Here is a 125,063-nt window from a genome sequence, read left to right as displayed (position 1 = left end):
TCAATAAGTGATAAGAATTCGTTTGCGGCAGACTTGCGGTCACAATGCTCGGTCTGGTATAGTGACATGAAGTGGTACGGACATGGGGAGCAGCGAATTTCGGAATTTTTAAAGCCGGTTTAAAGTTTTTTTTTTAAGTTCACAGCTTTTTCGGACTGTTTGGTTATTCGGAATATTTTCAGTGTCCCACCGAGTCCGAAAAATCTGTGGGTGACTGTACTCGGGTGTCCATCCTGAATGATCCAGTAATGCACCTTACCTTTCCTCATACAGTGAAAGCTCGTTAATTCAAAACTCGATAATTCGAATTTTCGGATAATTCGAACTATACTACTTGGTCCGGCCAAGCTTCATAGAGATCTGTGTATAAAAAAGCCCGTTAATTCGAAAGCGAGTCGGTTCCGTGACGGATAATTCGAACTACGCGCCACACGCGCCACCGCGTCTGGGCGGCTTGGCACACAGCATGTGGCCAAAAAAAAAAAAAGCACCTCCTCCGCATAGTTAGAGGCTGAGTACGTCCTAAACGGGGACAGAAGATGGAACTAGATAAAACCTTGGAAGAGTGGGTACAGCTTAAATGGCGCCATCACTGGCGCGGCGGCCGGCGTGGCGGCACCGGAGGGAATGGGTTGGCGACCGCGCTGGCGGCTGCCTACCCTCTTTTCCGCGCAACCTCGGGAACTCGCAACTAAATGCTCGTTAATTCGAGCCCTGTTAATTCGAAAATACGGATAAGCACTGTCAGCGCGGCCCCAGCCAATGCCCATGAAGGCTATGACTTCGGAGGGGCGCTACAAATTACGAGCGAAAAACTTTTTTTTCTTCTTTGCGAGTGTTGTCCATGCTTCCACCCATCGGTCGGTCGCCAACGGAAGCACACGCTCAGCCGCGAACAAGACGCCGGCACAAGCGCTGGCACTCTGCCAAGTTCGCTTCCCCCTTGCTGGAGCTAACGTCGAAAGTGATGTTATCGCTGCGCAGCATCTTGGCGCGCCCCCAAGAAATGCGTTGGGGGGCCGTGACGGTGCTGAAAACGAGGCTTGCACAACCGAACAAGCGCTGGCACTCTGCCAAATTAAGTTTGCTTCCCCCTTGCTGGAGCTAACGTCAAAAGTGATGTTATCGCTGCTCAGCATCTTGGCGCGCCGCCAAGAAATGCGTTGTGGGCGGTGAGGGTGCCAAACGGAGGGAAGCGTTAACGACTGACGCTTTTTTTTTTTTTTTTTTCAGATTATTAGGCAAAAATCGGGGGTGGGTGGGTTCATTATGTGAGTGGGTTCGTTACGCGAGTAAATACCCTACATACACCGTAATGCAAATGGTTCTTGTCGGTTTTTCGCGCCCATTCGATAATTCGAACATCCGATAATTCGAACGTTTTTCCCGGTCCCGTGAAGTTCGAATTAACGAGCTTTTACTGTATTAACTTACACCAACTGTTGTGTTACCCTGGTGTATCTTGAACTCGCAGAAGAAGGCCGAGGCCTCGTCCAACGGGCACAAGCAGCACCGAAACCCGGCAAGGGCTCGCGGCAGTCGCACCTTTGTCTCATCAACAGCGGCGGCGGCAGCAATGGCAAGTGCCCCGCGCACCGAGGGCATGAGCAATGGCCACGCCACTGCGCCATCTCCTCCGAGTGTCCTGCACAAGCCGACGCCTCTGAGGACGACCAATGGTGTTGTCCCCGCTGTGGCGAGCACCGAGGTGCCGCCGTCGACGCCACTCAGTGTGGAGTCACTGTTTGCCGCGGTCGGCCACCAGAGTCCCCTCTTGCCACCCGAGGTGGTGCGAGGGGAGGAGGATGCAAAGCAGGCTCTGCTGCGGGCGCTGCTGGCCAACCCAGACAACCGTGTGGAGCACGTGGAGCGGATTCAGCGCAGCCAAGGTGGGTGGCTTCAGTTTGCCAGTGCAGATGGTTGAAGCTCTTATAGGGGCAGTCGGTGGCTTCAGTTTGCCAGTGCAGATGGTTGAAGCTCTTATAGGGGCAGTGGGTGGCTTCAGTTTGCCAGTGCAGATGGTTGAAGCTCTTATAGGGGCAGTGGGTGGCTTCAGTTTGCCAGTGCAGATGGTTGAAGCTCTCATAGGGGCAGTGGGTGGCTTCAGTTTGCCAGTGCAGATGGTTGAAGCTCTTATAGGGGCAGTGGGTGGCTTCAGTTTGCCAGTGCAGATGGTTGAAGCTCTTATAGGGGCAGTGGGTGGCTTCAGTTTGCCAGTGCAGATGGTTGAAGCTCTTATAGGGGCAGTGGGTGGCTTCAGTTTGCCAGTGCAGATGGTTGAAGCTCTTATAGGGGCAGTGGGTGGCTTCAGTTTGCCAGTGCAGATGGTTGAAGCTCTTATAGGGGCAGTGAGGACAACTGCATCCAGGCTTTTTTCTTGGTGGAAATCCATCCTATTTCACTTGCTCACATTGTTGATCTTTATCTGTTAGCAAAAGACTCATTTGATTGGAACACAGGATTTAAAAATTTTCCTGCTTCTTAATTCAAGCTTGTGACATCAGGACTGGGAAGGACTCCGTGATCACTGTTTGGCAGTGGATCGTGGCATAGCCTGCCACTAGGGATCTGCACCTAAGAAACTGTTTTTAGCACAGTTTTGATTGCTGAAATGGCCAGTGGTAGCGGCACCAGTGTTTTTTTTTTTTTGTTTTTTTTTCTGACCTTTTCTGGCCGGAAAAATTCATTTTCAGTGAAAGTGATGCCTTTGTCTAACAGCAGTGTGTGTGTGTGTGTGCTTGCGAGAAGGAGGGAGGGAGAGAGGAGAACAAGCCAATTCGAATTCTCACGGCGCTGGGTGGTGTGGTACTTCTCTTAGAAAGCATGAGGGCCAGTGAAGGGGCGTGCCAGGAGCCACGGCTCCGTGCGGCCTCCTGCCAGGCCAGCATGTCGTCCTGGGTTGTGGCTGATGACCTGCGGCAGAGACTGAGCCTGGGCCCTCCGTCTGCTGGCGAGGACAGCCTGCCCCCAGTTGTGACGCCCGCCATGCTGGAGCTTGGCCTGAGCAACGGCGAGCGTCACTCCCCACCGACGGCGGTCACTCTCGGTGACCAGCTTCCTCTTGCCAGGGAACCATGCAAGGTGAGCACAGCCTTCCTTTGGTTTGGGCGTCTATAAATGTTAATGGTACCCCGCCCACGGCGGTCGAATTTCGATGGAGGTGAAATTCTAGAGGCCCGTGTACTGTGCGATGTCAGTGCACGTTAAGGAACCTCAGGTGGTCGAAATTTCTGGAGCCGTTCACTACGGCCTCCATCATAGCCTGAATCGCTTTGGGACATTAAGCCCCCATAAACCATAAACCAATTTCGCATTTTCTTTCTTTATTTTTAGTGATGCGTTAGACATTTGTAAACATGAATCGCCACGTAGAGTTCGCCTATGCCTAGTAAATACCATATGTTGCTTTGTATACCTTATATTGCCGATTATAAGTGTTGACTTATTTTTTTAGAAAAATGACCTCATAAAGATGAGGAGTCAACTTATAATCGGAGTCGACCTTTACGCGGGCTTGTAAAGGCAACCTATGTACGGGGGCCAAACTAGTTTAGTCCGAGCCATAGATAGTAGATGTAATAGTTGTTGGACACGATGCAAAAGCGAGTCTGCTTAATAAACAGGAATTTGAATGCACAGCTCAAAGCAATAAACATTCAAAGCCAGCAGTTGGAGACAAATAGAGATAACAGGTGATAAAACGGCACATCGCATGCATGCCGGCCGACTAGCTGCAAACAGAACAGCCAGTGGTTCAATAGTTCAGGGGTTGCCGCAAGTACATGGTGATGTGGCCACACCAACAACAGCTGACGACTGATTTTTTGTGCCCTCTAGGAACCGCGAGAACAGCTGAAAAATCGGGCACTCTGGAAAATGAAATTTCACTGAAAAAATAGCTGACTTGTTGCCATTGTGGCGGAGGAGAGAGTTTTGTGCGCATTCTGAAGTATCATCCTGCATCACTTCCGACGGACAGCAGCAGCTCACAAGATGGCGATGACCACGACTGCGTTTTCCTCGAGTCATAAGAGATGTATCGTGGACAAATAAATGTTTCTTTGCATGACTTGGCCTTCGGAAAAACTTATTGGCGAGCTGGGGCTGCAGGGTGAGGCAGTGTCGACCCGCATTAGGAATCACTTTTTTTTTTTTTCTTGCGGCTATGAGTTGAGGGGTTGATTTATATTTGAAGTCAACACACATGCGGCAATATATGGTACTTATCAAAGTTCTTCTCCCCTGTAGTTTTGGGTTCAGTTCCAGCTGCCAAACGGCAGCTGTGATGTCACAAGTAAGGTTTGGGCTTCGCAAGGCTTACAAAAACTGCGATATTCATGTATTGGATGTTAAAGGAAATCCACGGTTGTTGTCCTGATTGGATTAGGAAAGCATGGATATGACGAGTGGTTTACAGGCTTTCCTTTTATGCGAAGCATACTAGCCGCACAACCGAGCTCTTCCTTGCTGCGCCGCGCGCGGCCGCGTAGCTACCACTTGACCTACATCGGCGCACCACGTGATATGACGTCACAACAGCTGTGAAAGCTGGGGCTCAACTCGTGCGGACGTGCAGCCTCCACCGGCGGCCTAACTCCCGCTCCTTCCGCTAGGGGCGCTGACGTCACAACAGCTGTGAAAGCTGGGGCTCAACTCGTGCGCTCGCTTGTGGACGCGCAGCCTCCACCGGTGGCCTAACTCCCGCTCCTTCCGCTAGGGGCGCTGACGTCACAACAGCTGTGAAAGCTGGGGCTCAACTCGTGCTCTCGCTTGCGGACGCGCAGCCTCCACCGGCGGCCTAACTGCCGCTCCTTCCGCTAGGGGCGCTGACGTCACAACAGCTGTGAAAGCTGGGGCTCAACTCGTGTGCTCGCTTGCGGACGCGCAGCCTCCACCGGCGGCCTAACTCCCGCTCCTTCCGCTAGGGGCGCTGACGTCACAACAGCTGTGAAAGCTGGGGCTGAACTCGTGCCCTCGCTTGCGGACGCGCAGCCTCCGCCGGCGGTATGCTTCGCATCCTAGGCTTAACCATAAGCTAAGCCAGGCCATTTTTTTTCTCTCTCTCTCTCTCTCTCTCTTTCAGGGGAACTTTTTTGTGCCACATATGCAGGCACCTGCTGCTTCAGATCTGCCACTGCTGACTCCGATGGCGTTCACTAAATGGACTGGCTTTGCCAGTGCAACACCGTCAGCATCATCCAGCTCCACATCATCAACCCTCGGTATGCATGACTTGTTTTTGATGCGTATATTTCCGCTGTAGAACTGCTAAGGCCAACATCAGAGTTGGTGCTTAAAAAGGGAATGTGAGAAGACGTAAACGGCACGACGGATACGCCGGGGGTGGATAGTCGAGGTGAATGCGTCAGATTGGTAGCTCAGAATGGGCTTTTCAAGTTTCAATATTTTTATTGTTGTTTATTGGTTTATTCTTTTATTTTCAAATCCCCAGCCATACTTGGAACATGGATGGTCAGCATTTAGTACTGTTGAGAACTACAGTTTCCGAGTATTGTAATAATTCTTGTGTGTTTTCAGTTATGTGACTCTTCACCTTGCTTTTCTAGCGTCACTTTCAGTGCGCATATGCTTTTAGCTTTGTCTCTGTTTCATACTGTCAACATTGGTTAATTCGTTTTTTGACTTTACTCAATGCCATTCAGATGTTGCAACTGGTGTCCTCTCATTTTTGAATAGAAGCTTGGTATTTCAAACTTATGTTGGTGAAATTCAAGAAGCTGTGTTCTGTTTATACAGGATAGCATTAAAACTTTGAGTGCCATGTAATTCAGCAGGATCTGCTGCCTGCGTGCTGGGTTTTTTTGTTTGTTTGTTTCAAATATACATTTTATGCTAGGAGCGTAGTACCACAGTTTAAGAGAAATGGTGCGCAACATTGAACCTTAACATGTCCCTGACCATAACACAGCAATTGTTTCCAAGAAAACGTACACTGATACCAGATGCAAAATATAATTGGGTTTAAAGGATGCGTCGACGCATTTTTAGGTAGGTAGACAATCAAGAACACAAAGTGTTTATGAAGTGTTGAGCAGTAAATCGCAGCTGTGTCAGATTTAACACTTTGTCGGTGTGGAATTCTTCAAAACTGGGCGCAACACATAGTACAGTGAAAGCTCGTTAATTCAAAACTCGGTAATTCGAATTTTCTGATAATTCGAACTGCACTACTTGGTCCGGCCAAGCTCCATAGAGATCTGTGTATAAAAAGGCCTGTTAATTCGAAAGCGAGTCGGTTCCGTTACGTATAATTCGAACTACGCACCACCGCGTCTGGGTGGCTTGGCACACAGCATGTGGCCAAAAAAAAAAAAGAAAGCACCTCCTCCGCATAGTTAGAGGCTGCGTACGTCCTAAACGGGGACAGAAGATGGAACTAGATAAAACCTTGGAAGAGTGGGTAAAGCTTAAATGGCTCCATCACCGGCGCGGCGGCCGGCGGCACCGGAAGGTAGGGGTTGGCGACCGCGCTATGTGAGTGGGTTCGTTACGCGAGTAAATACCCTACATATACCGTAATGCAAATGGTTCTTGTCGGTTTTTTCGCGGCCATTCGATAATTCGAACATCGGATAATTCGAACGTTTTTCCTTCCCGGTCCCGTGAAGTTCGAATTAACGAGCTTTTACTGTAATAAATTGTAGGTCAGACATATGTAGCATGACGAAACAAAAGTATGTGTAAACTTGAATTGCAAGAAATGCTCAGAAGATGGTGGGATTAACTCCTCTTTTTGGGCTAGTTGGTGCATACTTGAATTGGAGAAAAACTAGCGCCACACCATGCACACCACAAGAAACGAACGAGGACGAGACACAAGTGCTTGTGTCTCGTCCTCGTTCTTTTCTTGTGGTGTGCTTGGTGTGGCGCTAGTTTATTTCTCCAATTCAAATATGGTGGGGCCAGCAGTCAGTTTTTCTTTTTTTTTTTTAACTAGAGTAAACTGTAAAGTTGTAAGGAGTGAGCGTAGGAAGCGACACAAGTACACTCGGCCGTTGCAAAGGATGTGCACGGGTGCTTGCCCGAGTACACCAGGGCGTGGCGCTCAAACGATGAAGGGTTTATTTAGGTAGCGGGAGGCAAGTCTTTAGATGAAGCTATTGGGTACTAATCCCCATTTTATTGGGCAGGCAGCCTGTGGAGTCATGCAGAGGAAATAGTCAGTTATTCAGTGCTAGTTAAGCGTTGCATTAACATGTTCATTTTTGTGATAGCGCAGTAATGTCGGATGAATGTTAATTGCAGTTGTTTACAGTAAAACCTCGTTAATTCGAACTCGGTTTATTCGAAATCCCACGTAATTCGAAGGTTTTCGGCGGTCCCAACAGTTTCCATGCAAAATTTGCCGGATAATTTGAACAGCCAGTGCGCCCCTCTCCGGATAATACGTAGGTTTAAACCATGGCCTCCATGATTCGTGAAAAGAAAAATGTGTTGCCAGTCTCTGAGGCCAGTATAGTTGAGTTGCCAGAGTGGCAGCCAGGCGGCACTGCAAATCAATTTTCGGTTTCCAGTGGTTTGTTGTGCCTCAGCGATCTGCGCAGTCGACTACCAGTCTCGGAGGCTAGCTTTAGTTGACAAAGCAACAACCAGGTGCCGCTAGGTCATAATTTTTCTGGCTCTGTTTCCGTTGTTTGTCTAGCTCGTGGCAGGCGCTGCTCGTAGTGTTTTGATTGTTCGGTGCCGCAATCAAACGTGTTCTGTGTTCAGGCGCGTTTATACTCTGACGTAGCGCGCGCTCGCGCGGCACGGCTATGACCGCGGACATGTCCGGCGGCTTCGGCGCACTCTGACCGCACCGTGGAGCATGTCTCTATTTCGCGCCGAGCGCGCCGAAGCCGCCCACCCAGAATGCACTGCGCACGCCTCCCGCGCCACTCCTCCCCTCTACTCCCTTCGCCACTCGCCTCCTCTCCCAGGCGGCGTGTTGAACGAAGAACGTTCTGCACTCGCGTCGGAGCTCCGCTCCAAGCAGTGCCTCCAATCAAAGGGTGGCAGAAGAGCGAGCGTACCCAACACCACCGCGTCCCCCCCCCCCCCCCGTAGCCACAAGTAGCAGTCGCGTCGGAGCGCCTGGCGTAGCGTCGCCGATCTGACGTCGACCACAACCGGCTCTCGCCCACGCGCCGAGAACGTCGGAGTATGTACGCACCTCTAACTACCGCGCCGAGCAGTCGTGCATCGATGACTACTTCAAGTGACCATTTTTCAGGCAAAATAAAGGTGCAATGATGATGCAGCCATGTTTCATACGTTTATTTTCTCATTTTTCGTCGATTTTTGATAATTCGAAAACCCGGTTAATTCGATGATTTTTCGCGGTCCGACGGATTTCGAATTAACGAGGATCTACTGTATCTCACTTGATGTGTACTCCAGTTTGGGCAGTACTTACTGGCACTGTAGATTGACACCACCAATTGGGTGCCTGTACCTGAGCTGCTCTGTGCCCTGCAGGCCCGTGCATGAATGGAGAAGCGGTGCCCTGTAGTCAGGGGGACCCAGTGGGCGCCCTCACAAAGGACCAGCTGAAGGACGCACTCATCCACATGCTGCAGGCGAGTGTCCCTGCTTGCCCCTCTGGCAAGAGACGGCAGAACAGCCATTGTTAAAGGGACACTGTGGACAGTGTCGTTCCTGGTAAAATTGAAGACTCCAATTTTTTTGTGCCTTTGTTGGCATTGTTCTGCAATGAAGGGCCAAAAAGAACAAATGCGCATAGAAAGGCTCACTGTTTGAGAGAGAGAGTTTGGTAAATCTTGCTACTGTGCTAGTCTGTTCTTATAAGTCAAGTCCACTTATAATAATACTGGTTATAACAATATATCAGATATAACAATGGTCAGTCATGGCATCATCAGCTTTGCCTTGTGTTCTATGGTAAAATAAACTGCTTATAGCAATGCTGTCAAGGCACATTATTGGTTATAACAATTAAATCTGGTAATTGAGTGTCAACCATTATAGAAAAAAAAAGAAGGAAATGCTACAACCACACCAGCAAAACCATGCTTACAACACAAAAGCGCGCACGTGTGGGGCCGACCAATGGACTAAGCTGGTGCAGCAACGCCACAAAAGCAAAAGAGGCAGGCGTCATCGCGTCAGGAGAGCTGCTGCATTGCTGCATTGGCTACGCACGCCATGCATACCCCCAGTCAGTCGGTGCAGTGCACGTGCATGCAGCCAGCGCATTTTTTTCTCTTGTCAGCTGTCACCGCACCCTTGGTTCTGCATGCTTCTTGAATTTCCCATAAGAATCACTTCCGGAAAGCCGGCTTGATTCCTGTGACGTGGAGGTGCGCGAAGATCCTGGTGGCGCAGCGATGGCGGTGCTTTGGTCATCGGTGAACATTATTCCGGTTTCCTGAAGTTCGAATTAACGAGCTTTTACAGGCTTTAGAACAATCAAACCCCTTCGGGTATTTACTGTCAATAAATGCTCTGAAGTTTGTCATCTTTTATTTTTTTCGGCACAACCCTGTTACAGTATAATCTCGTTACTACAAACCTCACATTAACGAATTTTTCATATTAACGAACTTTTTCAAAATCCCTGCCAAAATATCTATATTTTCAATGTAAAAATATTTCACTACTACGAATTTCAAAATACCGAACATTTCAGAATAACGAGCATAATTTATTTGCCCACCTATTATAAATGCACCTCATTATTACGAACTTACCCCGGAGAAGTGAGCCGACTCCCCGAGAGGCACACGCTAACTCTGCTAATCGCCAAGGGCAGGCATCCGATACAATCCAGTCCAATCCGAAGCCGCCTCGCAACCGGAAGTTGGCTCGTCTCTCCTCCTCCGTTTTTTTTTTCTCCCACGGTGTGCCACGGCTGGTCTCGACGCGCGCACTCTCTCCTCTCTCCTTAAGAGAGAGCGCGCGCGTCGAGACCGGCCGTGGGTGTGCATGTGACTAGACTACCTCCGCGCTTTTCTTTTTTTGTGTGCGGCCGCCGCGAACGCGAGGCCTAGTCGTTTCTCGCCGCTGCGTGTTAACTGTGCTGACGATGAATTCTGCGGGCGCCAGCGTCAAGATGAAGCGACGGCAGTTCACGCTTAAGGAAACACATCGTTTCGGAAGCGCCTAGTGCAGCGCTGTTAAACCTTCGGCTCGGACTCCCGACAGCCATAAATGTCCGCCAGGCTGCCGAAATGGTAACTGGGGTGTGGTGGAACGTAAAGGCCTCGACCATCAACAACTGCTGGAGGAAAGCTTGCCTGGTGAAATCGCCGCTTCACACAGAAGACTGCGATGACGCTGATAGCACGGATGACGACAGCGCAAAAGAGGTGCGGACTGAAGTCACTGCGAAACTCTCTGTAGACTCTTCTGTAACTTTTGCCGACTACGCCGAGTCGGAAAATGCTGCCCCTGACTGTAGAAGACATCGTGAGGAGCGTTCGCGAGTATGGAGAGCGCGGCGAAGAAAATGAACTGGACGACGATGCCGGCTCGCCGCCTGCAGACCAAGCGGCCGAACCTGTGTCTGGTGCGGAGGTTCTTGCATCCATAGGCAAACTTCGCACATTCATCGGACGTTGTAGCGATGTGCCTGATTCTGTGCTCCAAAAAGTTGACGTTGAAGAGTTCGTCCTGGGACGCCTGTGTTGCACCCGCCAGAATCACGGATTTCTTCAAATAAATGAGCGCTGAACCTCTCGTTTGCGTTCCTGTATGAAAATTACATAGCTTGTCGCGTGCCCTTCCTGAAGGTGCAGTATTTTCATTGTCCAGTAATACTACTACCTTTTTTCGCGAGTCTTTCGTTATTACGATATTTCAAAATAACGAACGATTATTCGCGACCCCGCGAAGTTCGTTGTATCGAGATTTCACTGTATAACAATTATTGGTTATAACAATGGTATTTCCACGGCACTTATATTGTTATAAGTGGGCTTGACTGTATAGCATTAGTTCTTATCAGCTCTTTAGCCGGTTTTTAGGCGACGCTAGCACTAGTGTCTGTAAGCACTAGTTCGCATCGCTTCACAAGGAGGGTGTGTGAAACCCATGCCGCAGTGCGTACTGCAGTTATTAGTTTGTGTTGCTGCTCACAGAGGGCTCCACAAGACCATTTCACAGCACACGGAGCAAGCGCTAGTTTGCGTTGCTTCACATAAAGAGAGCCCAGAGACTGTGGCATGACGCACAGCTCCACTCCTCTTACCTCGTACAGGTCGTGTTCCATGTTTCTTGTAGGAGAATTCAGCATGCCGTGACGGATATAAACGTGAACAGAAACCATGAAACGCGAACATGTTCCCAAAAAATTCTTCAGTTTCGCACTATAGCTAAAACTGTTAACATTTTCATCAGACTCGTAACTTTCCTCGGTGTTTTTTCGCTTTCTATCCCTTTCTCATGGTGTCCCTGTCATGCTGCATATGTTCCTGAACTAGCAACTTGTCATTTATAATCAAAACTCGATTTAACGAAGGTATCCTAATTCCCACTCAGACGCCCATAGGGTTCAATGCTTTGACTAACCCGAAATAACGAAACCGATGCCGTGATCTGTCCCGATTTAACGAACCTTTTTTCGAGAAATAAAGGTGAAAAAGTGTTAATTTTTGGTCTATTTTGTAGACAGCACCCCAAAATTTATTGATTGCGAGCCAGCGGTAACAGCGCGGAGCATCTTCGGCCCGCCGCTTTTTTCAAACTGCGCGGCGCAAAACGAGTTTTAATTTTGAGTCGAGCTCACAAGATGGCGCCAGCAGTAAAAAAGTTTCGTGCCACATTTCATAGATGGCGCTGTTGCAGTTCACGTGTTTTTTTTTTGTGTGTTGCGCTCTGTGTTCACTCTTGTGCGGATATTTCCCGTGCCTTTGAACGCACGTCTTTTGTCAAGCTCAGCTTGTTAGGCCTCCATCAGTCTAGCCTTGCTATCGTGAACGCAGACGTGGTGTGTGCGAGCAAGCGCGCCGCTAACCCTCCTGACTAGCAGATGGAGCCCTGCAAGAAACAAAAAAGGCTTACCCTGGACGAGAAAGCGGACATAATTCGTGCTGTGACAAGTGGACAGAAGAAATGTGACGTGGCTGCAGCACATGGCATTCCAGCGAGTACTCTCTCCACAATATTGAAAGGGAAAAATGACATCCTCCGTGCCACTTCGTCAGAGAATCTCTCGCGCAAAAAAACGCTGAAGACTACTCCTCAAAGCAAAATGGAAGAGGCCCTCTTCGCCTGGTTTATGGATTTGTGGGCGAAGAATATTCCCGTGAGTGGAGACCTGCTCCAACAAAAAGCTCGCTCTTTCGCGTGCTTGCTGGGCGACAACGAGTTCAAGGCAAGTCCCGGCTGGCTGTCGCGCTTCAAAGAACGACACATCGTCGGGAAAGTGCGCAGCGGTGAAGCGAGCAGCGTAAGCATGGCTGTAGTCGGCAACTGGCAGTCTGAAAACGTGCCCGACATTCTGGGAAAATATGCCCCCAGCGACGTCTACAACGCTGACGAGAGCGGTCTATTCTAACAAATGCTGCCTAAACACTCGCCCTGAAGGGGCAGGCGTGCCACGGCGGCAAACACAGCAAACAAAGGCTGACTCTTTTGCTGTGCGTCAACATGGATGGCACCGACAAACGAGACCCGCTTGTCATCAGAAAGAGTGCGAGGCCGCGCTATTTTAAAGGCACCAAAAAGCTTCCTGTGAAGTATGTTGCCAATTCAAAGGCTTGGATGTCGTGTGCCATTTTCGCTACATGGCTGAAGGAATTTGACAGCGACATGTGTCGCCAGAAAAGGAAAGTGTGCCTGTTGCTGGATAACTGCACGGCCCACTACGTTGCAGAGCTGACCAGCGTGGAGCTCCGCTACTTCCCCCCAAACACAACGTCCGTGGTTCAGCCCTTGGATCAAGGGATAATTAATAGCGTGAAGTGCGCATACAAGTGTCAAGTCGTCGACAGAGTTCTCCTCAACCTGGAGCTGAAGCACGAGACGAAAATAGATATTTTTATGGCGGTTGAGATGGTGGCGGCGGCGGCTTGGAGAGCATTGAGGCCATTGATAATTGTCAACTGCTTCTGGACTGCCGGTTTCGGTACACTAGGCCCTGAAACTGCCGAAGCTGGTCCGGACTGCGCGAGCGCCGTGCACGAGGATGAAGATGCCTGGGAACACCTTTCCTCAGTGGATGAAGTGCCCACAGGCATAAGTTTCTCAGACTACGTGAACGCCGATGCAAACGCAGTCACAACGGAAGTTTTGACTGATGCCAATATGTTGCGGCTTGTAGGAAGCGTGGAGGGAGTGACGGCTGAAGATGCTGCCGACGACCCTGCAGGTGCCGAAACTCCCATGCTGACACCAGGTCAGGTGATGGATGCTCTCGATCTGCTGCGACATTTTGCCGGCACACACGAGGGGACGGAAGACTCGCTGGACGCACTTCAGACCTACGAGAAATCGGTGCGGCCATTGCTGACAAAGCGCACGCAGGCAAAGATCACCGACTTCTTTGGCGGAAAATAAATTTGTAGTCCCCTCGGGCCTTTCTTGTTGAGTAAGAAATTTTGTTGTTTCTTTTCATACGCGTTAGCAGCGCCGGTCGTTTCCGCGGTCCGCAGTTTCATTTTGGGAGCATTTACGCTTCACAAATATGATGCGGTAGCTTTCTGGATGCCGCCATACCATATAATCAAATGTACCGAATTATGTGCCCAAGAAATGCCTCATTCAATTTAACGAAATAATTCACGGCTCCCCTCAACTTCGTTAAGTCGAGTTTTAACTGTACTTGGCGACGGACTGGGTTAATTGGAGAGACATGGGAGAGGCCTTTGCCCTGCAGTGGGCGTAGTCAGGCTAATGGTGATGATAAAAGGGGGAAGCGGAGGGATCCTTCTTCTGCTATGAGCTTAGTGTTATTTGAGTGGTGCAATAACTTATGCGCCTCCTCTTTCTTTTTTGTTCTCCCTTCTTGTTGCACAGACGGACGACAGCTTTCTGGTGAAGCTCCACGAGGCTTACGTCAGAAGTCTCAAGTCCCGATTCAACCTTGAGGCACGGAATCGCAGTTCATCCTCCACGAGTCACTCGTGAGGGTCTTGGACCCTCGTCGAGCGGCTCACGTTTTGTGACCCTCGTGTAGCCCATGTGTAGCCCACAGCTGCCCATTCACCAGCCGCTGTCTGCCGTATCTGCACGGCTACATTGTAAGCTGTGTTTGGAGAGAAATCTTTTTGGAGCAACTGTCGCATAGGCGTTGAACGTGTGCCACCCGGGTGTTATCTGACATGCTCGATATGGCAACGAACACTTGTGACGTCGCCTCTGTGCGACGGTGACGATTAAGGTCTTTGCTGGTTGGTTGTTTTAAGCAGTGGTGCAGCAAGTTGCTGCCGATGTTGACAACTACGGCCCTAAGCTGTGAGGCTAGTTTAGCATTTGCGATTGACTTCGTATCAGTTTTAATCATCACGTCCTTGTCATTTTTTTTTTCTTCACTTGCAACTCTGGTGGAGCTCCCTGTGTTTCTGGTGCACCCTATTGCGGCCATGGAGACCACTTCTTTTTTGTAGGAAAGAGGTTTTCGTCGTGTCTTTCGGCGCACTTCCGTCCGCTAGGACGAGGAGGGGCGGCCCTATGTCATCTCGAAAGTGACTACCTCTTGACAAAGTCACGCGGTTTCACTCTGTCAGAGGCCTGTAGGTCAGCTTTGCCAATACAGTAGACTGCGTTTAACTCGGAAGTCGTAAAAACAATGGAAAATATTAAAGTAATCTAAGTACCAACGTTTTCGATGTACTAATCATGTATTATAAAAGTTGAAGCCCTCTACGGAGCTATATTTTGCGATATAGACACCACTGTGTAAAAGGAGACCTTTCAGGGGTCATGGCACTGTAACAACTTTCGAAAAAAAAAAAAAAACAGCGCAGGAACAGGGACACGAGAAAAGAAGACGACGGGACAGGCGCTGTTCCGTCGTCTTCTTTTCTCGTGTCCCTGTTCCTGCGCTGTTTATTTTTTTTCTCAACATGTACCAACTCGCTCAACTCGCCGTTTCACTGTAACAAACATGGCCAACAAAGATAAGAGGGCGATCGCGCTGATAACACTCAGTGGCAGCGTCCGGCGCCATGTTTGCTGCGGCTCTGATTACACCACTACCCATAGAGGTAAGAGATTGGGGGTTGCTGTTTTGAGTTTTCACGGGTCAGATTTTGAGATATCTGGAGTTTGTCATGAAAGAATTTCAAAATGAACAGTGAGAAATACAGTGCCACCAGTTGTGTGACAAAAATTTTCAACTTGACCGACATTTCAAGACAACACGTGTTCGAGATAATGAGGGTTTACTGTACTGTAGCAAGCGGATGCAAAGGCAACGCGCGAGAAAAAGTGGGACACGGGAATCCACTGATTGGGCAGTTTATAACATGTTCCAAGAACTCGTGCTACAAGAGAACAGCATTAGGCAAAGTAAAGTAATCTGCTGTTCATGCTGACCGAGTTAACTGACTGCTCTCTTATCTGCGCACAACTGCAACCTTTTGAGGTGGATATGTCGCACGTTCTAATTTTTCTTGACATTTGCTTTTGTGCGGGCAGAAGGTTTTCCTTTGCACCAATGCCAAAAAAATGTACATACTCCCGAACCATTGTGCGCGTTAGGTTGAGTCGCTAGGTTGCACCAGCAAGCAACTCCAGCAGAGTTGTAAATCAAAGTATATCTCATTGTCACTTTTTTTTTTTCTTTGCATCAGAAAGCCACTGTACTAGGTCATGTACATACAGTGGCATTTGTCACCTTGAACCAAACTGTGTCTCGAAGCAAGGCAGTTTAGGCATGCCTCTTTCAGCCTGGTGCTGTCGCCACTATTTCGCATGCCACGTGCTTTTGTTAGCCTGTGCATGGAGATTGTTGCTCATTGGTTGTTAGTCCCCGTGGTTGTCCAGGGTAATGGTAGCTGACGTTGTGGAACACAAGGGTTTGAAGAAAGCCAGTTCCTTCGTCTTCTCGCTGTGAGGCAGTTGTTTACAAGCACCACTTGGCAGCGTAATTTAAGCGAGCAGTAAGTTGGCGACGATCGGTCGCTGCACAAGATTTCACTTGCATGCAGTGGACACGATGCAGCCGTGGGCTGCTGACTCAAGGTCTCATAGTTGCTACATAAGAGCAGCAGCTAACATTGGCTTCTCGGTCCTGCATAATGTTATACGACAGTCATTAAAACAGCACATTCAGGGCACGTTTTATTGTCTGAGTGAGCTGTCGGGGTGCTTGAGGCAAGAGGACAACAACGTGAGTAACGTATAAGAGGATAGACGGAGGTTGCAAAAAAGAAAGAAAAAAGTACGGGGTTTGGAGTGGCCTCTTTTCGTTCTTCTCCAACTTTTCTTTTTGTGACGATGAAGCAGCGTGGAAATGCTGAAAAAAAAAAAATTCATGCACAGGTGTATTGAGCGCGCAAGCTAGTGCCATGTGCACGGTAAAAGTAGCGCGATGAGACAAGAGGAACGAAATTTCCATCTCTGCCGTTAACTTCCACCAGCTTGCCTAGATCTTGGGCGTTCTGAATTTGCTCCTGCCTTTTTGAAAATGGCGTGGACGAGTGGCATGCTAAAGTGTGACGAAGGAATTGGTTGAAGATCAGAGGCATGGGCTACTTGCCAGTGGTTGCTTCGAAAAAAAAAAGAAAAAGAAAAGGCAGTTCAGGAAAATGGCAGCCGCAGATTGGTGTGCAGCGCATTGCTCTGCGCTGCAGCTGGCATTTGGCTGAACTTCAGGCGTGTGTTGAAAACGCCGGCATGGTTTTTTTAACCACTTTTCCTCAGGTGCATTGAGAAATAGATGTGTAATTTTTTTTAAAGTCCTTTTAAACATGGTGCCCCATGTCATTGTTCTCACAGAAATGAGCGTTTGTGTCTTGTGAAAGATTGGATATGAGGATGCTTTGAATGCACTCCTACGTATCGATACGTTCACTCAGAAATCTGATTCCCACAGGATTGGAAGAGCTTTTCCTTTGGCACTGTGGAGTTTGTGCTCTCTGTAGAACCGTGCTTGGCACATCACCTCCCCAGGACCCATGTGTCAAAATTACTGGGTCTGTTCGCCAAATTTCTGCAGTGCACGTGTAGTTCTCTTCCAAGAAAGTCAAGGAAATGGAAGGATTTGTGACCGGTTGCTACGATGGAAAAGGAGGTGGCTCTGTATTAGTGCTGTTTGAGTTTGCACATTGGCTTCTGCATCTAAGAGGCGTACTGCCTCTGGTCGATACGTCGAAACAGGCCGTGGTGTTGTGCCGTTGTATTTTGGCTGCCTGGCAGGTGAAAAATGCATCGACCTGTTTTTAGGTATGACCCCCCCTTTTTTTTTCTTCACAAGCACGAGCAGTTGTACATTAATGAATGAAGCTGCTAACCTGTGCCATGAGAGGACGCTGGCAGAGCTGCCACCTTTTCGGTTGCATTATTCTTGCAAGGTACCTTGTGCGCTTGCCGACAGTGCTTTACTTCGGGCTCAAGTGGTAAATGTGTGATCTGGTAGTGTTTGCGGCACGTCGTTAGTGCATGCTGGGGGCGTTAACTGAGACTAGGCCAGCGTTTCGTTTTTGAACTTTTCGACAGCCAGACTGTGTGGAGGGGAATGTCTTGCTTTGTTCCACACCCCTGAACTTGTTCACTTGTGGTCAAAGAAATGTGCGATGGGTACAACATTGTGTGTGGAGGAGTCTCTGGCGGACATGCAAGGCTGGTTGTTCTGTTATTTTTTTTTTTACCAACGCTTGTGCGAGTCGACACTATGGGATCCAAACAGGGTGTGTGTATGTGAGTGAGTCATGTGTGTTCTCCAATGAGTGTGTGTGTTTGGGGCTTGGTGCACTGTCTGGCACTTGCAGATGACCCCTGCAGTGCTTGCTGTACTTAGGCTGATACATCCTGCAATACTTGCATTTCTTGGTTTTTCATAGACTTTTTTTTTAGCTCCTAGCACTTCTGAGAAACTTGTCTGTTCGTAAGTTTTTCAGGAGTTGGTCAGTATCGTGCACCACACTTGAAATCGAGGCTTGTGTTTGCGGGCTTCCCGAAGCTAGTCGAGGCAACTGTTGTTAAGCCTTGGAAGCCTGTTGTGCTTTTTTTTTCTGTTGCACGACATTGAATTTTGTAGCTTTCAGATTCTCGCCATCTTCATCGTTGTTGTAAATAGCAGATACACTGAGGAGTGTGGGATGTGTTAGAGCAGCCCAGACATCAAGATGACTAGCTTCTCTGTTGTGCTCTTATGTTCGTCGCAGTTCAGAAGTTTTTACGTGCAGTGCAGGCGAGTGTTTGTGCCCTTCCCTGTGTGTATAGCTGCCGTGTTGTACCACAAACGTGTACAGCAGTGCAACTTATTGTGTGTAATGTATATATGCAGTCTATATGTGTACAGAGACATTGATCACACGTGGTCGGGCTTTTAAAAGCTGCCCCCATGAGCAACTGACTGAAGAGTTTATGTAGGCGGTTTTTCTCTCCAGCACCAACACATTCGTGTACAGACATTTGCTGTCGTGGTTAGCGTTGAAACTGCTGTTAAGCTCCTCTCATTATTCATGGTGCCGTCCTGTCAAGTACTTATAATACTGGAAACATGAATATCTCTTTCCTGGCAGGTCGAGCGTGGAATAAGTTAGTTGCAATTTTGGGCAGCAGTGGGAATGTTAGTTCGGTAACGCATTGTGATAGATTGTATCTTGGAAGGGAAGAAACTGCCCGCTTGGGTTATCTCCGACTAGTGTGCATTCTTTGCCAAGAACTGTGTGGAGGGTCGTGTGTAAAATTTGTGTGACGTTTGCTGTACCTTTCTTTACTTAATTTTAACTCTTCACTACTAGCTCACATTCGTGGGATACTTGTATCAGTGTTGTGAAACCCAAACTTGTTCACTTAGCAAGTAAAGCAGGCTAGACCAGCATACAGTTAAAAAAAAAAATTTTTCTGCTTCTATTGCCATGGTGACTGATTGGTTTTCAAATGAAAAAAAAAAAGCTCATGTTTCACTCGATAGCTTTTGCAGCCAATCACTGTCTTCGTGTGTTCAGTTTAGTGTTGGAACTGATCGGTATTTTAAATATCAATGAGCATTCAGCTCGTGCGACTGGCATGGACAGTGTTTGTGGTGATGACTGAAGTTGATGGATAGATAGTTTTCAAACACAGGGGAAGACACAATAGCCTTGCACTTGGATTTTCACTCTGCCAGTTTTTCCTTTTCATTTCATCCGCAGTTCGGGGTTATACTTGGAGCATGTAGCGTTGCAACGTTACCAGTTCTGCTGAAAGAGTGGGAGGGCTGAACTTGCTTTTGTTGTTCTGTGAACATCCTATCCATTCTGGACTTAACTTATCATGCGACCACTAGCTCATCAGTTTGTCATGGCTGCCAGGAATACAACACAGTGCAACATTTAGACAAAGACTGGACACCACCGCGCAGTGGCGTTCTTCGTCCTTGTCTAAAAGTTGCACTGTGTTGTATTCCTAGCTGTCATGAATTACCAACTAGCCCGTTCAGCCATGCTCGCAATTGTTATGGTGAACTTTCTTCACCTGCTTTAGCTTCACCTTAGAATAGTTTTTGTTATTTTGGCATCTAGTTTTCACAGAGCATTGCATATTAGTTTGCTGGGCCTATGAATCATGACTGTACGCTAACATTGGGGATAAAGTGAAGAAAGAACTCTGAACTGCTTGAAGAAACTGAAACTCCAGGCAGTAAACACAGGCAGCTGATTATGGAAACTCTTTCAATGCCATATGGCGTTCGCACTCCAAAACTTGTCATGCACAGCTCTTCGGTCTCCATCGTCGCATAGCAGCAGTCTTAAGCATTTGCACATCTCTGAACGTCTTGCATAATCCTCAGTTAGCTGCTCATGGAGGAAAAAAGAATGTGCTATTTTTTTTTTTAAGTGGTTCTGAAATATTGGGGTGCCAGTGACGTGTTCTCAGGTTGCCTGTCGGGGCTGTTTGAATGTCATGATGGCACCGTTAAGTGCTACTGTCCGTGGACGCGTTGCACAAACTATTGCGTCTTGGACTTTGACTCAGCACCTTTCAAGTTTGTTTGTTTTTCTTTTCCTGGCTTGTTTCGAGGTGCTGCCTTTATGCGTCGTCATCATCATTGGCTCATTGGTTGGGACCAGCGTTCCCAGTGAATCCTCTCATTGCACATTTGCGTTCATGACCGTTGGCAGTTTTTAAGCCGCATATTCACCTCCTAGCTGTTTTCAACCATGCCATTCTGCCTTTTTTTTTTCTTCTTTTCGTCTTTCACAAGGTTGTGTATTCTTTTGCATGTTTGCGTGGCACTAAGTTCTCTAGCATTGAACATCGTGTTACGCCGTCAAGTGCAATGTGCAAGGATTTGCCTTCGTGCAAGCTGAGTTGACAGTTGTCTTGTATTACGAGTGATATGTGTGTGGGTGTTGTGTGAACACGTGTAGTAACAGGATTGTTTAAATTCATTCATCAAAGGAACTGAACCTTTTGGCCTCCTGCATAAGGGGTTGACATGACTGCATCTCGTCATGTTGTTAATATGTACATACGTGCCAGAGGATTTTGTGCTGTGGCCGCTCCAAAGGCATCTTCTGAACTCATCCGGTGGAAAAGCCATTGTGCAAAGTCCTTAATGTGATGTCTACGATGTAGTGCTCTCGACAAGCAGGCAAGACGCCAGCAGTGGTGTGATGCAGTACTAAGACGGCGTCAAGAGGAGGTGATGCAGTGGTGGTTGACGACTCATGGTGGTGCGTTGACAAACTCTCGTCAATGCGGCAGACCAGTGGGAATGTGTCTTCGGCCAAGGCACTTCTTTGTGCTGCCAACAACTCTGGGTACTCATTGCCTGACACCATCTCACCAACAGCTTGAACGAGATCGGGCAGTCTGGTCACAATGGGGTCGACATCGCTGCATCTGTTACCTGCTCATGCCTGTGGAGGAGTGTGACTACCTGTGTTGCCTGAGACGAGGACACCATTTCTTGTGCCTCGGCAGTCTAGTGTGGCAGCGGCGCATTGTGATGACGAGGGAGCTGAAAGACGCAAACCCAGTGCTCACTTCTTCAGCTCCTTTTCAACTAGCGCAGAGCTGGTTTGCTTCAAAGTGTGTGACCAGTGAGTGTGGAGAGCCGTGGTAGTGCGGCATTCTATAGCCTATTGAGGGCTAAGGAGGAGAGGTTGCTATGTTGAGATTCCACAGATAATACACAGGCCGTGGTGACTGCGGCAAAAATAGGCTTATGAGGTGGGCCTGATCCATTGTGTCATAGCCGTGACCAACGTTCTGTAGAGGTTGCATCTTCACCATTTACCGAAAAAAGTTGAGGGGAGGGTTTCATTTCTTTTTTTATTATTCTGACCATTCGGGTACAGTCATTGTGGAGGTATAAGTTTCATCGTTTCTCATGTGATGTAGCATATTTTGTGGAACCTGTGCCTTGTTTCCAGTGGCAAACAGGGATATGGTGTGCGTCGCAATGAGGTGCAACTTGCACAGAGCACCAAGAAGGGTGATGACAACATGATGGCCCTGAGATGGCCAGCACTCAGCTCAGACACCGAGGGCCCAGCTACTAACTGTCAACGTCGTCGTCGTTCAGCGCACCGCCACTTCTTCGTTCACGGTCCATCGGTAACACTATTTCAATCGGCTAAATGTAAATGTAGGGATATCTTAAACCAATAGAGGCATGGCCATGTCATAGCAGTCAAGTTCCTGACACCCCATTGGTCTCAACTTTGGTCAGTACAAAACTGCTACTTGATCACAAGTGGAGTGGGGGAAAGTGCGGTGACTGTTCACACTGTTTCACGACACAGTCCGCTCTACTTTACTAGGCCTTGTGGCAGAAAGTCTCATTGGTTGTAGCGAGCATTTGGCTGCTAACCATTGCTTCGATGCTTTGATCGGCGAATCGCAATGATGTCATCACACCTGGAGCCACTGTTCACTGATTGCACAGTGCTGCTAATGCGACATTTGCAACATACTTTCAGTGTCCTTGTTCTGCGTGTAACATTGATGCTATCACCCTAAGGAATTCCCATGTCTCTAGAATTGCGATAGTCCTTGCAGCATCTTTCAGTGGGGGCACGCATGGCATGCGGGATTTATGTTGCCAGGCGAATTTGTACAGCGCTGCCATGTCCATGCAACTAGCTTGGCAAGGGCCAGTGCTCTGTATTTGGATCTGGTAAACGTTTAATGGTAGGGCACAGGTAGCTGATTACTAATGTGGCTTACTGCGAGCTCTGCTTGTTGATTCAGGGCAGCACTTCCTTGCTGTGTGGCCGAGAACGTGCTTTGGTCTGCTCAGTTAGGTGGAATGTGAGTGCTGGTGGATTTGAACCAGATGCGTTCAAATGCACCAGTGAATCCAGACCGCTCAAGTGCTGCGCCAAATCAACCACTAGAGTGCAAGTTGGCAAATGGTACCCAGCTACAAGGATGCCACTGCTAGCTTCGATACCAAAGTTCCTTGGTGGTCTAACAGTCCTGCCAGTCCGTCCCTCATCGGCAGTTTTATTGTTGGACCTTGGGCAAAGGTCATTGTTTCATTCAGCGAGGTTTAAATTTGTCTGAAAGTCGCGGCTTTTCTCTGCACATCATATTGCAACAAACTACTTAACACCTGGCACTGTCAATGCTAGATGGCATGCACTTGAGTTACTGAAAACTCTGAGCTGAGCATGGCATTGTTCTTTCTAAAAGCCTGGCATGTTTGTCCTTGAGCACTGCTACTCCTAATGTTTCCCATAGTCACTTGCAACAATGCTTGTTCACCTAACGGTTATCAGTGAGAGGAAGTTTGTGCTCAAATTTCAGCATGATGGACTTGGGAAGTATGGATCAGAGTATAACATACAAGGTTCCTGTGCATCTATAGTTAGCATAGTGTGTGTTAGATCTTTCACAGTTGTTGGAACTAAATTCTGGATATTGGCACTGCTTTTCTTTGTCATTGACCTATTCATATCTGCAACATTTTTTTTTCCCCCGCCTGAAGCACTGTTTTTATCACCAACTTGTGGTCAAATGCTCCAGGAATGCGAATCAGTATTTTTACTTTCGCAATTTTTGGCCAGTTGACTGGCACTCTTTTGTTGTTCATCAGACTGTAGTTGCTGTGCCTCGCAAAGACTGCGCATTGTAGCTGCTTGGTCACATGCGGTACAAGGGAAAAAAAAAAGAATAACTTGAAAATGCAACTACTAAATATAACTTAAAGTGTGACCACTCAAGGTGTATGGGGCGTCACAATCAGGGACGCCGCGATCGGGGGTTTACTCGCTGGAGTGTCACTACCAGGGGTGTTGTTTGAAGTGACCACTGCGGGTCTCTCTTCTTTCAATGTGAGTGTTGAAGTGGTGTTTATGTGTTGTGCTACTGGTGCCAGCAGCTTTGATTTGGCACTCAACTGTTTTTGTGCTGACGGAAGGAAGGATTGGCATCAGATCTTTTAACACAGAAAAATATTGGACAAGTTGGACCAAACCTGGTCCGTCGAAGAAGCTTCTGGCTTACGCCTGCCGAAAGCCAGCAGGCCTTTCCTTTTGTCTGCTTTATTTTTTTCTGCTCCCACATTTCTGTCCTGCTAAGAGCTCACTTAGAGTGGAATGGATCTATTGGGCAAACTGTTTGTCTGGTTGGGTAGCAGTTCATGAGCTTCCGGATCAACAAGTACAAATCTTTGAATGTGCGTGTTTGTTTGTGTGACTGTGTATGCTTGCGTCCTAGAGCAAGACCACTGTTTTAAAAGACAAAACACTTTGCAGCCTTTACATGCAGGATGTGGTTTCCGAACAAAATGTCCCAATCATGTTCTGTCTGAACACTAACAATTGCCTTGTGACCATTGGCGGACGGTTGTTGGCGAAGCTGTTCAGAGAATTAGTGTCTTCATGTTTCCACTGCTTCAGGCAAGTTTTTATCAGGAGGATTGCGAACATTGGCTTCAGTAATGGCAAAGAACGCGTGGAACAATGCTGTGTTCATCTAAGCTGTCCTGTGCACTTGTTCATTTAAACAAGATAGTACAGACAGGACAAACTAGCTAGTCAAGGTAGCAAGCCAAAGTCGCATTGGGCAGGCATTAACTGCAAGCTGTTCTGGAAACGGTAACTATTACAGAGCTCTAATTAAAAGTAGCATATCTGAGCAATGGGGAAATGGACCAGCAGATTCTCTTGAATCTGCATTAGCCTTGTACTGATTGCCAGCAGTGAAATTTGTGCACTACATTCTCGGAACAGCTTCTCAGTGCACCTGAAGGCATAACAGTGTAAGAAAATGATGCAGCATTTTGATGCAAAAACTGAATTGGCAACAGAATGTCATTGTACTTAAATTGTGTGGTGCTTGAACTAACTCCCTGCAGAATTGTGCGTGCGTGTGCATGTGTGTGTACACAGGTGTGTGTCCACACGTGATATGATAAAAGAAGAAAAATCTAAAAAAAAACATTTTTTTTATTTCTTCAGTTGATGAATATGCCTGGTTGTAGTCCTCAAGTTGCGAATTACTTTTTACCAATTATAAATTGACTTGTGCTTGTGGTGCCAATTCAGATTAGAGATATCCAAGGTAGGAATTTCTTATCAGAGTGTTCAGTGTTTCAGCTATTATTTCCCATGGTTGTTTAAACATACTTTTCCGGTGTTGAAGTTTTAAGTTTTTTATGTTTTTATAAATGTGTGAAACGAATATGTATATTGGTGCTATAATCTGGGCTCTTGGAAAAAGAATGTATTGGAAAGCGAGTAAAAAGGGTGTTTTGTCACCCATGCAGTTTACTATTGGCAAAATAAAAGTACATTTATTGGCGAATGGGAGTGTCCTCTGTTCATTACGTTGCAACAAAGGTAATGCAGTTAGTTGAGTGTTGTCATAATTGGCATGTTTGACCTGAGCTGTTGCAAGATGCTATCGGAAAGGCTAAAAAAAGCAGGTTCTCAACTGCATTAATGTATCGAATGAGAAATGGTAGATAAAATAGATGCAACACCCAACCTTAACCCTTTAACCGCCAAATTAATTACTGTGAAATGTACCAAAATCTCCAAATTGTTGGGCGATTTTTGGTGAAACGACTGCTGTACAGGCATTATTATTGACAGGTTTTCTGAAAATACACCTACTCAAGTGCAGAGGAAGAGTGACAACTCCTTGTTTAAAGACTTTTTCTGCGGTTGTTAAAAGGGAGAGAAATGCTACTGAATAAAGTCAGTTCTAGTCAAAGAACTCTGCTTTGCGATGAGAGGCTCCCCCAAGTCTGGGTTGGGGTTCTCAAAGTAGGTTTGGTGGTGGTTACCTTTGAGTGCTTTCTGGGTTCTCTGAACACTTAAATTCGTGTATGCTTTAACTGCACCTTTCGTTTACCCACCCTTCATTTATAGCACTCTTGAAGTAAACCACCATCTTTTGCAAACTGTGGCGCCCTCTGGAGAGTATGCAAAAAAAACTCAGTTCGCTTCCAGATGGCGCCAGCTATGCATGCAAAGTGGCAGGTTTATAGTAAAAAAAAGTGATTGATAGAGGACTATTTCGCTCAAATTTTTTTAGCTGTATGCACCTGCATATGATATTTTGCACGCATGTTAGTAGAAAGTGGTGGAAGCCAACACTCCAGGAGTTCCTTCGGCACCTTTAGATTCTAAAAGCCATTGGTGTTTCCCGAATCTGAAAAAATCGGGAACCACTGCCCGTGTTTACAGGGCTAGCAGCACACTTCGTATTTTCTGCAACACAGTGAAAAATTGTTTATTTTTCAGCCAACAAGAGTACAGTGAACACAAACCAATAAAAGATACCAATAACTTTTTGGAGGAAAAGAAAAGTCAATCATTTTCGCAGAAACTAGCAATGGTATTAACCAGACACAGCTAACATAGTGGGTGCCAACGACAAAGGATACCACCAGGGCAAGTTTAACTGTTTAGAAAAAAATACTAGGCCCATATTTCATTCAAGCAGAAGCTAGGGATGGTCTTAGCCAGACACTGCTTGCTCTGAAGTGTCGTTACCGAACAGTTTTTGGTAACGGGAGAGGAGACTTTGCTCGTAAGCAGTGCGCAGCTCTGGTAGTATGCCAACAATGCGGATAGCACAGGTCAGGCAACGTTTGGCAGACACCAGCACACCTTCAATGTACCACAGGAGGCCCTCATTCCACACACTTGTCATCATCCAGACGAGCTGCAAAATGAGAAAGGAAGACGCCACTGTACTGCACTCAATCCCTGGCTGACTTGATCTGTGAGCATTTTTGTTCTGTGTTTTGAGCACAAAAAAAAACTCAAGTACTGTCCTTCTTGCTTCAAGCTTTTCAAGTTGTTTTCAGTGGAAGAAAAAACACCGTAGGCCTTAGCTCTTGCCCGATACCACTGGTACAAACTGGGCCAGTCACCGTACTATATATCTGCTGGGGATACACCTAAACAGTTCGGACTAGCAGCATTCCTGTTTTTTTTTTTATTGATCCATCAATCTCACTTTGCTGTCAGCTTTATAGTTAGCTCAGCTGCAGTCTCTAGTTTGAATCCTTACCAACACAATCTTTTCTTATTTTTTTACTATGAACATTCTGTAAAGCTGCATAGCCTTCCTTGTCAGCCATATGTAATTACATTTGCCTGGTTTCTAACTGGAAGTTATTGCTGCTCTTGAAATCTCCTATTTTTGGCATTCACTGGTTGAAAGTTGTTTCTAAGGAGAAGCATTTGCGATGGGAGAGACCTCCTGGTAAACTGTGCATGGTGCATGCCATTCCCCTCTACAGCTGTCTGAAAATAATAATGTACTGAAATACAATATTGTTGCATGTCAACGGGCAGTCACTCAAGCTCACACAAGATGGCTAAACCGTTTAGAACAGGTGCTTTCAAACTCTCAGTGAACTTAGAGCGTTGCCTCAGTAATTCGTCTTCATATATTCATCAGGAGACTTGCCTCTATCTCGGGAAAAGTGGTTGATTTATGCAGCTTGAGTACTTCATCGACGCAAGCCAAGAGCCCATCCACATCTCGGCAGTCCAGCAAAGCCTACGGAAAGTCCCAGCGCATACTGTAAATTGAGCACTTCACAGTTTTACATCTCATAAATTTGCCTCTAGAAAGTTCAGTAGAGTTTTTCGACTGTGTAGGCTGTGTTTTGCTTGTGTTTGGATGTATTTTTCTTTTGATGAAAAAAGTTCCTTCGATGAGGGTGAATGTACAGTCATGCTCAGTATGACCTGCTACGAACCGGAGGTTATTGTTATGCAATTAAGTGCACTGTGATATACACTGAAGAAAGCTAAACTCTTTTGACTGAAAGCTGGATGCACAGATTTTTGCCACCACTAGACTCATGTCTTCACGAGGAAAATTCCAAGTATATCTTGTTCACTGCGAGTTGTACTGTATTTTTATACCCTTGGCACAAATGGTAACATGTATTAATTGGCAAGTTTGAGGTCATGGGGTTGCAGTCAGAGCCATCATTTGCTTTAATCAGATTGGTCATGTTTAACTAATAGCAAGAAGTACTAGTTAGGCCAGGATACTCAGGCTGGCAAGACCAAAATTGCATGCAAGGTGTTAAACACCAGTATTAGTTGATGGAAATTCTAAAAGTTTCTCTCCGTTTTTGCATTTCAATTGAATGAAAATAGCTTGAGCACATCTGAAAGGTCGGGAAGTCTTGTACCACTTGGGTCTACAAGATGAAACCACATGGAAGTCAAAGTGGTTTCAACTACTAGTACACGCGACTTGACCAGATTTGCTCCACATATATAATTAATTGCACTGTTATCACTATAAAAATTATGTAATATTACCCATGTAGTCCTCAAAGTATGTATAACAACCAATAAACCAATTAAGAAGTTTCTTGAAATGTCAGGTGCAAACTACAAAGTGCTTTCATGTAACAGTGTTTACGATAGTTTGTCCTGTGCTAAGGCACTACTATTTATGTTTGCACATAGCTGACGTGCAAGATGAAAGTTGGCCTCGCGCTACATATTAAAATACATTATGAAACACCACCAGAAGAAAAGGGAGAAATATCCGAGCAACATAAATAAAAGCAGCTTTATTACAGTCTGAGCTACCTTGAGCCACTTTCAAGAGACAAGCATCTTATCATCATTTGCTGGAAGAAGTTAGACAATTCAGGGAGCCTAACAGAAAAAGCCGCAACATTGAATCGAGAAGAATCAGTAAGGTAGAAAATTAGTTGTCTTGTTAAACTTACTTCAAGCAGTAGATGGTAGAACTTGATTATCTTGCCCGGTGAGTTTTGAGTCGCCACAAGACCAATGCAGCGACGCAAAAGGCCCACTGACAACGCAGCGGCCTTCTTGCCACCAGCGTCCTGTAAGTAATTGTGGCAGAAGCTTCGTGTGTTCAGAATCGATTAGACATCCCTTTTGATGGAACACCGACATGAAACATCGTGAGCACACAGGCAACCAAGGAAACTCCCACCTCTAACCAACCCTCCGTCCTGTGAAAACACCAAATCATTATCATCATTATGAAGTTTTGTGTTTGATGTTAGGGATAGTGACGCTTTGGGTTCACCTATGGTACTCGCCTATGGGGCAGAAACATTGAGGCTAACAAAGAGGGTTCACCTTAAGTTGAGGACAACGCAGCGAGCTATGGAATGAAAAATGGTAGGTGTAACGTTAAGAGATCGGAAGCGGGCGGAGTGGGTGAGGGAACAAATGCGGGTTAATGACATCCTAGTCGGAATCAAGAGGAAGAAGTGGGCTTGGGCAGGGCATGTAATGCGAAGGCAACATAACCGCTGGTCCTTAAGAGTAACGGAGTGGATTCCAAGAGTAGGCAAGCGTAGCAGGGGGCGGCAGAAGGTTAGGTGAGCAGATGAGATTAAGAAGTTTGCGGGAATACGGTGGCCGCAACTGGCAAAGGACAGGGTTAATTGGGGAGACATGCGAGAGGCCTTTGCCCTGCAGTGGGCATAGTCAGGCTGATGATGATGATGATGGCATTCGAAAACACTGGAAGTAAATGTTAGTTTTTCATGTAAACGAGCGATATCTTAGTGAAGTGTTGTACAAAACAACATCATTTGGCTCAGCATGACTGCTATGCATTTAAAAGTCTTCCAAAGTGAGCCCTAGTTGGAAAAGATGCTTCATGCAACTTGACTGTTCCTTCTGCTGTCAGCAGTTTTGTGCTAGCATTCTTTTAAATGCAATTAGTTGTTTTAGTCAACAAGTATGTCTAATGACCACTGTAAAAAGCTCGCCACATTGGCCCTGCTGAATAAATGTCGTTCTAACCTTTTCCTCTCCTGTTCATTGACACTAACGGGCTGTATGCATGTGTACATGTATACTGAAAATGGATTTGTCGATGTTGTTTGCAAGTTTGAGCAAATTGACCTGCAAACTTAGCCTGACACATGATTGAGCAGGTTAGTGGTATATAATTAGTGCCATCACTAACTTTTACAAGTGACCTTCTATTTTTATTAGGATCAATGCTTTCTAAGCTGAGTAGCACGGTCCGAAGCTCAAAATTTTCAGGTACTTTTTTCCTCGTGATGTGGCATGTGCAGAAAGTACACAAATTATGTAACATAGAAACTATAGGATGATAAAAATTAATGCTTCGTTGAGAAACGTAATTTTTACTTTGTTATTATTATTATTGTTATTACTTTGTGTTTCTGAGTGAGTCCTGTCTGAGTGAATGATGTTCTCACCTGGCAGATGGAGACGAAGCCCTCGAGGAACTCCGCGTTAGCTCCTGGGAAAGAGAGGATCTCGTCCACCACGGAACAACCGTCGTCTGTGCCTCCGTGCACCACTGCTTCAAAATCAGCCACCAGCATCAATCCAGCCAGCTGGCTGTTCTCTCGCCAGGCTGGGTTCACCTCTCTCAGCTTCTCCGCGATGTTGTGCACATCCCTATGGGGAAATTGAGGACACACAGCTAGGCACTTCGCTCTCCGTACTGGCTGCTAAGAAACATGTGTGACGACACATTCAAGCCTAAATCCATTACTGCATGTTAAGTTGGGCCTGTACCTTCCTTACTGCAGTCTTCTGGTTTGGTTTATTGGAGTTTAACATCCTGGAGCAATTTGGGCTATGAGGGACACCGAAGTAAAGGGCTCCGGAAATTTCAACCACCTGGGGTTCTTTAACGTGCACTGACATCACGCAGTACATGGGCCTCTAGAATTTGCCTCCATCGAAATTCAACCACCGCGGCTGGGATCGAACCGGCGTCTTTTGGGTCAGCAGCTGAGTGCCATAACCACTGAGCCACCGGTGCTGTCTTGCTGTGAACACCACAGGAAAGTATTTATTGGTTTTTGTTTTATGCATTTGTCTATTGACTTTACTGGTAGATATTAAGTCAACCAGTCAGCTGAATGACTGACTTAATTATTATTATTAGTGGGTGATTGAGTGATTGAGCGGGTCAGTGATTGGCAGGGTAGGTGAGTGAGAGAGAGAAAGCAAGCAAGCGAGGGTTATGTTCTGTCAAGATTGAGAAGACTCATCAAAGCATTGACAAGCAGTGTTCAGCCGGCAGAATACATGGAAATCAATTCAGCTCCATTGTGCAAAGCAGGAAATGATTTCTTTATAGCAATACTACATCAATGAGCAGCAGTGATACCATGGCCAAAAAATAAAACACAAATATGACCTGAAAAAAAGTGACATGGATACATTTGCAGCAGGATCGCCTAAAAGACTGCCCAGACTTTGTCTCACTTTGGTTAACCATCAACTTTAACATAACTGCAGCATTGTTTGCCAGCCAATGTTACACCAGTGCTTCGTTAAAGGTTTAGATAGGTAAATAGCAGGCAGGTGTCCTAAACTTCATCAGGGAGAAGTCTAGCAGTATGGGGCTTTGCCAGCCCCATATTTCCCATCACCTAAGAATGCTGTGCCGGTGGTCGCCATCAGCTGCGAGTTTCCTCGATGCGCTCACTCCCGACAGCAGTGCCATGAGTCCATAGGTGGTGATCCGCTTGGTGGCTTCCCAGCGACTCTTCATGCTAGTCATCAGCCTGAAGCTGTGCCCGAAGAGGCGGAACTGCCACTCAGCCTCTACCTCTGGCTGCAACGCCAGGTTCCAGCAGACGGTGGCGAACCACTTGCTCTGCTCGGCGTGCCAACGGTTCTGCAAACATCATTCAGGGGAAATCCGCATGTTTGACCCTCAGATCCGCATGCCTGATCCGCATGCCTGATCCGCATGCCTGATCCGCATGCTTGGTAATACAGGATTAACCCTCTAAGGTCAGGCATATGGCCTGTAACGTATGGTGTAAAAATGCGAATTACTTTATTGCTACCCACAGAAGTATATGAACTGCTAACATAAAAAAAATATATTGAAGTGGCAGTGCATGCAGTTTGGTAATGGTACTGTTCACACGAGTGCAAATATATGTAGACAGTAATAAACGTGCAACAACGCTAAATCACTGATGATTGGCAAATTCAAGATGGCTGTAGATAGGCAGGAGAGTTCTTGTGCTAGCAGTGAGACAAAGCGAACAATGATGCAATGTTCTCCCAGTTAACCTTTCAATGCTCAACAGTCCGGTCCATGTATACACACCACGAGGCTGTCAGTTATTGCTTGTGAGCCGGCATTCATTCCGTGGAATTAAGAACGAACTAATTGTCTCATCTGCAATTAAAATTAATTCAGCTTACATCATCACAGACAAACAGGATAGCAGCTGCCTTTTCAATGCAGTCAGCCACTTCCCTGTACACACCAGGGTTCTGGTCTGCAATAAACAAAAAGATCATTGTGTCACCTTCAGCTCATGATTAGCACAAGGGTGCATTGGTAGTGGAAAATGCATCGGCACACCTTCTGTGGCTCCTGCATGCTAGGCACAACACGATGCTTAGTAGACATATACAGGGTGTTTTATTTTACTTGTTGCACAGTCATTAGATCACATTGCTTCTGAAGTTAACTGCAACAAATTAAGTAATTAATACAATAACGATGTAAAGCTATTCACATGGTCAGACAACCCGAGCTCGAAAGAGAGGCTGAGGCTGAGCAGATTATGTAGCAGTTTTCTACAAATCCTGTACTGAATAAAATGAAATGACCTGTGCATGCTTGTGTGCCCTAACTAGGCATGCAGAGAAATCATAAAGCACAGTTCAGCTGAAATCGTCACGATGCATGCTTTTGCTGTAGCCCAGTTTAATTTTGCACGGGCACACACATATGCATTCTTGTATGTTTTAAGCTCCCACTGAACTAAGTGGATTGATACAAGAGAGGTTGTTTTATATGTGAGGTAGCAACAGTATAGTAATATGCAAAAGTAGGACTACAGGGTTTGAGAGGAGCACCACATAATCTCCCCGTCCAATAATAATTAATAGCCTAATGAAGTGTCAATTGGTGATATGCAGGCAAATGCAGTACCAAAGTCTGTGAGGCACAGTGCAACCACACACTGCAGACATGTCAGCTGCATCTCTGCCATGGCTGGGTCAGTCGCTGGTGGAGAGGCCACCTGCTTCAGCACATCCTTTGCAACGTCCATCTTGCCTGCCTGCAACATTTTTTGCCAAAAAGTAAACTGTTGTAGATGTGACTAAAAAAAGTTGCACTTAAGCGAGTACTCCAGAGCAGAAGAGAGACACGACAGGAGAGTCTTGACGTGTCTGCGCTTTCCTCTGTTGTCATCTCCTAAACTCCGTCTAATCTTTGTTAAATGCCGAAGCACACTTGTGGTGGTCAACTTAAATCATTGCATGTTAGAAACATCGACTTAAACATTCTAGGTAACTTCAAATATATGTTCCACTATCAAGCAAAGAAGCCATCTCCGCATAAAGTCAAAGAAAGCATAATTATGGGGTTCTGGGTAAATTAGGCATGAGTAACTGAGTTTTTATTTTACTTTTAGTTATTAGTATAGTAATTTTTTTACAATACACCACTCACTCTCCTCTTGTACACCTGAACTGAATTGACAACATGGTTATATAATTAACACTTTGCCAGGGGCGGATTTATGGGTCAGTCTTGGAGGGCGCGATTGGGAGGGGCAGTCCCATCTGACCCAGATTTCTTCATCTTTTTTTTAGCCAAAAAATTGGGTTTTGCATGTTTTTTGTGCATTTTTTTTTTTTACAGTAATCACTTATTTAATACTTTCAAGTGAATGTGTAGGCATGCGCGATAGTCCTTTTTTTTGTTGTACTGTCCATGCTTTGTTGCTGCCGCTTTTCCAGTATATAGCGGTGTACCCCTCAGTCAAGCATGGAATCATGGGCTTTTTGGGTGCATCTCTAACATCCTAGATGTTGAAATAAAAGTATTTGTATTTGTATTTTCCAGTGTAAAATTTTTCGCTTGGGGTGGGGGAGGGGCAACTACCTCCTGTGCCCCCCCCCCTCATAAATATGCCGCTGCACTTTGCCACTTTTGTTTTCAAATTAAGTCTTGTAACAGATTGCTACTTTATCGAAATAGCTGCAGACATGTTTTGTCTACCCGAAATGAAATGTAATCTCACTTTTGGGATCCCAGTTTAAATTAATGGAAGCCAGGAGTTTAAAAATATAGACGCGTGAAAACTGGTTGAAATGAAAAATGTTCGTGTGACCATGTCTTCTCAAAGCCGAACCTATGCAAATGTCATTTGAATGTGTACTACCCTGTGCTGATTTGCTTTCACCCTTGTATGCAGCAATCATGATCTGCACATAATTACAGACTTAAAACAGCTGCCGCCTTTCACCTAGATACTGCAAATCATCAGCCACTTACACACTCCTTAACTGAATAATTAATCATTATCATCAAAGTGGAGGTCGAAACATTACTAGTAATTATTTATTGTTAAAGAAAACTATATGCTGAGATGACTGATTGTACAATAACAATAACAATGTCTGTGTTATTGAGAATAAGTACAGATTTATATCCTTACTTCTGTTATGTTGCTGCATTAGATTGCCACCATTGAATAGGTATAATATACAGGAGAAGAAAAGAGCATGTTTGTAAGCACACTGCCAATTAGAAGGATTAAAAGGAGCTTGTTTGCGATTGTACATAATTATGTATTTAGTTGTATATAAATACTCTGAATAATTTTGCATGCAAGTATACAAAGATCACTGTTTACTTAGCTGATAATTAATATACTACTTAATCACATGATTATTACTAGCACTTATTAGTCATGCATTATGCTGTATGCTGTAGAATTGTATGTGATTGTATACATTATAACCTTGTATATATTGTACACGACTGCATACAAATGCTCTAGTACCTGGTCACAAGTAGGCTTTAGACATATGTATACTGGTATTTGTTGCCACGAGGTGTTACCAATGGCATTTTTTTGTTAGCAGTGATGGAACACCTAGGAGAAAAAAACAAATTATGCCATTGTGACAAACCTGCAGTGTGTAGCTTGCTGCATGAATAAGTGCACCAGAAACTTTCTTGATAATGCTGTGACGTTCAAGAAGGTTGGCCTCTTTCACGAGCTGGACTGAAATTGCAAGGTTCGATGTCACTACTTTGGACACAGAACAGTGCAGCACAACGCTAACCTGCATAGCATCTGCATACTGTGTTAAGTTTATAACTTCAATTAATCAGTTTCATTATACCTGCCGCCTTGTTTTCTCGTAATGAGATGCAATACCAATTCTTCCTGGCATTACATTTATATCTAGACATCAATTACCTAAACAAAACAATTTGTAAGTCTCTGACGATTTTCTTCTTTTTGGTTCATCTTTGAACCCTTTTATATGCACTAATAAAGTGCTGTTTCATTTATAATATATAATTTCAGTTTTACTTCTGACCGTTGCCACATTTCTTTCATGAGTTGATAACACTTAATTAATTAATGTCTGCATTATTGAGAATAGCTACAAATTTGTACCCTTGCTTTTGTCTATTGCACTGTGGTACTATACAATTTTTGCATGAACAAAACTGCAAACATACTCCTCCTTCTGACGTCGTACATGCACAAGAATAAATGTGTAGCCACATACGCAACATGCGAACAGCTGAAAGTGCGTCAGCACTATTGTCTTCTTCCAAAGCAATCTTGAGTCTCAGGTAGGTCATGATGGTATGGTCTGGCCCTTTGTACTGCTCCAGTGCCTCCTTAGCTCTGTTCGTCATCCCAAGCTTCACTCTCCAGTAGACCAAGCAGAGTCGCAGGCTGTCCACTTCATCTCTCACGTCATCGTCGCTGAAGACACCTCCAAATGTCACTACGAGGGTCTCGACATTGCCAAGCCATTCTACTGCCTCAGAGATACTTCCAGACTCAGCTTTCCTGTAACCGAAGCAAAACAGGTGACGGAACAAGTGCTTGAGGCAGTCACCAGCAAGTTGTGCTGTCTTAGCACTGTCCTGAACCAGGATCCTCTGGAAGGCCAGGGAGGCACGGTCCAGCTCGTCACTGTCAAGTTCGGCTTTGAGAAGCTCAACCAGAAGATACAGGGCTTCCCCATCCTGGCTGAAGCGTATGTAGGCCCTCTGCAAGAACTCAATGGCTTGCTGAACAAAGCCATGTTTCATGAGGGACTTGTGAATGTCCAGCACCTCCTTTATCGTAATCTCATTGTGCTTGAGGATGCAGTCCAGCACGTTCGAGAGCTGCTTGTCATTGCCACTTTGCAACAATGCTTCCAGCTTCTTGGACATGTACTTCAAAACCCCTGGACGGTGCCAGATGGCCATGTCGAGAGCATTGACCGCCTTCTCCCAGTGCTCCTTCTTGTCCCAGAGGAGATAGGCGCAACCCAGAAGGTATAGCGTGTGCGCCTGCCTGTTGACGTCGGTGAACTTCTTTCCGAGGCAGAAGGCTTCTTTCAAATACGAGACCGAATATCGGTAGTGGCCAGCCTTGAAACACTGCACGCCGATAGCAAAGGCATGCGTTGATAAGTACTTCTGCAGCATCGGGAAGTCGTCGCTGCACGCGTTCTTGGCGACGTACAGACTCTCGAGCGCTTCATCTGAGTGGGGCACTGTCGATGTCATCGCTGCGAGGTGACATACTTGCAGCACCGATTCGGCGTGCCGCACGCGGAGTTTTTCCCTGTCTGTTTTCGTGTCGTCCGCAGCGCTTCTGAAGCAGCGAATCTGTTCGGCCAGCTGCTTGGTATAGCCTTCCAGATGGCCGTACTGCGATTGCTTTAAGAAATGCAGCGAGGCCAATTCGAGGGCCTGGATTCGGGAACAAAGCGCGTTAACGTAAAGCTTCGGGGTCTTGGTCTTGTCGATCATGTAGGAGGTGAAGCCGAAGTACATGCTCAAGCATTTGTTCAGCACCAAGGTCTGGTCATCGTTTGTGTACGTTTGGAAAAACTCCGTGGTGATGGTTCGCACGCATTCGTCCAAGGCGGCAAGCAAGCGTCCCATGTCGTGTTCCGCACCGGAGAGGTAAGCCGTGATGCTATCTTTGAGGTCCGACTTGATTTCCTTGAACACAAGGTCGCTGTCGACAGCATGGTCACGGTCTGTCACCGATATCAGTAGCTTCCGCACCCTTTCAGTCGTATTCTGAACGACCGTAATACAGTCGCTCGCCATTTCCGCAGCCGCGTCAACAGAGAAAACGAAAACGAAAGCGTGCTTTTTCAAAATGGCGACTAGCTATTTGCTAGCAGACGAACTTTTGACTGGCAGCGACCTCTATTTGAAACGCGCTTTTTTTTTCAGCAGACGATAACGGTTTTGAGAGTATGTCACATACGTGGCTCTGAGGTGTGTGGAATCGGAGTTGAGACCGAAAGTTAGTGGCTGCTCTCAAGATGTATGTATTAAAGCGTGAAAAAAAGGACGAAGAAGACGGTGAGCCTCTATTGGATGCATATCTGGGAGTGTCTCTTATCGCTTCAACCTCGTGCGCGACCTCGAGACCACCGATTGCAGTGCTGTCCGCCGCTTTTCTAACCCTAACACGGCAATGTTTACCGGCGTATAGCCAGATCCGTGCCTGCCGTCTTTAACAGCGTTTGCCAATTTCTAAACGTCTCTATATTGCAGCCATGAACTCGGCAGGCGGTGATACCGGTAAGGATGTCTCATTCCATAACTAATCGACGCTGTCCGTAACGCGAGCGTCTGTGACAGCGACTTGAAGAGCATGATCGTTTCTCTCCGCCGACGTGTTCCTGTTCGCGATTTTAGACTTGCAGTCATCGCGGTAGAAACGTGCATGAATTCCATGATGACATTGCTGCATCACCCGGGAGAGAGTAACCACGCATTTGTCTGGCTCTGTGTTCGTAAATCATTGAAAGAGGTGTCGGTCTGCGCTGCTCGGTTGAATATATCAGTCATCTGGCAAAGTCATTGGCAAGTGCGCTCTCAAAAAGTGCCATTGCTTGTAACCTTGTCGTTAGTATTCATGTCATCGAATTTACTAACCGAGAGAACCTGTACACTCGCCTAAGGTGTTGTTTTCAGTGTAGGTCTTTAGCGCGAAGCGTTTAATGGTAACCGTTTGTCGTATGGAAGCCATGAGAACGTCTGGCCTCTATGAGTGTAGCGCTTCATTTTGCTGCGAGCGCCACTGTATAAGTTTACTGACTTTTATTAAAGGCAAGTGTTTGTCCTTTTAACAGGGGGCAGCAATCCGTTTAGTAACCTCGAAAAGACTGCCGTACTTCAAGAGGTGAGTAGTTACTTTCGGCTCTCTTCACTGAGATTGCTTAGTGTCTTGTCCATTCTGTCAGCTACGCCCATAGTCCCACACGTGAATCAACCGAACCTGATGAATTTGTTTTGTTAGCGCTTTTTCCTTACGAAATATATTATAATATGGTCACAACAGTACTTAGAGGCGGGCACTCTGCTTACGTCATCTGGCGTCGGCAGTAGCTCCCGCTTGAGGTTGATGATGCGATGTCCAGGCCTGTTTGCCGTTTTGTAAGCCTTTGGTGTAGCGACTTTCGTTGTTTCATCGTAAGCATAAAGACCCATTTTTTAGCATGTTGCTTTATATTTGAAAGCTTGCTTCACTAATAAGGCACACACACATGCACAATGCTGGTGGGAGCTCGACAAATTGTTTCCGACAAAACTGACATTTGGCTGAGACTGATGGTTAGGCAGAGACAGGTGTACGAAACTTCACGGACGGACGGATGCTGACATTGAGTCCTGCATTATTTGCCGCAAAACTTGCAGTTACCTGTCTAGGCAAATGAAATTTAGTCGAGCAAACATATGCATGTTTTGCATTGTGTTGGGTTGTATGACACATGAGCGGCTAGGGATATCATTCTCCAAATGTAAGGTGGAGTGCCGGTTTTTGTGCTACAGGAACTGAACATTTTAAAATGGCATAGTTTGTTTGAAAAATTTGTTGCTTTTGAGAACTTCAGAACGCATGAAGAATCGCAAGTGTATTTTCTTCTTGGAGCAAGCTTAAATGGACAACAGTGTGTTCCTAAAACCACACAAATTCATTTTTTTCTTGCTTGCTTTTTACTTCACGTGTAGGTCTTCCTTGTTTCATGACAACAAATTTGAGATGTGTAAGAGTGTAAAATTTTATAATATTCTCGGTTTTTTCATGACTTTATTCTTCCTAAGATGGGCATTACGAAGTGTAGTTTGTTGTTCATTTAACTGTCTTGCGTAGACTATCGTTTATCTTTTAGTGTGCCGTGTACTAACTGCATGCAGTCTCCGTAGTGCTTGTCTGTTGTTTTAAACTGTTCATATTGTGGCCAGTGTGTGTTGTACGATAGTTTTTCCTGTCGTAGGGTTTCTAGGGCATGATTATAATTGTCACTGTCACCTGGCTTATGCCACATGACTGCTGTTTTCTTCTAGGCCCGCACCTTCAACGAGACTCCTGTCCACCCACGGAAATGTGCGGAGATCCTAACCAAGATCCTCTACCTGCTGAATCAGGTGAGCAAAACGTGTTTCAACATCTGCTCAGTGTAAGTTCTTGCGGGGGAAATACACCCGATGGCGTAAGTTTCTGGGCTGCATGTGTAGTGAAAAAAACGGTATCCTTGAGAGTTTGGCACAAACCCAAAATTGATATAGCTACATGAACAATACACCAGCAAGTTTGTCGCCACGTTTAGGCTACAAGGAAGCTGTTTTTGGATGGCCCCCATTGTCCAGAAGCTTTTTTTGTACATGGCAGCACAACAGGCTCTGTGCGATTAATGGACGTAGATATTCTGGCTTCAGCTGGGAAAACTGCTTGCTAATTTTCAGTCATACTTTGTAGAGAGTTGCATTTTGGTTGTAAGCCCTAGCTAGTAGCAAGTTTGGCAACACTATTTACCTGGTACATCCAAAATAAATAGAAGTGTGGCAGTGCACTATTTGGCAAGCAATGAAACTGTGGCGCCCTCTGTAGCCAAGAGCTAGGTACACATGCCGAATTAAGGCATAGGTGTATGGGGGAATTTTGCCATTTTAGCTACAGGTGACACAGTTCTCTCAACTCTAGAAGACATTCTTCATCTGGTGTCACCGTAAATGATGAAACACGTTTTTGTGCAATCAAAGCATGCAAGTAACAGAACCGAACGGGCCATCATGCAAAACCAAATTGAGCTGTTCTTGGTCATGGGATCAGCATCTGTCATAAAAACCCACTGGAGGAAAAGTATTCAAAGCTGCCTTCTTTATTGTGCCCGTGTGTTTGTCTTGACACGCGAACAGGGGGAGAGCCTGGGGACACGGGAGGCAACAGAGGCCTTCTTTGCCATGACCAAGCTGTTCCAGTGTCGAGACCCGGTGCTGCGACGTCTCGTCTACTTGGGCATCAAGGAGCTCTCCAAGGTTGCGGAGGATGTGATCATCGTGACCAGCAGGTATGCTTTGCCTTGTTTCGGCGCGTTTGGCTGTCAGAGTCGAGAACAGGGCTTCTAAATTTTTTTTTAGCCCCAGGAAACCCCAGTGACTTTCAAAAGCTGCCAAGGAAACCCGCGTCTTGGCTTTTATTCCTTCTTGCCTAGCATGGATACAAAAACGACCATGTTAAGTGCACAGGTCCTGGAAAAAAAACTGACCAAATTCAGTTACGAATGTCTGGCTGTATGGGGAAATGGTCTGGTAAGCAGCTACAGTGTGAGTAGTCCTCAAATGAAATGGCTTAAGGGAAGGTTGGGGGTTAACCCTTCCAGATGCTTTGTACATGATTGCGCACAGAGCGAGCTCTAGGGTTTTTCTCTGTGTGCAGCACTTAGCATTACTTTATTTTCTTCAGGTTAATATAGCATCCTTCATGTTGCCAATACAATGCTTCTTTATGCCATGTAGCGAACGCAGTGAACTATATTTTCCAAAACAGTGATCACGTTAGGTCATCCACTGTTTTTATGCAGAAAGGTTTTGTCACCGGTAATAACATCTTTCTTTTCTTTAATTTTAAGCTTTAACTGTGTATCGTGAACACCAAGTTTATTCCATAATCCTTAAGGTATTTACTTGACAAGTCCTGGCATTTTGGTGTTGCTACTTCCGTCAGCTATAACACTTTGTACAGAATTTTGCATATCCGTATAAAATGAGAGTGAAATAGCACAACTAAAACGAAGGTCCAGTGAAAGCAACGACGCGCACTAGTTTCTACAATGGCTGTAAATGTTGAACCGCTGGTATTTTGAGTTTGTGTTGTTTTTTTTTGTATTGAGGGGACGTGCTCCTTGAAAAACATTTTTTTTAAATATTTTTGCTATTTGACTGAGTATTGCATCAGTTATAGCGCTCGCTCTTCTCTTTTGAAGTCTGTTTTTGTTCCAACATAGCTTGCTAGGCATTAGTTAAAAGCAGTGCATGCTCTTCCATCTATTTGACAAAGCAGCTGGCGTCAGAGAACTTTGAAAAAAGAAAAAAATGTTTTAATGCTCCCCTAAGTGCAAGTAACTAAAAAAAAATGTTATGGGGCCTTGAGACTACTTGCTTGCTTGCTTTGTTTCTGCCTTGGTTTAGGTAAGCGCCTTTCACAGTCTTAGTGCCATTTACCTTGTTTTTGAAGGGAAGAAGCCCGCAATAGTTCGAAAGGGAAATGAGGCTGTTGTATTACGTTATGGTTGTTTTGCAAAAATTTTCAATTCGGGTTGTTGAGCCAGTAGCGTGAGCTCGGTGTTCCATCTGGTGCTTCCGTGGTGCGCAATTATTATACAGTATCTGCGTCATTGTTTTGCCTGGAGGTCTCCTTTTCACCCTGACTGACCATATTGTTCTTCCTTCTCATTTTCCAGTTTGACCAAGGACATGACGGGCAAGGTGAGGACAACCATTGTTTGTCTGTTCGTTGCGGGCCGCTCACCTATGGCATTTCTTTGAACAGGAGGACCTGTATCGTCCCGCAGCAATACGGGCACTCTGCAAGATTACCGATGTAAGCTGACATGTTTCGATCTCTGCAGTCCTCTTCCTGTGGCCGCTGGGCAGTGTGCCATTTTTTTTTTCCGTTGTTTTTACATGTCTGTTACAGAGCAGCATGCTACAGGCCATTGAGCGTTACATGAAGCAGGCCATTGTGGACAAGAACTGTGGTGTGTCCAGTGCTGCCTTGGTGTCTTCTCTGGTAAGCACCATTCTGGCGTTTTTCCGTGTTGCACTGAGCGGTTCTGTCATCGTGACCATGACAAAAAAGGCTTTGGCAGGCTCGCTAGTCTCGGTGAATTGCGTGAAAGAAACATTAAAGCTGGGACAGTGGCTTTTCGGGCGCATTTTAGTGTTGTCGTGGGAAAAACTAATTAGCCTATCGAGTTGGATGCAGCTCGAGAAAGGCGAATGCCCTTCAGAGAAGGCTATCCAACTATTGGCATCGTTACCCTTTCGTTACATTGCTATCAGTCGTCTTTCACACTTGGTAGCCACGTGTGTGGTGCTTCAGCAGCTGGTGGGAGGCAGGTGACTGTGACATCAGGGCATTAGGTCGACATTCTTGGTTGAAGGACCTTCCTAGAGGGGTCATTTATCACTTTGTTCTTGAGTGTTATTCAGTTGCATTTCATGCATTTGTGTAAGGCAGCAGGTAAAATGAAACATCATGGTTGCTGAAGTGTATTGTTCTTGTGAGGAAGGGTGTGATCTTTCTGCTCTTATTGGCTGTCTTGAAATGCTGTCCACAAAACGGAATGAGTGAATGGCCACCTGGCCCAAACTTGTGTGCCTCTCATGCAGCACCTGATGTTTGTCAGCCCGGACGTCGTGAAGCGGTGGGTGAACGAAGCGCAAGAGGCCGTCAACTCTGACAACATTATGGTTCAGGTAAGGCGTGAGGCATCCGTAATACGGATTCCGTATAAGGCATCCGTGTTTCACATTAATCTATTCAGGGGTGGGGCTCCCAGATGCCCAAATCAGCCGTCCTAGCTGGGTAGAAAATTTGCTCATAATGTCATTACTTTTGGCCTCATTGTCGACTGGTCACTGTGTGCAGTTCCATGCCCTGGGCCTGCTGTACCACATCCGCAAGAGTGACCGGCTGGCTGTCTCCAAGCTGGTCACCAAGTATGCACGGTCAGCCCTCAAGTCACCCTATGCTGTGTGCATGCTGGTAAGTGGAGATGGGGTTGGGGAGGGGAGGTTGGGAGGGGGGGGGGGGGTGCAGAGGCAGGGGGGGGGGGGGAGGTTGTAAGTGGAGTGACCCCTAAAAGTTGTAGTTAGCCACTTGACTGAGCACAGGAGTCATTAGTCAAAGGTTACAAAGAAAACAGCAGCACAGTGAAGAAAAAAAAAGTACTTGGATTGCAGGATTTATGGCTGAAATCAACAGTCAATGTTTAGTATCCATTTACAAGTCTGAGAAGTCTTTTCCTAAGTTTTTTGGTGACGAGAACACAAGGCCCCCGAAGTTTCGGTTTTCCTTTCTTCAACTTCTTCACAAAGTGCGTACTGCAGAGAATTCAGCAGTGAATGATGAAATGACATTAGTACGTGAGTTGTTTTTCTTGGATGTGGTCTTGATTTCTTTGAACTACTCCCACACTTGGAGCAATTAAAACCTGCGAGGTGTTGGATCAGAGGTGCATAAATATTACATTCTCGCCGAGTATTACACCTTGCACACAGCCATCTTGCAAGCGTTGTGTGCTGGGTTTTCAGTTTCTGCTGGCACTTAAGTGTAGGGTCTTTATGCATAGTGGAGTTTTATCTTGGTGACATGTCAGGTTGAATCACACACTTACGGCTCTGCAGTCAAAAACCAAACCACACGAAAAGCTTCCCAGTACAGCACCTTCCAGCACTAAACCTGACAGGGTGTTAGGAAATTTTACATTGTTTCACATTTGGCTGTGGCATTTCTATTGCAAGAAAGAAAGAAATGCACCTCTGATTTCGGGATTTCTTGACAGGCATGTATTGCACAAGCTTCATTTGGTGTGCAGCTATTGCAGCAGCAGTCGTGACTGTTTTATTTGTATTACTTGCACAGATCCGTATTGCCAGCAAGCTGATAGAGGAAGATGGTGTTGGGTGAGTGTTGAGCAGCCTCTTGACCTTGCTTTTCATTATAAGTCTTGAATGATATTATGTTTGCTAGTCACGAAACAACTGTTACCAGTCTCGCAATTCATAGTATGTTTCAATATTTGCTTGCTCGCTTTAACCTTGATGTAGTTTCCAAGCAAATAAGTGAGGCCATTGTTGGGTTAAGTAGTGTTAACGGCAGCGTTGTAACAGATTGAAGAATTGTGCTGGTTAGCTGCAGTGAGCACCATGTTTTCAATGTATTGGTTATGTTCTTGCTATGCATGCTTAATGGAGTTGCTTGTCCTGTCAAAGGAGCTCACTTGTTTGTTGAAGTGATACCAAACAAACCTAATTTTGCTCATGACTTCAGCCTGGACATGACACAGTGTGCTGGCTGACTTGGGCTAGCTCCTAGTATGTAAGCATAGTGCATAGCTGTCTTTTGGCTTGTGGATTGGCCTGGCTTGTAACCTGTGAATTGAAGAAAATAAGCAGTTCTTGTTGCAGTGTCCTTGTTGTGAGTGATCCTTGAGCTTCTATGTTCTTCCGACTGCGGCAGGCCCGAGAGCCCCATGTTTGCCTTTGTGGAGAGCTGCCTGCGGCACAAGAGCGAGATGGTGATCTACGAGGCGGCGCATGCCATTGTCAACCTCCGGTCAACCACGGCCCGTGAGCTCACGCCGGCTGTCTCTGTGCTACAGCTCTTCTGCAGCTCGCCCAAACCCACACTGCGCTTTGCGGCTGTCCGCACTCTGAACAAGGCAAGCCTTCCCCTTCATCTCTGCGATGTCTCTGGAGAGTGGGTTTTATTTTCGTGTGCTCTGTCCTGCACTCTATATTCGCCCTGCCGCAGTGGCTCAGTGGTTACGGCGCTCGACTGCTGACCCGAAAGACGCGTGTTCGATCCCCGCCGCGGCTGCTGAATTTCGATAAAGCCGAAATTCTAGAGGTCCGTCTGCTGTGCGATGTCAGTGCACGTTAAAGAACCCCAGGTGGTGGAAATTTCCGGAGCCCTTCACTACGGCGTCCCTCATAGCCTTAGTTGTTTTGGGACGTTAAAACCCCAGTAAACCAATAAAACTCGATGTTTGCACAGCTCCTAGATGTGCTGGATTGAAGTGGCTTTATTTGTGGTCCGAGCTGCTTTGAGTTTTGCTTCGAGTGGAACTTCAGTTATAGCTTGATGTGGCTCAATTTTGAGAGGGGTGAATACAATCAGAAGATATGCAACGTGCCTCTGTTGGTCTTCATCTGTAAAGTGTTCAGTCATTTTTTGTGTGCTGTTAAGGTGCTGTTCTGAAATTCAGCATTTTCTGTCTGCTCTTTTTATTTATGTATCTACCATGAGAGCAGTCAGATTGGTCAGTATTGGTGATCAGCTGGACTTTTAGTCAATTATTTCATTGTATTCAAAGGGTTCCTGTAGTAAATTATTTGCGCTATTAAGTGGAGGTGCACAATTCGTTTGCTTAGTCAGTGTTGAGTCATGCACAAGTCAGTATGGTCCTGCATCTAGTTTTTGGTAAACATGGTTTCATTCCCTCATCTACTGGCCATCCTGTTAGCTCGGTAATTTATTTTGTACTGAGAAGACTTGCATAGTATGGCAATTATCCTCGGTCCAGAGTTCGAATGAGGACTTTATTTCAGCTATGGAGTTTTTTTAGTTTCGCAGATTTCCTTGGTAGTAACTTCATGGCTGCAGTCGGGCGCATGGTGTTTGTAGTTCAACCCTAGATGAACAATGTTTTCTTTTTTCTTTAGTACAGGTCTGCTTAGTTTGAGCTTGTTTCGGTGACTAAAAAGTGTGCCCACGTAATAGTGACGTTAGGTCCTGTTTTGTTGCCTTCTTGGCGCTCATTGCACTGATGTAGCTCATAACAAAATCAGCGACTGCACTGAGCCTCCCGCCTTTAGCTACAGCTGAGCCATGTGTTTTGAAAACAGGTGGCGATGGCACACCCAGCAGCTGTGACAGCGTGCAACCTGGACCTGGAGAACCTGATAACAGACGTGAACCGGTCCATCGCGACGCTGGCCATCACAACGCTGCTCAAGACGGGCAGTGAGAGCAGCATTGAGCGGCTCATGAAGCAGATCACCTCGTTCATGTCCGACATCTCGGACGAATTCAAGATTGTCGTCGTCCACGCCATCCGGTGAGCCCTGCTCTGTCAGAGCACATGTTTGCAAAGAATTCGCACTCTCACTTGAGCTAGGGTCTGAGCAAGCTTTCATGTGCGAGCTTGAAATGGGCCAGTCGAGCCATCTCGAACTGATGGCCTCGGGTCGCACTCGCGGAGTCAAAGTTGGAGTCGTTAGCAGGACCATCATTATAGGCTGTTGTGCGCTAGGATTACATTGTTTTGCACGCGTCTTCGTCCTAATTCTGATCTGGAACCAGCTTGTTTATGTCACATCTGCCAATAAAGTGCTCCACCTGTGTCTGTCATTCCGCACGAGTCTCACCGCTCATCGTATGTAGCTGGGCGTGCATATTTTTCTGCTGTATAGTCGAGGCTTTTAATGCATTATCCCTGTGAGAGATTCACGAGTCCCATGCCAATTTGTCAAAAAATGTGGGTCGTTTCATGAACGGGGGGCGCATAATCGGTGTTCCACTGTATAATCTTTTGTTTTGGCTTACAGTGTGTCCAGATAGTTACCGGAAAACTAATAGCCTGTTCAGTAGGCATGCCTCTTAGCCCTCTAAGTGTTGGTTTTGCATATATAGTCAAGCCCGCTTATAACGAACATGATCATCATGCACCATTTGTTTGTTATATCCAAATTCTTGCAGTAAGTGGACTGGTCATAATATAAGTGACAACCACAAGCTGGACTTTTGTGGTGCGCTGTCTACACAGTATCCATGAGTTGCCACCAGCCTGGCCAAGTTTTGACGTTTCTTGGCTTGTTTGAGCACGTGCGCAGCTAACTATCCGTGGAAATAACTGTGGGCTTAACCGTAGTTTCTGATGACGAGCTTTTACGAGACAGGCCTCCTGTGGTCTCTGCCCAGCTATGCCCTGGTGAGAATTTCCGTGTAGTGGTATACTCGGTGACCACATTGCTGTTCCTCTCCTCTCAGGTCATTGTGCCAAAAGTTCCCTCGTAAGCTGCTGGTGCTGATGACGTTCCTGGCCTCAATGCTTCGCGACGAGGGTGGCTTCGAGTACAAGAAGGCCATTGTGGACACAGTCATCCACATCATCGAGGACAATCCAGAGGCCAAGGATGTTGGTGAGTTCCTGGCTGTGAGACACACCTTTTTCCTTCCTTCTGCCTGTTAACCTTTTGAGGGTCGAATTATTTTGAAGAAAACTTTCCCAGGTGGTCAAATTACTTTATTGCGGATCTTGCATCTACAAAATGTATATAATCGAGAATAAATAGTAAAAAAAAATTAGGAACAGTACTTTGGTGACAGCATCACTCACAACTGGAAAATGTTCAATAGAATAGAATAGCAACGGTGATAATCAAGCTAAGAGCAGCACCAATAAAGATAGAAATCAACTTTCGCCGCCTCTGCAAAACAGTGCCCACAAAGAGAAAACACGTTTCGCGCGACTCCGTTGTGATCCCGCGGCGGAATCGAAACCGTGTAGGCGCGTTGCCACAGAGGGCGAGAATACCTCGCGAGCAACGGTGATAAGCAAGCTAAGAGCAGCGCCAATAAAGATAGAAATCAACTTCGGCAGCCCCTGCAAGTTAGTGCTGACAAAAAGAAAACTCAAATTTCGCGCGACTCCGTTGCGATCACGCGGCGAAACCAAAACTACAAAAGGGGTGTTGCCGCAGTCTGTGCCGCCGCGCTAAATCTAGACATAAGTTCTGCTTATCTCCGTAAGAAGGCAGCACAAAATTCAAACACTTCTTGTAAGTCCTAATAGGTGGCAGCACCTCCCAGTGAGCACGCATTGTTCTTTTGGCGCAAAATTTCAAACGGAAGATCGAAACCGTACCCGTACAGCAAAGACCTTGCGGGACAGAAAACCGCCGCCGTACATATACGGCAAAAACCTTCAAAGGGTTAAGTATGTACCCATGGGCAGAAGCGTGAGACCTCCTCCCCCCTCCTCGCTTGCTTTGAAATTCAGTAGCAGTCCATTTGAAAAATCTGTTCACATTTTTCGCTGTTTAGTGATCAGGTTAGTACCTGGGAAACAGCCGTAGTACTAAAGCTTGCTGACAGTTTTGTTACTATAATGAAGAAATGCAGTTCAGAAAACGAAGGTAGGGGGGATCACATGGATTTATCTGCAAGTGTGTAAGTGTTTCAGCTCACCTGATAGGTGTAGTTTGGCTGAGACAACCTGGAAGGAGCATAATAAAAGGGCCAGGACACAATAGAGCGCAACGCAAGCACCTGTGGTATGTAGCCCAAATAGTTTGCAGGCAGGTTCCATTTGCACTGGCCCATTGAAAACCAGGCATCACGTCCTTCCTGGTCCATTCGCACCTCCAAGGCCAAAATGAGGCTATGCTGGTCGAGGTGCGGCTGTTTCTAGAAATACTTACTGCATGACAGAGAAAGAAAGTGTTCTCTAATCGGATTGGGACAGCTGGATCAGACCTTCTCTTGCCTAAAGACCACGAAATAAAGGTGTGGAATCTGTCTTGTGCAGACTTGAGCATGTTGTAGACGCTAACAATGTTTGCTAAGTGCATGGACTGCACCTCTTTGGCCCGGGTACATTCACTCTTACAAATGTTAAAACTTAATTTGGGCAAGTTGGTTCATTTTATGGCATTGGCTTTTTTCTTTTTATATAGTAGGACAACCCTCATCCCAGAAAATCTCGTGCTTGTCCACAATAAATGGTGCCATCCCCAAAAGACCTTCCTCATATGACCACAGTCCCCTTACACAGTTTAGCCTCCTTAAGAGGTGTATGTGAAACTCGTGTCACATTGCGTGAAATGTCCCTTTCAGCTTCTTTTAATACCAGCACATCGAAGATGACGCGTCTGTGTATGAGTCTTCTTCCATGGGCTCGCGTCTTCTTGCGCGAAGTTTTCCCAAGGTATAGGAAAGTCAGGTCGTGAACCTTGCCAACTTGCTGGAAGTGGCTTTACCTTTCTGTTATTCAGCCTTGCTTGTTCCCCTTCCTGTCAACTGCAGGGCTGTCCCACCTGTGTGAGTTCATCGAGGACTGCGAGCACACAAGCTTGGCGGTGCGCATCCTCTGCCTGCTGGGCCGCGAGGGACCCCAGGGCTCCATGCCGTCCCGCTACATCCGCTTCATGTACAACCGGCTCATCCTGGAGAACGCCCCCGTGCGTGCCGGTATGTGACTGCCACACCTGAGTGTCAGTCTCCTCGCCTTGTGTGGGGTCGTAGAGAAGGAGTGGCGAGTGAAACGGCATACTCCGGAAGTGATCAGGGAAATTTGACATTGTGAGGATTGAACTGCTCTCTGACCCTGTGCTGTGAACTTGGTGTCTGGTCATATTTCTTTGCCTTCGGCATTGTGTGGCTTGACCTATACTCCGTTTCATACATAGCAGTCAACGCTGCCAAAGGTACGAAAGTAGTCCGCTGCAAAAAGCAAGTGAAATGTATCCGTTCGCCTCGCGTCGTGGCTGAGTGGTACGAAGCGCGCGCCTGTCTGTTCATTTTATAAGGGGCCAAGGTTCGACTCCCGGCTTGGCTGTTTTTTTTTAATTTTTTTTTCTTAAAAGATTCATTAGGTAGAAACTCGAAACTGTCAAACTCTAATACCTACTTTAAAAAACACAGCGCTGTTTACTTGTTTCGAAAGGAAAAGGAAGTGTAGTGCACGGCATACATACGATGCAACTTGAGTCGGATGGCGTTGAGTGCAAAGCTGTCATATTTAACACTGCGAGAGCTAGATATTGTCACCTTGCTAGGTCGTTTTTGCGGTGATCTTATTCCAGTAGAGAGACCTTTCTTGAACCTCGCAACTGTCCGAGGGCTCACCCCGGTCTTCTCGCCCACAGTTTCGAGAACTTCACGCACAGTCTTCTCCGGGAAGCGCTTCCTTACGCTAGAGTAAACATTGACAATCACCTGCTTGCAGTCTTTCGAAATTTTCGGAGACATTAGCTTGGAGAATAAGCAAGCAGGAGATGTTGAAGCCGCAGTGGGCGAAGAAAACAAGTGAGTAGGAGGTAGCGGTGCCATTTTCGCAGAATCAGAAACCGAAAGATGAAAGCAGACGACATCACCGGCCGGCCTAGCTGCGAAAACCTGATACAGGAGGAGCCAGAAAAAAACCAGAAAACTAAGGCACTCTGTTTTGAAGAACATAAAAGAAAAAGCAATTTTTTTGCAAAATAAAACTTTTATTATTATACTACAATATCGACCAACATTTACTTTAATTTTAAGTTCATTACTCTTTTCACTTTCGATGCACTTTATTATGATATGGACGAGGAGCGCGAACAGGCGCCGCAGCCTTCGCTGCGTTGACTGCTATGTATGAAACGGAGTATAGTGCTTCGGGTGCTCTACCTAAAGATTTGTTGGAGTAAGAAACTGTTAGAGGGAGGCCCGTTTACAGCACCGTAAATACAAGAGGTCAGCCTGTTGACGCAAAGTGTGTCTTTTCCTCCTCGTGGTTGCGTGCAGCGGCGGTGAGCGCGCTGGCCAAGTTTGGGGCGCACTGCGAGGACTTGCTGCCCAACATCCTGGTGCTGCTTGAGCGCTCGCTCCTCGACACGGACGATGAGGTGCGCGACCGGGCTGCCTACTTCCTGCACGTGCTGCGGCAGAAGCAGAAGGCCCTTGGCACACGCTACATCCTCGACGGTGGGCCCTGGTGTCTTTTTTTTTTGAAGTGGTCGTTAATCTGTGCTTGGCTGAGGATTGATATGTGTTGGGTGAGGTTCCGCAGCATCATGTGCCAAGATCGTGAGGTCATTTACTTTTGGCTTAAGGTGCCTGTAAAATAGTTTTGAAGGTCGGTGTGAAATGCGTACATTGTGTAGAGTAAATGCCATTGAACATGTGTGCCGCATGCAAGTCCTCATAATATGCTCGGCAATAATTTACAAATCAATTTTTTAATTATTTTTTTCGAGCCTGAGGCGTGTGTGAATGCTCACTTATACTTTATCAACTTTTCTGTTTTGCATTGATACTCCCAGTAAACCTGACAGATGTGTACACACAGTTGATGCCACTACTTCCTTTCTATTTTCTTCTTCATTGCCATGTATCACTGACTGGGTAGCCCATGTTGTTTGTTTGAAATGTATGTAGTATGTATCCCCCCCTGCAATTATGCTGTCGCGGCGCTGCAGGAAATTCAAATAAATAAAAAAAATAAAAATTTGCATGTTCTCGCCATTTACATTTGCTGTGATGCGAAACTTCTTAAGTTCTTGTGTTGCCATTCGATAATTCGGGCATATTTACCAATCATTTGAGGTCCCAACTAACTTGGTTTTATTCTGTTGGGGTAACCATTGCATTATTGATTACTTTCTTTTTTTTTTTTCGACAGCACAACCAGCCTTTTTCCCCCCTATTTTATGTTGTGCTAAAAGTTCTGGCTACATTTGCATAATGAAATAGATCCAAAATACTGTTTGTACGCATAGATATCCATAAAGCAGATCTCATTTAGTTTTGGATTGTGTTGTCTAGGATCATATGCCACCTAGTATTACAAGGTGGCGATATGAAGGTTCACTTCTGATAATTCAAGCAATAATCTCTGCTCCTTTGAAGTTTGAATGAATGAGAGTCCACTGTATATGTGTGTGTCTCTGTGTGGTATTGCCATCACCTGTAAAATGAAAAGTTGCAAGTTTCTGAGTTTAGGACAAAAGTTTCATAGGTCTTAGAAATGTCTGCAAGCACCGCAGACCACCATATTAGAATTGCGCATCGTGCTAAATTGGGACAAGAGCTCGTGCAAGAGGGCTTGTGTAATGGCTGGTTCCGAGACCTTGCTGAAGGCTCTTCGTGGTGTCGTCGACAGGCCTGCAGGTTTCTATAGTGGGCCTGGAGAAGGCCCTGCAGCACTACATTGCTGAGCCGACTGACACCCCCTTCGATATCAGCTGCGTTCCCATTGCCACGCAACCTGTGGAGAAGAAAACGCAAGGTGAGGCCGTTTGTCTTCACCTCTGGCATGGCTGTGGTTGCCTGCGAATAGCCCTTTGCTGGGGTCACCTGGGGTCACCATGCACAAGCTGGAGCTCTCGGCAATCTTTGTGCTCATAACTTGTCCCTTGTGCCTGAGCATGTGAACGCTTATGTCAGAGATATAGAACTTGGTCCGGGACCTGACTTCTGTGTGGGATTGCCACGTGAATGCATTAGCTCCTATATGAGACATGGTTTAGTAGAGACTGTAGGAAACGCAGAGAACTAAGGGCAGCAGGCGCTAGCTTTAACCGGGGTTTTTATGGATACTGTAGGACCCTGCTGCAATAGGTCTGCGTGCTGTAAAGCTCTGCACATAGTGAATGAAAGCATTGAGTTCCTATTCTGGGGTGTTCTGTGCCAAAAGGCCTTGACATAGTGGGAAGCAAAACCTTGGTACACCAGCAATAAGAATAAGCATAACTGGCATTGCAGAATACTTTACTGTGGGGCAAATGCTGTACTCCATCTCCCTAGTTCTCTGCAACACTGCCAAAGCTGCAGTGAGTGCAGAGGCAACATTCTGACGGTATATCTGCATGCGCCACGAGCGAACGACAAGCAGATGATGAGGTGCGAACGAACACATTTAACGCATTCTCCTGATTGGCTGAGGAAGTCTCTAACTTTCATAGTGCTGCAAGGAACTTGTGAGATGGAGTGTAGGCACTGGAAGTCAAGTCACAACTGACAATGTACGATGAGGCAATGGTCTACCTACTGTCTCGGGCTACTGTTTCTGGTTGGTACATTGTCTCTGCCTGTCGCTGCGCTTTGCATGCAGTGCCAAGTGAAGGAAACATTTGGCTCTATTCTGATTTGATTTGCTGTAACGATTTCCACTGTGGTAAGAGATGAAGCTGAAAACTCTTCTTGCATTAATATGCATGAAAGATTTGTTTCCTTGAACTCTTTTGTTGTCAGCAAAGCATACACTGGAGTCAGCATTTGGTCACGCCAGTTCTTCCTTTGGCTTGTATACTTGTTGCACTGTTTCCTGTGAATTTGTATTCCTTTTGTCAGCTAACTCGCTTGAATTCTTAACAGTGAATAGGCAGCTGGTAGGATGCTTATTCTCAAAAGCTGTCTGGAAGACGGGATGTCTGGGAAAACGGGATGTCTGGGAAAACGGGATGTCTGGGGAGACGGGATGTCTAGGGCAGTAGGGTTCTTACTGCTGCAGGGAATGGGTTGTGTCCTTAGCTCAGTTTAATGCTTTTGCTTGCTATTGTACACTTAGTATGGAGAATGGTTCTGTGCTTCAAGGGAAGCTCGCTCTGCCTGCTTAAATGTGCCCTGCATTGCAGCTGGCATGATTTCAGCACAGCTAATGGCTTGCAGTAGCTTTTGCATTCTGGAGGGAGGTTTGTGCTTTGCGACCTGTCGTGAAAGGAAAGTGAAACCCGAAAAGCACTGAAAACTTGTATGTCTTGTTATTCACAGCATCTGTTGAGGCAGCTGGTACCCTTGGACGTAAGCACTTTACAAATTGTTCCACACGTTACTTGTGGTGGTTGGAGTGAACGGTCTTCCCACGGGGATGAGTTGAGCACAGCTGTGCTGCACTTCACCTTGATGCATATGCATGCTCTTGTTTTGTTGTTTTTTTTTGTATGCATCAGCCTTTTCTGCATGGGACAGCCTTATGTGTGGAGAGAGACCCCATTGCCTGAATATGCGGCTGGCATGCTCTGTGTTGTGTGAGAAGACAGCATTTGCAATTCAATGGCATTCGGTTATATGGGTTTCTTTCAGCTAAGGACTTAATTACTCATTAGAACCCACCTGAGTGTTGCCATATGGCTGCCAAGGAAAGCTATCCCAAGCAGCCCCGCCGTTGTGGCTCAGTGGTTACGGCGCTCGGCTGCTGACCCGAAAGACGCTGGTTCGATCCCGGCCGCGGCGGCTGAATTTCGATGAAGGCGAAATTCTAGAGGCCCGTGTGCTGTGCAATGTCAGTGCACGTTAAAGAACCCCAGGTGGTCGAAATTTCCGGAGCCCTCCACTACGGCGTCTCTCATAGCCTCAGTCGCTTTGGGACGTTAAACCCCAATAAACCAAACCAAACCTATCCCAAGCAGCACAGAAATCGGGCCAGTATTGGTAAATAATGGTCTCACTAGTAAGTTATGGCACTGGCCTTTGCCAATGTATTTCCAATATTGGGCCAATTAGCTGTGCTGCTGGGGATATTTGTAGCTTTTGAAGTCCTGGACCCGGACAGATTTTTCTTAATTTGCAGAGTTTGGCTTTCCATTGTAGCACTGCGGTCTGTGCTCAGGTGGATGCTGATGGGTTATTAGTGTGTTAATTGAGATTGACTCCAGTTTAGGGGACTCCCCCAAGTAACTTTGAACTAGTATGGGTTCCTTCAAATGCAGAGACTGCCTTAGCTGCCATTGCCTTGCGACGGGATGGGGATTGCATTTTGATATTTAATGACAGTGATATTATACTGACTTAGTTAATGCAGTGCTAAGTAGAATTGCATTTCTCTCTTGGTCTTTCTGGCACAGTTGAGGGTGAGTGCATAATTTTTGCTTTGTGTGTGCATAACAATATCTGCTTGATGCTTCTGCATGTACCGGTTGCATGTTTCTTGGATGTCATCATTGTGCCTTGGGGAGTCTTTGCTTTGGGAGTGCTTGCCGAACGCAGAGATGAGCGGTTCTTTTGCAGATCTCTCTCTCTCTCTCACTAGCGTGCCTTGACACTTCTTGAACTTCCTGACTGCCTTGTCTCTCTGCATGTTGCTCCTGCCTCCTAGAAGCGCCCAACAAGACCACTGTGCTTGCACCTGCCACTGGCACCAGCCTGTTCGGTCTGGTTCCTCTCTTTCTCTTTTTCTTCTTTCTTTCTTCCTTTTTTTTTTCATGCTGCTTTTTTTTTAACCTTGTTTTGGTAGTGTGCAAGCATGTAGTGCAGCGCATTGCATTTCATCTAGTGGCCTGATCTGCAATCTGCCCTGTGGTCTGGAACTTGCTAGAAAAGTGCTTAGCTTGTGCCTCTGTAGCTTAGTTTCTTGAGATGCTTGACCTTTGAAGGAAAAGGTGCGGCTGTTTCAAAGGCTCCTTTAACTTCGGCTATTGAGCTGATATCACTTTGTGATATCACTGATATCACTTGAACTTAAATCTGGACAGGCAGGAATGCAGTTAGAACACCGAAGAATTCTCTGGTTAGCTCCATTCAGACCCATACTTCGCGGCATGCTAGATGTGCCAAGGTGTGTCGGGCTGAGAGGAATGAGAATAATGGCCGCTGCAGGGAGATGTTCTTATGAAAAGCTGTAGCATCCGCAGTCGAGCGTCAGCAGATTGACGCTCAGTCCGCAGAACAAGCACTAACAGGCTTTTACAAGTTCAGCAGAGGTAGTGTTTGTTGACCATCGGGAGACTCGCAATTGCACTGCTGCGTGGAGTGTTTGTTGAGAGGCGACGTGAACAAGTGTCTGAGCTGAGGTGAATCTGTGCCTGAATGATGCAGAAGCTGTGCCCAAGGGCAAGCCGGACAAGGTGGCCGCGTCAAGGCAAGATCTGTACGCTGGTGAGTCTTGCATGCATTTTTGTGCCCTTAGTACACTTGCAGTGGCTCTGGAAACAGCGGGGCTTGCCGATACACCTAGGAAGTGTGCAGTACTGTGCTTCAATTTGGCTCATGTTGCAAAGACTGTGGAAATGACTCCTTTGATTTTAATGCTCCGTTAGGTCTTAAAAGAGCTGAACAAACTTTGGTGTGAGGCATCGGAAGGAAAAATAATCAACTGGCACATAAGCAATTTCTTCAGCGTAACCCGCTGGAGCAAGTGCATTTATTTAAAGACATCGTTACAATAGACGTTTTTGTCACCGGCGAGACCACAGCAAATGCACGTTCAGTGATCTGCCTGACAACGCAGTGGATGGCGTAAGCGTAGATTTGCGTGCCACAGGTGATCTCTGTGGTTCTGTATGTTGGCTTTCGTATATTGGCTGGTGCAACCTGTAGCCTCAACTACAAGTTGTCCCTTGACGACCAGGGAGATGGTGAGTGTGCTGGTGCATTCTCCGCAGAGCAACTGGCCAACATCCCGGAGTTAGTGGCCCTTGGTCTGGGCCCACTGTTCAAGTCCTCTCCTGCCGTCAGCCTCACAGAGTCCGAGACGGAGTATGTCGTCAAATGCATCAAGCACGTCTACAGCAGGCACATTGTGTTGCAGGTAACTCTCATTGCAACTGCACATTCAGTAAAGCAGTGAGACATGATAAGTTGAGCTAATCTCCAAGAAAGTGTGTAACTACTTTTCAGGCTATTTATGTGCAGGATTGAACAGTAATTCTTGCATGGATGTATGAATCCTGTGTCAGTCTCATCATCATCATTTATGTTTTTCTCTTATGGGTTCCCTTAGGGACATCACATAAGGGTTGGGGAGACAGGAGTGTCAAGCAGTCATACATTGGCATACAGAGCAGGAAAACAATTCCAAGGCAGATTAAACTAGGCTGTAATTGCAGAGGTTTTAGTCGGAATGTTCACAGTGGTCCTTGAAGAATAGAGCTGTTAATTTCTTTCTCAACTGTTTAAAAAGAAAGATGCTCAGCATCTTAACTCCAAACGATTGCATGCTGTTAATTTCTGCAATAAAGTGTCAATATACTACATGAGCAAAAATAACCTTTTTATTTCACCCCCAAATGTCTATCTGTTGACATAGACATTTTAAGCGCTTTATGGAGAGAAATGTAGAGACAGAAGTCTGAAAAAGATATGAAAAAAAAACTAATGTCAAGGCATTATGCTCTCTCCCCAGTAGCGTTTTTCACTTGAAGTGTGTACCGAGCATGTGTAATTTAGACAGTCTTGGTAAACTGAAAAATTGAATCATCGCATCTTGATCACAAGATAATTTTGACGACCCGTGCCAGTTTGTTTGTCATGTCTCCTGTGAAGTTCTCTAGCGTGGCTTTCCTTGTGTCCCAGTCCTGTTTGAGTGCTATGCACTTTGCCGTGTCCTCCAGTCCTGATCCCTGCTGCTCCTGGGCGTGCTTTTGCCTCGTTGCAGTTTGACTGCACCAACACGCTCAACGACCAGATTCTGGAGCACGTGCGCGTGGCTGTGGAGCCTGCGGAGGGCTTCCGCCTCATTGCGGAGGTGCCCTGTGCCAAGCTGGCGTACAATGTCCCGGGCACCGCATACGCCTGCCTCGAAATGGAGCTCGAGGATCCCCTCCTGGGTGGGTGGCTCACCTTGGGAGAGGGGGAATGGGAAGACTCCTTTCTGAGATGGCTTCATTATTTATCAAGGATCAGGTTCCTGTCATACCAGCTTAGATCCAATTTGTTGAACTTCTAAGTTTGAAAACTACGAAAACTTTTATAAAGGCACGGCTTTGATGTAGATACTGTTTTCGAATTGTATATCCATGCTACTGTTTAGTGCAACCATAAGAATGGACGATTTTGTATGCCTTGTTATGCACCGTGCTGTCACACATACTGCTGTTCACCTCAGCGCAAATATTCAATATTTGTTGTGAAACACTGCGTGTCGATTGCACAGATATTTTCGTGCTCTTGGAATTAATTTGGTTGGAATTAATTGCATCCTCAAGTAACAACCTTGCTGTGGTCTGTCACCATAGCTGAACGGTTACTCTTTAAATGCCACAGATATCTGCCAAGTTGGTGGAGTCGCCGCAATAAGGTTGCCAGCATGTGTGACAGTCTTCCTTGATACCATTGTGGAGTTGTCCTCTTGAAAAGTTCTAACTCTTTAGCTAGTGTTTACTTCTGTATCCACTGTAGCTGCAGCTGACTGTTTGCGTATGTCTTGGGTTACATGTGAGTACTGTTTTTAGTCGCAGGGACGTTTAGCAACACTTTGAAATACTTGGTCAAGGACTGCGACCCCAACACTGGTGAACCTGACGACGACGAGGGCTACGAGGACGAGTATGTGGTAAGTACTCCTTCCAGAATCATTGCAAACAAAAGGTTTTTTTTTTTTGCGCGAGTTCCTGTGACTACGCTTTTTCTGCAGTTGTTGCTAAGTGCTGTGTGGCAGCCTGTTTTGTGTGTCATTTTGTGCTCCAGGTTGTCATTTACCATTTCTTGTCCTTTGAGCTCTAGTGCAGGGGGAGAAAGTTTGGTGGGCGGATGAGATTAAGAAGTTTGCGGGGATACGGTGGCCGCAACTGGCAAAGGACAGGGTTGATTGGAGAGACATGGGAGAGGCCTTTGCCCTGCAGTGGGCATAGTCAGTCTGATGATGGTGATGATGCAGAGGGAGAAGCAGGCTCACAGTAACGTTTTTACGAGGTTAGCACGTGCGTAGTTTTTGTAGTTTTGCATTTGAAACATGAAGTGTAGGTTATAGATGCACAGACGTTTGACTCTTGTTTCAACCTCCACCGCACAAGTGGCACACCCTGGAGAGCTCTGATAGTGGTAGTGAAGTTGTTTCTGAAAAATGGCTGAGGCTTAACTTGGTTAACCCTGGTCAGATGCGAAGCATATTGACGGCTAGGCTTGGTAATACATGGCTTTCCTTGGTTGAATACTTGGTCATTTTAATACAACCACTAGAAGCCTTCATCGTGGGGGAAGACAACGGCATGGCTACAGCGGAACGCCGACTAACCCCGAGACGCGCGTTGGGTGGGCGCCTGGATTGCCACGGAAGCCGCGTCCGCCTGCCCGGTGGAGCGGGCGTTTCACCTACACCGAGTGTGAACGCGCGTTCGAAATGCGCCGGAATGCCGCTCGAGGACATTCGGCGTCTGTGCGATGGCATCGTTCTCCCTCTCCCAGCGCGTGACGGCGATCTGTCGTGACGTCATGTGTCACGTGGTATGTCGTCACTGTACCACGTGGTCTGCACGGCGTACAACCACAGCGACGGCGCGAGGTGGACCCTCATCTTCCTCTGTCGTGACATCATGTGTCACGTGGTGTGCACGGCGCGTAACCACGGCGAAGGGCTGTAGTGTACCTCTAGTAATATGCTTCGCATAAAAAGGGAAGTCTCGAAGCTCTGGCTTGAAGAGATGGGATACAGGGGCATGACAATGACATCACCTTGGCCACTGCAGCTGGAAGACCTTGAGGTGACGGTGGCAGACCACGTGCAGAAGGTGCTGAAGGCCAACTTTGCCGCCTCCTGGGAGGAACTGGGCAACGAGAACCAAGTGGAGGACACCTACGCCCTCAGCACCATGAAGACCTTGCAAGGTAGGTTTACTGGGCAGCTGCAGTAGCACGTGCAAGGGGGGGTTGCTTTCAGCAAGGAAGAGAGAAAAAAAACTGGTATTACGGATGTTTGCACTGTGAAAATCGGCCACACAGGACAATAATTCGAAGTTTCTAAGAATGCTCAGAAAGTGTAGATCAATTTCCCGCGGTGAAAAGACGAGTTCAGGTTCCTCTTTAGTGCACCTTTAAGAGGAAGTGTTAGCGGGGGCGTTTTGCAGAACTCCAAAATGAGTGACCTTGGAGAGTAAGTAGTACATTTCCATCGTTCTTGGAGCTGTGATGTCGTAAAGAGCCGGTGTGTCCTGGATGTCCACCCACTGCAGATGCGGTACAGCAGATCATCCAGTTCCTGGGCATGCAAGTGTGCGAGCGTTCGGACAAGGTGCCCGACGGCAAGAGCTCCCACACGTTGCTGTTGGCAGGCGTGTACCGGGGCGGCCACGACGTTCTGGTGAGGGCGAGACTGGCCACCACGGGCGTCGCCCAGGGAGTCACCATGAACCTGGCCGTGCGGAGCAAGGACCCGGATGTCTGCCAGGTCATCATCTCGGCTGTGGGATAGGCTATGATATAGAGGGGAAAAAAAAGCGGGGCTCCTAGACTGTATTTTTTTTTTTGTCTTTCTCTCTTCGTGGCGCTTTCAGAGGATTCCACATCATCACTGCACCTCTCGTGTCTGCGTGGTCATCATCTCTACAGCTTGATAGGCGATGGAAGAGAAAAGGGAACTGCTAAGCTTGTTTTCTGTGTTAATCTCTCGTCTTTCTGTCTCTGCAGTGTTGGATTGGTTGAGAATGAGCAAAGCATACTGCTAGATTCTTCTCATTCCCCCCTTCCCCCTTTTTTTTGTTGTGTATTTTAAGGATTTCTCATTGCAGCTGTCGCTTCACTCACTGCTCTGAGCTAAACGCTGGTTCATCAGCAATCTGCAAAGGCCATAGTCTCATAGCCTGGATTCTCGGTGTGGCCTTTCCGTAGGGATTGTTTGACATTCCGGGGCTGTGTGTGCTTTCCTCTTTGCTGTACGTAAGGTCTGCGAGAGATGTTCCCTAGTGATTCTTTTTACATTTCTGGTCTTCCTTTTGAGCATTTACAAAAAGTCATTTGCGGAGAAAGTGTTAGCACACCTGTTTCTTTTCAGGAGGCATGTCTTTATGATGCCCTGCTTCACGTCAGTTGTGCAAGGTCATAGCAGACAAGCGCATAGCCATGAACCCATGGACAACTCAAAATGTTACACTGGGTGCAATGTAAGAGAAGCTGTGGACTGCGAATTAATGGGCCTGGCATGTAACCTCCCTCCACGTGTACAATTTGATGCCAGTGCTGCCTGTGACTTCTTGATTTGTTTGTAATTTGCATGGATTGCAGCAGTTGAATCCTGCTGCCAGTTTAGCATATTTTAAGACTCTTGAACAATCCTGATGACTGACCCTTGCTGTCCTGCATTGTTTGTTTTACAAGAAAGCCCGTTTTTCTTGAGCATTGTTTAAATCTGTGTGGAAATGGGCTGCAGTGCTTTTTGTGGCCAAAAAGACATTGTATATAGGTCGATGTAAGTGAAAAGGAAGGCTCGATCGTCAGTCTCACTGCAGAGACGATGTTTCTTTTTTTTTTTCCTGAAGAGAACTGTACTGCCTGAAAGAAGTAAAGCAAGAGGTTGTCATCTTTTTGACCATGTTTTTCTGCATCTGGCATAACTCATTTCCGTGTGCAATAGCATGTGCCCCTTAAGCAAGGGGTGTGTGTAGATTTTTTATCGCACAACAATATCTGGATGTCGCACTAGGATTGGTGGGTGGTTTCTAGTTTCTCCATGCAATAAGCTGGCTAGACAAGGCTCCATGCAAAAGAATGTGCTTTGTAGTCTGCAAGAATCCATATGTTTGCTGACTTGGGCATGCTTTAAATTCTGAAATTGAAAGTCAGCTCCTAGGATGTGAGGAGAGGACACGGTAACACACACCTATATCTTCTTACTGCAAGCAGCGAACGTACCATCTACCAATGTGGATGAAACTGTTTGGACGTCCGCTGTTATTAGATCAGTGCTGGCGGTGGGCCAAGCAAAAAAACTTTGGTGTCCTAGTAGTCTTGGTCATCAACCATAAAGGAATAGTAATGAGCGAGCAAGACTTCTGTGCTGGAGGGTTTTGAGCCGAGCAGAATTTTGTGCAACCGGTGCTGTGTTGCACATGTACTGTCCCACGCGGTGCGCAAAAGTAGGAAGGCTTTGCTGCAGCTGCTCATCACGTCTTCATGACACAACACCACTGCCAGTGTTAGGAGAGCCTGCACCCTCTCTAAAGGTGTCGACCTCGGCTTTGTGAAGTGGTGCGATATTCTCATAAGTGCACTCAGGTCGAGGGGAATTAAACAAGGAAATTGCCAGTTAGTGGAAACAGCAATCAAAAGGTAAAATACTGAACGTACAGTTCCTCTGCACAGGTCATGCATTAAGGAAACGTTGTTCTGGGACAGCACCTTTCGTGAGGCACCAGTCGTAGACACCATACCTACTAGTACGACCTGTGTCAGCCCGTACAGTCTTTCCAGAGGCTGACGGCGAGCCCCTCTTGGGTCGTCTACTCGAGGGGGGCGTCACTGCCCAGCCGCCTGTAGCAGGTGCGCTTGCTCGTGTGCCGCAGGCTGTGGCGGCGCAGGGGCCGTCAGGAGGCGGCCCGCGTGGCTGGCGACTATGTAGGTACAGTACGTGGTGAAGAGGACCACTAGCACAGCCAGCAGGGACACGATGACGTACACGTTCACCTCGGACACCAGCCCCGACGCCTGCATCCGAAGGTGGCGGCCGCCGCAGGGCAGAGCTACGAATTTACTCGTGGTCGCGTGTGCGAAGCGCATCCTTTACCATAGAACCCTGCTCATTGACATGTCGCCTGTGGCAGTAATAGTGGCTAAAGTGGCTAGCATCGCGAGGTCACAGCAGCCGCCATGTCTGCGAACCGGTAGCACGGGGAGTCCGCCACCTACTGCAACCTGCGCCATGGAAGCTACCTGTGAACGTGGCTGAGGTTTCCGGCGAGCCGATGAGAGCCCCTCGCGACTGATGTCACGCGAGCCTCATGACGGCTTTCACAAGAGACCGGCACAGGACATAGTCTTCAGACAAGGGAGAGGAAATTTTTATAAATTATTTGTAAATTATCGGCTCGCTCTTTAGGACTTTTATGCGGCACGAACGCTTAACAGCCTTTACGTAATGCACGCGTTTTGTAGCCACCTTCGGAACCGTTGCAGGGGACCTTTAAGGCGCAGAAGCCCGTACAAAAATTGGCCGAGGTTCAACGCAGCTGAACCTAGTAGACGAGCGAAAGCAAAGCCGGTGGTATTTATAGCAAATGGTGTGACGTCATTCTACGTAATACGGCGAAGTGATCGGCGTGGCGGTGGCGCAGCTCGGCTCCAGCTGTGGCTAGTCACGTGGTGTGACGCCTGACTCAAGGTTAAACGGCAATGTCCATGACCTTGAAAGTTGCGTTCGGAGGGGAGCTTTCGCTCCAAGATACGAAGAAAGGGGCTGCGTTAAAGGCCAAGTGCCGTTAGCTAGGAAACTCCTCTTGGTTCTAAAATTTTCTTTATAAGTAAGACAAGTGCCAAGCCGGGGCGAGGTCAAACGCCACCTAGACTTGCAGGCCTACGCATACCATGGCGTGAATTCGCGCTAGTGAGAAGTGAGATGGACCTGAGTGGCTGCCTTTCACAGATAGGCTCGAGCCGGCTGAATCCTCCCCATTCAACCCAACAATGAGTATAATCTCGCAGTGCGGAGGCCTCCTCTAGGTGGTCTTGGCCAGAGACAGATAAGGTGCCTTTATGGACCAGCTGGGCGTCAGGCACCCCAGACTGAGGCGATGCATTTCATTTATCCCGTCTTTCACTCCCTCCTCATCCTTACCCTTACGGCGCTGCTGGAGTCCACCAACAACTTCACACAACCTCCTCACCCCGAAGCTGCGTTCAGTCACGTATCTGGACCACGTGGTGGTCCATTTTAAAACCTCAGGTGGTCGAAATTATTCCGAAACCCTCTACTATGGCGCCTGTTTCTCTCCTTCCACTCCCACCTTCAATCTCCTCACGGCGCGGTTGACGTGTCCATCGAGAAGTGAGGCAGTTACTGCGCCGTTTCTTTTCTTCAAAATCCAGTTACCTGGACCACGTGGACGTTGGCGTGTCCAAACTGCGACCTTCGCGCGCCGGCCCCTTCGACGCGTGCAAGGAAGTCGTTCATGCGTTCGGCGTTGTGTCGCGCTATGGCGGCGCGCATGACTGTGTTGCCGGCCGCCATCTTGTACGTGCTGAGCTGCATCTGGGCGTAGTGGCGCACCAGTCGCCAGGGCAGCGAGAAGTCATCCAGGCTGTACGTCGCGCCCTGCGTGTGTACCACGTAGTAGGGGGTGAATTCGGAGCTCCTGTTATATATATTCGTTTCAAAATGCGCCTCGGAGGTGTCGGGTCTGGTGTATTGTGAAGGAAGAGGTGAAATATCAGTAATTTTTTTTTAATAATCGCATTGTACTGCGGGGGTTAGAGTACAGCATGGCTTCTGTGGTAAAGAGAAACCATGGCCAGCTGTTCGGCGAGGGCCGCCGGCGCCAATCACACCCGTCAGTGGCGAGGGGGGGGGGGGGGGGCGGCGATGGTGGTGATAAAAGATAACGGAGTTGGAAAGCTATCACTCTCCCACAAGATCAAACTTCAGCTCCCGCGGTTGATTCACGGGGCAGAAATTGGGAGGCAGTCAGAGGTAGTCAGACTCGCCTTTGGATAAGGGCGGTGACCTCTTACAGGCATGTGATCTGTTAATTTCCTTATCTCGTTCAGGTGCGGTTTTACAGGCAACTTTTAGAGTGTGGTCCCCTATGCTGCGCGCGTTTCGTGAAATTTACTCCCAGGAGAGAGAGGGGTCAATGAGTTTCTGCCACAGGAAATAAATCGCTCGGGACCAAGATGTGGGATGGGACTTGAATCCGCCCCCGATCTCCTCAGGTCATTTAGTGCAATTGTGATTCTCTTCCAGGACATCTCCTAGCCTCATTTAACTATGTCTCCTTTCTGCAAAGTAACTAAACCTTGGCTGATTTAAAGGAACCCTGAAATTATTTTGATGACCAAATTCTAATGAAATAGATCTGTAGAGATGGCCTTTGTGAGTACTTGAGCAATGTTTCAATGCTCTGTGTGGACCTATATGATTTATAATTAACAAATTGTTGCTGGCAACTATCAGAGCGACATCTCACCGCACGCTAGCCGCCCCTTCCCTGCTGACATAGCGTGGGGAATCTGGGCAAGCCTTCTCATTGGGCGTGCCCATGTGACGTAGGCGGGATGGGGCGCACGGGGTGTGGTACCCACCTGTAATTTTTTTTTCTGGCGTGTCGGCGTCTTTGAGTTGAGCTAGCTCAAAAAAAAAAAAATGTGCGATCCAGCGAAGAGTGGTGGAATATCGATCGCTCATGCGCTTTTCTTAATTTCAGTAAATGCCATTTCAAGGTCGCATGTCCTCTATGGCTTATGACCGAACCCAAGTTCAGGTGCCGGAAGTCCATGCTAAAGTCGGCTTTAAAAAGTTTCAAGCCTCACTCAGTCGAATGCAACTCAAGAACAAAGCGGCAAATGCCTTTCAAAGGAAGCCTTCCAACCAATGACACCGACCTGGAAGTATGTTCCAGCCTAGATGGTCAACGATCACCGTCACGTGTGGTCGACATGGCATCGACCTATTTCATGAAGTTGCAGTCAAGCTTGTGCACCTGCTAGTTAACAGGTACCTACGTGAAAGGCTGTTGATCGTGACGTCATAACAATAGGCCGATGCCATTGGTGAGAGGGCCTCCTTTGATGGCTATGTGTCCCTTCGGTCAGTTAGGGAGTGGGCAACGAATTTGGTAAATCGGTAGAAAATTAAGCTGATCATGACGTCATAACAATAGGCCGATGCCATTGCTGAGAGGGCCTCCTTTGATGGCAATATGTCTCTTTGGTCAGTTAGGGTTTGGGCAACGGATCTGCCCTTTTTTACACGACGCCACGCGGTGATGGGTGGGCGTGCTCTCTCACCGCAAGGGTGACGCCGTTCTTGGAGAGCACCGGGTACTCGAGCTGGAAGTCCGGCCCGGCGTACGACAAGCGCGGCGGCTGTGACACTTTCAGCAGACGTCCCAGCTCGTCGGCTATGCGGGCGTCGTCGTACCTTCTACCCTGGGCAGCGGCACCGAGCGACAGTCGAACCCAAAGGCAGAGGCAGCTGCAGAGCAACGCGGCCCCTGGGACCTGCTTCATGGCCGCGCCCGGCAGGCTTGGTCTTTGGCTACATATCGTCTTTAGTTGCTGTCTTCTCAGGTTGTCGGCTCACACCCACGTATAAGCTTGAGCTCGTGTTAACCTTTGTAAGGTTCCAGGACCGGATCGTGTAAAAATAGCGCTAGACAATAAATCACATAATTTAAAGTAAGAATTGAAGCTCCTGAAATAGGGGCGAGCATTGGGACAGGACTCTGAGCACCTGGAAAGAAACTGAAGTATAAGGATTAATATACATCAATAAAAAATGGGAATGGACCACAAAAAAGCAGCCATCCTCGATGTATTTCAACACAGGATGTATTCAATATGGCTCTGACACGTGCGTCATCTACATATGGCTGCTACCAATGTAGTCACCTCTGGATTTCTTTTTCAAGCTTCTCGAATTTTCTTTCTTTTTTGTCACTACAAAAATACTCTAACTGTCCTTGTGTACGACAGGAAGCTCTTGCCGATTTTGTTTGTCGGTACGGGCAATTAGAGCTGAAATTACGGCGATATGTATATCAAATGCCAGTACTACGTTGACGGTGCCTTGGTCTGCTAGCCTCCAAAATCTGGACATACGAGATGTCAGGGTTGCGACCCAGCGTTCCACGCCTAGCGAGGCCAAAAAGCACTGCCGCCGTAGCACCACCATAACAGGACACTGGCCATCCACTTCGTTTAGACTATGAGAGACAGGGCGGGGCAATTGCCTACATGATCAATGTAAGGCTAATCCCAGCTACACCCAGCTCAACACCACCACCATGGGGGCCCGCGGGCGCGCAGTCACGGGGCGGTTACCCCCGCTGCTTGCCACGGTACTCCTCGCGGTGGTGGCGGCAGCCCGGACCGTGAGGGCGGATCTCTTAGACAGCCTGTGTGCGATACTAGGAGATCCGGATCTGTGTCGGGACGGTGGCAGGGTCAGGCGGCATGACTGGGAAGCGACCACCACGTGGGGGCCCTTCCAGGAGATCGTCAGCACGTCGTCCCGGCAGGACCGCGCGGTCGCCCACGACATGCCCTGGAAGCCCGGAAGGGTCGTCTTCAAGGGTATGCGCAACGCCTTCTTTCTCGCACGATCGCGAAAGCGACAAATTGTAACGGTCTGCGTTTCCATCGCAAGTGCTGCACAAATGTACAGATAAACATTTATTTGACCGCTCGAAACCGTTAGCCGCTTTCCACAGGGTTTCAGTAAAGGGCGGGTCCCCCGTTGCTGTATGGGCGTGTTGACGCCAGCGCAACGCTCCTCCTCTTCTGCTGTGTTATCGGAGAGATCACGTGTTTCTGTGCTGGCGACAATGGAGGAAGGAAAAGTTTGCGTGGAGCGCGAAGGAAGACAAACTCGGCAGGGAGCGCCACGTGAGAGTCGTGAAGCCTAATGATGAAAAATAAAAGGTATAAAGTCGGCCCCCGCTTTACAGCCTTTGGCGCGTTTTATTAAGCAGGGCAGCCGGGTCTCAGCCATCACATGGGGCCGACATTGGCGTGGATAGTAGAAAGGGAACGGCTTCAATTGGGCTTGACTTGCGGGTCGACACAGCTGCCGCATCACAACGTGCGCTTCCTTTTGATTCGCAGGGGCGTAGCCAGATATATATTTTTCAGGAGGTGCTATACCCCCTCCCCCCCCCCCCCCCCCCCCCTAAAAAAAAAGGTAAGAAAGAGAGCCTGCGCCCAAGCAATATCTTCGTCAATGTACGTTGGTTGTTTAGTTCACTGCAAAATCTATACAAAAATGTGAGTGCATGCAGGACTTCGAGGACTTGATTCGTAAGGAACATTTCTCACATTCAAAAAAGAAACACTCGTACGGAGAATTACGGCTATTTACACTATTTTCGCATAATATACAATACAAAAGCTTCTGCTCTAGATCAAATTTGGCAACTGCGAACGAAGGCCATTTGTCAAAACTTCTACCCCATGCATGTGAACCTGCGCCAGGCTGCAGAGGCGCTTTAAAAAAGGCTTTTTATTTTCGCGATAATTTATGATAATTTAAGAACAGTGCAAAGGATGAAAAATTTGGCTGACGTGAAAAGGTGTGTTCAGTTGCGTGAACTGTGCGTATACAATTAAAAGGAGTGCGATACGTCGTGTGATGGCGGAGAAGAGTGACTCTCTTTCTGCAATAACTTCCGCTTCCTATCATAGAGCCGCGACAATTTACGTCAATCGTTTCCAGAATAAACCAACACTTAGTTTCGTTTTTACGATGCGGTATGTAAATTGCATGGGCGAAAAAAAGGCCGAAAGGATTGGTGGGGGGAGGGGGGGGGGCAGCGCTCAGAAAATTTGAGGGGGTTGGGGGGGGGATGTTCTGGCACCGAACCGAATCGCCAGCTCTTGTTCCCTTCCGAGACTATAGAACATTTCTTTAGTTTTAAAAATATAAATTTTTTGACCCATCATTCCACTCTACCTGTCTGAGTCGTTGATAATGCTTTGCAATTCAACCCTTGAGTGACTTATCAAGGCAATGCCATTTTCTGTTTTCGACGGGCTTGCCTGCTAGACGCATGAACGCGCGCCGCTTCCAGGTAGGACCAAGACACGGCCCGGCGCAACGCCCGGTACCAACTGGTCGCTGCCCGCGCCGGAACCCCGACCGCCGCTGGAGATAGACTTCGACAACGTCACCTATGCCGTGGACGACCCGATCCTGCCCTGGACGATCCTCGAGTACTTCGCGAATCTCCAGGTACGCACGCTCCGGAAGAACCATGGAAGCGTTCGCACATTTGGTACAGACGTATGCCAAATGTTTCAACACAGGTTGAAATTCTCACCAAAACCTTTCTTAGCCGAAATTAATCCATGCACTCATCTCTGTAATACCTGAGCAGAATGGTCGCTGTGCTTTTAAGCTCGAAACCCTCCTGTTATATTTCAACCTGCAAGCGCTGATGGTATGTGTGGGGACAATTGTTTACAGCCACATAAAAAAAAAAATGCTAACCCTTGTTTGCTCAGCTACACACATGGTCCTCTTCAGTAGGCAAGGGTGAAACGTACTCAGTATTGAAGCCTTCTTATCATATTTGTTGTGATTATATTATTGAAATGGACCTATTCAAATGATTGCTGAAATGCACATGCTCTAATTCCTGCGCACAGATCGCTGGATTGCATGTTAACACGATTTTGGCATAAATGTCGAGAGACATATGCTTCCTAAACCAGTATGCAAATCGAAAAATTGGCTTGAGGAGTACGTACGTCTAGAGAGTCAACTGTGAGACGTATTCAAGACATCAACTTAAGTTCTTATAGGATAGCAACAGCCACGTCAAGTACGGTCAAGGTGACTCAAGCTGTCTTGCAGCTGAATGTGGTTTCCTGGGGCACTGTTCTTCGCCTTCGTACGCGCCTGTATCTCATTCGCGGGCCCTGCGCGGCCGCAGGTGGAGGTGTCGTACGTGGAGAACGTGGAGAAGCGTAAGGCCTACTCCGGCTACCTGTTCCGCAAGATGAACGTCTACCTCTCGGTGGTCGGAGCCGACGCGACCATCAAGCTAGCTCCGCGAGGATACTTTTCGCCGGAGTTCTTCGTCAAACTCGTCAACCGCCTCTCCGTGTTCCTGGTGCTTGTCATGGCGGTTATGCTGGCCTGGTTCGTCGGCTTCCTGGTCTACTGGTACTACAGGGCCCAATGGGAGACACCACCGCCATCTGGCGCCGCCGGTGGCTGCGGCCTCGCCGACAGCGGGAACGCACGATCAGTCCCGGGCCGCGGTCGACGTCGGTCAGCCGTCAGGCCAGCAGGCTGCTGCGGCAAAGTGCGGTCCCGTTCGTGTGACGACGGTTGTTACGGATTCGACTCGTAGGCGTATGAGGTGCCTGCCTTTATTCCTCTCGAAAGAACAAGGAATACCGACTAGCGCCATCTGCTGTCATTGAGTGGCGTATGACTGCTCACTGCATTTCGCCTTTGATGACTACGCTTTACGAGAAGTTCTTTGGATTTAAGCTGGCTTAGAAATTTCTCGTTTCTTTGAGGTCCTGGTTTGTCTGCGCAATGCGTCGTGTGCATTAACTGGTTCCAGTAAATACATATTTTTACAGAGCTGCATTTTTAGAGTTGTCTTCGCATTCTAGGTGGCATACGAATAGGGGAACAAAACTGAGTGCAGCTTACGCTTTGCAAGAAATGGAAAGTTTCCAAGGGAAGAAGCAACTCTTCTTCGCACCAGAACAAACACTATATGGTCAGTGTCATTGCTGTTTCCGTAAAGGTTATCGCAAAGCTTACGAATTGTTACATAACTTGGCTGATATTTTCAGAGTTGCTGCACGTTAAATATAATAACTCGCCAAGCTGAAGGAAGGAAGGGGGCGAGGCAGAAATTCAGCTCCCCCCCCCCCCCCCCCCCCCCCTCCCAGCCCCCTCATAAGAGGAATAGTTTTTTTTCCAGGAAACTCCTGTTGCACACCACTGCGCCTTTGTTAGCTCGCGGGACATCGGGCGCAACCAGTCAACTTGGACTGCATGACATAAGAGCCTACACGGTGAATTACCAATATTGTCGAGACGTTCGTCGTATATACGTCTATTCGAAGAGATTCTCGTCCGTGAGAGACGGGTGTATTGCAGAAGAAGGTAACTTCCACCTCACAAACTCCTAAATAGGGTACAGGCTGTGACAAGAGGCTCATATATACGCGAACTTACGCATACTGAACAAAATGCACCCAATAATATACGAGGACGCATGTCAATGGCGTCAAGCTAGACCCACACTATACCGCATCACATGGGAATGTCGGCAAATGGATGCAGTACCCGGAATAAGAAACCTGGGAGATGTTATCCACCGACCGCTGTGAGATCCGGTACGGTCTAATACAGCGAGCTCGAAGGACAGTAGAAGCCAGCGGTGTCCTGGACTATGGGCTACCGACCATTGGAAAAGGTGTAAGAAGTCAGCGGAACAGATCCAGGAGAGATCAACGGAGACGAAGCCACAAGGGCCCACCAACATCAGAAACTTAGAGCCAAATAAAGTTTTTCATTCATTCATTCTCATTCCCGCAGTATTTAAAATGTCTCTGGGTTAAAGCCTAACCCTCAAAGGCTTCTGTATGCTAACGCATAAAACTCTCGCACACGGTCGGCGATCTACCAATGGCAGCGATTTGGCAAGTTCGAATGCTAGTCACGTGGTACGTCTTGCTGGCCCAACTGTGCCTTGCCTGCCAATCGACTTTCCGCCTTCTGCGCTGGTGCCACGTTCAGGCAGCGTGCACATAGCACGCAGTACTTGCTGTACGCGTTTGCACTGCGCTAGCTTCGTCTCTGTATAAATTTTGTCGAGCAAGAGGAAAGACCCTCTGGGGGTCTTTGATAAGGAATCTGATAACGGAGCTTCTGGTAACATTTACCAATAAAATAGTGTTCCTCTTCTCCATTCAAGTTTCGGAAGACCGAGAGTTGTATCATCTGCTGCTGACCACGTGCTTTACTCAATATGTACACTGCGAGCTGTCGTGGCACGAAAGCGAATATGATTAGGCAGAAAATCGGGGCAGCTATATAGTAGAGGTACGTGTCGCTGCGGATTCAGATATGTGGCCTAAAAAAAAAAAAGGAGATTGCACGCTGCAAATACGACAAACGGGCTGGCATATCGACAGCACACTTACTTGCACCTACTTGCGTTGATCAACAGTCCCCAGGTAACAGTAGCTTCTTTTGAGCTCTACTCTTGGGAACTTACAGCTCATGTGAAGCTACTAAGGTTCTCAGCGGTGAGGATGAGGTAATTCCTTACCTTCCTTTTGAATTTTGAAGGTGCCATAAATGTGGCACGTACACGGCTCAAAGGCAGAACCCATGGTAGAGCCTGTCGCCTGGAGACTTTTGACTCTGTTTGTATGTAGAGGGTCAATCACACTTAGAGGGAACACGGCTCCGCGTGGCCACGTACCTGCGGAGTGCCGTTGCATCTAACCCGTTCATGAATCAATGCAGAGTGGCGCACGAGAAGAGGGACCTCGACGTGGTGCTTCGTGTCGTCTGCCCCTTTGCACGGGTATGCTGCCGGCTTGGTCGCAATAGTGCTCCGCGTATGCGCAGCCACGCGGAGCTGTGTTCCCGCTAAGTGTGATTGGCCCTGTACATTTCACTTTCCCCCGGCATGAAGAGCTGGCATTTTTTTGTGCCGCTGTGTGAAATGCGAAGGCAAGGCAAAGCAATATGCGCAGAGCAGAGTCGGTTTATTGCTCTCGACAACGACACTCGTAAAGTCACTGGAACTCTGACTTTAGACACTCGTTCTTCCCGGCAATGAATAATACCCGAGTTTCGGTTTTGGTTGAGAAAATGATGATGTCTTTTTCGATTGCGAGTTGTCTTTACTATTTTTGTCATTATTAATCCTTAATACTTGTCAATTTACTTGTCAAAAACGTCATTTTCATTTTATTTTAGTGACAAAACCGCTATCCTTTGCATTTACAAATAAATACCTATATACAACACGCAAAATTTACAGCTTGTCGCGGCCTCTGTGGTAAAGAAAACAACTACAAAACTTATTAATTTTAAAGCAATAATTTAAACAAAGCTGTTCTAAAGTTTCATAGGTAACGCTGCCATCGGCTAGGCATTGACAAGCGTTGTCAAATGTTTGCGAAGCAATACTACATCCAGAATTAGAGTTTCTCAACTGACGTGGTTTAAAAACACTGCACGTCATTTGTGCGGCGTGTGCGGTGTTTTCGGAGGGAGTGAGCACCCGAAATCGCGCTTCCCTGAGTGATTTTTTCACGCTACGTTGGCAGGTGAGAGCTCTTGGTATGATATGCCCTTAGCTGTGTTGTTCTCCTCAGTGTACTCGCCAGAACTGTCAAGCTTGTTTTTGTCATCGCAAAGCGTGAGCGACACGTCGACGCGGCATTACGCTCCACGCTGAAAGCAAAACTGTTCTCTGAGTTCACGTTTTCGTCGCTTCTCCCTTGTTTTTTTACAGGACCTCACGATGACTAAGCTGATGCAGTGGTTACTAGGGCTGTCCATATTTATGGCAATATGGGGCACCCTTCTTTCGCAAAGGTTGGGCGCGGCGGAGACGCACGTTTGGCTGGTAAGCCGAAGAAGCTCTGCTCATTTCATCTTCGCTCTGATGAGGTTCACTTACTTCTTTTTGTCTTATGTTTTCAGCTCCCGGTGTACGCCTGCATCGTCTTTGGAGTAAGTATAGAACCACTGATCACAGTTGCGCTTATTTTATCGTGGAAAATGTAATTAAACTTAGCATGCACCCGACTGTCAGAGCGTGGGCTGAAGCTGCACTCTCCTTACGATGTTTAGAACCTTCAGGCCTTTAAGCATTAAACCGCGTTGTGTTTCTGATTGAAAGTCTTCAGGATGGCACTCAATAGTCACTAGTGCAAGGCTGGGAAGTTTTTTTGTGATTAATTGCAAATACAAACTTCGCTTTTCAGGTGTATGCCGCCTCAGTTGTTATCTACCGAGTACTTACCTTCAACAACTGTGAAGAAGCGGCAGCTGAACTCAAAAAGGTACCTTCTAAGCAGTTAACATTTTACGTGTGCATTTTGGCTACTATCATACTTTCGTATCCTACTTCATACAAAGCACAGCATATTCTGTTTTCTTTAATGAATGCCTCATGCCGACACCATTATGGCAGCGCATTATCAACGAGTGCAGTCAAGGCTTCAAGCATCTTCAATCCATGTAGCCTAAACTAGGCAGTCAAAGCTGCGTTCATGAACCAGTGCGACAGCTCCGACATTTAGTGCAGATTGCACATATTGTGCGTGCATTTCCTTCACCGTCGTACAGAAAAGTTGCCTTCTATTTTAAATAAACAACACAGAAAGACGGTAAACAGCAATAAGAAAGGTGCACACGAAAGCACTGTGCTTTGTGTGTGCTTGTTCCTTTAATGTGCATCTCACTGTTCAGCACTGTTCCTGCAGAATGCTGCTGAATCAACTCCCATTAGCCTGTAGTGATGAATTCCTGTTCAAGATGCATGCTTGCTTACTGTGACTCAGTGATGCTCAAGATTAGTTGCCCGAGTGCATTATTCCTAGTCATGTTCATTAACACTTGTGTGCTTGTTAGCATTCACTGACATCTGAACTGAAGTAAGCACAGACACATGAGCCTACCAGAGTTTGCCTCAAGGGATGACTGCATGTTACTGTGAATGCTATGCAAGTGCTGTACCGATGTGAGCAGACTTTTCTAGAGTGCTGGAATGGTGTGCATTGGGACAAATCAAATGAAAGCTTAGTACAACTACTCTGTTATGGAAGGACGCATTCCTTGTGCTGCTATTGTTTGTATATCTATATAGCTGCATTCAAACACCAACATTGCCTGTGGAACCCAGTGCCTGTGTTAAATATTCATTTTATTCGCTGCACAAGGACACTGCTCAAGCACTGTAGACAAATGTGCTTATTGATAGATTGAAGTTGGGCTGTATTGATAGATTACTGCTCTGCAACAGCAAAGATGCTACTTGTAGTGAAAACAATGCTTTTTATGAGCAAGAAAAGGCCAGAAAATGAAATACAGGTGTTGCCACCACCGGCCGATTTGGCAAGTAAACCGCAATGCGTTAACATTGTTTTGCGCGGATCTCAGAGGCTGTGCTATATCTCCATTCACCTCAAGCGGTAATCATTGAGTCTTTTTCAGTGTAGACGCCACAAGTTTGAATTCTCGGAGGCTATATTTTATCTCCATTCACCTCAAACGCTGATCACTGAGTCTTCGGTGTAGGCACCACAAGTTTGAATTCCCGGAGGCTGTGCTATATATCTCAATTCACCTCAAACGGTGATCACCGAGTTTTTTTCGGTGTAGGCAGTTCAAGTTTGAATTCAGTGGTGGAAAAATTTTTAAATTTTCAAATTGCATTTCCTTGCCAATAAATGAATCTTTCGCTGCTGCACAAACATGAACATAAACCGAAAAAACCATTTTTACTAACAAGGCAAGTTGGATGGGGTTGCCATCAGCGTCCTTAAGAAGGGGGACGTTGCTTTAAAACCCTGAAAAATACCAAAACATTGATTTTTGTATAATTTTTGCATCCACTTGTATATTTCGTCTCTGGCCACTGTGCTGACTCAGTGGTTATGGCACTCGGCGGTGACCCGAAAGACGCAGGTTTGATCCCGGTCGTGGCAGTCGAATTTCGATGGAGGCGAAATTCTAGAGGTCCGTGTACTGTGCGATGTCAGTGCACGTAAAAGAACCCCAGGTGGTCGAAATTTCCGGAGCCCTTCACTACGGCATCTCTCATAGCTTGAGTCGCTTTGGGACATTAAGCCACCATAAAACCAAACCAAAACTTTGTTTCTTATGCTGTACTGAAGTTTGATGTGAACCGTGGTGTTTGTGCATTGTGGGGAAATGCTCGATCAGTCATGTTTCTTTGTTTTGGTTTTCTGACTAAGTGCTCACCTTGTGAAGATTTCTTCAGGACTATTACATCTATTTTGTCCGTGTTTATTTGTTTGTTTTGTCCCCACTTGGTCTAAATTAATGCAGGGCCTTCCACAGTGGCACCCCTCATAGCCTGTGTGTTGCTTCGGGATGTTAAACCCCCACAATTTAAAATTTCGCCTCATACATTTTCTTTTTGTTACAGCAAATTGTGGAAGCCCGGGAGGATCTCAAGAAACGGGGCTACAAGTTTGACTGATGTTTGATGTTTGTTAGATGTTTGAGTAAATTATATATTTTGATACCAAAGCCGACGACAGACGTCAGTGGGCTAATGCCATTCCGCTAATAATTGTGCCTCCCAGTGTTTACGCACTCCAATCAGTGATATATGTTGTGGTCGTGTCATTTTCTTGCTGCGAGTACCTCTGTATGAAATAAAAACTTTATTACATTTTGGATCTTTCATTAACCAAGCTCCTGCTTGTAGCTGTAGACAGCTCGATGTTCCATATAACGTACCCTATTTTGCGATTCGCTGATGACATTGCCTTGTTAAGTCACTCAGGACATGAACTGCAAAGCATGATCAATGAATTGGACAGGCAGAGCAGAACAGTGGGGCTAAAAATTAACATGCAGAAAACCAAAGTAATGTTCAACAGCCTAGCAAGGGAACAGCAGTTCGCAGTTGGTAGCCAGGTGCTGGAAGTAGTAGGAGAATATGTCTATTTAGGGCAGGTAGTGACAGCTGATCCAGATCATGAGAGGGAAATAACTTGAATAAGAATGGGGTGGAGCGCATATGGCAGGTTATCTCTGATCATGAATGGCAGTTTAACAATATCTCTCAAGAGAAAAGTATACAACAGGTGTATCTTACCGGTACTCGCCTATGGGGCAGAAGCGTGGAGGCTAACAAGGAGGGTTCAGCTTAAGTTAAGGACAACGCAGCGAGTTATGGAAAGAAAACTGATAGGTGTAACGTTAAGAGATCGGAAGCGGGCGGAGTGGGTGAGAGAACAAACGCGCGTTAATGATATCCTAGTTGAAATCAAGAGGAAGAAGTGGGCTTGGGCAGGGCATGTAATGCGAAGGCAAGATAATCACTGGTCCTTAAGGGTAACGGAGTGGGTTCCAAGAGACGGCAAGCGTAGCAGGAGGCGGCAGAAAATTAGGTGGGCGGATGAGATTATGAAATTAGCGGGAATATGGTGGCCACACTGGCGAAGGACAGGGTTAATTGGAGAGACATGGGAGAGGCCTTTGCCCTGCAGTGGGCGTAGTCAGGCTGATGATGATGATTCACTGCAGAATCTTTACAGTGTTGTGGTGTATTGGGCACCAACCAAAAAGAAATGCCTCTGCGGTGGTCAAAGAAAAGTGCAAAACAAAACTGCAACAACTTCCGTTTACTTCCAGAAGTGTATCAACATGGAAATATTCCGCAGTAAGGTAATGTTTACGAGAATAGCAATGAACAGCTGTGAAGCTGCCCTATAACTGTGCTCAAAAGTAATGTTTAAGGGCACTTCAAGCACCCTTGCACTACTAGCAAGCAAGACTCTGCTGGAGCACCACAAGACGGACAGATTTCAACCTTCACACATTCCTTCACAACAGCGAATAGTATGCTGAACATAAGCGGTGTAGCGCATGTCTCTACCCTTATAAATACAAGCATAATGGCACCAGCATGAGATTTTTTTTCTCCTCCTAACTGCTGCTGCTTTTGATCAGCTGCCACTGAACTGCAACAAAACCTACAAAATATATGGCGCAAAACTGGGCAAGTGCATTGAACAGAAATCTCTGCCTTCTTGCCACCTTGTTAAAAAGTTTTCCTGGCAGATCAACAAACTGCAAGTAACAGTTGTCTGCACCAAGCAAAGTGAATTGTGTTTTCAACTAAATGACTTGTGTAACAGGTTACTTGTACTCTCAAGATAAATTCGAACAGCTTCGACATGCATTCAATGCATAGCAGCGAAATCTGTTGCACACAAATCAATTGCAGAAAGAAAGTTTGTGAGTTGGCTAGATAGAACTGCATCACTTGACGCATCTATCGCATGCTACTGCTGCTTGGACAAAATAAGTGACAGTGACGCGTTCAACAGGGTGACTACAGAGCTCATAAATGTGCATATTATCTTCCACATGGGGCACATGGCAAAAGAGCGGCCATGGGACAATTCCAAACCAGCCCTAACAGTTTCTAAAACAATGTACTTGGAATGCACTAACCTACAGAGTAATGACAACTGTGGACACACATTTGGGCAACTTTCAAAAGACTGCAGGAACGACTGGGGTTTACTGTATCAAGCTGTAGCAAACCATGTTCCAAGACTATGCAGCCCATCTTCGGCAATGGCAAAAAGAGCCGAAAGAACTGCACGCAACTTCTGCAACCAATAAATTGCATAGACAGTAATGGAAAACAACGTCCAGGTACTTTGGGGCGAAATTCCTGGTCTGTCTGAGACCACTGCCACATAAAATACCCAGTTCAATGTACACTTGCACGCAGGTACCAAATACATTGCGACTGAAAAAATGCGTAGAATGCATGTTTAAGTGTGTGTACATCAAAATATGGCAATTAGTAAAATGTGTTGACAGAAAGAATGCTATGGGTTACTTTTGCTAGCTGCATAAGGGCTGCACAGAGCAAATCACAGGTCCTCACTGGGAACTCCTGAAGTGGTGTTTGTATGTGCTTAGCCTAACAACAAAAAAAAGCATTTAAAAGCATGTCTATTGATGCATATTCACATCTACTCATGCAGCCCTAAGAAAAGATTGATCACGACAAAATAATCAAAACAAATTAACTCAATACATTTTTTAAAATGCGCATGAGCCAACTAAAATACAGTGTTCGAAGTGAAAAACCCAGCAATTTTTTTTTATACTGTGTAATCAACGAGATCCTGGATGCACCAAGCCATGTTCCTGCTTTTAAACATTCGGTATCAGCTGTGGTACGGCAAGTTTACTGGACATACATGGAAGGCTTATATGATACAGCAATATCTTCAACTTTTGAAAGTAAATATGGACCGGTTGAAGAGTATGCTTGTACAACTCAGCTGTAGTGAGCTATGCACCGTTGTTGCAGTGCAGATTCATAACAAGACTGAATGGAAATCAGATAAAGCGTGGTCAACTCACAGAAAGGCAGCTATTGAGCCTGCGACATCCTCCTGTGACCAAAACCATCAAGTAGGAATGCAAGCACACACAATGCCAATCTCGCTTTCCTTGTACACCCTTTGAACTATGCTACCATCACCATCCACACTGGTGCTGAGATGCCAGAACACAATCTACAGAACATTTCTAAGTTTGTGAAGAACTATTAAACTCATCATGTGAACTTGCCTTCAGAATTTTGCAATAAGGCTATGAACATCATTTATAAACAAAACACTTTGTTATTTTTACTTGTCACAATTCTAAACTTCTGAACAACCGATGCAGGCAAGATTAAACATAGTCAGCCATTTGGCAAATTGCGAAAACAAGCTCAAAACCCCATTCACACAAGAGCATGGAACAGCTACAGACAAGGCTTGCATACCTGCTTTGGTATACAATCATGGAATTCTTAAAAACGAGTTGATCTCCAAATACACAAATGGGAACTTGCAAAACGAAGCTTCATAAGATGCAAAAGGCCACAGAGCAATGCAAAAGTAGTGTGACTAGTGGGCGTACAAAGAAAATAAAAGCAAACACTGAGTAAATCTTGCTCACGAAAACATATCCTGAGTGCTGGGTTAGCAGCAGTAGTCTTCACATTAAAAGTCATGGACACAATAGCATCAGTTGGCGCGGGTTTTGAACAAATCTGTCGCACTTGAAAAGTGATGCCTTTATTGCAAATGAGGGCTACATGAGACTTTTGACAAGTTCGCCCTCTCTCCCACAAAGCCAGGAAGAAAAGTTGTTCTTACAGTGCACTTCAGTATTGCCCGAGGGCTGAAAAGGCACATTGTGTTTGTTTACTGTTCGTTCCAAGTGTGCTGTTCCGAGTCTTGGGAATAAAATAAACACAGCCATTAAAACGTAGTCGAAAATACAGTTGGGACACTGTATGCGTGTGACCGTGCATGAAAAGGCAGTTCTGAGCCGTGGCTCTTTTTACATCACAACCAGAAGGCTTTCAGAAACGTGATATGTTTGATCAGTTTAACAGCCACTATGCAGTAATTGGCAGAAACCATAACAGTGCTGCCCAGTGTGCTCACAGACAATGGAACGATTTGCAAAATTTTTACTGCGAGCTGCGAGACATGATGCCATTACGAATGCCGACATCAGTGGCATGACTCTAGCAAGGCTCCCAACTGTGTTGTACTTGTTGTCAAAGGAAAAATAAAAAAAAAAACAGTTTGCAGGTATTAAAGCATGCAAGAGAGAGAAAAAAAAGAAAAATACAAAGCCTGCCATCTAGAATGAGGAGTCTCTGATCTCCATCACAGTTTTGTGCAGCATGCCGCCTTGTGCCCGACCTTGCTGGTGTTGAGAGAGATTCGGCGCAGGTCCTCATCGGTCAGGTGTCCGACGGGGTCGTGGGTGTTCTTGAGTTCGGTGGCGAGCATGACAAACACCGACTCAATGTTGGTGTTCTCCTTGGCGCTAGTCTCGATGGTGGCCATGAACTCCGGGTACTGGTCAGCCAGTCCTTGCGCCTCCTCCTGTGTGACTTCTCGCAAGCTCTCACAGTCACATTTGTTCCCTGCATCATGCATGGTAGACAAAAAAAAAAAAGAAAGTGAGTCATGTTTAAAGGTCTTGCATGGATAGCATCAAGTGGACTTCTTCAAAAACACAGGCAACTAGGCTTAGGCTTTTGAACACCAGCAAATCCTCTTCAAAGAACGAATCTACAGTTAAATTCCACCCAGACATGCTGCTTCACCTTGAAGAACAGTCTCTGAAATATTTATCAAACAATATAGGTTACCTGGCTAATTATTAAAATTATCTGTAGCTATTCATGTACGAGACACATTACCTGAACACAGCTAACTCACTCGTGGAGGCTAACAAAAAGGGTTCAGCTTAAGTTAAGGACAACGCAGCGAGCTATGGAAAGAAAAATTATATGTGTAGCGTTAAGAGATCGGAAGCAGGTGGAGTGGGTGAGGGAAAAAAACGCGGGTTAATGACAACCTAGTCGGAATCAAGAGGAAGAAATGGGCTTGGGCAGGGCATGCAATGTGAAGGCAAGATAACTGCTGGTCCTTAAGGCTAACGGAGTGGATTAAAAAAAAAAAGCAAGTGTAGCAGGGGGCAGCAGAAAGTTAGGTGGGCGGAGGAGCTTAAGAAGTTTGCGGGGATAGAGTGGCCGCAACTGGCAAAGGTCAGGGTTAATTGGAGAGACATGAAAGAGGCCTTTGCCCTGCAGTGGGCGTAGTCAAGCTGATGATGATGATGAGCTAACTCACCTACGAGCAGCAGAGGCACGTTGCAACCTGTGTACCTCCGCACTTCTTCAACCCAGCGTGGAAGGCTCAGGAATGACGACCTCTTTGTGATATCATAAACTATGATGACACCGTTGGCGCTGCGATAGTAGCTCTGGGTGATAGTCCGGAAGCGCTCCTGTCCCGCCGTGTCCCATATCTGGAGCTGCAAAGCGAAACAATACTGTGAGCCACGACCGAGATATGCTGCTGGAATACTAGATAACGCCCAACGACTCTCCCTTGTACTTTTAGTGCCGAAAAAGGAAACAGTACGGCTGCGGCTTCACGTTCAAAGAAAATTAAACACCTTGAAGCAATCACTCTGTTAAAATTAAAGCGCGCGCAATTCGAGCGCGATTAGAAGTTGGGACACCTTCAGCACCTACTCACGGCAGCTCTTTTGCGAAGGTGCGAGTGCTTTATTGAAAGCTGCGTTTTTATTTCCCGCTTTATCGGTCAACAGTATTACGTTGTCTTGAAGTATCACTTAGTTTCGCCGGCATCGGCAAGTGCCGAGATGGACAACATACAGTTCCTCAGCTGCGCGGCAGACGCGACCGGGGAATTCAACGGCTACCTTTCACCGATTGGCGGAGGACGATTCAAGGATGAAAGATAGAGATGGAATTCGGTTTTCCTCGTAACTCTGCCCCGGAAAGTCGCTGAAGCGTGTCCAGTCTGTGACGACGCTACCGGTACAATCTGAGTCACCTCGCGCACAACAATTGCCACAATTGCTGTCCAATCAACGACGGTAGCGCGAGTCAGTTTATAAATAGGCGTGTAATCATACGCCCCCGACCACAGCTGTGTCGCTTTTTCGGTCGCAATTGACAGCTTCGAGACCGCGATCGGTTTCTAAACTGCGAGGCTTCGAACGCGGGAGCCGCAACGAAATCACCGAAGGGGGTGTCATCCGTCAAGTGGCATTCCAAACGCACTGCTGCAGCACTTACCTTGACTTTCTTGCCTTCGACTGTGAGCGTTTTCATGGCGAAGTCGACGCCGATGGTGTTACCGTGTCGCTCAACATACATTCCACTCTTGAAGCGGTGGACGACGCAAGTTTTGCCAACGCCGCAGTCGCCAATTAGGACGATCTTGAAGAGAAAGTCAAAGTGGTCGTCGTCGCTCATGGTTCCTCACGGCTGACGCACCCAAGCAGTGTCCGCGACAAACACCACCTGATCCGCGCTGCTCACTTCAAAAATATTCGCAGGGCGGCTGGCAATCCGATCAGGGCAAATCAAAGGCGGACATGTTGGATCACGTGACCAAAAGAGCGATCTGCGCGACCGCAGCGCCGCGATGTTTTTGCGTGAGCGCGGGCTCTTTTAAACCTTGAAATCGCCCACTTTGGAGCAGGGCTACCGGGAATCGCCAGGCAGCGCTAAAGATGCTCTTTAAATGATCTTTTACTCAACTTGAATTATTCGCTGTGTGTAAACGCTTAACTAAGAAATTAATTAATTTTCGCTGATGTCTAAACAGGCACACAACCCACACGTTTACTTGCTCCAGGAATACGACTTTGTTGTGAAGGGTAGACATCACCGTCATCATCATCAGCCTGACTACGCCCACTGCAGGACAAAGGCCTCTCCAATGTCTCTCTAATTAACCGTGTTCTTTGCCAGTTGCGGCCACCGTATCGCCGCAAACTTTTAATCTCATCCGCCCACCTAACTTTCTGTCGTCCCCTGCTACGTTGCCTTCTCTTGGAATCCACTCCGTTACCCTTAAGGACCAGCGGTTATCCTGACTTCGCATTACATGCCCTGCCCAAGCCCATTTCTTCCTCTTGATTTCGACTATGATGTCATTAACCCGGGCTTGTTCTGTCAGCCAGAATTACAGACCGAACAACTTACCGTCCGTTGCCTGCAAGATATTTACTAAGGTAATCGCTAATAGAGTCAGGACAACCTTAGACTTCAATCAACCAAATGATCAGGCAGGCTTTCGTAATGGACACTCGACAATAGACCATAATCACGCTATCAATCAGGTGATAGAGAAATGAGCAGCATATAACCAACCCCTATATATAGCCTTCATTGATTACGAGAAAACATTTGGCTCTGTGGAATATATTGGAATATATTTATAACGACTGCACAGCTGCCATAGTCCTCCATAAAATCAGCAATAAAATTCCAATAAGGAAAGGTGTCAGGCAAAGAGACACGATCTCGCCAATGCTATTCATTGCCTGTGTACGGGAGGTATTTCGGGGCCAGAAATGGGAACTGTTGGGAATAAGAGATTAATTAATGGAGAATACTTAAGTAATTTGCGATTCGCTGATGACATTGCCTTGCTAAGTCGCTCTAGACATGAACTGCAAAGCATGATCAATGAGGTATACAGGCAGAGCAGAACGGTGGAGCTAAAAATTAACATGCAGAAAACAAAAGCAATGTTCAACAGTTTAGCAAGGGAACAACAGTTCGAATTTGGTAGCGAGGACCTGGGAATAGTAAAAGACTATGTCTACTTAGGGCATGCAGTGACCGCTGACCTAGATCATGAAAGGGAAGTAATTAGAAGAATAAGAATGGGGTGGAGCGCATATGACAGATTCTCTCAAATCATGAATGGCAGTTTACCAATATCCCTCAAGAGAAAAGTATACAACAGCTGTATTTTACCGGTACTCACCTATGGGGCAGAAACGCGTAGGCTAACAAAGAGGGTTCAGCTTAAGTTAAGGACAACGCAGCGACCTATGGAAAGAAAAAATGATAGGTGTAACGTGAAGAGATCGGAAGGGTAGACGTATACCCCGGAAAAAAAAAAAAAGAGAGGGGAGCCGAGACGCGGCAACAGGGCCTAACAATACTGGAGAAAAAGCTGTGATTGCACCTTTAATTCGCTGGAATAGAACGAACTCATAAGCGATCACTGCGAAATAATAGAGGATGCTAGATATGGAGGCTGATAAATTCCGGCTTTCATTTGTAATAACGCTGTACTCCAACATGGAATTGCAACGCCAGAAGAATAGATGACGTAAAAGACTCCTCTATGCGTTGGTAACAAAACGATTGCTGCTTATAGACCTTTCCTATGAGGGCTTCCTGGGTGTCGCCACATTGCTCGCGCTCGAAGCGGTACCAGAATAGGTTTGCAACAGCCCGGAGAGGGTGCGTTTCGACATCCTCCTCGTCCGATGGAAAGGTCTATACCACGGTGTATGAATACATTTAACACCGTGGTCTATATATAGATTTACTGCGGATCTGCGTCTCATCATCATCATCATCATCAGCCTGACTACGCCCACTGCCCTTAGGCGCTAATAAGACTAGATGTGTCTGAACGTTTAAAAAAAATCAGATTCTTTGTTATCTGGCTTTGTTAACGAGGCTATATATACAGGCTCTCGGTTTGCACCACTGTATTTCCTGAATGTGTAGCCAACGAACTAAAATATATACAGGGTGTTTCACCTAAGACTTTCTGCAATTTTTAAAAATAAGCTATTTGAATTAGATGCGCGCTTTTTCTGGCATAGCATTGTCACTGGTGTAGTACATCATAATGCGGCTAAGACGTGCTAACTAGCAGGTTTGTTAACCAATATTTAATAGTTAACTTTTAAACTATTACCGTTGGGCTCCTTAATTATTGAGAGGCGTGTAGCCCATCGTAAGAAATATCCATATCCGTTTTTAGAATTTCGAGAACGCGATTATCCTCGGCGCTGTGGCCCAACAAATTTCGCCTACATTGCGCCAAAATACATGCGGTTTGAGAAGCTTGCAGGCAAAGCAACCTCTCCAGTGCACTTAACTCGTCAAAATAGCCAAAATTTGTTGGGCCACAGCGCCGAGGATAATCGCGTTCTCGAAATTCTAAAAACGGATATGGACATCACTTACGATGGGCTACATGCCTCTCAATAATTAAGGAGCCCAACGGTAATAGTTTAAAAGTTAACTATTAAATATTGGTTAACAAGCCTGTTAGTTAGCACGTCTTAGCTGTATTATGATGTACTACACCACTGACAATGCTATGCCAGAAAAAGCGCGCATCTAATTCAAATAGCTTATTTTTAAAAATTGCAGAAAGTCTTAGGTGAAACACCCTGTATATCGCTTTGCAGTGGAATCGAGTTATGTGATCTCTGAACAACCCCCAAACGGGAATGCACTATTTTTTAGAGCGCACGCCTTGCGTGACCTCAAGTGAATAAAATATCTGAAATGTTGACTGTGCATAATTGAGTTAATCGGTTGATGAAAAACGGCGTAGTTTAAAGATTTCCACGCAGCATTCCTTACTGAAATCATCCTTTCGAACTTCGCTGCCCACATGGCTGACATTAAATGGGTACCTACATAAAATTTCGAAGCAAATAAACGATGTGATTTGTTTAATGGACGTAAGGAGATGCCTTCTAGCAAGCTTCAGTGACAGGCGTTGAGGGAAACGTGATATGATATGACTTTGAAAGTTGTCCGAGGAGCCGCATGACGTTTCCATCCGCATCGAGGGACGTCAAGGTGTACTTGCCCAAATTATTGTGACGTCACCGAGCCCAGCGGCTGTTCACAGGAAGAACTATTGCTTGCCGGCATTGCTTGCCGGCAATGCCGAAGTCATCAGGGATGTGGTACCCAGGTTGGCCGGTCGGCCGAGAAGAAAAGATACACTTCAGCACTGACGCCGACCGAGACCGGAACTCCAGGTAAATATTGTTTGTAACCTATTAACGCTGCTCACTGGTGTTCTAAGCTCACGCACATGATTATTATGCCCGTAAGCCCCTGTCAAAGCAAAAATATGGACACCCCAAAACTTTGCATGTACACAAATAAGCGTCATGCGTTCCTCGTCATATCGCATGTTATCTCACCTTGTCACTGAGAAAAGCTGTGCAGAGTTGCACTCCAAAGCCCAGGAAATATCAAGCCATGACCTCCGCGATCAAGCGCGCCGTGCCGGATGGTGGAAGCCACAAAAAAAAAAAAGGAAAAACAAGCAGGCTCACTGTAGACCCCCATTGCAGACCGCCCCCTTCGTTTACGGTAGTTACTTGGTTAAGAAATTGTCTCCAAACCGTGGATAAGCGTCACGAAAAGTGTCAATTGGCTAACGCCACAGTTCCATATCTCCGGTATCAGCATGCAGACCACACCGGGCTCCACGCTACCCTCCAAGCGCGTTTCTTTTTTTTTTTTTCAGATGGTTCCATCATATCATTTAAACACTGTTTTTTTTTTCTTTTCTCAGAGACTATGCTGTACCGCCATTCACTTCGAAACGGTGGCAACCATGTCCTTCCCGATGCAGACGTCAAGATTTGAATCGGGTGGCGGAAAGATTTTCAAATTCGATTCTCTCAGACGTAAACGCGTCCTTTTCTGCCGGAGAAGCGTTAAAACACGCAGAAAGAGCCATAAGTTTAATTCTTACTGAGAACGAAGACCCGCTTGTAGTAATGCCCCGTGTCCTTTTAAAGTATGATCTTTTAAACTATGTTGATTATTAAGCAGGGCTTCGATGCCACGCAGAAGTATTGAACTCCCCGCAAGAATGGAAACACGAGGAGATTATCCTAATACTAAATCCGGACAAGCTCTAGTCGCTCGACAACACGCTCTCTATTTCCCTCAGATCGCTCACAGGGAAGCTGCTCGAACCCAGCGCTTTCGCTCGGCTCAATCCACATCATGGAGGCTCAAGGAGTCTCTCCAGACACCGCGCTCGGTTTCAGACCTCTTGAATAATACCGGCAGCGAAGAAGCACACACACGCACAGAGAAGGAACACTCAAAACTCTCTCTCTGTGTGTGTATGCTTCTTCGCTGCCGGTATGATTCAAGAATGCTACCAACTTGCGCAAAAACGTGTTTTACTGAAGTATTTTTACAGACCTCATCTATCCACGCAAGACGCCATGCCACAGTTGTAGGAAGAGCTCATAGACCACTGTCAAAACGAGGGCAATCCCCGCTGTTGACCTCAAGGGAGCCTTTGACAGTGTGGCGCACGCCTTATCATTCTCGGCAATCTAGCCTCGTCCCTCTGCGGGGAGCGTAGCTACAACTGCAAACGAGCTTCCCTGGAAGTACCGGACACAATTAAACTCATGCGCGAGGTACGCCGCAAAGGCTGGTCCTCTACCCAGATCCTGCTGTAGACTGCTACTATCAGTTCGATGAATCACTGATTGATAAATTTGCAGTCATTTTCATACAATACTACTTTTGTTTGAATATACAGGGTGTTTCACCTAAGACTTTACACAATTTTTAAAAATAGATTTTTTGATGGTCAGATGTTTAGGGGTATCCCCCAAGGCAGAGTAGATTTGTAATAAGGGAGTAATTACTCATTGTAGCCGTATGGCTGCGCTTGGGTGGATGTCAGTGAGTAATCTGCTCCCTTATTATTATAGGTTTTTTGAGTTGGAAAAGCGTTTTTTTCCGGCACAGCATTGTCAGCGGTGCAGTACATCAAAATACAGCTAAGGCGTGATAACTAGCAGGCTGGTTAACTAATATTGAATAGTTAACATTTTAACGATTGTACTGTTAGGCTTCTACTAACTGAGAGGCGCGTAGCCCACAGTAAGTAATATTCATATCAGTTTACTGAATTTCGGAAAGGTGGTTACTTTGGGCCCTATGGCCCAACAAATTCTGGTGACATCGCGCCAGAATACATACGCTTGCAAGAAGCTTGCAGGCAAAGCCACCTCTCCAGTGCACGCAACTCGTCAAAATAGACAAAATTTGCTGAGCCATAGCGCCGAGGGTAATCGCGTTTTCGAAATTCGATATTACTTACAGTAGGCGTCTTCTTCCTGCTTTGTTTTATCTACTGTGTTCCCTTGTTCTACAGCCATCATGGGTTCAACGTCATCAGATGATCAACTTCTCCGCAATGAATGTGATCGTTGCTTGCAGTCTGTCCTTAAAATAGGCATCCTAGAAAAACGCCGGGAGGAGTACTGGAATGGACAGTTATGGCCTGCATTTTTTTGTTCCACAAAAGAAAGAAGATTCTGAAATCTTTTCTTCCGTGACACTTTAACTTCCGCTTACTTCTAGTTTCTTCTACTACACGTGGCTGGTCTCGAACCGCAAGGCTTCCTGACCTCCGGGACTCAGTCGTTGCTTTGGGCTGTAGGCCATCGCTGTGGTTCAGAATATGCTCCACGGTTCTGGCATCGTCAGGGGGTCCAAGAGGAAATGTCGCTCCATGTTTTTCGAACGCGCCAGTCCCCCAAATCGCATCTGTTTACGGGACGCCCGAAGAGCGGTGACTTTTTCCGGCGACCGGCGCCTGAAGCTTATCAATGGCTTAAACAGCTTCTACTTTTCATGTAGAACTGCAGGGGAAAAATCTCAGAAAAATGCATTTCCAACATCACTTGTTAAACATGTCAAGCGTCATGGGGTAGAAAGAGTTCTCCTTGCTTAAATTTCCGCTTCTTCTTTTCTCTCTCCCTCATTAAACGGTGCAGTCTTTCCCCGTGTACCTCTTTTAAAATCGTGGTTACAAGTAGGCTACGTAGCATGTACTTACGAGAGATGAGCACATATCAAGAGAACAGTGAAGTCTGTTCAGGAAAGCGCTTGATATAGCACTAGTAATTTTCATGGAGTAAACTTTCCGTTTTTTTGAAACGTCTACTTGAAGTGGCCAAGCGTTCACACCGATGTTTCCTTCCACAACCTTTAAAATAACCAGAGAACACTCACTGTGGGAAATCAATAACACATCAGGCCCATCAATCGAACAATAACTTTATTTAGCATGCATACGGAAAACAAGAAATAAACAGTTACGTGACCGTTGTAAATTTACATGAAAGCATATTTAGCACTTTTGGTATTACCTACGCAACCATTACCTCAAATCATGGCTCTAGAGGTGCTCGAGTGTTCTATATTTACGTTATTGGCGTATTTCAGTGCATAGTGATGATAGGCAGTTCAGCAACGGGGTTGTAAATGTGCATGGATCAAAGCAGACAACATTTAAATAGCCCATCTTCTTTTAGCCCCAGCAGACAGGCTGCATGACTAAGACTACGTTATTCTAGCAGAGTTGTAGGAACGCTGAAGTAATTTAACGCTAGCCTAAGACCCTTAGGCCCATTCCGTTGTACAATCTTAGAAAGGAATGCCTAGAGCTCATCAGTGGAATGGGTTAGCCTGACTAAGTCTCCATACATCTTTCTGAAACTCGTAATCTCCGAGGTCTGAAATGAATAAGATTCGGTGCATGTGCTTAGCGCTCTAGTGATAGCTGAGGCCTGGCGCAGGCCAAGACCACTCAGCGGATGCAAACGCGATATTTCAGTACGTATCCTGTCCCGGCGTCAGCTGAATCAGCACAACTGTATACGTGGCCACGGCTCCCACGATGGTCAGTATGAAGGAGCGGTCCACTTCGAACAGGCCCCAGCCGGTCAGCGTGAACTTGGAGGAGTTGATGCCTGTCTCCAGGAGCGCCACCTGTTGACACAGCTGCCAATCTTCTGCGGGCACCGCGTTGCGCAGCCGAAAGGTCTCCTCTTCGATCTCCTTGTACTCCTTGTCCACTTGGGCCAGCGAGAAAGACAGGATCATGAAGAAGGACACCGAGTAGACGACCTCTATGAAGAACGACATCACGTTGGCTATGGTAAAAGAAGCGATGCCGTTGATGAGAGTGCGGATGGGAAGGACTATGTTGACGAGCAGGTCCGTGAACCAGAGGAGGACGACGGGCGAGAAAAGCGTGTCCAGCCGCCTCTCGACGTCTATCAGCCGGTTGCACATAGTCTGGACCTTCTGGAACTTGGCCATGTCCATCGGTCCACTGTCCAAGACAGCTCTCTCGGTGGCCCTGAAACTGAGCATCTGGCCTCGAAGGTAGTCGCAGAGGTACATGTACTTAGTCATCAGCAGCGGAGAGCCAGTGACGATGATGTTGTAGGAGTCCCACTCGATCAACCCGATTAGAATGGCCGGCCCGTTTGGTATTCCGGCACTGGCGAGGTCTATGCCGTAGAAGCATTTGTCGAAGTACTTCTGCGCCGGGACCAAGACGAAGAAGAGGGCCGTCGTGGCGATCAGGAGACAGCTGTAGCAGGCTATGGAGAATCGAAGGTATCGCCTCTTAGCAGCGGCCTTTCGCAGAAACCTGGTCGGCTCGAGTCCCTCGAATTGGGCTAGTTCATCGGCGATACCGCTTATCTCACTGGCTTTGACGACGCAGTAGGTGGTCGATATGGTTGAGACGAGAGATCGAACCGTGTAGGTCAAGGTTTCGATGATGTACGCCAGGGAGCTGGTGCGTATGCTACCGGCTATGGCGTTTGACACAATGTGGATGGTGTACACGTACATGAAAGTGAGTTTCACGATGACCCACTTCGAGAGGCCCGGCTTCTTCTCTGCTTTGCCGTTCCATTCACGTTCGGGCTTGATTGCTGTTGCCTTTCTTTGGAATGGCATAACGGTGGTCTCGATGGGGAAGATTCCGCTTCTGTACATCCTGGAACGTATAACATTTTATGTAGCACACTGACCAAGCAATTGCAACAGCGTAATGATAGCGCAGGAAACAACACAGGACAAAGACGAGACGGGACAAGCGCTTGTCCCGTCTCGTCTTTGTCCTGTGCTGTTTCCTACGCTATGATTACGCTGTTGCAATGAATTACCAACCTGCCCAAGCCTATTCTGTTCTGACCAAACAACACCGCAAGAAATACCCAGTTGTTGAGCGAGGGGCGAATAAACAGAGCTCTGCAAGCCGCGCGGCGTACTTAAAATAACGGCCAAATTCTCAGTTTATCGCATACAAAACTGAGCCAGAACGCATGAATTTAGAGTACACAACAACTCCGCGTGATCATGAATGTAAAAAATTCATGCAAAAATTTAACGTGTTATGCGCATCATACATTACACGGCTTTTTCTTGTTACTGGCGATAAACTGCCCGTCATTTGGGCATTATGGCGAACTGGCGGATGAAGAAAATCGTACTTAATGCATCGAGTAATAGCACATAGTTGAAGCGGGATATATCGAACCCAAAGGGTATCGCGAAATAGTCTGATGCATCAATAACTTGACATACATACCCAGCAATTCTGGACAAAAGTATTTTTGAGCGGGAAACCTTTTATGAACGCAGTTTTTCTTTTCATATAATAGAAAGTTACAATATAACAATTAATATATCCGCAGATTACCCGACGACAGTCTTTCGTTCTTTTTTTTTTATTAACGATCAAAAGCTTTCGCCACTGGTTTCCTATGGTAGTCTTAACTGTTCGATGCGATCGATGGAAACACTGTAAGAGAAAGATTTAGATACATATGAATATAATGGACCATTACCTCCAGTGTTTCCATAACAGTTACTTACAATTTTCCAATTTTCAAAATTTTTGTCGAAGAAAGTTGGGGATGAAAGAATGACAAAACTTGGTCGACGCTTAATCTACCCTTAAGAATACAATGTCTTAAGAGATCCCTCTCGCGCGATGGCTCCTTCTCTTTCATAGATTCATAGCTAGCGGGAATTCCTCATCATGCCACTACTGACGCATGCAGTGGAGTGGTGCAGTGGTTGAGCGACATGCCACTGCCACACGACACGCCACTTGTGGTTCTTGTGAGACCCACATTGCTCGTCCCGAGCTCCCGTAAGGCTAATTTTTGCGCAGATAGTTCTTCGGGAGGCTATCTCTCTCTCGACCAATGAGCTGATGCTCAGTGTTTCAGTGGGCAGGTGGCATTTTCATTGAATTTATTTGAATTAATTTGATTGCCACCTGCCATGGTGGGAAGGTTTCCACCTCAGGTCGGCCACCTGCTTTTTCGGGACACGGGTGGACGGCGGCAATTCTTGCGAACGCGACCTCTAATGCTAACGCATTAATAGATAAGCTTATCTGTTATCTATAGGAGAAAGCATACAGGGCACCCACGCTGACACGTACGCCTCTTGCAATGACGTGCCTCCGGCTGGCGTGCTGGCAGAGCCCGGCTTGTTTGCTAGGCCTAACCTGCTTCGCATCGACGCCGCGACGGGCGGTGCTTTGCAATTAGCCACAACCTATCATAATATGTCTAATCCTGTTTCCAATACACTGTAAAAAGAAGAGTGCCGCTGGGAGAAGCTGTTTGCATGGGCGCGGCACACGGTTCCTTATACTCAATGACCGGTCAGGTTGGAGCTCGATATACTTCGCGACTTTCTTATACACTTTTACACCGGATGTTCAAGGGAGTAATCTGTGTGTTCGATATAGCCAATAATTCGAAATATGCGGGTTCTATATATCCGGACTCGACTGCAATTGCACTGTAGTGAGCTCAAGCGCTACTGCAAACGGCAGCGCTCGCTAGAGCAATACGTCTCTCAGCAGAGATATTTTGGATGTTCAGTGAATTACTAAAATGGTAAGCGCCCATTCGATAAAAAAAGTTCGAATAATATCTTAGGGAATACAGTCCACCGCTGTTATGACAGAAATCTCGGTATTCTCTTTCCAAATTTCATTCCTTTTGAAGAACCATGTGCCTGAAACACGGCACTTCATGTTGACGGAGCAACACCAAGCGACACAATTCAAAGATTGCTAATTAATCATAAGTCTATGAGATATATTCCGCTCAGAGATGACGGCTCTTACTCACTTGCGCTGCTCACGTGCGCTGGTCGCTGCTTGGTTGCAGCGCAGGCAACCTCTTCAGCATGGAGTGAACACCGGTTCGGAATAGTCGAAATGTTGATCGCAAGAAGATCTGGGAGAAGGTATTGTGCTTGGTGGCAGAACCCTTGTCCGCCATTAACCTATATTCATTGTATGCACAACGCCTCAGACTGAAAAACAGGTCGATACACCGCGCCGACTGTAACATGTATCCCATTGACATAATGTGTTTGCGATTACCATGCCAGGCGCTGGACAAGACGCAGTAAAGTTCTCTTGCACTTGCCTTACGGTTTGAGTGACAACGTGCTCAAGGCGTGGTCACACGCTAACGTTCGCGCAGATGATCCCTCAGAAGACCGTGTTCGTAGGAACAGGTCGATAGTTCTGCTGTCCGAGGCATCAGCAAAAATGGTGTTCGAACAATTTCATCCCCGAGCATACGCTTTCGGCAATCAAGGCTTGTGTCGCGCCACACCCGTTCGAAGGCAGAGACTGAAAGTCAAGGTCAAGCGGGGAATACACCGAACAATGACATGTAAATGAACACAGAGGTACAGTAAAGATCGCATCGCCAATCAAAACGCACGAAGGTGGTGTGGCTTACAGGGGCGGCTTCCGCGATTGGGCGAGTGCGCGCTTCGAGGCGTCCCGCCTTTCGAGTGGCGACCTGGTGCAGACCGCCTTTGACAGCGTTGCAGTACGCTTGCTTGAAGCAGCCCCTTCGGAGGCCTGGTTAGCCGGCACGACAAAGACGATGGAGGCGAAAGCTCGCATCGCCAACGGCGAAGGCTCCCGACATGTGTTCGCGTCGAACCTTTACATGCGGATACTGGAATCGGGCCCCACAGGATTCCTGAGCAAAGTCTCCTGTTTAAAATGGCCTCTGCTGCTGCTCGCCTACGCCTACACCTTTCACACTACCATCAACGTTGGTCTGACCTTCATGCGCGTCCACAACATGATGAAGGTCCTGGACATTGCCAGCTACGTTACCAGGTCCTTCTTTGCCACTCTTAATCTTCACCTGGCCTTCGCAATCAGTACGCCTTCCAAGAGGCTTCTGCAGCGTCTCTCGATCGAAGACAGTGGCGGCGGTCGCTTCCGGTTCTTCACTTTGGGAGGATTTCTCAAGTCGTTCGTGGTCGGCTATCTGGTCCTCGAGGTCGCTCTTTCTGCTGACTTCGTGTTGAATGGCGACATTTCCGAGTACTGTAGCGATTTCCTGTACGGTTTGAACACCACGACGACGAATCTGACAATGGACGGCGTAGCAGCAGCCGCTTTCTTCAACCTGACCTTCTTCGACGTCCTCATCATCGTGCCGGGACTGCTGATGGCAGATTACGTGACGGCAAGCCTTAAAATAAAAGCACGCATAAGGCAGTTCAAAATGGTCGTGGCAAACAGCTTGAAGAAAGGAGTCACGCAGAGTCAAGATGTGAAGCGTTACCAGGAGATGTCCTACGACATCTGGAAAGACATGAAGCGCACGGACCATATCTACAGCACGCTCGTCTTTCTCTGGTTCCTCGACATCATCATGAATCTCGTCCTGTCCGTGAGGAGCCTCGCCAAAGGCGTCAGCTCGCGGCAGTCTGCTCTCGACTCGACGTACTACGCGGTCATCTTTCTGATCCTGTCCCTGACCGCATCCAGCGTAGACATCGAGGCCAAGGAACTCGTTCAAGAGGCCAAGCAGCTACCTACGACAGTTGGCGCAAACGACTGGCAGGCAAGCGGCCAAGTCCTGCTCCTGGAGACCGGTCTGCAGTCATCGAGGCTTGTCCTCACCAGCGGTTACTTTTGCTTCATCGACAGGCCTTTCATCCTGGGAGTTGTCGGGGCCATAGCCACGTACACCATCCTGCTTGTGCAGTTGACGCCGGCAGGAACTTGAACACCGTGCTTATTGAGGTGGTTGAGTTTGACGCCGCCACTAGGCGTGATAGTGTAGGAGTCTGAAATTTGTTACGTCTTTTATTTCAGTTTCCTTTGATATTGTTCTTGCTCGTTTTCTTTACGTAGTCACGCGGTCGCCACCCCATAGCCTTCACAACATTTGTGCACTTTACCATATATCTTCAGCATGGTCATTTCAGGTATTCTGTATCAAATTTCTGTCAATGTTTGTTGTCATTGTCACTTTTGCGACGTCGGTAAACTGGGAGGAAAGAATTGTATGGTCATTTTCAGCGAATTGTTGGCAGGAAACCGAGAGAGGCGGGATCAAAAGAAAGTCGATTACTGCACAATGTTTATTGCGGTTCAAAACCGACTGCATGCTGTTACGTAGCGCAGGTTGCAGAGCCACGTCGTCAGACCTCAGAGACCGCAGTACTCTTACCTGAATTCATTAGCAAATAATGTTTAACCAGTTCCGCGCAAATTCTACTACCTGACTGGATCATAGGTGGCGTAGTCGCTTTCCGACGTGTACTATCATTACTTTTTCTTGTTTTGTCAAATAAAGATATAAAGCTGGTCGTCTGTGAGGGTGTACTCATGTTTCCCACAGTGAGGTTTAGTGAAAGCAGCTGACGGCCTTCTACCGAGCACGCTCACCTGAGTACCGCTGGGGGCGTGATTGCGTGAACTCTGCAGCGCGTACACTTAACGGGATGAGTACAGATTGGCACACACACAACGGCGTCGGTTATAGCAGTACATTCCTATCAAAAAACACAACAGAATATTTTCTGTTGCCACGACAGGTTTTCCTGCAGTATTTTAGAACCTGACAACAGAACTTCTTGTAGTAACAACAGGACTTTGTGTAGTATTGAGCAGTCTCCTGTCGTAAAGACAAAGCCAGTTCAATTGCAACAACAGACGACAACCTCGCAATAGTACAGAAAAATCTGTCGTAACGACCGGATGACAACAATTCATGTTCTATTTTGTGACCGATTCTGTCGTATTTTTCGACTGGGATTTGTTAAATCTGAGTGTTCTTGCCCGTGACAACAACGCTCACAGACGCAACAAGTCTCTATGGTCATATGAATCCAATTCTGCCCCGCCGCGGTGGCTCAGTGGTTACGGCACTCGGCTGCTGACCCGAAAGACGCGGGTTCGATCCCGGCCGCGGCGGCTGAATTTCGATGGAGGCGAAATTCTAGAGGCCCGTGTACTGCGCGATTTCAGTGCACGTTAAAGAACCCCTGGTGGTCGAAATTTCCGGAGCCCTTCACTACGGCGTCCCTCATAGCCTGAGTCGCTTTGGGACGTTAAACCCCAATAAACCAAACCCAACCAAACCAATCAAATTCTGTCTTTGTTGAACATTTCTTTGAGCAGACAGGACTGTATAGCCACCGTGGCGATCAACAGGGAGCAGCCAGGTAATTATTTCAAGATTATTAGCCGGAAGAATATGTCGAAACCTCTCTGTCAGCATGTAAATAAGTTATACATATCGACTACATGCACGTGTGCCATGAAGAAGGTCACGCATCGTTGGCGCGCTCTCTAATTCATCTACCTCGATCATTCACGCTTTTCACGATCGAACCCTTTTTGCATTTTTTTTTCACAATCAACGCCGGTATTAATTAAACATTCAGCGTCACCTTTTTGCATGCGCCGCCTCGTGCATGATAGGCAGATGACAAAGTTTTATTTTCGTCAGATTGAGACGCTTTTTCGATATGCGTGCCCTGGAATTAAGAAGATAGAACGCCTCAGCAGCGAGTTCAGTCTTTTGGTTGCTCCGTGTGGATCGTCTGCAGCGTTTGGGTCTACCTGTTGACTGTTGTCGCGAAGTCTATTGCATAGCCATGCTGAGGCGCATCAAAGTAGGAGACGATGCGCAGTGGAGCCCCTCCATTTCCGTCATTGTAAGTAGGCACTCCGTATGATCCTGAGCACGGATTCGCTCTGCACATACTGTTATTTATTGTTATTATTATACTGTTATTGTTAGAAAAAAGTTATTCATTCAATTTAATAAAGAATGTATTCCGTTTCATCCAACACTGTTTTTAGGAGATAACGCAATCGTTTACATGCCTTACGTTTTTAGCTTTTTTAAAAGAAGCAGGATTTCTCGAGAAACTCTATATTCTGACCAGCTGCTTTGCTGGTGTTTTCGTATACCCCAGCCACTTTCTCATTCTTGAGTGGAAGGCTGAGCTTTTTGCTTGGTTCGTTGGGAGCCTCGACATCCTTGCGCAGCCAAGGATAGCTGCTGAGGTTACTCAACCCTCTTTTAAGCTTTTACTAGTAGCCATTTATAAAATTTCTTTTCTATGGGATCATTAGGTAGCACTGACGTCTTAGGCCCTCTGCACCACCGATGATTTTCACGTCTGTGTACAATTCAACGAAAAAACTTTCATATATACCTTGTGCTTGGCGCGTGATGGTCTCAGTTGCCTATGTTCCATAAAACAACGCAACACATACTGTTATTTCATGATCATCGTCATCGTCCCATCATCGTCATCAACACAGCAACGCTCTAAGCAGGACACACACCTTTCCAATTGACTTGAAATCTGCCCTGCGTCTTGTCCAAATGCTATCCTTTACTGTTACCGAATTGAAAAGTAACAGAGGCTCTAGCATAGCAGAGACGAAATGGCGCAGACGTATACCGGTTTGCCGGACGCCTCCTGCGCACCCGTAGCGGCAGGGTCACTACATGTGCGTTTTCGGAGTCCGGCAAACCGGTATGTGTCTACACTAGTATGCTTCCGCTATGCTAAAAGCCAGCTGGCGTCTGGTAAACCGGTATACGTCCGCGCTAGCATATCTCTGCTATGTTAAAAGCCTCTAATAGACGTTTTTCGCGTACCGGAGGCGTATTAGCATAGAAGTATGTCATTTAAGTATGCAATTTACAATAAATATCGAATTCATCGTACGCATTAAAACTCGACGTCCGTAGTAAGGAATCAAATCAGGGATGGCATACTTAGTCGCAAGAGGCCTTAGCCCTGAGCCGGCAGTTCGGCGGGTAACCATAATTTACAGCTTAGGAGAATTTGTCTGTCCTAATTGAAGCTAAGCTTGCACTGGAAGTCTTGAAAAACTGTGTGTCGTTCTGAGCCTTTCCCCTCAGGTAATATGTGCATCCCAAATAAAACTTTGAACTGCAATAGGTTTTAAAATTTTGTTTCCGCGCGCAGAGTTCTTGTGAATAAAATCATGCTCGCCGCGGCATCTCAGTGCCTATGGCAATATCGTGCTGAGCCTGAGGTCAGAGGTTCGAATCCCGACCGCGGTGGACGCATTAAAGAACCTGAGCTTGTCGAAATTTATATGAAGCCCTCCACTACCCAGCGTTTTTCTCTCTTCCTTCGTTTTCCTTCCTCCTTCCTTCCTCTCTTTCCTCACGGCGCGGTTGAGGCGTCCTACGAGATGTGAGACAGGTACTACGCCTTGCCTTTCCTCAAGACTATTTTTTTTTCCTCGTGAAATATTTGGGCTGTGCGAGAGTCCTCTTGCATTCATCATAAACCATCGGCATTACATTTATATTAGATGGAAACATGACTCCTATCGTTAAGCGGTGTCCGGGAGTTGCTTTTAAAACAAACGATTTTACTACACCCCGCGTGCGCAGAGCCCTTCACCGACGTCGGCTTCGTCCCACAGCGACCGGGTTACGCGTCTTCGAAATACGCGTCATAGCGAGAAGCGCGCTTCGTTCGACCAGAAAAGCTTCCTCCTCAAGACAGGGATCGCCGCCTTGTACGTGGTCGCCGTGCACAACATGGTGTCCGCCGTCTTCAAGTGCGCTTCGACCGTGACACCTATGTACGTCCTGGACGCCGTGTCCGTGGCCTGCCGGGTCTTCTTCGCTGCGCTGACGTCACACCTGTACTACAGGAGCTACCCAGACATCGCTCGTTTCCTGCATCGAGACCGGAAGCTGGATCCAGGTTTGATTTGTTGATCATCTATTACACTCCAAACACGAATACGTCTGTATAGGAGTGAAAAGGGAATAAGCACTCTTTTTGATCCCTTGTGTAGTTACAGAGGTGGGCTATTGACAGAGAGCTGCCACGCATGCATGAAGCGCTGCATTCGATACCGTGGAAGAGCCTCCAGGAAGCCACCTGCAGTTGTAGTTAGCGGAAACGTTTTCTTAGTTATCGAAGACGTTTCCGAATCCGAACTATACAGCCCCCCTCCCTCAACACGCCATTTCCGCCGTGGCAGTGACCGGTAGCAGTAATGTACGGCTCTGTGTCTTAAGGACAATAGCCATAAAAGAACCTGATGGGTGTTCCGAAAAAAAAAATAAAGTTGGTTTTCGGGAAGTTATAAGCGCAGTAACTCGCACACTCCTCGGTGGACACTTCAACCACGCCGTGAGGTAAGGAAGAAAGGTGGGAGGGAAATAAGGACGTGAGAATGCGACAGTACTTCCGCGTGTGAGGAGGGTGCTCAACACGTACAGAGTAAGCGGAGGCTTTCGATTTGCGCCCCATGCAATGCAATGAAAGGCCCCCACCCGATTGTTGTACTACGATTGCCTTTCATGCATCCTACGTCACGTAATCCACCGTCGCTTTGTAAACGACGTCGCCAGCTTGCACAGTTCACCTCGGTGTCACACACTGCCATGCGCCGTTAAAGGAAAGCGCACAATTAAGAAAATGGTACGAGTGACAGACGTCACTGCAGTTATAGACGCCACCGCCAGTCAAATTCTTACACCCCGAGCTTCTGCATTCTGTAGCGGCGGTGTTCGGGAAAGTAACTATCAAGCCGTATAACGAGCTGCTGAAGAACACCGCCTCTGTGCGAGCTGTGGTGTCATTTTATTTATTTATTTATTTACATTTCTGCAGCGCCATGAAGGCATAATTGCAAGGGGGGAATACATACAAACATTCAATCGCACAGCATGTGCCAACTTTTTGTACAGGATAGGAAAGAATGGATGGCAGAGGATGAAAAATGGTTTAAACAGAGCATTCATATCAGTCAATTGGTCGGGAAAGGACAGGAAGAGGAAAAGCAGGAAAACAGCAGATGAACATGGGTGTACATCACAGTTCCGACAACAGTGCTCGGAACTTTTCTTCGGACTGGCATTGAACAATACTCCATTCATTTATGGCGTGCGGAAAGAAAGAGTGTCTGAACACGTTAGTACGGCATTTTATTTCACGTAGTTTCCAGTCGTGGTCGCGCCTTCTGGATACAAAATGAGGGGGCAGCAGATAAGTTTCGGGGTTAATTGCATTTTTTTTTAAATAAATGCGGTAAAGGAATTCTAATTTTATTCGTAAACGGCGCTTCTCCAAAGAGTCCCAGTTCAGCTCTTGCTTAATACTGTTGCTTCGATATTTTAAAGAATTTTATTGGTAACAAACCGCGCCGCACGATTCTGAACCCGTTCCAACATGCCACAATAGGTTATTACGCGAGGGTCCCATACTGCGCAGGCGTACTCCATAATTGGCCTGATGTTAGTGAAGTATAAAAGTTCCTTAACCTTCTGAGGAGCGTCCCGAAAATTCCTTTTTAAAAAATTTAGCATTCTAGATGCCTTTGCCGATATATATTCAGTCTGCTTTCTCCATGTCAGGTCAGCTGAAAAATAAACCCCGAGATATTTAAAATCTGTTATTTTAGATAAAAGCTGGTTGTTTAAAACATAGTCAAACAAAACAGGAGTACGACTGCGCGTAAAAGAAATATAGTAACATTTTTTAGCATTCAAAGCGATGTCACATTTCTCGCACCAGCGCTGAGTGCGGTCCAGATTTTGCTGTAAATTATTTGTGTCACATGAGGCTTTAATCGAGCGATATAAGACACAGTCATCTGAGTACAGGCGTACCTGACAGTTAATATTTTCCACGATATCATTGATATAGATTAAAAACAGTAGAGGCCCCAGTACTGATCCCTGCGGAACACCAGATGAGACAGAAGCAGTATTTGAAAGCCGGCCGTTGACCAATACGCGCTGCTTGCGCCCTTCAAGATAGTTTTTAATCCATTGAAGCACTTCTCTTGTTAAGCCAAGAAACGATAGCTTGTGAAGTAGCAGGAGGTGGGGAACTGTGTCGAATGCCTTTCTAAAATCTAAAAAAACGCAATCAATCTGCTCGTGGCAGTCGAAGGCAGAGCAGAGATCATGGTTGAATTCAGCTAGTTGAGTTACGCAAGAACGGCCAGCCCTAAAACCGTGCTGTCTGTCGGTGAAATATTTATTGCATTCAAGATGTTTTATCACAGAACTGTAAATGATGTGTTCTAATAGACTACAGCATATGCAAGTAAGAGAGATGGCAGCAAACACGGCAGCAAACTCGCACCAAGGTGTATTGGGTGCTACAGAGAACTACGTGGTAGAAATTAATACGTGTGCTTTCTTTATGCTGTCAATCAGTGCGGAACCAAAACAACAATTCCAAAAAGAGATGGGTAAGTGTGCGCACGAACTACATTAGCCGTGGTGTTCTTCGGCCATGCCGTTCTTGCTTAATTTAAACCAAATCATAATCATCATCATCACCACCAAAAAAAGAGACGGGCTTATTCAGTGATTCAGAACCCATAAGACGGCACATTTTCAATCACCCTGCGCCTGTACTCCGTATTGCGATATGTGGTTCTAGAGTAGATTCTACAGCGTGCAACATCTGATCAGTAGTCAATCACTAAAGCCTATCGCAGGTAAGAGCGGTTCGCGACTGACAGATCTTGAGTGCACGTCGTATGATAGCAAACATGCTGATAAATCACGCACTGTCCTAACGCAGGAACACCTTTCAGAGCATGAGAACCGATTTGCAGTCGGCAGCTCTAAATGATTCCTGGGTCAGATCCAACACAATGTAAGAAAGAGAAGCAGTTTCCGGATTGCGGTCACGCTGTTGACAGCAGGCTCTGGAGCGTGTACTTACGTCTTTGTACGAAACATTTCCGTGCCTGGCCGGCGGTATAGCTGTCACCTCACTCTTCGCGGTGACTGGTCAGTGCTCCAATAGCAAACCGAACACGCACGCGAATGTATCCGCCTTCTGACTCCTGGTCTTGCGACAGAGCTGTACCAGGCGCGGAGGAACAGTCCCGCCATGAAACGCAAGCGCTGGCTGACCCTTGGGCTAGTGGCCACCTACGGTGTGGCCATGGTGGTTCACGAGATCGTCTGGCTGTACCGGTACGGGCCTCTGGTCTACTTCTGCAGCCAGCTGTACGGCCTGGACCCGATCAGGCTGCGCGTACCCCAGAACATGATCGCCTTGGCCGCCATCTTGGACTTTACGGCGTTCAACGTGGCAGTGCTCGTTCCGGCAGTCTGTATCGTACACTTCGTCAGCATCTGCGACCTCATCGTCCTCAAGGTATACGCTGTGAGCACTGTTAGCCTGGTAAGCTGCTCCAGATGGAGTAAAAAACACGAAGCGTAGCGCATGCGCACAAAACTCTCGAGGACACACATACACACACACGAAGGATTTTCACAGAGTGCATATAGGATCAGTTCCCATTTAAAATTTAATAGGGCTTTGTTCCAACGTAACGCAGTGCTGCGTCACGCGGCTGTCCAAGACCATTCACCAGGAGGAGGCTAGAGCGTCGATAGGCAAATCAGTACAAAATGGCCTGAAGAAAAGCAGTCAGAATGAATCCGTCTTTCCTAAACTTGAAGGGGCCTGAAACACCATAAACTCGCTCAATAACTACATTGTGTTCTCATGAACACCTGAGTCAAATAGTGCACTTAAACACGCAGCAGAGAACCCACAATCGCACACGAAAGTTGGTTAGCCCTTTCCAGCGACTTTTCCACACTCGCGCCCTCCTCCGTCTCACGCGTCTGTGTATGTCGGTTAGACGATGGCTACTGGTTAGATTCTATCAAGCGCTTCTAGTTTCTATCGCTGCCACTACGTGGCGCAAGGCTGTAAATATTCAAAAATAGCGAGTTGACGTTATCTGTGGCGTAAGAAAGAGATTAACTGAGTGGATGCAGGACAGAACGTGATAGGCTGCTAGGCTTAGCAGCGCTGGCTGGGCACTGTCCCGAATTCCTGGTAATGTATAACCCTCAGGCAGACGTATTGGCCACAATCAGGAGTATGCTTGTTTGCGATCACCATCTAATGATGTGGCTTTCCGATGACCTGCTCTCGTGGACAGGGCGACCGTTTCCGCAGCATGATCCAGGCGTCCTGCGCCGCCGGTTCCGATGGACTCAAACCAAGCAACGTGCGCAAGCTGCACGCGTCCTACGTCTCCCTGTGGGGTGCCGTGCAGTACGTGGACAAGCGGATACGCTCGGCGATTTTTTTCTGGTGCGTGACTCGATGTCGCCTTGCGACAATGCGAGCATGTAGAGATAACCATGAATAACTCAACTGAAATGATGCAACAAAGTCTGGCCATTCACTAAAAAGAAAGAGGCAACTGTGCTGGTCATATTATCCTCATGTCCATACTGCAAACACAGTTTAAAAAGAAGATGAGGACGAATGGAAGTTGACTTGTATCGACAGAGTACTGCGCTGTGATCACAAAGAGACCTTTCTGATGGAAAACAGAGCTTTTATAAGCTATAGAAAGATTTTATAAGCGCTTGGAAAGGTGCGAAGGAAAAGAAAGAAGCACAGACTTACAGCGAGCCTATGTCCTGCGCTTCTATCTCGTCGACTGTGCCTTTTTAAGAACAGAGAGTATACGTGTCCACTACGGGTACCGGACAACGTGGCGTTGGCACCAGACCATATGGAAAGAGCAACGTCAACCGACCGGCGCAGGTACGTGGACACGGTGCTGAGCATCGTGGTCAGCGTTCGCGCCGTGCAGCACACGCTGACGCACTTCAACCCGTACTCGGCCTCGGGCGCCTACGTGCACGCCGCCTACCAGGTGCTCGCCTTCCTGCTGGTGTCGCTGTCGGCGGCCAGCCTGGTGGCGCAGAGGAGGCACCTGCTGCACGACGTGTGCCGGCTCGTGTGCGCCATCGACGCCGAGGACGACGACCTCTGCAACCAGGTATGCATTCTGTCGTCTGCTTTATGAAAGGGAACGCGCGAGCGCATGGCAGATAGCCTCGAACCCACGGAGGAAGGCAAACTCAGGAGAGGCCATGGAGAGAGGAAAGCTCAGGAGAGGGCTTCGCTAAAGTGAGCTTTAGCTTCGCTGTCCGAGCTGCACTCCAAAATGTGTGCCGGAAGTCACGCGCTTTCGCAAGGGCTACTGGGAGTCTTTGGCCGATGGCGCAGCCAATAGTAACGCTGGGCGCAGCGGCATCATCTGCTGCAATTTTTCCTGCGCATGCGCAAGCGCACGGAGCGGGCGGGGGGGGGGGGGGGGGGGGGGGGCGGCGGCTTCAAAAAATGTGACGTAACCGTCTCTCCTGAATTCTTCCCTTCCTCCGTGCTCGAACCTACTCGAACCTTACCTATGGAAATACGCGGCGGCTGTTTTCCGAAACTAAGTGGAAATGGAGGCAGATTTGCTAGAAGCAGGGAAGGCAGGAGAATCCTTTCCACTGTACTGCGTACACATCTTACCTTTGAAAGCGATGTTTACTGCACCGGGGAAGGAAGGGGGATGGTTATGTGATCTTCTTTCGTAAAGGACTTATATTTCGAAATTACATTTAATTGAACTACTGGACTCCCCAGACTGTTCCACTTGCGGCATAACCGAGACTGAGTAGCATGTGCTAGTGGTGGCCGCTTCCTTGAGCGTTAAACAGGCTATAGTTTCGGAGGACTCACTGCTACGCGCTTGAAAGCAGTCCAGACAATGCGGGCATTTTCACGTTTTTTTTTGAGAAACACTGCACTCGACTCTCGGTTGTATTGCCATCAAATGTGCGTGCACTCATTCTGATCTCTCTTCTCACCACATCGCCACCATCACGACTCTTTTTCTTCTTTTCTTCTCCTTCGCCACTGCAAAGTACGAGGCCAGATGTCCATCTTTCCGACCGACCTCTTTGCCCTTCTAATCATCCAACTTCTCTCTCTTCGTTCGTCTACTTCTTTTTCTCCTTTGTGTTCTTCATTTGAGCTAACCTCCATAACCAGGATAACCTAGCCTTCTACCAACGCCCACACGTATGCATGAAAGCACGAACTGATGGGCGAGTTGGTTATACATGATATGATTGAAACAGCGCAAGGCCGAAGGCCAAAGAAGAGAGCGGAAGAAAGGAGGAAACGGACAACACAGCGCTGTGTTGTCCGTTTCCTCCTTTCTTCCGCTCTCTTCTTTGGCCTTCGGCCTTGCGCTGTTTCAATCATATCACACGTATGCAGTGTACGCTACACGCGGCTGTGTGCCCAAATGTACGCTTGGAAATGCATGGTGCTTCTCCATCATCCAGATGAGCAAAGGACTGTACTGTGACAGAAGCCAACAGCCACAGAAACCAAGGGGCACAGGGGATTTTCTTTTAATTTATTTATTTATTTTGTGCTGTTGATCGATTTAGGATATTACTGAATATGTTATCGCTTAAAGCTAATTGATTAGAAAAGCAGAAGAAAAAACAACCACATGCCGCCGGTAGGATCCGAACCCACGACCTCCGAATTACGCGTCCGGTACTAATTCGGAGGTCGTGGGTTCGGATCCCACCGGCGGCATGTGGTTGTTTTTCTTCTGCTTTTCTAATCAGTTAGCTTTAAGCGATGATATATTCAGTAATATTCTAAATTGATCAACAGCACAAAATAAATAAATAAATTTAAAAGAAATCCCCTGTGCCCCTTGGTTTCTGTGACTGTTGGCTTCTGTCATATTTATAACGAGCCCCTCATTCCCCTTCCCTTGTTTGCTTAAGGACTGTACTGTTATGCAGGGTAGGTGGGCTCCCACAGGTGTAATTCCGTTCTCTCAACGGTACAGTACCCCAATTTACGATTTACCCTCCAGGCTCATCTCACTGGTCTTTGAAGGGCGGTTCCGGCTCAAAACCAGCTCATAATGCAACATATAAGATAACACACATACACGCGCGCAGGGGAGACTTAATAATTCTCGAGCTTGTAATCTTGGTGCAGAAAGAAACAAAGGGAAAATAATTTCATTAAAGAGAATTTGAATTGCAGTTACGCGTCCGAAAACGCAACGCTATTTCTTTACGCAACAAAAACGATGACAATCTGGCTCTTAATTATTAATTAACCGAGTTAACCAAACCAAGCGGCTGAGTGGAAGCTCTAGCGCCCTTAAAAAGTTGGCAATGCGTTGTCCAATCTGAGCAGCTTACTCAGCGCACTAATCTGAGCAGCCCCCTCAACGACGATCGGCAGAGAAGGAAAGACCTTGAATCAATAGCCACGGTCGTAACAACCTCCCAGCATACCGCTCACCCCCGACCGTGTCTCCTCCCCAGTACCTCGGGAAGCAGCACTCTACCACCGACCGTTCCGTACGCACTCTCTAATGTAGGCGAAAGTCTGCTGCGGTCACCTGCACCTTCCGAACACGCTCTGCACTCTGGGGTGCCTGCGCTGTCTCACAGCAAAGCAAGCCTGCACGATTCGTGCACTACAACCCAAAGGTACAGCGTGGCACGTCAAGGAACCCAACAGACTCGAGGTGTCGCGCAAATTTCTAACAAACACGACGCTTCCGCCGCGCCCTGATATACTTACTGTCGCGGCACCCTCAGCTGACACCCTCTATACGCTCCACGTACGGAGGAAGATGTCAGCTGTCACCGCCACGCCGAGTATGCACGGAACCCTCTTCGGCGGGCCAACTTGGACTGCATTAGCCACCGGCAGCTGGGACATTGAACCTGCCGCCTCCCATCGTTTAGGACGGCCTGAATTCAGACCGCCATGAGTCTGGTACTGCACAGACGCGTGTAGTGGCCTATATAGCCATGAGTTCCGATGTTCAGAAGCCGTGCGAAAGGTGCTACTGAATTCGCGCCCTTCATTCATCTCCTCCCACTATCAAAAACGCGTGGAAGAGACTGCAGGTTAGTCCGTGCTACTATGGTATGGACTTCCTTAATGCATGCAACGCCATAGGATTTTCTTTTACGCAGCAGCTATACCTTCTCGTCGCGCGGATGTCCCAAGCAGCAGTCTGATCAGCTACCCCGACGCGGAAAAGCAAAGGTGTAGGCTCCGAGGTGTAGGCTTCGTAAGAAAGTTGCACGGCGTCGGAATAGCTCTGGACAAGGTCCAAGCTGTAGCGAGTAGTTCAAGAAGTGAGGCCGGCTGTGGTTTGGCACGTACCATTCGGCCACTGCTAATTTTTCGAATATGTCTCGCAGATCCTTACCTATATGAAGGAATAAAAACACAATAGACACCATCGCGGTATACGTGCGAGTAACCTTACCAGCATTCCTGCACTATATTTCACGCAGTCAACTCATATATAAGCATGTGGCTTTGACAGCGTAGCCGAATTGTAGAACGCCACTCTTCAGACAGGCGGAAGTGTGAATTACGAAAGCAGTGGAGTTCGTCTTCTTGATATATCTCTTTGTAATGTCGTCTGCGAGCGATGCGCTGAGTATTCTGCCTCACGAGCTTTATAGAATGACAACTTTCATCAGTTCATTTTTCATATCTGAACGAAATGATGGATTCGTTACGTTTCTCTGTGTTGCGGCACACTCAGACAGGCACTGCGCTTTCTCTTTTCTCAAAACTAGTTTACAATTTCATTTTCTTTTGGTACAGGTGATGCTGCTCCAGGAGGATATTGCCAATGGTCACTTGGCCTTCACTGGATGGAACTGCTTCGACATCGACCGCCCTTTCATCCTCACCGTCATGGGGGCGGTCATCACCTACTCGGTCGTGCTTCAGCAGCTCACTTAGTTCGCGCACGTTGAAACGTTTGGGTGTGGCTATTGGAATAAAACACGCTAGAGAAATCAGGTTGGGACGGCATCACAGCCAAACGCATGCATGGGATTTCACTTACTTTTCCTTCCGCCACCCTATGCCATCCTTTCCCCTGTATATTTTTTTCCTCGAAGAACAATAAACCCGATTTGTTGCCAGCGCATGTGTGCTACTTTGATCCGTCGCCTCGCCTTTGCTCTGTTTCACTCCTTGAGGCGCCCGCCATGGTGGCTCAGTGGCTCTGGTAAATCGTAAAAGAGCAAGAGGCAATGTCAGTACACCGCAGCGATCCCATTTAGAGGCAGGCGGCATGTAATAACGTCCGCGAGCTGCACAATGGTAGTACACGTTTTTAGTCGCGTACAAGTAAAGAAAAAAGCTACTTTTCTCGTGTCAAAGGCCCCCATTTTAGCCAATGGCGCAGGACGATTCTCATGAGTGTGCTAGCGTGACAATGGAGGGAGGCGAAGATGAAAGGTATAGTCCACACCATTCATTTTCACGCCACTCCCAGGATTTGTAGGGTAGAGTCCATACCATGCATTGTCACGCCACTCCCAGGATTTGAAGGGTATAGTCCACACCATGCATAGTCAGGTCACTCCCAGGATTTGAAGGGTATAAGTCCACACCATGCATTGTCAGGCCACTCCCAGGATTTGAAGGGTATAGTCCACACCATGCATTGTCAGGCCACTCTGAGGGTTTCAAGGCTATAGCACACACCATGCATTGTCACGCCACTCCCAGGATTTCAAGGGTATAGTCCACACCATGCATAGTCAGGCCACTCCCAGGATTTCAAGGGTATAGTCCACACCATGCATTCTCTCAGGCCACTCCCAGGATTTGAAGAGTATAGTCCCCACCATGCATTGTCACGCCACTTCTAGGATTGCCACGCTGCTCACGCTAGCAAATTCATGGGAATCGGGAGACACCATAAGCTGAAAGGTGGTCCCTTGACGGGGAAAAGTCGTTTTTTTCTGGACTTGTATCCGATTACAGAACCCCAAGTGATCGAATTTAATCCGGAGCCGTCATAGCCATCACAGTCCACGTGAAGCTTCGGGATGTTAAGCCTCTCAGACCATACCATATTAGGCACTATTCTGTTGCACGTATACGAGCAGGAGCGCGCCAGATGTTCTCCCGCGCATGCGCGAAGGGAAATTACTGAAACGGGATCGCGCGGATCACATCACGTTACGTGCTGCTTTTGCGTTGTCTGTTACGCCTGTTGTCCTTAACGAAGCGGAGTTGATATCAAAGCGTGTCGCGGCCAGCGTCCGCACTTATAAGCGTTGCCCAACGCCGCTGTAGCCCTTGACCCCGTGAGTCGGCGGGAATATGTACAGGCCGAGCCGTGGGGCTCTGCTTGGTTCGGTGCCCAAGTCGGCCAGCCTCGTTAGATGAGATCCGCCAGGCGTTGCTGGCTGCCGCTAAACGTCATCGGCGTGCATTTCTTGTTATGTTTTTTGCCTTCTGTCGCCGACAGTGCGGCACAGTGGAACGAGTGAGCTCGGCGCACAGTTTAATTCATGTTTGCAGTTGATAATACCGGTTATCATTTGTTATCGTAACCGCCAACGTGATGCACTTAGGTCCTGCTACTCTTAAGTGTCGTCCATATGATCTTATAAGATACATAAAGTAAACGTTTGATGTGCTAGAAACTGAACTGTGAAAGAAAAAATTACGCTCTTGTAGTGTTTTGGTTCGTTGGTTTATAGGGTTTAACGTCCCAAAGCGACTAAGGCTATGAGAGACGCCGTAGTGGAGGACTCCGGAAATTTCGACCACCTGGGGTTCTTAACGTGCACTGACATCGCACAGTACACGGGCCTCTAGAATTTCTCCTCCAAAGAAATTCAACCGCCGCGGCCGGGATCGAACCCGCATCCTTCGTGTCAGCAGCCGAGCACCATAACCATTGAGCCACCACGGCGGCCTCTTGTAGTGTTTTAATCTATCATTAAACCACATCTTCACCTCCCAATCAGCTGAAATGCGTGAAAGGTTTACTGAAACATCTATATGATGGAACATGCCTTTAGAACGCGGGTTAAGGACATCCTAGTCGAAATCAACAGGAAGAAACGGGCATGGGCTGGACATGTATTCAGAAGGCGAGATAACCGATGGTCCTCAAAAGTAACGGAATGGATTCCAAAGGAAGGCAAGCGTAACAGCAAAAGAAGTTTGCGGGGATAGGATGGCCGAAGCTGGCACAAGACGAGGTTAACTGAAGAGATATGGAAGGGGCCTTTGTCGTGCACTGGGCGCAGTCAGGCTGATGATAGTGATCATGATGGTGATGATGATATCTATGGGGACGCTTAAGTCACTTTATGAATAAAAGGCAATAGCATTAGATTTCACAACTGTCGCCCATCTGTTGCAACTTCTGTGTTTGTTTGCGTCAGTTTCTTTGGAATTTTCGGTCCATCAACCGCAATATTCGGACTGCTAACTGCAGTGGCAGGTATGCGCTATGCTGCGGCGGTGCCGACATTTGCGTATATCCCATTTTTTTCATTTTTGATTTCGATTCTCTATCTAGGCTGCTCACAACTCGGTGGGTAGGTTGTTATGACGTCACAAGGTCACGTGACCTATTATTGACCAATCATTAATTTAATGGCCACCTGCCATGGTGGGCAGATTGTTCCGAATCCGGTGGCCAGGTGTCACCCCCCGCGGTGGGCAGGTTGTGATGACGTCACAAGGTCCCGTGAACTCTCTCGACCAACGGGGTGGCCCGTCAGAGCAAGTTGTCACGTGACCTCCCTCGGCCAATCAGGGAATTTCGTCTCGGACAAAGGTGGGGTTATGGTGCGACGACAACTCTGATGCTACATCATTAAAAAGGAGAACAGCTCGTCTATTCAGCCTTGCAGAATACAGCACTGGGTTCACTTAACGCTATAAGACACGTTTACCGGCACCTCCTTTTCACAGCTCAACGCAATCTTGTCCCTAATGTTCTACACCGTGTCTTTCTGGTCACAGCAAACGTGACCGCTGTAACGCTTTAACCCTGGCACAGCTGCATGCTCGACACCTCGCGCAAACTTTTGAAGGCCGTGCGCTGCGGTGCGGGCAAAAGCACAGGAAGTCGAGAGCGGTGGGACGGCTGTAATCACGGACAATTCAACGACGCGCAGAAGCTCGGACGCTACGTGACCACGGGCCAAGGGAGGATGCCCGTAATTACACACATTGTTTCTTTTCCCACGGAGAACGAACGCAAGTGTCACAATGACTTCGGCGACTCTTGCTTTTTTCCCACAGAGTTCAGTAGTCGAGTCAGTGGGAAAAACGGCATGTATACAACGAGGCTGGACTTTCGCGTCTTCCAAAGGCATTATTAAAAGAACCACGACGTGAGCAACGAAGTCCTGCTGTCATTTATCTTATTGGGTTATTCCAATTCTAAGTGAACGGTCCTAGAATGCGCGTCTGAAGCGCTGTTCGTGGAATATTCCGCTAATCATGCGTTTTTTCTAAATGACGTTTCCTGCGACGTAGCATGGTAATGCGGCCATAATGACGAACCCGTGGCCGACATTTGCAAGGCCGTGGTTGTCATTGACATTTGGCCAGTTTTTTTTTTTTTTTTGTTACGTACATGCTTAGCAGATGCGACGAGTCAGTCTGCAAATGATGCTGTCGTTCTAATCGTCAGAACGCCTGCTTGCCAGGTTGGTTTACGGCAGAAGATGCAAAAAAAAAAAAAAAAAATACGAGTCCGAGACGAACGACCGACAGGGAAGACTGTCTCCGTTTGGATTACTCCGATTGGCTGGCGGTCACGTGGGGCAATGTCATCGCACCGGGGCGCGAAATAAAGTGGTGTAGATACCAGCGATTTTAAGTAGGCTGTGGGACGCCTCTGCTGGGATGCTTTCCCGATGGGTTGGTGGAGTGAAAAATTGACTTATTTATTTACTAACCGATGCATTAGAGTGATTTTTTTTTTAGTTTAGGCGCATATACCAAAAAAGACATTGTCACCTGGACATCTATTTCAATTTCGTGACAGAGATAACTATTCGTGGCACCAATTTTTCTAAAAATCTGGTTTTGCTGGAGAAAACTGGAGAAATGAAGTCCTCAGTATAATAGAGCCGTTTGAAGTTTAAAAAAAAAAATTATCGTTCTAATCGCATTTTTTTTAAATTTAGTGTTATAATCGCATAAGGAGCCGCAGTGGTTATGACACTCGGCTGCTGACCCAAAAGACGCGGGTTCGATCCCGGCCGCGATGGCTGAATTTCGATGGAGGCGAAATTCTAGGGCCCCGTGTACAGTGCGATGTCAGTGCAGGATAAAGAACCCCAGGTGGTCGAAATTTCCGGAGTCCTTCACTACGGCGTTTCTCATAGCCTGAGCCGCTTTGGGACGTTATATCCTAATAGACCTTAAACCAACCAGCCTAATCGCATAAGCTTTTCTGTTCTCGCAGACGTGCCAACATGCTTTTTTTTTTCATTGAAATGTCCATTCTAATTTTTTTTGTATCTTTCTCTCTAGAAATGAAACCTTCTGCCTCTTCGACACATTCGCTGCGGCATTCGGTCATCCTGACAAAAAGAGCACACGAATGGGGCACGTCACCGACGAAGCACAATTACGGGTGACAGACTCGCAGGCTGGAATCGCCTGCCCTTTCGCGGCCACTTTAGACGACGGGCGACGACGATTACACGAACAATTCCTTCTTAACGTGCACTTTCCTACTGACGTCGCACTAATAAGCGCGCTTCTATACGCGCCTCGTTTGATGACCTAAGACAGAATGGAATGTTTGGACTTTTCCTTTAGTTGAGGACGTCACTTTCGAGCTAAGCCACGTGAATGTCGCACATGCAGATCACGCTCACCGGCAGTTAAACTTCCTACCCTAGTTCTCCGAGTTGCCAGAGTAATGCAAAGTTTTACAAACGTTGTTCGTACTTCGACACGAAGGTGACGTAACTGTACGACGCAGGAAAGCTGATCTGGACGTAGAACAAAAAGAACTGCGAGGAAAGTGTTGAGAGGCGAAAGCCGAGGACGCTGTGCAGTGACGACTTCCGGTGGATGTGACGTCATACCGTTCCCGTGGCTATATCGATACCCAAATTATACATCTTTCGGGGATCTTAAGTGTTAATTACGCTTAATTACACAATTTTTCATCTAATTTGACACAAATTTGACATTTTTCCGACCATTCTTTGACAATTTTTACTATGCAGTGACGACTTCCGGTGGATGTGACGTCACACCGTTCCCGTGGCTCTTTCGACGTCCGCGTTATTTAGACACAATTCCGACATTCTTGCCTATACTTACTTGACTAATTAATCTACAGTCCTCAAATTTTTCTTCTAGATTCATTTTTTCCTCCTCTATCTGAAGCAACCATTCGTTTTCTCCTTTCTTTTTTAGTTCCCGAGTTAACAGGAGTTAAACGTTGCGAAAGGTGTGACACCCTCTGCTAAGGGACGAAAGTATCAGCCACTAAAGGCTTTCGCCTTAAAAAATGGCCGGACGTTTACCCCTATTGCTAATGCTAATTTCAGCCACAGCTGACGTTGTGAGAAATGCTGATGCCGTGCACTCGGACTGTTAATAACTCTGGAAAGGGATGCATTTTTTGCACTTTTGGTTGTTAAGACCAGTCAGGTATTGGAACGCTACCCAATGAGCGCGGCGCATTGTCGTTGCGTCATGCGCGACGCCATTCCATTCTGTCCAATGAGTGTGGCACGCTGACATGACGTCATGTATGACGTCACTTGAGTATGACAAATGAAAGTGGTGCATTGCACCTGGTGTGTCACCAGGCCGACAACAACGCCAAGCGTGGACTTAACAGCTACTGCTGTAATATAAACACTAATATTTTCATCATAAGCCCTTTACGCCCAGTGCAGGACAAAATATCCACCCACCAATCAAACCTGTCCTGATAAAGCTGCGACCAACACATACCCACAAACTTCCTAACCTCATCCGCCTACCTGACTTCCTGCCACCATCTGCTACGGTTTCCTTACACGCCATGCACATGTCCATCTCCGCTTAATGATTTCAACTGGGTTATAGTTACGCCCAAATGTAGTGAATATACTAAGTAGCGCGTTGTGTAATTGAACCGGCAGGAAGTCTGCATGCGGGGTGATGGGGTTGCAGCAAATTATCAGTCATAAAAGGGGTGCTCAAGCCACAAGACCGCGGTCAGTCGTGATAACTGGATGAAGCTTTCAAGATGTCACCCGAATGGTTCACGTGGCGACGGTGACTCATGCTGTGCTTTGACTTGCTGATGTGGAATCGCCTTGTAAGAACCAATCGAGATGAGGTATAAAACAATCAGCACCTTGTCATATTCAGCACAATGCAATAATCTCGCCCTTTCTGATGCGTGTATCTTGTCGTGTAGCTCGTCGATCGCCCCTCTAACTCTCCAGTAGCGTCATTAGTGGTCGCTGCCAACGCAGCTACTGGACATGTACGCGTACGGCTCTTTGCCGAAACCGCCTCTGCCTCATTATACCAGTCGAAGTCCACAACGTGTTCGTAGGCGTGTCACATCGTTCCATCAATTTCTCCATCCTGTAGCACGCACAGTCATTGCAAGCAAAACATGCAGAGGCTGCGCACAGCTCACGAAAGTCGATTGTTTTTCTTTTGAGTTTTCCTCTTTTCTTCGCTTCGTTCTCTCACGCAGTTTTTCTGCCTTTCCTTCTATTCTTTCTTTCCCGGTGCTTTCTGAAATCCACTCCCTTCACCCATCTTTCGTTTTTTTTTTCTCGTCCTGCTCAGAAGTGGCTATTGAACATGTTTTAATCACGACTAGGCACGCCATCTCTGCGTTTCCTTTCGTCAAGCCCACATGCACACACCTACTCTCATTGGCTGCTGGTTTCAAGAGCTCTTGAGACAGGCGTCACGTGTTCGTACGTTCCGTTGTCTTTTCTTTTTTTTATTTTACTGCTCGTCCGTATCTGCATGCGCCGAGAGCGGGCGAGAGAAAGGGGGGGGGGGGGGGAAGGAGGAGGGGGAGGGTGGCATGTGCTTGGTGCGCGCTGCGCTCAAACAAAAGAACAGCTTTGCTAGAGTTTCTTCTTTTGCATGGAGGTCGTCGTCGAAGAGGAACCACTGTCCTCGGCGGTGTTTTCGTGGATGTTTCTTTTCTTTTTACTTTTTTTCGTTCTCTTCGCTGCCTCGTTCCTATTCTTCGTCGTGTTCGGGGAGACGGGAAGACAATAGCCGGTGAATCTACGAGTGTGCGTGGCTGTGTTTACAGTGTGCGACTGTGTCGAGTGAGTGAGTGAGTGAGTGAGTGAGTGAGTGAGTGAGTGAGTGAGTGAGTGAGTGAGTGAGTGAGTGAGTGAGTGCGTTGTGAGAGTGCGCGCAGATCGCCGCGTCTGACACTCCCAGTTTGGTATGCGTACACTTCATCTATATACTAATAAAAGAGTGACGGACTGTGAGGTTCTGTATGTGTACCATACCGTCAAGGTTACAAATGAGGAAAGTCGGCTCGCCTTTAAGAAGTCCGCCGCTCCGGACACGGACGAAAACAAGTCGGCAGACTCGAGAGGCGACAGAACAAAAGCTCGAAACGCGAGGCGAAGATAAGGATCGAGAACAGAAACGCAAAAAAGGAAGAGGAAGTTTAAATGAAGAGCGAGCGGCACCGACCGCAGCCTGTGGTTCTTCCACCGGATCCTTGTAGAGTGCAGCTTTTAGTCGCTTCCTGGGTCGACACTGAAGTCGCTTGTTTGGACTTTCTTTTTCTTGTGTGCGCATACTTCGAGCTTACTCCAGGGTAGTGGAAGAAAGTTGAGAGGTGGCCAAGTTGCAGGCGCACGCACGCACGCACAAACTGCTTAAACATGCCGACACATTGTTTGATCTGCCGAGGGGTAAGCTTTCAGCTTGCTCTTTCTTCCTGTAGTCTTGGAGTACTCATATAGAGTCTTGAAGGAGCTCTCGCGCAAGAAAGTGCGAAGTGCACGCGCTGAAGTAGACCGCCCTCCTGATAATTAAGAGAGATAAATAGTGCCGGTTGGTGAAATTTGAAAGTCGGATGTACACCCTCGCGTACGCTTATTTGCAGCGAAAAGTTGTTATAGCGAGCTCAACCGCGACATGCTTCAACAGACAGTCACAGCACCATCGCAAGCCGCATCAGCCGCAGACTGAAGCCGAAATTCGGCGTGCTTGGGAGCATGGGACCCGTGAGCAACGCCGAAGGGCAGCCACTTCTGAGTTGCAACACGAACCCTCTGTAGGCTTCGTGGTCAAACACACACTGTCGGCAGATGAACGCTATGTATGTTCGTAAGAGGGGAGCGTCCCGACTGATAACGACAATGGGGTCGCCCCGGTCATCGTCCAGCGAGTCAGGTATGGACTGCATGCGAAATGTGGCAACATCGGACTCCAAGCTTGACGTTATTAAAACGTTTTCCCTCTCTCTGACTCGCTGCGAAGGCTCACTGGCTTTGACGTTCGGCTGCTGATCTCAGGGTCGTGGGTTGGATTGCGGTCGCGGCGGCCGTATTTCGATGGAGACGAATACCAAATCGCCGGTGTGCTGTGTGAGGTGAGCCCATCTTGCAGATCCCCGCGTGGTGGAAATTAATCCTGAGCCCTCCACTATACAGCGTCACTCATAACCCGCGTGTAGCTTCTGGACGTTGAACCGCACAATGTAGAGTTTTTTTCACCCTCTCTCTCAGCGGGTTGCCTCGAAGACCAGAAACAATTGCCACTGACCAGCGCCGTCACCAGAAGCTTCGCTTTTTGGTGAAGCAATAGTACCCACCTATACAGAAATGATTATGTTTGTAACTGTCTCAGACTGTTCCGCCCATTCTCCCACCCATTTTCTTTTTCTAAAGCTGAACAAGTCTGAGTAGGCTCAGCATCGTTAATCGACTTCTCCTGAAGGTGATTCCGATTCGCAGTCAAAGTGTTTCATGAGAAGACTTTGACGGATAGAGGGATTACTCCCGAGAAAGTTAACTTCCAAGCCCACAAATAATGCAGCTTGTCATGTGACCGCAGAATTCAAATTCTCAGTGTTGGGCAGGCGAATACGACACGGTCTCATTCTGATTGGTGCGGTGGTGATCACATGTTCCCAAAATTGTGAGATCAATAAGTTTCCGGCTACCACTATACCGTCATTGCTACAGCCTCTGCTAATAATGCGGCTACGACTGCTGTTGTTACTGCTAATAGTAATACAACTACTTCTACTGCTACAATGAAGACAGTAACTGAGCAACTACGACAAGATGACGCAATCGGGGGCGGACCGATATCTTGGATGTGCCGAACATTTCTATACGCAATTATCGGATGACTGAAAAGAACGGTTCTGCAACAATTCGTGTCCAGCAAAAAAAAAAAAAAATGTTTCGAAGCACAAAAAAAAATCATGGGTCATGCAAAGGTGGGATAACCCATTTACGCACACTGCTGCTTGCTCCAAATTTGGTTGCGTATAAATGAAAATATATTACGAGGAGATGCCTGAATATTCGTACAGAAAATCCATGACTGCCGGATAGTGGCCCGCAGTAAATTTTACTGTTTATTATATTCATTCTTTCTTTTTCATGTCTAACATTCTCAGACAAAAATTTTTAAAATTGGAAAATTGTAAGGTACTCTTAAAGAAATACTGAAGGTAATGGCCCATTCTTCTGGTATGTAGCAAACTCTTTCTTTTAAAGTGTTTCCATCGATCGCATCGAACAGTTATGCCTTCCATAGAAAACCACTGGGGAAAGCTTGTGACGACAGCAAAAGCGTGAATAGAAAAAAAAAATGCAAGACTGCCGTCGGGTGACCTGCGGATATAATGATTGTTATATGGAAACTTTTCATTATATTGTGACGAAGACGAAGCTGGCAGTGGCGCGGGACGGAGCGCTCGCGCTAGGCCAGCGGCCATTAAATCATCTCTTATCCATCGTTCACCTCGCGCACATTTATCCAGATCTTTACAACCCAAACTGCAAACACTGTGGCCAACGTGCTACCTACGATCACATCCTGTGGGACTGCAAAATAGAGCCACCTCCGGGTGATCTAGTTACAGCTCCTTCTCTCGAGCGGTGGGAGACCGTGCTGGCTAGCTCTGACCCCAGAACGCAAGTTTTGGCGGTGGAGTGGGCTGACAAAGTCGTCGAGGGCTATGTACTCTCGACCACTTAACGCGACCTCTTGCCAAGCTCTTTCCGGCGAATAAAATGTTTTACAATCAACCACGCCTCATCCTTCGGCTGGCCGCCACGTTACATTATGAAAAGAAAAATTGCGTTCGTACACGGTTTCCCGCTCAAAAATGCTTTTGTCCAGAATTGCTAGGCTATGTTTCTTCTAAAATCTCGCAAACTTGGCGCACGTAAATTCCTTTTGTTACGCTTTGGAGGTTTTTATTGAAAAGAAGAAATAGAATAACGGCAAACGCTTAACTACACCTGCTACTGATGCTGCTAGTGAGTACTGCTATTGCCACTGCTTTTATTACGACGGCGTAAACTCTGCAAAATGTGCCTGATGCAGCAACATCGGAAAAACAGTCCGAATACGAGCGGCATTCCTGCTGTTCTCACACGATGAAATGTCGTTGCCGCCAGTGCTTCATTGTTTCCACCGCTGGCAGTGGGCCACCAGGCATTGACCTCGTGCGTATGCGGACGTGTGCCGTCCATCGACTCCTTCAGCGGGAAGCGACGCTCCAGCGATACCGAAACCGTGGTGGACGCCCGCGAAACGCATCGCCCACGCCCACGGCAGTGCATTGTGTCGTGTCGCTCCCACCATCGCCGATGAACCACGAACGGTGATACAAACGACGGTCGAAGAGTGTTGCCCCATCAAGCTCACCCCCTTCTCTCTCTCTCTCTCTCTCTCTCTCTCTCTATCACACACACACACACATCAGTGCTAAACTATTTCTGTTGGCAGCACTCTCCCTCCGTGTGTTTCTCCTCTGCCCCGGCGTGAGCCGAGCGAGATATGTGTGCCGAAGCCGCCCCGTCAGTCACGGCTGGATTCGTCCGAGAACGCATCGGTCACGCATGACGATAACTCGCCGACGGCAACCGCGCAATGATGAAAAGTGTTACGCGTCACCTGTGGCGTATGGGAAAGAGAGAGAAGAAAAGAAAGAAATGACGCAAATTCAGCGCAGTCTCTCTGTCTCTTTTGACGGCAGCGTTTATTTTTTTCTACTCCAAAAGCGGGCGGAGGCGTTGAAGTGGAAAATGGAGGTGTCTCTGGGGGATTCCCGACAGCAGAAGAATGGTTGGCGTTATCATCGTTTGTTGCTTGCCATTCGGCTGTCAAAAGTATACGATTTATTCGTGATTTTCCTCGCTTTTTGTGTCGGGTGTACCGTTTTCAGGAGGGTGGAGTGAGTAGTTGTTCCGTAGTCTCACCGAGCGTAATGGAAGAGTAAGCATGAAAAAAAAAAACAAAAAAAAAACTGCGGACATAAAACAGTATATTAGTCGGTGTGAACGAAAGGTGTCACGTGGTATATTAGAGCTTTGGGTCTGCTTGGAAATCAGACTAGAAGGTGTATCCTATCAGGAGCATGGATTGATGAGTACACAGTAATATAAAACTTGTATGCTATACTTTATACCTTCCTGATTAAAGGCTGACCTAAGTGAGGGCTCTAGATTAACTGTGCTCACATGAGGCTCTAAAACGTTTACCGCTATTTTTATATCTTACACGGAATTTTCATCACCTTTTCTCTTTCAGCCATTATGTGACAGTTTACCAATATCCCTCAAAAGAAAAGTATACAACAGCTGTATCCTACCGATACTCACCTATGAGGCAGAAACGTGGAGGCTAATAAAGAGGGTTCAGCTTAAATTAAGAACAACGCAGCGAGCTATGGAAAGGAAAATGATAGGTGTAACGTTAAGAGATCGGAAGCGGGCAGAGTGGGTGAGAGAACAAACGCGCGTTATTGATATCCTAGTTGAAATCAAGAGGAAGAAGTGGGCTTGGGTAGGGCATGTAATGCGAAGGCAAGATAACCGCTGGTCCTAAAGGGTAACGGAGTGGATTCCAAGATATGGGAAGCTTAGCAGGGGGCGGAAGAAAATTAGGTGGGTGGATGAGATCAAGAAATTTGCGGGAATATGGTGGCCGCGGCTGGCCAAGGACAGGGTTAATGGAGAGACATGGGGGAGGCCTTTGCCCTGCAGTGGGCGTAGTCAGGCTGATGATGATGATGATGATGATGATGAATTATATGGTATACTAGAAAGCCTGCTTCGCACACATGTCCAACAATATGGGACAAAAAATTTTGAATATTGGAAAACTGCAAGATAATAGAAATATCGAATGTAATGGACTATTCTTGCGATATGTAGCAAAATCTTCCTTTTAAACTGTTTACATCGCACGCATCCAGCCGCTCAGACTGCCTTAGAAAAACAATGGGGTACGCTTTTGACGATAACATAAATGTTAATAGCAATAAAAATCCAAGCTGCGGTTATATTTATCTTCCAATATCTCTCTCATAGCCTCTCATAGCCTCTCATAGTCTCTCATAGCCTGAGTTGCTTTGGGACGTTAAACCCCAATAAACCAAACCAAACCAATCTATGAGAGCATAATGAAGCCCTAAGAGAAGGTTCATTTGAACGGTACTTGCACAGCTTCTACGGCTTTTCGTATTAATAATGAAAGAAGCGGCGCGTCAGTCATGTCTCCACGTCGAAACAATTAGGAGTATTTCACCGAAGAAGACTTCACACATTTCAGACCCTGCGCGTCGGTTGTCAGCGTCTGGACACAGGGACACCATGACGAAGACGAATCACCCCTTCAGCGAAGCCTTGGGAGAGTGCAGGAAACTACAGCGTCCTTAAACGCCGGCGTTTCCGGTACTCGAGTGGCCGACCGTCCTTTCAACTTGCCTGCTGGCTGCGCAATCACCATGTCTTGGCAAGTGTTTCGAACGTGACTGAACGGCTGCAAGGCCTCCGAGACGGGCGTGGCGGCGGACTTCCTTGTGCGTCCTGGAACGGGTACCGAACGGCTGTGGCATTTACTCTTTCGTAAATCAGTAACTCCGCGTTGAGTGACAGTGCTTCGAGCGTTTTCTTGCGCAGTGAACGGTTCTTGACAAGGTTATCGGGAGCGCCCTAGAGTTCGTGAAGCGTTGGGAAGCTTTCCAACACGTTGTCAACTGTCGCGACGAAATTATTTTGCCAAAGTGATTGACGAAACGAGTTTCGCGCCAATTCAGGCGAAATTGAGCCACAGTATCCGGGTGTCTGACCATTCCTTAGTTCACCTAGCTGATTATTTTTTGTTTTGTTTTCAGCTATGCCGCGAAAGTATTCGCGTTTGCCTTTGTATTACTTGTCTCTAAGAGAAAACGGGGCGATATCACCATTCTCAGCATCCCTGATGTTGAAATAAATATTTGCTTTGATATTCAGTGCCGGAGAGGGAAAGAGAGAAAGGACGTCTTGTACTGGATCTTCGTAGGACGTGCTCAAGCCCCCAGTACACATTTCCAGACGAAAAATGGATACATGCGGTACATTAATGTTTCGATACTTGAAATATTTCCACTGATATGCTTAGCGGAAGGATGTTTGCACGAATCTAAAGTAATCACGGAAATCTGTGCAACAGAATAATTATACTTTGAATTTATTTTGACAAAAAATCAGGGCTTTGCATGTCCAGCGACATTGTGTGGATGTTTAGAATAATTCAGAATAAATAATTTAAAGCAAGAAAACTGAGGCAGTTTCCTATACGATACCTTTGATGAAAATATATTGAGTAGCAATCACCATGCGAGTATTTATCTTTCACGAAATTCATAATACAAATGATTTTCGTTCTCTTCCGCAAGTTGCTACGAAGAGGCCAGAATTCCAGCTGGTACACGAATGAGAGCGTAATTATGCCTGCCAGCAAAATAAAACAATGTGAAATATTCGTCCAAGTGTTTGTAAGTACTTTTTATTTATTTATTTGAAATACTGCCAGTCTCTGGTTGAGACCTTAGCATGTGGGCATTACATGTATAATACAGGGTAAAGGATAAACATTTCAAAAAGCGGCTGTGCAAAGGACAACAATAATCTAGACAATTCACAGCTCAGAAAAACTGAAAAGAAGTTTGACAGATTTCCACAAGGAATCCAAAGAAAAAAGCGTGCTAGTTCAGAAACATAATATAAACATGGGCATAACACATCGTAACTCCTTGCGTGAGAGACTGACCGTGTCTGAGTGTTGAGAAATCAGTGCTTTATTTGAAATAGAATACAGTCAGTGTCTATACTCAGGGAAATTTATTTTCGCTTCAGGAACCTAATACCCGCTCCGAACGTCCGTTACAAACCATATCATTTCCCTTTAGATATTTTGTGGACAACTTGCGAAATTCCCCACGGACGTTCAGCATGCATTCAGGGATATCTTGGTGATGTTCAAAATTGTGCATATTGTTCGGTATATATAGGCCTAAGCAGTCCATCACCAAACGCGCTGGGGTATTGTTTCAAAAACAGGCGGGCTGAGTGCTATTTCTTGCACTCTCTAAGCATTGCCGCAGGCGCTGGCTGTGTACCGTGCTTGCGTGTTTACGTGGCAATAAGCCGGCACCACTTCCTGCAGACGACAACGTATCCATTAGCACACATGCTATTGAAAGAAGGCAAGAACGCTTATGGTATGCGGGGTTTGACTTTCCAAAGCTGCATACAGGCTTCGAGGGAAGCCTTATTGAAGGGCTTCGGATTAAATTCGGCCACCCGGGGTTCTTTATATACCATGAAAGCACGCATGCATCTTTTGCGTTTCGCGCCTCCAATGAAGTGCGGCCGCCGCGGCCGAGAATCGATTCCACGTCCTCGGCTCACGAGATAATTGTTTATTTAGGAAAGATATCTGAATAAACACATCGTCATCGTCACCATCAGGGTGAAGGTAAGTCTACCATCGGATAAAGACCTACTCCAGCGAACCACATTTGTTTCGCGCATGCTTTAGCTCATCGCGGCGGTTATCCCAATCGCACCGCTACCCAACGCGGTGGCTCAGTGGCTGGGCGGGGGGGGGGAGGCTATGGCCTCGGCTCCTGTGCCCAGTGTTGCTGGGTGGAATCCCGGACGGGGCGGCCGCATTTCGAATTTGCCTTGCAGTGGTACTACAACGGCACACAGCATTTCGAAAGAGACGAAATGCTGTGTGCTGTCGTAGTGCCATCATCATCATTATCTCCTGACTACGCCCACTGCAGGGCAAGGGCCTCTCCCATGTCTCTCTATTTAACCCTGCTCTTTGCCAGTTGCGGCCCCCGTATTCCCGCAAACTTCTTAATCTCATCCGCCCACCTAACTTTCTGACGCCCCCTGCTACGCTTTCCTACTCTTCGAATTCACTCCGTTAAAATTAAGGACCAGCGGTTATCTTGCTTTCGCACTACATGCCCTGCCCAAGCCCACTTCTTCCTCTTGATTTCGACTAGGATTTCATTAACCCGCGTTTGTTCTCTCACCCACTCCACCCGCTTGAGGTCTCTTAGCGTTACATCTATCATTTTTCTTTCCATAACTCGCTGCGTTGTCCTTAACTTAAGGTGAACCGTCTTTGTTACCCCCCTTACAAAAAAAGTTTTAGACAGTCTATCTATAAAGTCTTCTGTCTATAAAGTCTATAGACTGTCTATAGACAAATCCTAGAGAAGCGTCTATAGACAATACAAATGCCATAGACAGTCTATAGACAATCTATAGATTTGTGCCCACCCACTTTTAGTAAACTTTCGTCTATAGACAGTCTATGGACTATATGAATAGACAAAAATCAATCTCTGTAGGAAGTCAGGAGAGTCAATAAGAAGTCTATAGACTGTCTATAGACCATTTGTATAACGGCCTCCACATTTCTGCCCCATAGGTGAGTACCGGTAAGATACACCATTCCATCGTACTCACTTTGTCGCTTATAACGCGACAAAGTGTTGCGCGTTACAACGCCTCTATCGAGTTACACGCTACTCGAAAGTGAAAGGCTTATACCAGTGCATACGCACTCAGATACACGCACTATTCATCGTCATCACTATGGTCACGTGGCGTGCTCTTGGCGCGTCCTTCGCGTGACACACAAGATTCCGAATCACAAGAGCGCGGCCGCTCAGGACATCCGTCGCGTCCGAACCGCCTCAGCGGCAGCGTATACGTAAGCCCCGTGTGGTATGTATGAAAGGCGGCGAAAAACAACCCTGCGAGCGTCTCTTTTAACGGCGTCCGGCCTACGTCGAAGGAGGAGATTGAATAAAGGCATTCAGGCGTGTTCCGCCCGTCGCACAATTACACATGCGACCGCCGCCTCCGCTGCTTTCCAATGGTCATCGTTTCGCAACGCCCCGACCGCGAGCGCAGCCGCCTTGAATGCGGTGGCGTCGTCACACCAGAGGTGTCTCACGGGTACACACACACACATACAGACTCACGTGCGTGGACCACGCGGCATTCGCTCAGGAAAAACGAAGAGACGAATGAATGCTCAATACAGAAGAGGAAAGAGAAAGCAGCGAAAGGAATGCGATGCAAGAACGTTCCGTCTCGCCAGTTCAGCGCAGCGTTGCCAAAGCTGCGAGGCGGGTGCACACAGAGGTTGAATAGGATGTCTTCTCGCATGGTGGAGTATGCAAGATGTTTATCTTTATTCCGCACGGATTGTTTTTTCTTGACTCAGGTGGCGAGGTGGAGGCAAGCTTTGCCTACGGAGTTCCAGAAGCTGGTAATTGTAGCCTCGGGCTCCATTGCTGGGTGGATCCGGTTTTCATAACTAGTTCTTTAGGGTGTACGCGTTCAAGCTGCTCCTGTCTTGTGCGAAGTGGGAAGAACGGCAGTGGGATCCAAAGATTCAAACAAGACATACCCAACAATTCTGGACAAAAGCATTTTTCAAAGGGAAATAGTTTATGAACACAATTTTTTCATATACCGTAAGATTTCATCGCAACAATCAATATATACGCAGATATCCAGTGAGAAGTCTTGCATTTTTATGCTCCTCACCTTCTTGCTATCGCCGAAAACGTTCCCCATTAGTTTTCTATGGCAGTCTTATCTGTCAGATGCAAGCGATGGAACAACTTTGAGACAGATTTTGCTGCGCCTCGGAAGAATGGACCACTACATTCAATATTACCATAACAGAACCTTAGAGTATTCCATTATTAAAGATATTTGTACAAGAATGCTGGACATGCTTTTTTCCCAAATGTGCATGGGGCTAGACCCATCTTTCTACTGAGACATTTAATCTTTTATTAATTCCTTACGATTGATTAGGACAGAACAATTAGTTGGTTTGTTGGGGTTTAACGTCCCAAAGCGACTGAGGCTATAAGAGACGCCGTAGTGGAGGGCTCCGGAAATTTCGACCACCTGGGGTTCTTTAGCGTGCACTGACATCGCACAGCACACGGGCCTCTAGAATTTCGCCTTCAAGAAATTCAGCCGCCGCGGCCGGGATCGAACCCGCGTCTTTCGGGTCGGCAGCCGAGCGCCGTAACCACTGAGCCACCGCGGCGGGGTCAGAATAATTATAAGGATAATTAAAACTTATATACTTATTGAATAACAGTCACAAATATATGCTTCAAAGAAGTATCTTCGTACCCAAATAAAGTAGTAGTAGTAGTGGCTTTTATTTGCATTGAATACGGAAGGTAAAAGAATTATTGCTACACCGGCATCTGCTATCGCGGCTGGAAGCACCTGAGCTGGGGCAGCGGAAATAAAGGATAGCAGGCAGTGCGTAGAAGTGAAAAGAAAGAGGTGAGGAGATAGCAGAAAGGACAGGGGGAGGGGTACACTGGCAATACATCTATTTACATATAAACATTATAAATATAAATATATACAGGTCGCACGCGCGTGAAGGTCTGGTAGGACAGATAAACAAGCCCAGAAAGCGATTTTCTCTAGGTATTACGGCATTTTATGAAACAGTTTGTAATAAGAACCCTAAAACACCGTGTATATAGCCCGCACATTAGTTGTGAAATGGCGACACGAAACCCAGTATGCCCATCAATCAGCTTCTGGAGATCAGCGGACGGAAGCACCACCAATGAGAAACCCAGTCGGCTATCGAGCAGTTCATTTCAGTTTGGCGAGTGTTGTGACAGTCAACTGACCTCCGGGTGTTTGACCAATTAGTGCGCCGGAGTTTGATACGTATTAGTTTCACAGCTGTTGTGGTGCGAGAACTCTGCCTATTTTCAAGTGGCACAGTTGGTTCCGTTTTCTTTTACGTCGGCTTCAGGGAATTTCGTTATAGCGTCGGTGTAACATCTTTCCTGCTTCGAGCTGTTGATTAACTGACAGCTCTTAGCTGGCTTTGCTGCCTTGTTTGACCAAGCGCCTGCCCTTTACAGGTGA

The 125,063-nt window shown here is 46.9% G+C and overlaps 9 protein-coding genes across 11 annotated transcripts in view; 5 read left to right on the top strand and 4 right to left on the bottom strand.

Moving 5' to 3' along the window:
• DCP1 (decapping mRNA 1) overlaps positions 1 to 14,909 on the top strand; it is a 174,514-nt gene extending 159,605 nt beyond the window's left edge. The window contains exons 6-10 of the mRNA XM_089551874.1: positions 1,475 to 1,889; positions 2,819 to 3,081; positions 5,084 to 5,222; positions 8,479 to 8,579; positions 13,978 to 14,909. Coding sequence (XP_089408000.1) covers positions 1,475 to 1,889; positions 2,819 to 3,081; positions 5,084 to 5,222; positions 8,479 to 8,579; positions 13,978 to 14,088 — 1,029 coding nt within the window. The 3' untranslated portion in view covers positions 14,089 to 14,909. The remainder of the gene's footprint in view (positions 1 to 1,474; positions 1,890 to 2,818; positions 3,082 to 5,083; positions 5,223 to 8,478; positions 8,580 to 13,977) is intronic.
• Positions 14,910 to 25,833: 10,924 nt separating this feature from the next.
• Positions 25,834 to 36,686, bottom strand: LOC149335188 (testis-expressed protein 11-like). Its single transcript, XM_089551865.1, has 9 exons — positions 35,091 to 36,686; positions 34,479 to 34,573; positions 32,485 to 32,614; positions 31,746 to 31,822; positions 30,956 to 31,203; positions 29,765 to 29,969; positions 28,283 to 28,402; positions 26,992 to 27,084; positions 25,834 to 26,238 (listed from the first exon to the last, which is right to left on the bottom strand). The coding sequence occupies exons 1-9, from the start codon at positions 36,640 to 36,642 to the stop codon at positions 26,032 to 26,034; spliced, it is 2,727 nt and encodes a 908-aa protein (XP_089407991.1). The 5' UTR covers positions 36,643 to 36,686; the 3' UTR covers positions 25,834 to 26,031.
• A 79-nt stretch (positions 36,687 to 36,765) lies between these two features.
• Positions 36,766 to 60,546, top strand: gammaCOP (coat protein (coatomer) gamma). Of its 3 annotated transcripts, none has more exons than XM_089551862.1 (23): positions 36,766 to 36,903; positions 37,680 to 37,729; positions 38,896 to 38,976; positions 39,748 to 39,899; positions 41,292 to 41,316; positions 41,381 to 41,431; positions 41,528 to 41,620; positions 42,223 to 42,309; positions 42,482 to 42,598; positions 43,478 to 43,518; positions 44,075 to 44,276; positions 45,463 to 45,674; positions 46,607 to 46,758; positions 48,644 to 48,808; positions 50,120 to 50,299; positions 51,477 to 51,602; positions 53,087 to 53,116; positions 55,130 to 55,189; positions 55,696 to 55,841; positions 56,688 to 56,859; positions 57,484 to 57,584; positions 58,717 to 58,855; positions 59,200 to 60,546. In XM_089551862.1, exons 1-23 carry the CDS (start codon positions 36,864 to 36,866, stop codon positions 59,436 to 59,438), a joined length of 2,661 nt encoding a protein of 886 aa, XP_089407988.1. In that variant the 5' UTR covers positions 36,766 to 36,863; the 3' UTR covers positions 59,439 to 60,546. The 3 variants fall into 3 exon arrangements, with proteins under 3 accessions (XP_089407988.1, XP_089407990.1, XP_089407989.1); XM_089551863.1 differs by lacking the exon at positions 36,766 to 36,903 and adding an exon at positions 36,965 to 37,125; XM_089551864.1 differs by lacking the exon at positions 53,087 to 53,116.
• Positions 60,547 to 61,449: 903 nt separating this feature from the next.
• Positions 61,450 to 65,203, bottom strand: LOC149335186 (uncharacterized). Its single transcript, XM_089553763.1, has 3 exons — positions 64,961 to 65,203; positions 63,048 to 63,269; positions 61,450 to 61,666 (listed from the first exon to the last, which is right to left on the bottom strand). Exons 1-3 carry the CDS (start codon positions 65,180 to 65,182, stop codon positions 61,478 to 61,480), a joined length of 633 nt encoding a protein of 210 aa, XP_089409889.1. The 5' UTR covers positions 65,183 to 65,203; the 3' UTR covers positions 61,450 to 61,477.
• Positions 65,204 to 65,958: 755 nt separating this feature from the next.
• LOC149335185 (uncharacterized) lies at positions 65,959 to 69,102 on the top strand. The gene is made up of 3 exons (XM_089553893.1): positions 65,959 to 66,247; positions 67,741 to 67,901; positions 68,605 to 69,102. The coding sequence occupies exons 1-3, from the start codon at positions 65,959 to 65,961 to the stop codon at positions 69,025 to 69,027; spliced, it is 873 nt and encodes a 290-aa protein (XP_089410019.1). The 3' UTR covers positions 69,028 to 69,102.
• Positions 69,103 to 71,841: 2,739 nt separating this feature from the next.
• On the top strand, positions 71,842 to 75,084 carry Dpm3 (Dolichyl-phosphate mannosyltransferase subunit 3). Its single transcript, XM_089551861.1, has 5 exons — positions 71,842 to 71,983; positions 72,172 to 72,285; positions 72,363 to 72,392; positions 72,647 to 72,724; positions 74,836 to 75,084. Exons 2-5 carry the CDS (start codon positions 72,181 to 72,183, stop codon positions 74,887 to 74,889), a joined length of 267 nt encoding a protein of 88 aa, XP_089407987.1. The 5' UTR covers positions 71,842 to 71,983; positions 72,172 to 72,180; the 3' UTR covers positions 74,890 to 75,084.
• Positions 75,085 to 76,027: 943 nt separating this feature from the next.
• On the bottom strand, positions 76,028 to 81,375 carry LOC149335183 (ras-related protein Rab-43-like). The gene is made up of 3 exons (XM_089551860.1): positions 81,067 to 81,375; positions 80,090 to 80,273; positions 76,028 to 79,377 (listed from the first exon to the last, which is right to left on the bottom strand). Exons 1-3 carry the CDS (start codon positions 81,244 to 81,246, stop codon positions 79,115 to 79,117), a joined length of 627 nt encoding a protein of 208 aa, XP_089407986.1. The 5' UTR covers positions 81,247 to 81,375; the 3' UTR covers positions 76,028 to 79,114.
• Positions 81,376 to 88,346: 6,971 nt separating this feature from the next.
• Positions 88,347 to 91,815, bottom strand: LOC149335182 (uncharacterized). Its single transcript, XM_089553761.1, has 2 exons — positions 91,770 to 91,815; positions 88,347 to 89,611 (listed from the first exon to the last, which is right to left on the bottom strand). The coding sequence occupies exon 2, from the start codon at positions 89,608 to 89,610 to the stop codon at positions 88,429 to 88,431; it is 1,182 nt and encodes a 393-aa protein (XP_089409887.1). The 5' UTR covers position 89,611; positions 91,770 to 91,815; the 3' UTR covers positions 88,347 to 88,428.
• A 5,422-nt stretch (positions 91,816 to 97,237) lies between these two features.
• LOC149335181 (uncharacterized) lies at positions 97,238 to 106,563 on the top strand. The gene is made up of 5 exons (XM_089553760.1): positions 97,238 to 97,674; positions 100,802 to 101,103; positions 101,903 to 102,057; positions 102,520 to 102,757; positions 106,423 to 106,563. Exons 1-5 carry the CDS (start codon positions 97,506 to 97,508, stop codon positions 106,561 to 106,563), a joined length of 1,005 nt encoding a protein of 334 aa, XP_089409886.1. The 5' UTR covers positions 97,238 to 97,505.
• The last annotated feature ends 18,500 nt before the right edge of the window (positions 106,564 to 125,063 follow it).

Source organism: Amblyomma mixtum, chromosome 7 (genome assembly GCF_055824585.1).
Source record: "Amblyomma mixtum isolate Tamu chromosome 7, ASM5582458v1, whole genome shotgun sequence".
NCBI classification, from domain to species: Eukaryota; Metazoa; Arthropoda; class Arachnida; order Ixodida; family Ixodidae; genus Amblyomma; species Amblyomma mixtum.
Note: the sequence above shows the minus strand (reverse complement) of the source record. Positions and strands in the feature narration are given on the sequence as shown.

Bases quoted from the DNA above. Each gene is read 5' to 3' on its own strand.
- LOC149335182 (XM_089553761.1), bottom strand. From the start codon at position 89,610: ATGTACAGAAGCGGAATCTTCCCCATCGAGACCACCGTTATGCCATTC.
- LOC149335185 (XM_089553893.1), top strand. From the start codon at position 65,959: ATGGGGGCCCGCGGGCGCGCAGTCACGGGGCGGTTACCCCCGCTGCTT. The intron at 66,248-67,740 runs GTATGCGCAACG...CGCCGCTTCCAG, and splicing joins CGGAAGGGTCGTCTTCAAGG to GTAGGACCAAGACACGGCCC. The intron at 67,902-68,604 runs GTACGCACGCTC...GCGCGGCCGCAG, and splicing joins AGTACTTCGCGAATCTCCAG to GTGGAGGTGTCGTACGTGGA.
- LOC149335181 (XM_089553760.1), top strand. From the start codon at position 97,506: ATGGTGTCCGCCGTCTTCAAGTGCGCTTCGACCGTGACACCTATGTAC. The intron at 101,104-101,902 runs GTATACGCTGTG...TCTCGTGGACAG, and splicing joins GCGACCTCATCGTCCTCAAG to GGCGACCGTTTCCGCAGCAT. The intron at 102,758-106,422 runs GTATGCATTCTG...CTTTTGGTACAG, and splicing joins ACGACGACCTCTGCAACCAG to GTGATGCTGCTCCAGGAGGA.
- LOC149335186 (XM_089553763.1), bottom strand. From the start codon at position 65,182: ATGAAGCAGGTCCCAGGGGCCGCGTTGCTCTGCAGCTGCCTCTGCCTT. The intron at 63,270-64,960 runs GTGAGAGAGCAC...GTACACACGCAG, and splicing joins AGAACGGCGTCACCCTTGCG to GGCGCGACGTACAGCCTGGA. The intron at 61,667-63,047 runs GTAACTGGATTT...CTTCGGATGCAG, and splicing joins CCAACGTCCACGTGGTCCAG to GCGTCGGGGCTGGTGTCCGA.
- gammaCOP (XM_089551862.1), top strand. From the start codon at position 36,864: ATGTATGTATTAAAGCGTGAAAAAAAGGACGAAGAAGACG. The intron at 41,621-42,222 runs GTAAGCACCATT...CCTCTCATGCAG, and splicing joins CTGCCTTGGTGTCTTCTCTG to CACCTGATGTTTGTCAGCCC. The intron at 48,809-50,119 runs GTATGTGACTGC...GGTTGCGTGCAG, and splicing joins GAACGCCCCCGTGCGTGCCG to CGGCGGTGAGCGCGCTGGCC.
- LOC149335188 (XM_089551865.1), bottom strand. From the start codon at position 36,642: ATGGCGAGCGACTGTATTACGGTCGTTCAGAATACGACTGAAAGGGTG. The intron at 31,823-32,484 runs GTACTGCATTTG...TGTTTATTGCAG, and splicing joins ACTGTGCCTCACAGACTTTG to ACCAGAACCCTGGTGTGTAC. The intron at 28,403-29,764 runs GTGAGAACATCA...AATTACTTACAG, and splicing joins GCTTCGTCTCCATCTGCCAG to GACGCTGGTGGCAAGAAGGC.
- Dpm3 (XM_089551861.1), top strand. From the start codon at position 72,181: ATGACTAAGCTGATGCAGTGGTTACTAGGGCTGTCCATATTTATGGCA. The intron at 72,286-72,362 runs GTAAGCCGAAGA...TTATGTTTTCAG, and splicing joins CGGAGACGCACGTTTGGCTG to CTCCCGGTGTACGCCTGCAT. The intron at 72,393-72,646 runs GTAAGTATAGAA...TTCGCTTTTCAG, and splicing joins ACGCCTGCATCGTCTTTGGA to GTGTATGCCGCCTCAGTTGT.
- LOC149335183 (XM_089551860.1), bottom strand. From the start codon at position 81,246: ATGAGCGACGACGACCACTTTGACTTTCTCTTCAAGATCGTCCTAATT. The intron at 80,274-81,066 runs GTAAGTGCTGCA...TTCGCTTTGCAG, and splicing joins TCGAAGGCAAGAAAGTCAAG to CTCCAGATATGGGACACGGC. The intron at 79,378-80,089 runs GTGAGTTAGCTC...TGCATGATGCAG, and splicing joins CGTGCCTCTGCTGCTCGTAG to GGAACAAATGTGACTGTGAG.